The 111,103-nt window shown below is 34.3% G+C and overlaps 3 protein-coding genes and 1 pseudogene across 4 annotated transcripts; all 4 read right to left on the reverse strand.

The window, feature by feature from the left end:
• Positions 1 to 7,134: 7,134 nt before the first annotated feature.
• Positions 7,135 to 21,071, reverse strand: LOC145332435 (xanthine dehydrogenase/oxidase-like). The gene is made up of 5 exons (XM_080177430.1): positions 20,930 to 21,071; positions 14,185 to 14,261; positions 12,370 to 12,532; positions 11,666 to 11,743; positions 7,135 to 10,776 (listed from the first exon to the last, which is right to left on the reverse strand). The coding sequence occupies exons 1-5, from the start codon at positions 20,970 to 20,972 to the stop codon at positions 7,391 to 7,393; spliced, it is 3,747 nt and encodes a 1,248-aa protein (XP_080033556.1). The 5' UTR covers positions 20,973 to 21,071; the 3' UTR covers positions 7,135 to 7,390.
• Positions 21,072 to 28,120: 7,049 nt separating this feature from the next.
• Sardh (Sarcosine dehydrogenase) lies at positions 28,121 to 64,811 on the reverse strand. Its single transcript, XM_080177162.1, has 32 exons — positions 64,607 to 64,811; positions 63,431 to 63,583; positions 60,968 to 61,016; positions 59,400 to 59,482; positions 58,088 to 58,168; positions 57,123 to 57,209; positions 56,693 to 56,818; positions 54,417 to 54,479; positions 52,994 to 53,035; positions 52,504 to 52,573; positions 50,621 to 50,721; positions 48,176 to 48,229; positions 47,662 to 47,760; positions 47,329 to 47,405; positions 45,605 to 45,640; positions 44,112 to 44,195; positions 43,116 to 43,269; positions 42,477 to 42,544; positions 41,558 to 41,687; positions 39,730 to 39,851; positions 38,849 to 38,975; positions 38,335 to 38,409; positions 38,078 to 38,169; positions 36,646 to 36,741; positions 36,328 to 36,390; positions 35,519 to 35,587; positions 35,132 to 35,258; positions 34,745 to 34,797; positions 33,081 to 33,174; positions 31,982 to 32,060; positions 29,029 to 29,103; positions 28,121 to 28,529 (listed from the first exon to the last, which is right to left on the reverse strand). Exons 1-32 carry the CDS (start codon positions 64,664 to 64,666, stop codon positions 28,462 to 28,464), a joined length of 2,757 nt encoding a protein of 918 aa, XP_080033288.1. The 5' UTR covers positions 64,667 to 64,811; the 3' UTR covers positions 28,121 to 28,461.
• Positions 64,812 to 91,104: 26,293 nt separating this feature from the next.
• On the reverse strand, positions 91,105 to 91,362 carry LOC145332205 (ATP-dependent RNA helicase vasa pseudogene; annotated as a pseudogene). Its single transcript, XR_013884081.1, has one exon. The product of XR_013884081.1 is annotated as an ATP-dependent RNA helicase vasa pseudogene (transcript).
• Positions 91,363 to 91,488: 126 nt separating this feature from the next.
• LOC145332204 (putative ATP-dependent RNA helicase DDX4) lies at positions 91,489 to 92,782 on the reverse strand. Its single transcript, XM_080177163.1, is given in 1 exon segment — positions 91,489 to 92,782. A coding segment is annotated over 1 exon segment (1,185 nt). The 5' UTR covers positions 92,674 to 92,782.
• Positions 92,783 to 111,103: the final 18,321 nt, after the last annotated feature.

Genomic DNA, 111,103 nt, shown 5'->3' on the forward strand with positions numbered 1-111,103 from the left:
TTTACCACAGTGAATACTGGCTTCTTATTGGTTAATTGTTAATTTTTTCCGACGTCATAGTTCGACACTTTTACTGTTTTCCACTTAATTTTAAGTTTTTTTTAACTTAATCCCCATTGGCTTTTTGAAGGGGCTGTAGATGGGTAATTATAAGTGGGTTCACACCTACATCGCCATTGTGCACGCCTCTGCATAGAAACAAATGATAATATGACCTATATACAAACAAATATCATTATTATATATATTACACATGATGTAGTATAAAAACTGTAAAAAAAAGGAAACCTCAGAATGGCTTCGAAACTAATTAATATCCGGTGGATTATAACCGGTTCTCAGCCATACTGAAAATTACAGACAATTTTCCCCGAATATATAAAAAAAGAAGTTAATATCAGTTTTGTTTGCCATTGCGTTCGTATAATCTATTTCTATTTTTCTTTTTGTAACAGATGAGCATCTGCTCTTTGTCTCACCCTGTCCCTCCATTAAGCTATAAAAATTGGAAAGAAAAGATAGGAACCGGTTCTCATCCATACGAAAAAACTATGTCTAGCATCGTATTATATCCAGTTTTCTACGAATATACATCCTATATCCGCGGAAAGCCGTTTATAATATGATACGAGAAATAACTATTCTCGTATTCATTCAAATCCGGGGGATAGGAATCGGTTCTCATCCATACGAAAAAACTATGTCTATCATCGTATTATATCCAGCTTTCTACGAATATAAAAATGTACAATCATAATGTTAAAACCAGTTTTTTTAGCCTGTGTTTTTAAGTTAAATAATTTTGACATCTGTGATTGGTGGATTGAAAACTATCTGCGCCCTGATTGGAGAAGCTTAAGTGACGTACATCATTCAACAAATTAGAGCGCAGGTAGTTTCCAATCCACCTATCCTATTTGTCAAAATTTATTAACTTAAATTGGATTTGCGCTTTTAAATAATGAATTATATAAAAAACGAATTTTATAAAAAAATCCTTAAAATTTTATGCAGATTTCAAATCTATTATATTCATTAAGATTCTTTCCAATTTTTATAGCTTACCCTCCATGATTTGTTTTGTTCTACTTATGAATGTCTTCATCCTTTTTTTTCTAAACCTCTGTTTATAAACTATTTAAATGTATGTTTGTTTATTTTGAGTTTTCTTAGTCAGTTTTAGAGCAAATCAATAGCGTAGCAGCTTTAATATTAACCTTTATTCACTTTAAAAAATGATATCATAATGGTTATAGAATATACACACATGGGTATTATGACAGGGGAAAAATTTTCGTCACTTTAGATTGTTAACATGGAACTCATTTATTGGTCATTTCGTTTATCCTGTAGAAGAAGGGTATAGAAGGTGGATGGGGGATATCGTTATTTTAGCCTGCTGCGAGTTTCTTTTGACATAGAAAATATGGTGTAACATCCAAGTAATATTATATCCATTGCTGTCATCTTTCATCTTTTTTTTTACATTATTTGTTGTTTTTGACAGTTAAAAAGAAAATCTGTGTTAAAATTTTCCTCGAATTTTTCACTCATATAGGTTTTCTTAATAAAATAAGGGCAAGTTTGTTCAAAATATGCGCGACAAACAGGATCTATGTGTATTAATAGTTATTTCTGTCATCGTATTATAAACCGCTTTCCGCGGATATAGAATGTACAATTATAAGATTAAAACAAGTTTTTTTAGCCCCGAGGTGCCAAAGGCACGGGCTAAAAAATGGTTTTAATCTTATGATTGTACATTTCTATATTCGTAGAAAGCGGTTTATAATACGATGCTAGACATAGTTTTTTCGTATTGATGAGAACCGGTTCCTGTCCACCGGATTCGAATGAATATGAGAAAAAGTCATTACTATCTGTAATAGAAAATAGTTGGATGTCTGTCCGTCCGTCTGTCCGCTCGTCCCTTAAGATCTCGGTAATCACTGAACCGATTTGATTCTACTATTCAGGGAATTTACCTACTTGTCCTGTGGTGGTTTTAGGCTATTTTCTTGGGTGTGGGATACCCCCAAACCCCCCAAAAACAAAAAATCCTCCATCATTCTTTTTTTAGGCAGTTAATTTAAAAGTGGTGGACATTATTTAATAAACTAGTCCCCAAATTTTTATAATAACGTTTATCAATTTTTGGCTCAACAATTTTTAAGACTGTTCTAAGTTTTAACCACTAACTGCAATCAACAGAAGGGGAAATTTTGTACATCATCATTGAGGATGTACATCAATTTATCGGATACTGTGTTATCCCTTTAGATCCCTGAGTAATATGCGTTTAAACTTCAAATATAATAAACAAATGGAGATAAGATAGAATATATGATTTTTGACACACATTCTAATGAGTCACTTACAATTACATTTCCTGAATTACAGGCCCTAGTTTTAGATCAGCTTAACTATATTTAGATATTAATTTTGATTTGAATACGTCTCTTCTAACTTTTCATTGTTCATTTCAAATTTTTTCATATATATTACCATTTTTTTCTATTGTGTTTGTGACCTTATATCTTACATTTGACTTATTTTTTCACATAAATAGTTCACTTTATAAAAGAAATTAAATAAAAATGTAATTTATCACTTGTCATATAATTTTCTTTGTTTGATTAACAATAAAAGATTTACTACAATAACATGAAAAAATTATACTTTATCCTACAGCTGAGAAAGTGAGGTATAAAAATTACTGGAGTAATACTATACCAATCATGATTTTTTATTATTTTTGGTATTAGATGCATAATATGAAAATAATACTTCAGCCTACAGCTGTGAGAAAAGTATGTCAGTGTAGATGTAAAAAAAGACCAAACAAATAATAATTATTCACTTTTTTATCTTTAGTAATTTTTATTTTTGTATTATTTGAATTTAAGAAATACAAAATTGTAATGAATCGAATTAAAAATAATTTCTATAATTAATCTTTACTTTTCTGTCATAATTCTGTTGGGGGGGAGGAGGGGTGTAACAAAATTTTCATGATTGAAACAAAAAATCCTAATAGAATAATACCAAAGATTGAACTAGTAGTCAGCAAGTGTTTGGGAGTGTCTATTTACTTGAAATATTTTTTGGGGTCGGTAGGTGTTGTGGCCTCTTTGCCATGAAAATAGCTTCCCAGTGAAGCAAAGGATGAGCTTTTTGCCAGACCATCTTTGAATGTAATTGTAAAAAGGCGTTGCCCAAGATAAGGATGTGAAAATTTTGGATTTACTTTAAGAAACATGCAGTGTTTTTTAAATAAATATTTTAAATTCTGAAATAGAAAATATAGCTATCATTATATAAAAGTAACATTATATCTATGTGTCTGTCTATTAGTACCAAAGGTCCTTGCTAACTGCTGAACTGATATGGTTCTCCTTTACAATGTTGCTTTTCATAGCATCAAAATATATTTGTTTACAACTGGTTATTTGAAGTATGGGAAATTCTTTAAAAAAATTGTGAAGGGTAAATAAATCACAATTGAGAAATCTTTTTTAAACAAAAAAATTTCATAGGACCAGATTAGGGTTGGGCCGGATATCCGGTGTGGCCGGATATCCGGCCATTTTCAACATCCGGCCGGATACCGGATATTGAAACTATCCAGCCGGATATCCGACAATATAATCTTTTATATTTTACAACAAAAATCTCTGTTTTTTTTTAATCTTAAATGGCTGTAATTTTTTCTGAATATGTTTATCTTTATGTAAATTTTATATTAGAAATCTCAAAACATAAATTTTGGCGGTGGCAGCAGTACTTGGCAGCTGCCAGTCGCAAACCGACGGTTTGCAGGTAAACAGCAATGGATTTTATGAAATTGTAATATGTCATGAAGATATATAAAAAAAGCCTAAGTTTAAAATTTGAAATCTTCAAGTAAAAATTTGCGGTCACAGGAACCGTTTAAAGATTTCTGGAGACCTGGAGGTTCAGGACTTGCAGGATTATACCTGGAACCTGAAATCAACTTGAACACCTATATGATATTTTAGTATTAGATAACATGAAATGCTTTGTTTAAGTAAAAAAATATTTTTACTTTTTATCTGAATGACCTTACCAGATTTGCTGGCATCCTGTGCCCGCCAGGAAGGAGGTATTAAAAAAATTTCAACTCTCAGTTATGTGTAATACCCATATTTCGAAAGTCACTTAGTTATAGCCCTCTACCTTTTATACACAGAAAATGGGATAGAAAAAAAACAGAGGGGGGGGGGGCAGGCATTCAACGCCACATCCCCGCCCATCCTCCAACCGTTAGGGGTTGATATTACAGATTGAGGGAAGTAATAGTTCATTAGATTTATTTGCTAAGAAGAAAGATCATTTAATACTTACTCAATTTTTAAGTTTTAATCTTAATTTTATCCTATTATACGAAGTAGTAAGCTTTTTTTGTCTGTAGCGAAGGATCTGGCTAACCGCTGAACTGATATGGTTCTCCTTTAGAGTGAAGCTTCTTATAGGTCCCAGGGTGGTTTTAGGCTGTTTCATTTTTATAAAAAAGTCGTTGTAAGGTTTTAAATTATTTTTCTGCACTTTCACTTTGTGGCAATGACCCTTAAGGAGCGATTATTCGTATTTTCACAGTAGCTTTCCTCCTATTTCTAGCCCCTTGCGGGGGACTCTAACCTTGCGGGGCCAATTGCCTAACCCTGCGGGGCAATCACCTAACTAAATATAACCTAACCTAACCTAAAATAACCTATTAAAAGCAATTTTAAAAATACAACGAATCGCCTCTTAAGGTGCGTTGCTACAAAAGGGACTATATCCTTTTTTGATACTTTAATATGTAGTAATTTGGCCTGTTATCCGGCCGGATATCCGGTAATTTGGCCGGATAACCGGATATTTGCCGGATATCCGGCATTTGAAATCAGCCGGATATCCGGTATCCGGCCCAACCCTAGACCAGATAAGGTAATTTAATAGCTTAATTATTTGTCTATACTAAATGTAGAATAACATAATTTAAAAGTTTTATGTACTGAAATGCATTTAAGTATTTCTTCATTGAATTTATAAGCTCTATTGGTTATGTTTTACAAATGCTTGTACAGGTGGTTAAGTAGAAAATAACAGAATCATATATATACACAGTGCCTTTGAAGGTGCTTTGACTTTAGTGTCAGAACCTAAATTGGGACATAGTGCATGTCATTACCCTAGGTTAGGTAACCTTATTTCACTTTTCAATAAAATCTAAAATGCAGCAGTTTTTGAGAAAATTAAATTTGAAAGTGGGTGAAAATTGAACTTGAAATTTTTAAATCTAATTTTCTCAAAAACCGCTGCATTTTAGATTTTATTGAAAAGTGAAATGAAGTTACCTAACCTAGGGTAATTAAATACACTATGTCCCAATTTAGGTTCTGACACTAGAGTCAAAGCACCTTCGAAGGCACTGTGTATATCCTTGAATAAAACAGTTAAGCATTCAATAACATCAATACAGCTTCACCCTGTATTGATTTTTAGAATAATTAACTACTAAAAAGTGTACATATTTTTAAGTATAAGTTATATAAAAAGATGCTATGCATATTGCATAATCCAGCGATTCTTTTAAAATCACATTGCAATTACAACATTCTATAATTTATCAAAATAGTTATCCGTCCGGCCATACAGAGAGACTTATAGTCTCACTATAAGTAAAGAGAAGGTTTGCTCGTTAAAACTATCTTTCAAATAATTGATTAGGCGCTACTTAATTTTTTATTGAATGAAAACAATTCTTATGACTTATGCAGTTAAGTGCATTTCAACACAGGTACGCCCCTATTATCTAGGGGCTCTTTATTTAGAGGGGCAGAGAGGGGCCGGAACAATAGCTTAAAACCATCCCAAGACTTGAATCTGAAAATAAAATAGCTTAAAACCATCACAGTACGTAGGTGAAAATTACCTAAAATAAATGATCCAATCGATACAGTAGAGATCTTAAGCTTCAGACAAGTGACCCTTACTACTTTAAATAATAAGAGATATGTTGGCTTCATGCAGGCTTCGTCCCTACCTTAACTTTTAGTTTTAAAAAAACAGCAAAAAATAAGATTACAAATTAATGCCTTTTGGGGGGAAAATATAATTACTGTTTTTTAGGGACAGCGGAAAGTCATAAAAATACGTCTATCAATCTTTTTGGTGGATGCCTTTCATACTTCTCCTCGCATCTAATCCAGAGTTGGGAATCTTTTTTGTCTGCTAGCTAGTGTATTGCTTTTGTAACGATTTAACTGTGTTAATAATTCTCACGCTATTGACTGATATTCGCAGACCCAATTGAAAGTCGACAGGGGGTTCACGCGGTGAGGACATACAGTGATTTAAAATCTTCTCCCTCTATAGTGTTACTTTAATGTTCAAAGGTTGCGTGAATTATGCCAAACATGAATTCAAGAATCAACATCTCTATTAGACTATAAAAGTTTTAAAGATTTTTAATCAATATAATAGATTTGAAATCTGCATAAAATTTTAAGGATTTTTTATAAAATTAGTTTTTTATATAATTCTTTATTTAAAGGCGCAAATACAAATTAAGTTAAATAATTTTGAGATCTGTGATTGGTGGATTGAAAACTATCTGCGCTCTGATTGGAGAAGCTTAAGTGACGTACATCATTCAACCAATTAGAGCGTAGGTAGTTTCCAATCCAGCTATCCTATTGGTCAAAATTTATTAACTTAAATCGTATTTGCGCCTTTAAATAAAGAATTATATAAAAAACGAATTTTATAAAAAATCCTTAAAATTTTATGCAGATTTCAAATCTATTATATTGATTAAAAATCTTTAAAACTTTTATAGTCTAATCTCTATTAAAGGCATTCAAGTACATATATTACCCTAGATATTCATTCAGCTTTGAAATATGGATTACTAGGATGATTTGGTATAATATTAAAAAGGAAAATTCTCTATGATCAAGCCTTAAATGTAAATATGTCCATAGTAAGCATGTAAATATATGTAATTTTGGGATTTTGTACGGAAATTTTGTTCAAAATAGTTAATAATGTTGATATTAAATGCGTTGTTACTCTACATTTGTTTATTTTTGTATGTCTGTCCGTCTGGTTTTTTGGACAATAGGTTGATGAGGATTAGTAAATATATTTTCAACAATTTATACATATTACATGATATACATTTAACATATACATATGTAAATATAATAATGAGAATTTCTCAAGTTTTTATTCATAAACAATTAAACATCAAATATAAAAATAGCAAAAAATAACAATCGAAATTACTATCATATAATATAAGATTTTTTTATTTTGTTTTTTAGATTATCCAAAGTTTAGAAATACAATATGTGGAATACAATAAAATTTTAATTTCAACCAGTTAGCACTGTTCAAGAGCGGTCAGAACATTGATGGGAGTGGCTGGGGTCAAAAGATTCACAGTTCCACTCTTGCCCTTGGCTTTCTTAGCTGCCACCAGTGCGTCCTTGATAGCAAAGAATACAGTCTGGCCAGAGAAGAATGGAGGCTCTCCAATACCCTTGGAGGAGTACAGCACACCATCCACCTCCTTGTTGCCTCGCAGCAGGGTTACATCAAATTCTGGGGGACAGTCAGCAATGCTGGGGATGGCATACTCGTCCAGACCACGTGTTACAAGCTTGCCCTGACTGTCAAATACTGTGTCCTCCATGGTGAGATAACCATAGCCCTGGATAAATGCTGCCTCAATCTGGGCACAGTCAATAGCTTTGTTCAGAGACTCGCCAATGTCGTAGACAATATTTGCTTTGAGAAGGGAATGCTGACCAGTCAAAAGATCAACCTCTACCATAGCAAATGATGCACCGCAAGTGTAATACCACCATCTTCTGCCCTTTCCAGTACTGGGATCAAAAGTGTACCTGTCCGCAGGCAGCTGGAAGTATCCGGTTGTGGATAGATTTGTACCTGTGACAAACGCCATACCAATCAACATTTCCCAGGGAGCCTCAGGTTGAGCTTTCTTGTACGGTGCCAGTTTTTCCATCATTTGAACACAAGCATCATTGACAGCATTACCTGCCAGATCAGCACCTGTACTGCCACCTGTAGGAATTGGGTTGGGCAACACACGATTCTGGTTGCCATCAACCTTGATCCTTGACACATCAATGCCCAGGACATGGGCAGCAATTTGGGCACACTTTGTGTGCAGGCCTTGACCCATCTCAATACCGTTCACATGGAGAAGTACAGATCCATCCATGTAAATGTTAAGGAGAGCAGCACCTTTGCCAAACATAAAAGGGAATCCAATACCATACTTGTTGGGGATGAGAGCAATACCCCTCTTCTTGACAGTATTCTTGTTGTTGAAATCTTCAACCTCTTGCTTCACCTTGCAGTAATCAATTTGCTGGAGAACCTCTTCTAAGCAAAGGTCCATGGTAACATCACTCGGTTCCATGGTATGCTCATAATGGGAAACATAACCTTCCTTTTGGAGATTGTTCTTTCTGAACTCCATCTGATCATATCCTAGCTCAGCACAAGCATCAAAGATCATGTTTTCAGTGATAGTAACAGCAGGAGGAGCTCCATATGCCCTGAAAGCTGTATTACTTGGAGTGTTGGTCTTGTATGCCTCTCCAGATACTTTGAAATTGGGGAAGTCATATCCACTGTCCATGTGGGCAAGTGCTGTTGATGTAATATCAGCAGAAGCATCAGAATTCCAGCCAGCATTCTTCTGAACATCAACAACGGCAGCCTGGATCTTCCCATCAGTGATACCAAGCTTGTAGGTTGATCCAAACTCACCTCTCTGTCCCATAATACGGATGTCTTCGTCTCTTGTCATCTTGCTTCTGACAGGTTTGCCCAACTTTTTGGCAGCTACTGCAACAGCTGCAACATAGGGAATGAGTCTGCCAAGCTTGCCACCGTAGCTGCAACCAATTCTTCGAGTGTGGCACATAACCTTGTGGAAAGAAAGTCCAAGAACCTGAGCAACGGAATGTTGGGCCATAAATTGTCCTGGTGATGGAAGGTAAACTTCAATTTCATCATGTTCACCAGTTGGCACAACCAAAGCAGATGCACTTTCACAATAGAAATGCTCTTGGCGAGTTGTCTTGATAGTTCCAGTTATGACATGCTGACAAGTTCGAAGAGCAGCTTCAGCATCTCCTTTCTCAAAACATTTAACTTGTCCTTCACCTGTCATAATTATTTGTGCAGCAACACCTTCCTCCAAGGTGACAATGGGTTTCAATTCTTCACACTCAACCTTGACAAGGGCAGCTGCCATGCGAGCAACATGCTCATTAACTGCAACAACACCACCAATCAGTTGACCCTCATGTTCAATAAGCTTCTCAACAAAAACAATTTCATCCTCATGGTCCTTGATTTTAAATTGATTGCCTCCCTGTCTGACATCCTTGAATGAAACAAAATCAACAACACCATCAACTTTCAGGGCAGCCTCGGCATCAATGCTAATAAGGTTTCCATGAGCAATAGTGCTGGTGACAGGAGCAAAGAATAGCTCATTTGCATACGCAGGAAGATCTTCAGTAAAGATAGCTTGTCCTGTAGTACACTGATAGCCTTGAAGAGTAGGAATAGGTCTGCCAAGTGGTGTGGGTGTCTCAATCTTTTCTGAAACATGCTCCCTATATTGGGTAGATTCAGCAAACCTCCTGGTGCCAATTCTTGCTTTGATACAATCCAATTTAGCATCCTCATTAAGACCAGCCATGCCTGAAATGTTATGACAAAGTTTGGCAATAAGACCAGCTTGAAGTTTGTCAGTTGTTAGCTCCTTGAGTTTATCAGCCAGACCAGCATTGTCAAGCTCAGATCCTTTGACAAGTCCTGAGGCTGTATGAAGCACCTTAACTTTGCCTGAGTTCCCAGCACAGAGTTCCATAGAGTCAATAACCTTTCCATCACATTGCAACAAAACAGAAGCAAAGTTGAGGTTGGTACCATTAGCTTGACGGTCACCGACAGTCTCATGCAGGAAGACTTGACCATTCTTCACATTGGGAATGCTTACACACTTGATGGAGGAGTATCTAATATCACCTTCTCCAAGAACTTTCTTAAGAGGAACAGTGACATCAGATCCAAACACCTTTTTAAGCTTGCATTGTGCACTCTCTTGGATGCTGACAGTGGCATCTAGAGCAGCCATGATTGATTTGACCTCATTGCAGTCAGTAAGAGCATCACCAATAGCTCTTGCATTTCTGTACTGAAGAGTTTTGACTCCTCCAAGAGCCCTGCAAACCTCAGTCATAACCAGAGCATTTGTTTTATCAGTGTTCTGTTGAAGCTTCTTGATCAAAGCAGTAATGGTTGTATTAGCAGGGAAGTCAATGCTACCCTTCATCTGCTTCTTAGAGTTTTCAGCTCTTGAAAGATCAAACACATAGGTGCAGTCAATGAGTTCTGTAGTAGTAGGAATACCATACACCAGAATTCCATTTGGTTCCCTCATTTGCATTGGCTTCAACCATGAGAAGGATGGCAGGATGGACCACTTGCAGCTGGGGGACACAAAGGTAACAGGTTCAAGGACATCCTGTTTTAAATCAGGCAGACCAGCTTCAAATTTCTCCCTCTCATCGGAGGGCCTCTCAGTGTACTGCTTGAATGCCTGGAAGATGGCTCTGTAACCGTTGCACCTGCTCAGGTTGCCGATCAAGCTGACCTCGATATCTTTCATGGTGGGCTGAGGGTTGTTCAGCAGCAAGCCCAGCATGGAAACAACAAAACCTACAAAAGTACAAGTCAGTAAGGTTTTAAGGTAAACAAGGATGACAACATCCATAAAAGCGAAGCACTGAAACGGTAGGACAAACGGACATTAACACTTGTATAGTGTCTGAATTGAAAAATAAGAAGAGTCGAAGCAATATTGTAAGTATATTTGTTGAAAAACTGCTTGATACATGATAATGTTTATGGACATACTTACATCTTTAGGACTTGATTATAGAGTTGCTTCGCTTATAATATTGTTTTTTTGTTGTCCCAGGAATCAATATACCAAAAATCAAATCAAACGGATAATTATATCACTTAAAAATTCGTTGTTAAAAAAGTAGAAAAATCGACATGTTTAAAATGGACGTACGGACATTCTGGTAATGATTAAAGAGTTACTACGCTTTCTAAATCGTTCCCAACCACTACAGGAATCATCATGCAAAGTTTAAAATCGATAGGACAATTCTAACATGCCTAAATTAACGAATAAAAGCTATCTATCTCGGACGGACGGACGTACGGACGGACGGACCGACCCTAATTATAGAAAAGCTTCGCTTTTAAAAATGAAAGAGGATATTCAATGCATCAAATCAATGTACCCATAATTGTGATAAACAAAATTACCCAAGTATGCAGGAATTATATTATTGGTGGAAAAGTTGAAAACTAGCTCTGTATTACAAGAAGTAGGTAAGGACAACAAAAAAAATAGCTTAACACCATCCCGGGATGTATGTGAAGCTTCCCTGAGTGGAGGACTCAATAAGTTCTTTGGTTATTAAAATTTTAAGCTGCATATTGAAACCTTACTGCTTTATTTAAGATGATAAAATCCGCCTTTACTTTTACTTTCCCAAAAATAAAAAGCTTTGACGTCCTTGTCTCATCATACCTGGCGAATCATAACCGCATTGAACAGCATGAGTATCAACCATAAGCTTCTGAATAGGATGCATGTTATCAGTGTTGCCTAAAAATAACAACATTAGTTCTAATGAAAACTGTTGCCTGTCTGAAATAACCAATATGCACAAAATTTCATATAGATAGACAGACACACATATATCCGACTATACTTCGCCACTAGCCTTATAATTATAACAACAGAAAGATTGTCATTCTATTCTATAACTTATAATGCTTCGCATTTTTATTTAAATCATTATAGGGACCAAAAACAAGTGCATCCCATTACCTTTCACAGTCAGAACATTTAGACAAAGCTCGTGCAGTCAAAGGTTGGTTGTTAGTTGGGATTTTACCATAAGAAGTTGTACCTTCTTTATTATAAACCTAACCTAAGGGGAATTAATCAGATAAACTAATTAATGGCATATTTACCACAAGAAGAGAGGGGACAATGGACAGTTTATTACACTAGTCCCCAAAGCTTTATAATAACGTTCTCTTATTTGTTGGATTAACAACTTAGGGGACCTTTACTGAATTATGATTGGTTGGTTTATTAAGTTAAGTGTCCAAACGTTTCAACCACTAACTTTAATCTCTATAAGTGATAATTTTGTGAGTCATCATTGGTGATGTTCATCAATTTATCGGCCATTGTCTTATCCCTTTAGATCACTGCATATTTACCTATCCCCTCAACAGTGGTAACATTTCTGTAGTGACAGGATGCCAGGGGCGTGGTACAGGAGGACACAGTCCTGTGGGAGTACACCTGCCCCTCCCTGTCCCACTCAGTCAGGATCACTGTGCACGCACCAGAACAACCATACTCGCAGCTTCGTTTTGTTCCCTACAACATAAAAATTATTTTCAAGACTACTATTTAAGATTAGGGATCTGAAGTGATAAGATAATGTCTGAAAAATTTATTTTTATCCCCTATGTTAATACACAAAATTATACCTTATGTAGATTACAATTAGTGGTTGAAATGTTTGGACACCTAACTTAATAAACCTACCAATCCAAATTCACGAAAAGTCCCCAAAGTTGTTAAGCTAACAAATAAGAAAATTTATTATAAAACTTTAGAGACTAGTGAAATTAACAGCCCATTGGCCTCTCTCTCTCTCTCTGTCTCTGATTTAAGATAGATTGCTGTTCTTTATTATTTGCCGATGATCATCCAGTATACAACTTGCTTACTCCGTCAATCTGTCTTTCTGTTGTGCTACAAAGAATTTATATATTTGTATGCAAAGGTTTTGTGATTTTCTGTATTTATCATTATCTTTTTTTTTCATTTCCTACCCCTCTTTTATGACCACTAAACATATGCTCTATAACTCAATTTGTCGGTTCAGCCATGATTTTGTTTGTGCTTCGCTACTAATGGATGCTGTCATCATTTTACAAACTCTGGTCAAAGGGAAAGGCGAAGTTTTGGGAAAGCGATTTATACATTATACATTCAAAATTTAATTTTTTTCTCATTTTGATTTTTTTTGGAAGTTTGAAGCTTTTTTAGCTAGTAGTAAATATTAAGATAGAATGAGGGTTATAAGTACAAAATCGGAAACTAAGATTCAGCTGACCAATAAACAATACAACTGAAGTACCAACAAACCTAAGCACTTCACAGACTCAGCTTAAAGACAAACATAATAACTATATAACTCCAAATTTACACAATAATTTAATATCAACTGAATAGTCAACAACAACAAAAAAGTTATTTTATGTTTATATTTATACATGTATATGGGAGGGGGAAGATACCCTCCACAAGAATAGTTATTAACCATCCTGGGATCTCTAGGAAGACAAAAAAGACATCCTGTTTTTTTTAAATATAATGAAAATAAAAGATAAATCTGTCATTTTAAAGGCATTTTTTTTTTTTTTTTTTATTGTTTCAGTTTTTTTTTTAAAATTAATTTATCACATATCATCATGTTTTGCCCATTAGACGCTATAATTACTTCATATGTGAATGATTTACTTCACTGACAGCTAAATCAATGATTAGTACCAAAAGTACTTTGGGGTACCAGCAAAATTATAGTCCAAGGCCCCCTCCCTCCCTGATTATAAGTGCACTCAAAAAAAAACAAGGTTTCTACTAATTGGAACGTGAAAAATTTCATATTTAGTTCAATCATTGTAGAAAAGTAATAGATTGTCTGTCTGTTTATTTGCCTGTATGCGTGGTTGTACCGAAAGATATCATTAATCGCTGGACCGTTATGACTCCTTTAATAGTGAAGTTTTTTATCTTCATCAACAATTAATCAACACCTCTGAAGCTTTTTATAGTGCCTATAAGAAATGGCGTCATACAGGCCTATTTTTGGTCAATTAAAATTTATACTAGCCTGCCATTGGTAATTTACTCTGTATATTGGCTTATCATTGGTCATTTGTATTGCATGCCGTCAATTTTAAAGGCACTATAAAGATCTTTAACACTCTTAGACAAGCATGAAAATATTGAAAACATACCTTTAGTGCGGCCACATTTCTGATAAAATCCACCAAAGGATAGGTTGGCCCACATCCCTCTGTTCCAACCTTCTTCCCTATATACAAAGTAGGGTTGGGCCGGATATTGAAACTATCCGGCCGGATATCCGGACACACCGGATATCCGGATACTGGATATTGAAACTATCAGGCCGGATATCCGGCCACACCGGATATCCGGCCAAACCCTAATACAAAGATTAAAAGTTAATGGTTTTTCGAAGGTTACAAGGTTTCAAGATTTTTGAGTAAGTTTATTTTATTCTGCTACATTTCCCAAGGAAATTAATTACATTTGAAATTGCTGAAAATTTGGATATTTTAGTGGTATAATTTTGTAACTTAAGGGAAGTGGGTAATAAGGGGGGAAAAGTAGGAAGTGAGATTTTGGAAAATTTTCTTGTCTCTGAATTTTATAAAAATACTTTTTTCCAATTCCAATGCTAACCTTTTATGTATAGACGTCCAAGGGGGGGGGGGGGATAAAGTGGGGATTACCCCCCCCCCAAACGAATTTGGGGGTGCTAAAAAATTTTTCATTTTACCCCCCCTATTTAAAATTTACCCCCCCCCCAAAAAAAAAAAAAAGCTTGGACGCCTCTGCTTCAATGATGCAATTCTTAGTGACATAATTACCCTTTTTTATATTGGGTTGTTTAGAAAAAAAATCTAGGAAGAAATATCTAAAGAAAGAAAAAAAAACAGCCAATGCATGCAACAATAACAGCAAAACGTGTCAAATGGCGGCTTAGAAATATAACATTATAGCCAAAAAAACATAGCTATTTTGTTATTAATAAAGTATTTATTTCTAATTGAAAATAACATAATACTTTAACTTCCAAAGGTGTAACTTCTAGTTCTTTAAGACTTTGATAGGTATAATTAATTAATAAAAATCAGATTTATACTGAAATTTATTTAGAATTTTAAATGAGTTAAATATTAAACGCGTTGCTACACTTTATTTGTTAATATTTGTTTGTCTAACCGTCTGATATGTTGAGATTTGAGTTTCTGGATTTTGCCATCCATGTTAACTTATCGTGTAAACTGACACAATTCAATCTTTCCCGATTTTGTATTAATTTTGCGGAACATGATTCCAGTTACGTAATATTTTTCTTTTCCGAAAAAGGGAAGGGGGAAGAAAAAAAGAGATGGGAGAAAAGGGGGTTTTCCCCATCTCTTTTGAAGAGATTTTCTTCCCCCCTTTCCTTTTTCGGGAAAGAAACATATGACGTAACTTGAATCATGTTCCGCAAAATTAATACAAAATCGGGAAAGATTGTAATGTGTCGTGTAAACTCTCTTCTTGTGTAACAAAGACGACAACATCCATGACAGCGAAGCTCTGAAATGGTAGGACGAACGATCTTTAACACTTGTAGAGTGTCAGAACTGAATAAGCCGAATATAAATAACATAGAGGTCGAAACAAAAATCAATTGCTAAATTACAGGATACTGTTTAAGGACATACTTACATTTTTAGGACTTGATTAAAGATGTTTCGCTTACAACATTGTTATAAGAATCAGTTTTGAATTATAGAAAAGCCTCGCCTTCAAAAGCCTTAGTAACAAGGCAATGGGGTCAATAGATAGTAATTTAAGACATATGTAGACTTATAAGGGAGAAGGGATGGTTCATCTCAAAGATAAAGAAAACTGTTTTACCCCATTCAAATAAAAAGTTTTTTTTTTAAATATACATATTTTGGCTATTCAGCTTAAAGTGCCTTGTTATTTTACAGAAATACATCTCTCTCCCTATATGTTTAAGATATATTAAAAATAGGGGGGGGGGGGAGTTTTTCCTTTGTTTCTTTACTATTTTTGGTCAGATTAGGATAGGTTGTATTGAGTAAATGGTAGCCCATTGTAATGGTTAAGCATAGTGGAAAAAATTGTCCCCCTCTTCCCCAATTAATTTCAATTTATTTTAAAAATAATGGGGGTAATAAGAGTCGACAAGTAATTGAACAGAAAGCACCCATTATTTTCTTAGTTGAAAATAATTAAATCATGTATTTTTTGGGATGAACCATCCCTAGTCCATGAGAATGTTTTTAAGTTGCGGTGCAAAATGTCTAACTAAATAAATGTTTAAACAAATTGCTAAAATGGATATAAAAATATACTAGATATTATGACAGGGGAAAAAATGTCGTCAATTTAGGTTGGTCTTATGGAACTTTTTTATTGGTCAGTTCGTTCATCCAGTAGGAGGGAAGGAAATCGGGGTTATCGTTATTTTAGCCCACTGCAAACATTTATTAGCAAATATGAAAATCTGATGTAACATCCAAGTAATAATATATCCATTATAGCTCAGTAGGTCCAAAACTTATATCCCATCCTTCCTTACTTTTCTACTAAATTAAAAATGAGGGGAGGTAGTTTTCTCCTCTTTCCACCCCGCAAAGGGCCCTAATCCTACGGGGCTAAATATAACCAAATGTAACCTAACCTGACCCTCTATCCTCTCACCTCCCCAATTATATTCAATTTATTTTTTTTAAATGAGAGGGGTTACCAGGGTACTTTGAGTGAAAGTACTTATTGTACTCTGAAAAAACATTAATTATCAATAGTTTTTATCATTGTACTCTATGATAAAAATAAATCTATTTGTAACTTATTATTGTAAAGTATTGTTATGTAAGATTTAACTATAGTTTTGTTTTTATTTTAGCAGCAACGCCTTTTAGAAGCTTCTAATGGAACAAAAACAGTAGATCTTCCATTTAAAATTAGTTTTTCCTAAGAAATAATATATCTTGAGAGGATTACTTTTTTATTGGAGTGATTTCTCGTGTGGGTGTGTAGGTAATCTCCCCCAAAATTACTATAAAAAAAACTCTGGGATGTATAGGAAGCAGTTATCGAGATTTATTTAGACAGAAAGACCTAATAGGCAAGGATCAGGAAACTAAAGGGATAAGACAATGGCCGATAAATTAACGTACACAACCCCAATGATGATACACAAAATTACCCCTTATGTAGATTACAATAAGTGGTTGAAACGTTTGGACACTCATTTTAATGAACCAACCAATCAAAATTCAATGAAAGTCCCCAAAGTTGTAACTCAAAAGAATAAAAAACGTTATTATACAATATACATAAAACTTTAGGTACTAGTATTTTAAGCAGCTCAATGTCCCCTTTCTCCCAGGGCAAGGATAGAACAAACAGAGTGTTGACATCTTTGCTATCTATAGATGTATTGGCATAGATGGTCAATCAGACAAAATAATCCATCCAACTTAAAAGATTTTGGTTTATATTAAGTTTTATATGATTGCAGAAAAGTGGATGCGCCCCTAGCAGCATCTAGGGCAGAAAAATAGCCTAAAACCATCAAAATACTGAGATCTAAAATTAAAAAAAAACTAGCCTGCCCCATCCCGGGACCTACAAGAAGCTTTCATAAAATGGATAACTCAATCGGATTAGTCGAAATCTTAAGCTATAGACAAAACTTACTACTTTATATTGAAGGATATATAATTGAATCGCAAAATTTTCCCAATGCAAAGATTTATCCTAAGAAATTCAACTATTCAAAGACTAATTTTTATTTAAATTATTCAAAAAAACTGCTATTTTGTAACTAAATGTGTACACTTTCTAATCAATAATATGACCAAATTGTACCTACACTGTTTCCTTATTGGTACACAGAATTGATTCCAGTTACGTCATATTTTTCTTTCCCGAAAAAGGGAAGGGGGGAGAAAAAAAGAGATGGGAGAAAAGGGGGTTTTCCCCATCTCTTTTGAAGATATGTTCTTCCCCCCTTCCCTTTTTCGGGAAAGAAAAATATGACGTAACTGGAATCATGTTCCAACAAAATTAATACAAAAGTGGGAAAGATTGGGTTGCGTCATAGCTCGGCTTTCAAACTAAAAAAAACAAGGACGACAACATTCATAAAAGCAAAGCTTCGCAAATCAGACGGTCAAATAAACAAATTTAGGCTAACGATGTATTTAATGTTTAATAAAAATTAAGCAAAAATATATCCAAAATTTCAGGTATATAAAGGGATAAAACCGATAAATTGATGTACTTCCACAATGATAATACACTAATTACCCTGTATTTAGATTACACTCAGTGGTTGAAACGTTTGGACAATTGAACCAAACAATAAAAATGCAATAAAAGTCTTCAAGTTTGTGAAGCTAGCGAATAAGAAAACGTTATTGTAAGACTATGAGGACTAATGTAATAAACAGCCCAATGTCCCCTCCCTCCCTGTAAAAAATTAGAGGAAACCTAATATGGACATACTTACAATTTAAGACTTGATAACAGAGAGGTTTTGCTTAAACCAATGTGCCTAATCGTCCTAGAAATCAATGTTCTAAAAATCAAGTTTTTAATGAATCTTAAAATTATCTGGTAATGAGTATAAAGCTACAACACTTTTTAAATTGGATTGAAGAAATTAATAAAGCTAAGTTTGAAATCAACAGAACAATTCTAACAAGTCTATAGGAATTATGGGCGGACAGACTAACCCTTTGAAGAATACCTACAAACTGATAATCTAGAAATAAAAGAATGGGAGAAAACTAACAGATTCACACACACACAACCACACACTAGCACACACACATACACACACACAATTTATCTTCCTATTTTCTATTCTTGGATTTCCTTGCTTTGCTCAATAAGTTAAGCCAAAGAAGCGGTAAAATAGCATAATTATATCAGTGATCTAAAGGGATAAGACAATGGCGGGTAAATTGATATGCATCCCAAATGATAATACACAAATTTACCCCTTTTGTAGATTACACTTAGTGGTTAGAATATTTGGACACTCAACTAAATGAACCAACCAACCAAAATCCAATAAAAGTACCCAAAGTTGTTGAGCCAACGAATTAAATAGCGTTCTTGTAAAACTTTGGAAACTAGTGTAATAAACAGCCCAATGTCCCCTTTCTCCATCTATAATACAAAGTAGAACGATGTCTGTCTGTCTCTTTGTTTGTCTGTTTGTTTGTAGCGAAGGATCTCGCTAACCGCTGAATCAATCGGGTTATCCTTAACAGGGTAGCTTCTCATAGTTCCCAGGAAGGTTTATAAATATTTTCTTGGGGGGTGGGACACCCCCAACCCCCCCCAAAAAAGAAAAAAAAATACCATCCCCCCCAAAAAAAAGAAATTTAAAAAACCGAAAAATTGGTTTGATAAAACCTCTTGGGGAAAGCCCCTAGAGGCTAGGGGCGAAGCCGCTAGTACAACAAAAAGTATAAAATGAAATCACGCAATACAGTCACGAATTTATTTAAACTCAATATTTTCTATATTTGTCTAACCAGTACAAAAAGATTCTCTTAAAAAACAAAAATTTACAACCAAAAATATATAGTCAATAAATCAGCTTTGTTGTCATAGGAATCATTATTCCAAAAAATCAGATAGGATAGGTATATGATAAAAAGATCAGCATGTTTTAAATGGACTTTCTATTAACAAATTATATAGTGTTGCTAAGCTTCCTAAATTGTACCTAATTGTTTAAGGAATGCTAAGTTTTAAATCGATAGGACAATTTTACGATGTGTATATATATTAAAAGATCTATCTATTAAGGTCAGACGGACGGACGGACCAAGCCTAATTATAGTAAAGCATCGCTTTTTATAACTTGGTTCATGAGAAAGTTATTAAAAGAGGTGGTCAAATTGACAAATTACTTTTAAATGTCTTCCTGTCCTAGATAGATAGATTGAATATAAATTGAATGATAAATAGATAGATAGTTAGCTAGATAGATAGATAGGCCTTAACTCAGTATTTAATAAAACAATCACATAATTTATTATTATTAAAAAAATATAATAAATATAATCACTGTTTTAATTTTACAAATTTTTTTACAAATGCTTTTGCCATATTTCAAACTTAAATTTTTTACTAAACTAAATTAATTGTTCTTTTTAGGTTTTTTTTAAAATTATTCAACAAACTGAAGAATCTCAACTAAATCAAATTTTACACCTTTTGGCAAAATATATAACTAATCTTTCAAAATTCGTTTAACCCTTTTATGACAGGTATACCTATTTTTTTTATCAAATTGTGATTAATTAAATCCGTATAATAAAGTAATAGGATGTTAATTTGTCTATCTTTCCTTCTTTTTTTGTGTACTGAAGGCTCTTCTTAACAGGGTAGCTTCTCATAGGTCCCTGTAAGGTATATAACTATTTTGGGGGAGGGTACCAATGTCCAACACCCTCCCAAGAGATTTTTTACCTATAGAGCAACAAAGCAAGATATTGTAATGACTTGAAAGAAACATAAATAGGTATCGTATTATTTAGAAAAAAAAACATTTAAAGTGCCACTAGAGGCCTCTAGGGGCGTAGCCGCTAGTATAATTATATTGTACTTTTAGATCAAGACCATTAAACCTTTCTTTTCCCAAAACACTTTAATTTTAAAGCAATTATAACATCAGTAGTTTTTTTTTGAGAAAGTTCAATGAAATACATCAATCCCAGGATGAGCCCCTAGCATTAATGGTACTCTATTCGATGGGGGAAGGAGGGGGCAGAAAAATAGCCTAAAACCATCCCCGTAACTACATAAATCTTCCCTGAATTGGAGAACTCAATCGGTTCAGTTGTTTGCAAGGTCTTAACGGACAAACAAACTAAAAAAAATGACTTTTTATGATTTAAAAAATATTACCATTAATAAAGATGACAATCTGTGCGGGGTTAGTCAACGCCATTCTCCTCTAAATTCCACAACTCTCTATATCAATAAATAAGAAATATATTTGTAAGGTGTTAATACTAGCACGATACTTAACTAACTGCAGGGATCTCATCATAGTTGCCAGATTTTTTTTAGATCAATGTGTACAAAAAAAAAGTGTACATTGAGCCTTTGAAGTGTACATTTGTGGGGGAAAGGAAGGAAAAATGGAAGGGGGAAAGCTATAATATCGATTCTTACCAATAAATCTGCTGTGATTTCATAGAAGGATTTTAAAAAATATTTGGATCTATGTGTTAGTCTAACTGAGATACTAAGTATAGTAATATTTGTGTGTACTGTAGTGTGTACTGTAGTATTGTATAGTAGTGGCATGTTATTGTATACTCATATAGAGAAAACATTGCAAGGTGTCCATTCCAAACTGCGAATTTTTGGAAGGTAAACAAATTGACCTCTTAGGGGCTAGATGACGCTTCGAGTACAAGTTCTTTCCGCGCCACCTTGAACATACTCAGCGTGTGAATTGCAATGTAACGCACTTAATCGCCCAAGGTATTAAGTAAAGTAACACCCAATAGACAACTATCTCTTTAATTGCATGACCTTTGTCTGGAAGTCCTAACTGTGCATGGTAATAAGTTGCGCCTGTTTTAGGTCAAGGCATTCCCCGTATTTAAACTATTAATATCGCTATATTCTCGTTTTATATATTGGATGGTGGAATCAGCAAATGCTATGCACCGTTCATGTTTAAGTTTCGTTGCGGATTTTTCTATATTAGCTGTAATCCAATTTTCAAATCAGTTGTTTTTAAAAATGGCAGTTCAAGACAAAGACGGATAAAAGAACCAAATTTTGGTTCCTGTGATTTGCAGCTGTAAAAAACATGAAGTCCAGATTTCTTTACTCTGCCCCATATTGCTAGAGATCAAAACATTATTGTAGGAATTAAATATTGTGTGCATTCAGCCATGAAGAATGTATACGTGGTAACATAAAATACTTAAAGAGAGTGCGCAAAAAAATTCAATTATTGTATGTAAAGAGTGCTTAAAACAACATAAACTTAAAAATATCTGTTAAGATTTGATATTTAATAAATTAATTAATTTAGTCCCTTAGTAACCATAAGCACATGTCCCTGTCACCCTGCAGAAATTAATTAATGTGTGAATTCAATGATTTAAAGATGAGAAAAAATTTTGTGCACAGTCCCTTTAATAAAATGTATCCATAAGCACATATCCCTGTCCCCCTACAGAAATTAATTATTGTGTGCATTCAACCGTGAATAAAGTCTACATAAAATTAGGGAAAACTGAGAAAAAAGAACTGAAAAAGCAGAATTTAAATGTACAAGTCTGAACAAAATTTTCAGTAAATACAGTATATTGTTTAAGGACATACTTACATTCTTAGGACTTTATTATAGAGACGCTTGTACCTTATTGTAATAGGAATCAGTATTCAAAAATCAGATAATATTATAATCATATTACATAAAAAATTGTTGTTAAAAAGGTTACAAAGCAACATGTTTTATATTTTAAATGGACGTGCAGACATTCTGCTAACAATCTGGTTTACTTCTTGATTTGTTTTTAGAATACTTTCCTCGCTAATAGTTTATAAACCACATTATGTGCGTTTAACTTATCAAAAATTTCAGGGCTCGGCATCCGTGCGTCAGCCGCGTGTAAGCCTCAGTGGATTCGTCATATTATAATTTTAAAAATCAAGCTGGATGACTAGAACTGTTACTAAATAGACAATAAATATTTTAGAGAAAAAAATGTTGCTAAACTAACGGGTGTAGCTTTGAGGCTAATGCGCGGCTGAGGCGCGGCTGCCGAGATCTGAAAAATTTTACGTGATTTATCCAAAATTACAAATTGGTTTGTTCTTAAATAATATTTTCATAATGCAAACCACAACAATTAGATTTATTGTTGATATTTGTGTGCAGTGTTTATGTATTTTGATTGCATAACATCCATAAAAAGGAAGCTTTAAAACGGTAGGACAAACGAAAATCAACACTTGTAGAGTGTCAGAACTGAATAATCAGAATATAAATGTATAAAAGTCCACTAAATATTTAAAGTAAAATTGCTAAAAACTGCCTAAATACAGGATAATGTTTAAGGACATACTTAAACTTTTAGGATTTTATCATAATGATGCTTCTCTTATAACATTGTGCTTTGTTTTCCTAGGAATCAGTATTCCAAAAATCAGATCAATCGGATAACAATGACACATAAAAAACTTATTTAAAAAAATTTAATATCAACATGTTTAAAATGGGCGCACGAGATCTTAGTGAACAGACAGACATAAACAAATCTTCCTCTATAATTTAAAATCTTTCTATCATATTTGTTTAAAATGTGGAAGGTCCTTTTAATTTTGTGAGGATATTAGAGAGACTATAGGAGTGGCATTGTTTAGCTTTGGTGCTTTTACACAAACCTCTCTTGGACCATTACACCTCCCCCTTTATTTAAAAAAAAAACTCATTTGCAGCCCATGTTGGGGGCTCTAATATAACTGTAGGGCTAACCTTGTGGGCTTTTCTAGCAGTTACATAACCTAATCTAACTTAAAGTACGAATCATAAAAAAATCAAATTTTTTTTAAGGTCCATGCTCGATTTGAAGAAAACCACCATGCATTTTTATTCTGTAGTTTTCCAAAATATAAAGTACTAGAGTTGGCTCAATATAACTATATATATAACTTTTCCTCCCCCGCCATAACTATCTAAAAGAAAGAAGTAAATATTTATTAATTTAAATGATTTTAAAAAGATTTTTTCAATTATAATTGTTTTCACATTACCATCACCAAAGGGTTAATATGATTAAAATTTTTGTTTTAATATTTTAACACAAAGGAAGTGTCGCCACAATCGAATTCTTTTAAAATAGAGTTTTCTTAGATTTACTCTATAATGAACGTATATTTTTTATTTATGAAATAAGGATTAAATACTTCAATGTAATTCAAATATCTACATGAAGTGAAAAAATTAATTCATTCCATAAACAAATAGAATAAAGGTCTTATCGCTTTGGTCAATGAGAGTTTATTATGGATTATTGGAGCACTATGAGTTTTAAACACTTTACCATTGGAAGACTCGAGCTCGTTTATAGACGTTTATTTCCTATATAGATCTGTCATGGATCTTGATGAAATAAAGCAGGCCATTTTGTAAATGTTAAAAATTGGAAGATTTCATTAAATAAAAGTAATCGCAAATATACTTAGTAAATAATGTTTTTTGAGAATAACTCCTTTCTCCTATTTACCTATTAAATTATTGATTCAAAATGGATTGATTTTCATAATAATAATATTAGTTACCAATAATGCAAAATTCAGCGGAAACAGTTTTTACTTCAAATGCAATTTTCATCCATTTGTGTAACTAAATGCTGAATAAAGTTTAAGGCTCCCCACGTAGTGTTCAGTCATAAATATTAATTATTTTTACCCCTGATTTCATTAGATCTACCTTTTTATATGCGTGTTTACTTGACAATTGAAAGCAAAGCTTTTCTACAATAATTATTTTCAGTATTGTAATCGGTGTATTGCTACTTGGACGTTGCACCAGATTTTTATGTACACTGATAAAGAATTACTCGCAGATGGCTAAAATAACATTACCTACCCCCTATGCACCTTTATATCCCATCTTCTCTCTTCCTACTGGATAAACAAACCAATAAATGAGGTATATATGAGCAAGCTAAATTGACGACAAATTTTTCCCTGTCAATATATCCTATTTCCATTAGTATTCTGCACTATACCAAATAACAAAAGGAACTAAGCAAGTATTGTCTGCAAAAACTCCAGAATAACATAAAAGACTATTTTCGCTGTTCATGTTATTGTCTTTCTTGTTTGGGCGTTGAATTTTTACTATTTGCTTGAATGAATTTACTTTATCACACAATTTAAAAATACATTTTATGATATTTTTCCTCTTTTTATAAACAGTACAAGTATTTACATAAGTGCGAAGCTTTATTTTAAAACACTTGATTATCTTTTATTTTTAAACTGTGGCACTAATACTCGCACCTAAAGATGAACACAGTAATAGTGTCTGACTGATTATGACGTAACAAAAAAATTAGCCAATGAGAGGCCACTATAAATTTTACCATTGGTCAATAACGGCCTCTCATTGGCTATTTTTTTTGTTACGTCATAATCAGTCAGACACTATTACTGTGTTCCTAAAAATAGCTTAAAACCTGGGCTTTACCAAAAAAACAATCAGCCCTGAAAATTTAGATTAATCTGTCAAGCCGTTTATGAGATCTTAATGGAGAATGAAAATATTTTTTTCTATCTGTTCCGTTATTTTTGTGTGTGTTGTAAGTCACTTTACATAGGTGTATTTTCGTCATGAAAACTGTGAATTTGACAGCCTCATTGAAATTCATGGGTGTGAAAATGACAATAAAATTGTATTAATGTCAGCGGCAACGGTGTAGTTTTGACAGTGGATAAAAAAATTGCAAAAAATACAGCAAAAAAGCAAAAGTGACAAAATCACACCCACTTCTTGTCAAGAACACAGGCACTATATTTTTGCTAGTGGTAGATATGGCAGCACCCATATTTACCCTTTAGAATATTCCAGTTACCAATGTCAGAATTTTACACGTAAACTCTAGGGGTGATATTATCATTTACTATTATTGTCCTATCCCTGTACATCTAAAACAGTTAGGGAGTTGAATCCATTTTTATAGAAGCAGAAATATAATCTATGATTATGGTTTGGACCCTCTAAAACTGTAATCTACCCTTCCACTTTCCCCTCTCTTGGTGAAGATATCTTCAACGCCGATACGATTTTTGAAATGTAAGATTCTACTTTCCCTTCTCTTGGTGAAGATATCTTCAACGCCGATACGATTTTTGAAATGTAAGATTCCACTTTCTCCTCTCTTGGTGAAGATATCTTCACCAAGAGAGGCAAAAGTGGAATCTTAAATTTCAAAAATCGTATCGGCGTTGAAGATATCTTCACCAAGAGAGGAGAAAGTGGAAGGGTAGATTACAGTTTTAGAGGGTCCAAACCATAATCATAGATTATATTTCTGCTTCTAAAACAATGGATTCAACTCCCTAACTGTAAAATAATGTTTTTTTTCTATAGTAAATTAAACTAATTGTACATAAAAACGCTACAAAAATATCCAAAAAACATTTTATAAAAGATATAAAAATTATTTATTGTATAACAATTGTTTTTAAGCTCATTGAAAATATATATTCTATTTACAAATTACAGATTTTATACAAAAATAGATACTATTTAAAAACATTATTTTCAACAAAAAATTAATACAGGGTGTTTTTTTTTATTAAGACAAAAGTATTGCTTAATATAACCCACTTGCCATTGACAGAAATTAATAATCTATATCTTAATTTCTTCATTGAGTTGGGGAGTTTTGAATAAGAAAAAAATACTTGGCAATTTCCAACAAATTATGCCTTAAAAACCTGTTTTTCCAAAGTACCTATTTTTGGAAGATTTTTGGATTATGACCAATTTAAAGGGTGTGCTAAAATGCGTGCATTTTTAAAAATCAAATTGCGCGGCTTGTGTTAATAGTAGAAAAATGTTACACATATCGTTAGAATTGTCATAAACTCTAGTTTTTGGAAATATATGTGTTATATTTATGCTGTTTGTAGTATAGAAGCTACGTTGAAAAATGGGAGAAAAGTTGAAAAGTTTTTAGGTAAGTTGGGACATTTTACCACATAGCTCCAAAACTATATGTAGCACAGGAATATTTCTTAAACACCCAAAAACTAGAGTTTATGACGATTCTAACGACATGCATAACATTTTTCTACTATTAACACAAGCCGAGCAATTTGAATTTTAAAAAAATACGCATTTTAGCACACCCTTTAAATTGGTCATGATCCAAAAATCTTCCAAAAATAGGTACTTTTGAAAAACCGGTTTTTAAGGCATAATTTGTTGGAAATTGCCAAGTATTTTTTCTTATACAAAACTCCCCAACCCAATGAAGAAATTAAGATATAGATTATTAATTTCTGTCAATGGCAAGTGGGTTATATTAAGCAATACTTTTGTCTTAATAAAAAAAAACACCCTGTATATTCATGAAAATATTTTTTTGTGGAGAACTCGTAATCTTATTTTCAGGGCACTTCAGCGGTAGCCTTTATGTTAACCAATAATCCGTCTGGGTATTACCCTTAAAATAGGGCTTTTGCAGGGTTAGTACCACTTCCCCCCTCCCTTCCAATAGGATATAAACATACTTTTTTCCCTGGAAAATTCAAAATAAAATGGGTGGAGAGGGGAGGTTTAGTGTTCGATGTATAAGCACGAGTGAAAACAACCACAAAGTACATAAATCTGCAAATTATCAAAAGAGATGTATTGGAATTAAAACAACACATGTAGTCGATAAAGTTGTTATTCGTGTCCTCAAATACAAGATTACGAGACATTATAATCCCCCCCTCCGGTAAATTAATATGTGAAAGCAATTGTAAAAGTTTATCTACAAATTGCTTTAGAAATAAATAAATAAATTAAAGTCCAAAGCTCGAATGAAATGGTTAAAGAGCTTTAAAACCTTAAACCAATTTTTTTTACATGAATTAGTCAATGACATGTTTTCAATAAGTTTAAAGAGATCATGAAGCAAAGTTATTTTTTTTGTAAAACCAAGCTTTGTAAGTTTTATTTAAAAAATTGTAAATTGCCATATTACCTCTCAGACATTTTAAAATTTGACTTTTTGTTATGTTTTCCTTGTAAAAAATCAGGGTCGTCCAAGGGTAATACCCCTCCCCCCCAACAAAAAAAAATTGAAAATCTGTCATTGACTTGTAAGGTATATATCCAGAGTGAATGACCTGTGTCTGTGTTGAGTTTAATTAGAGAACTTAACACAAGAGAAGGGTAAGAAGGAAAAATAGCAAGGATGGACTTAGATCCAACCGAGCGTAGCAATAATGGTAATATTCAAAAAGTTTCATTAATAAGTTACTTTCATGTAATATACATTCTAATAATAAAATAGTATTATCATCATGTGATCTCATTTGTTTTAGGGCAATTTGTAAATATTTTTGTAATACTTAAATCGTTATTAACGATATAGAACAAACAAATAGACGGACCAGCAAATTATATAATAGCTGCTTATACACTCAAATATAGCGCTCAATAAAAGAGCACAAAAAATAGGATATTATAGTTTTTAAAAACAGATAAATGACAAGTATATGATTACAAAAAATATTTACTTTTAAAAAGCAAAAAAAAATACAAAAAAATAATTATACTCTTATTAAGAGTATCATCATAGGCAAATTAAATTCTTGTAATATTGAAATATACAAAGCTAAGAAATTTCTTTTTGATTTTTCAGCTGTTTAATGAGGATAGATGATTTTATTTTACTCATAAAAAACGTTCATATAGCAGCCAGCCTCGCCTTCTCTATATTCGTTATATACTCAGGTCTTGGCTCTTCGTAGTTGCCTAAATAAAAAATAGTTAACAACTTGTTTTATAGTAATTTGACTGCAAAAAGAGCATTAAAACCGATTATTATCCGCTGGATTATAATCGGTTCTGAGCCATACTGAAAAAGCATAGAATATAAAAATTAAAATAATAATAAAATTGGAATTAATTTTATGTTTTTTTTATTTTACTATCCGTGGAAAGCAGGGTTGGGCCGGATAATTTTTTGGCCCGATACCGGAAACCGGATAACCGGCTGATCTCCAATGCCGTATATCCGGTTTCGGCCGGATATCTGGCCAACGTTCGATATCCAGCAATTTACCGGTTATCCGGCGTCAAAAATCAGCCGGATATCATGTAACCGGATAGTTTTAATATCCGGTATCCGGCCGGTTATTGAAAATGACCAGATATCCGGCCGGATAACCGGCCAGACCGAATATCCGGCCCAACCCTAGTGGAAAGCTGGTAACACGATGCTAACGATGCTATAATACAATGCTGTAATTACCTTGAATTCTCTTGTTTTGAGCATCGAATGGAGACTTGAGATGAAGTGTGGCAGGGTAGAAATTTCCTTTACTCTCTGAAAAAAGAAAAAAATATTAGGGTTGGGCCGGATATCCGGTGTTGCCGGTTATCCGGCCGGATATCCGGCCATTTTCAATATTCGGCCGGATACCGGATATTAAAACTATCCGGTTACAGGATATCCGGCTGATTTTTAACGTCGAATATTTGGTTATCCGGCCGGATATCCGGTAATTTGCCAGATATCGAACGTTCATAACCGGATATCCGGCATTTTAAATCAGCCGGATATCCTGTATCCAGCCAAAAAAGTATCCGGCCCAACCCTAAAAAATATATTAGTTTTTTTATCGCATACTATTATAGACAGCTTTCCGTGGAAGTTAAAATTAGAAATTATAAAATTAAAGCCAGATTTGTTAGACCCGAGGGGCCCGAGGCCTGTGCTAACAAAACTTGTATTAATTTTATGACAGTATATTAGTGGAAAATTGTCTGTAATAGGTTGCTATACATGATGGCTGAGAACTGGTTCTAATCCAACGGATATTAATCAGTTTCGAAGTCATACTGAAATAATAATTTTCTTTCATGTACACTGTACAGATGATTATATAAAGGGCGAATATAGGTTTGATATGATATGAGCTTATTTCAAGCGTGCAATTATATAGATTATAAATAACTTAAAGACATTGACATATTTAACTGTATAAGTCCGTTTCTAGCCTAAAACCGAACTGATTCGTCGATATAATTACGCCATTTCGCGTAGCTAGTGTGGTTCCCTAAGAAATCCAAACATCCCTGCATCACACAAGGCTGCGTCGGAAGGTTGTATTATAAAGCTTTTGTTCAATCATAGTCATAATGAAGACGAAAGGAATGGGAAAAAAAGGATGCTGCAACTTTTACTTTTGATCAAATAAATTTTCATAACATAATTTTATAAAAGTACATTGAAAAAGGGAGGGCTGAAAACTAATTTTAAAAAAATATTTCAAAATTAAAATATTATTTTTGTTTGCTAAAAGTTGCATCATGTTTGTGGGCTCCATAGGGTAAATATATTTTACATATTATATATTTTTATATAAATATATTGTATTCATAATTAATCAATCTAAAATCTTAGTAGAGAAAATAAATTTAAAAACTTAATATTTATCTTTATGATGCACTATAAAGCAAAATTTTTGACGCTATTTAAAATTAGAATAAAATAGTATATAATTAAAGAAAATAAACATTTAAATTATCATTTAAAATGCATGCCAATGAAATAATCAATAAAACTTAAGAAAACTAGTCAAAAAAAGTCTTGTAGAGGGCTTAAATAAGCGATTTTGTAGGCCATCTGATTTTTATATGTTCAATTGAAACAGAAAATTTCAAAATCTACTTAAGGATTTTTTTGAATTTTTAAATTTGGCATAGATATTCTAAAAGTATTTAATGGCACCTTTGATATAAGCTCATATCATATCGAACCTATATTCGCCCTTTAAAGCTTAGGACAACTTTGTAGACCAAATTAGTTTAAAAACTTCTCTATAACTCACTTTGCTTGTCCGTCAGTCTGTCCGCTAGTGAAGTTTTGTTATAAATGATTGCTATATAATTTTTAGCTTCGCCCCTAGCCTGAAAGAGCCTTGTCCTTACTGGTGATTCTCCCCTCTTTTTATTTTTATTGGGAGGGGGGGGGGGCGTACGGCTTCGGTCTTGGGAGATCTTACAGACGAACAGACAGACATCATTCTTTTTGAAAAAAAATTATACTTGTTTTGATTAAATTTTAATAGAATATAATATTAAAGTATTATATTACCAAGATTTAGAAAAATTTTCCTTTACAAATCCATAATAAATTTTCTCGTATTCATTCGAATCAGGTGGATAGGAACCGGTTCTCATCCATACGAAAAAACTATGTCTAGCATCGTATTATATCCAGCTTTCTACGAATATAAAAATGTACAATCATAAGATTAAAACTAGTTTTAATCTCATAATTGTACATTCTATATCCGCGGAAAGCCGTTTATAATACGATGCGAGAAATAACTATTCTTATTAACTTAAAGTATTTTTCTTTAGAAATATTTATTAAACTTTTTAGGAATTATATTAGAATTAACGAGGATTAAAAGTTCCAAAATTGAGTGAGTCAATTTATGTATGCTTGTCGTTTTAGATTAGAATAAAAATAAAATAATTTTCACCCATTTTTCTGCAACTCAAAAGTGTTTTTTAATTGGGGTTTGTTGGCAAAGTCATTTAAAGGGCGTTTCGTCGTATTTTCACAGTAGATTTTGATAGTTTATGTTATGTTAGATTAGGTTATTGCACCCCCCCCCCCGCAGGGGCTAAAAATAGGAGAAAAGCTGCTGTGAAAATAAAACAAGGCGTTGCCACGAAAGCGACTATACCCAAAGGTAGTAACCCCAATGGATAATGCACCCCTAACCTCCCCCATTGGGGCTAAAAATATGTTTCCCAAATTCACAAACAAGGTAGGGGTTTGCTGGTTCAAACTAGGTTTAACTGAAGATACCAAATTTTGTAAACAGCTATTATTATTATTGAAAAATAATAAAAGAATAGATTAATATATTCTAAGAAGATTTTTTATTCTTTTTTTATGTTTTTTAAAAATTGTTTACGCGCAACGCACACGAATTCTTTAAAACTTAGTTTATATCACGGATTTATTATTACTTGGATTTTCCACTAGATTATCTAATAAAGCGAAACTTGTAACTGGCTACAATAACGATTACCTCATCCCCTCCCATCTTACTGGATGAACGAAATGACAAATAAAAGAGTTCCATGTGGCAACCTAAATTGACGACAATTTTTGCCCTGACATCAATTTTTACTTACCATAAGACTTTAAAGGTTCAAAAACTAGGAAAATGCGCGTGACTCACCTATCTGATACTCTCCACTCTTGAGCCAGTCTTGTGTCACCTTCTCCCCATTATTATGCACATAACCGTATGCTACCTCCTAAAGTAATTAAAGTAAAATAATAGAGGGGGGGGGATATGTTATTTGTATTTCTGTCCACAGGGTGAGGACCCTGTCCCGATTTTGTATTTTGAATAGTGTTGTATATACAGTGTGTTTTTTTTTATGAGAACTTTTTTGAAAGCAATTTTACCCCACTTATAGTTATCAGAATTTAATGATTAATGGCTTATTTTCTTTGTTTTTTTTTAAAACCATTTATAGAACATCAAAAAAATATTTTAGTTTTTATTAAAAAAGTGCAGAAAAATCAAAAATTTAAAACCTAGGTGTCAACATCTAAAAATGCTTTTAGCGTATTTTTCTCATGCTCGAATCTTCTACCCTTTGCAAGAATAGCTGCAAAACGCTTCAAAGTTGATATACAGAGTTAAAAATTAATACAGATACTTTTGGGGACATGTACTAGAACATATCACAGTTTGATGGCCATATCTCAACCAAGGAGGGAGTACTGGCCCCCCAAAGTTGACTAATGAAAATCCAATTTTTTTCTTGCAAAGGGTAGAAGATTTGAGCTTAAGAAAAATGCACTAAAACCATTTTTAGATGTTGACACCCAAGTTTAGATTTTTTATTTTACTGTACTTTTAAATAAAAACTGAAATATTTTTTTAATGTTCTATTAATGGTTATAAAAAACGAAGAAAATAAGCCTTTAATCATTAAATTCTGATAACTATAAGTGGGGTAAATTTGCTTTCAAAAAAGTTCTCGTAAAAAAAAACACACTGTTTAGCTAAAGCCGAGTCCTTACAAAAGAACAAATCTGATATTTGTAATAATGATTCCTAGGACAACAAGTTTAATTTAATAATCAAGGTACCTCTATAAGCAATTCTAAAAAATTAAAGTATCTTGTATTTACGCAATTTTGCAATTATGCTTAGACTTACACATTTATGATTTGATTAATTATTTCTGACACTTTACAAAATTTATTGTTCGTTTGTCTTTCCTTCTGAATTTATAGCTTTGCTTTGTTTATTAATTACTAACCTGTTCTAAATAATGTGCATGATCAGCCCTACGCACGTGTCCGACATATTCGCCATTTCTGATTATAGCCTCCAGTCCAAGTAGGCATACATTGCTGAAGAAAAAAAATTGTATATGATCTTTGTCAATAATTTTTTTATTGTATCCTTTCACAAGACTACTCCAATATAGGCCTCAGGGGGGGGGGGGGAAGGGAGGGGGTTGTCAGGAGTCGACCTTTGATTTGTTTAAAAAGTAATTTCTCAAACATAGAGGGATGCTTTTCTAGGGATTTTTTGTCTTGGGAGAGTAGAGACACCCTCTCCAAAATAGTGGAGTTAATAGTTGAGGTAACTTTTCTTAAAATAGTTAAGGACTTTTCTCGTATTCATTCGAATCCGGTGGATAGGAACCGGTTCTCATCCATACGAAAAAAATATGTCTAGCATCGTATTATATCCAGCTTTCTACGAATATAAAAATGTACAATCATAAGATTAAAACCAGTTTTTTTAGCCGGTCCCTTCGGCACCTCGGGGCTGAAAAACTGGTTTTAATCTTATGATTGTGCATTTTATATCCGCGGAAAGCCGTTTATAATACGATGCGAGAAATAACTATTATTGTATCATTTCACAAGACTACTCCAATATAGGCCTCAGGGGTGGGGGGGTTGTCAGAGGCGACCTTTGATTTGTTCAAAAAGAAATTTCTCAAAAATTTCAGGGATGTTTTTGTCTTGGGAGAGTAGAGACACCCTCTCCAAAATAGTGGAGTTAATAGTTGAGGTAACTTTCCTAAAAATATTTAAAGACTTTTACTGGACCTATTAAAAGTTTCCCTGCAATTTAAAAAAGAACCATTTAGGTTTAGCAGCTAGATCCTACATACACACAGACATCTTGTTACTTTTATATAAGGATTTAAATTTAGGCTTTGGTAGAATCAATTATTTATCCATTTGACCCCATACCATATAGCTTGCTTCAGGGATCGGAAGCCGCGCGTAAGCCGCGTGTAAGCCTCAGTGAAATCGTCATTTTATCACTATAAAATTTAGCTGGATGTATAAAACTGTATCTTTAGTAGACAATTCTTCTTTCAAAAATTTCTTTTTCTGCTCACAAGCAGATTTAAAACTGAGGCTTATGCGCGGCTGAGGCGCGGCTTCCGAACCCTGGCTTGCTTACTAAATCTAATCTCAAAGGAATCATTAAAAATGTAAATATTATGACTTCAAACAGGAAGGGGGGGGGGGGGAGAGGGCCTAGGGTACTCTATTGCGAATTAATGGGAAAGTTTTATTAAAGAACTTTTTTGGCATGATATCTGTCAATGTCATTTTTCTTTCAATGTCCTTTTAGATGCATAAAAAAAGTTTTTTTTCTTAATTCAATCTTAAGAAAATATTTATTTTTTTTGCCATCAGAAGTACAGTATATTCTACATGAATTTTGCCTAATTTGGTAATTTTTATTATCATAACTAAAAAAGTTCTTGATAATAACTATTTTTGAATGGTTGAAAAGTGTAGGCAAACAAAATTAAACAATTCTCTTTAAAAATATCAATAAACTGTTTTGCACAAATACAAAATTAGGAAGAAAATAATGAACTAATAGACGCAGAGACAATGTAATTTATAGAGTAGCTATGTTCTTTAAAATTTGTAAAACAAAACTTACTCATCAACTGTGAAGCAAACTTTCTTCTTTCTAGCTCCCAACTTTCTCTTCTCCTATATAGCAAAACATTATGAATGGTAGTGTAAATAAATCACAGAAAATGATATTTTTACAGACTATTTTTTTGTTTTATTAATACTCATTTCCTATTGATCCGTTTTTCTGTGAAATAAGATTTCGATAAAAAGTTAACTGAGTGAGTTCTCCTTTTTCTGGATGCTTTACACAGGTCCCGGGGTGGTTTAAAGTATCTTAAGTCTTTTTAATTTAAGTCTTGGGTTGGTCTTTAGCAAATTTCAGCCCACTATCTCCGAATACGATTACTACTAATTTTCAATAAACCCCTATCAGCCAGTCTATCTATCTAGTTGTTGACGCCAAACTGACCTCAAGAGCCGCCCTGCCAAGGAAGTCAGTATCAGTCTTGAGTTTGCAGGTGAATAGTAGGCCCGCCTCCAGCGGGTTATCGTCCATCCGCACCTCCTGATGCCAGTGAGGGTACCCCTTCTCGATACTGAAAACGATTCAGCATTTTAAAAAATTTACCAATTTACCAAGAAGGGAAATTGGACTGTTCCCAAAGTATAACGTTTTCTTATTCGTTGGCCTCACAACTTCGGGGACTTTAATTCAATTCTGATTGGTTGTTTCATTAAGTTCAGTGTTCAAAAGTGTCAACCATTAATTGTAATCTATAGAAGGGATAGTTGTTTGTATCATAATTGGGGATGTTCATCAGTATATAGCCCGCGTTTACAAGAAAATTATATTTACCTAAGTGAATCAATAGCTCTATAGCCCGCGTTTACAAGTCCAAATGGTCGTCCAGCTGCCATTAAAGCTCTAAAAAAATTTGAAAAGTAATTTAATCTTAATGACTTTAAGTAAAACAAAGGCGAAGCTCATAAAGGCCTCCATAGAAAGGGAGTAGGGGAGGGAGGTTAAACCACCCACTAATTTACATTTTAGTTCCCAAAGTTCTAGGGGCGATTTCTCTTGGGATGGTGGTGGTACCCTCCCCTAAGAAACCTTCCCTGGACAGTGGACATATGAGAAATTTCGGTACAGTTGCTTTCAGAATCCTTCGTTACGACACAAATATACACACAAGTACAAACAAACATCCTTGTACTTTTGTTTCAGGATTAAAGGGTTTATGTATATATAATTTTTTTAAATTAAAAATTATGAGTATAGTTCCTTTCGTGGCAAGGTTCCTGAAGGGGCGTTTCTTTTCACAATAGCTTTTCTCCTATTTCTAGCCCTTGCGGGGGGCTCTAACCCTGCGGGGCTAACTGCCTAACCCTGTGGGGCAATCACCCAACCAAATATAACCTAAAATAACCTATCAAAAGCCATTTTAAAAATACGACAAATCGCCCCTTAAGGGGCGTTGCCACGAAAGAGACTATTCCGGAACGGTAAATACGATAAATGAATATTATGTTTTGGATAAATCTTTTTGGGCCTACCAATTAAACTATTAAATTACCTACTAATTAAACCTTCTATTAAACCAAATATTAAAGAAGCAAAATCATTTTTTGAAACAGGTTTATGGCCATGAGTTATTTTTTTTTTACCTATAAACTGGGACACAGCTCTCAGAGGGAATGTGTAACTCCCAGCCCAATTCTCCAACAAAACTATAAAATAATAATTTTTTATTGCATCGTATTATAGACAGCTCTCCGCGGATAATAAATTGAAAAGTATAAGATTAAGACCAACTAACAACATTAGGACTTTTATGCAAGTTTAATGTCCAAACTTTACAACCGCTAAATGTAATCTAAAGAAGGGGTAGTTTTGTGTATCATTATTGAGGATGTCCATCAATATATCGGCCATTGTCTTATCCCTTTAGATCTCTGACAAATCCCCGACTCTAAGCAAATTACCTGACTCTAAGCGCTCTAACAGTGTGGCCAGCCACTTGGATTATTTTATTCGTGGAAAAGGGAAAACTTTCGTTGTCCAGGGAAGCGTCTGTAAGCCTAAAAGAAATTTATTGTTATTATTCTTTTTTAAAAGCGAAGCTTTTCTATAATTAGGGTCGGTCCGTGCGTCCGTCCGTCCGAGATAGATAGCTTTTATTCGTTAATTTAAGCATGTTAGAATTGTCCTATCGATTTCAAACTTTGCATGATGATTCCTGTAGTAGTAAGGTACGATTTAGAAAGCGTAGCAACTCTATAATCATTTCCAGAATGTCCGTATATGTCCATTTTAAACATGTTGATTTTCTACTTTTTTTAAAACAAATTTTTATGTGATCTAATTATCCGTTTGATTTGATTTTTGGTATATTGACTCCTGGGACAACAAAGAACAATATTATAAGCGAAACAACTCTATTATCAAGTCCTAAAAACGTAAGTATGTCCAAAAACATTATCCTGTATCAAGCAGTTTTTCAACAAATTTACTTACAAGTTTGCTTCGACTCTTAGACTTTTATATTCTGATTATTCAGTTTAGACATTATACAAGTGTTAATGTCCGTTTGTCCTACCGTTTCAGTGCTTCGCTTTTATGGATGTTGTCATCCTTGTTATTATTCTACCTACAAGAAACAAACACACAGAGTAGCTACGTATCTAAAAGTGAGAATGTTTTGTACAGTGGCATGCACAGTAATTTAAAATTTAAAGGGCGGGGGGTGGGGGGTGTTGAATTTGATACCAGGGAGAAAGAGGACAATGGACTGTTTATTACACTAGTACCCAAAGTTTTTTTTTTAATAACGTTTTCTTATTCGTTGGCTTAACAAGGAATTTTGATAGGTTAATTCACCAAGTTGAGTGTCCAACTGTTTCAACCAATAATTTGTTATCTACAATAGAGGGAATTTTGTGTACAATTATTGGGGGTGTACATTAATTTATAGACCAATGTCTTATCACTTTAGATCCCTGGTTGATACCCACCTACATCCCTCTACCGAACGCCACTGGTTTTGTATTTCTAATTTTTCTTAAAAATTCACTCAAGAAAATAACACCTACTTAATATCAAAATATCATCAAAAAAAAACATTACTTTTTTATTAATATTGTAGAAATAACAAAAATACTTAACACGTCGTTCTTATTTTATCATTTATATTAAAGCTACTCAATAAGTCATGATTACGTCATTATAGCCATTGGCGTCCACAGGGTTTCTAACTTTCATGGGGGTGTAGTGACATTTTTAACTTGACACCCCCTTGGCTATTTCAAGGGGTGCCGACACATCAAAAGGTGTAAAATTATAGAGAACTAGAACGAATGGACGTACGGACTTCACAAAGTTATAAAGTAACTTCGCAGCTATTATGAAGATCGTTACCTGGATAGAATTTCCTTGGATTTTGGTCCTTGGATGGATAACATACCCATATCTCTTGACATATCTTCCAGCTTCACATTGAATCCGGCATCCTAAAAAAATTGTTTTAATTAAATAAAAGTTACAGGATGTCTCTCTGTCTCTTTGTCTTTAACTTACGGTCTCACTAACTTCTGGACAAAAAGTGTAGATTAAAATAGATTAAGGTAAGGTTAATAACTATTTTTGTGGAGGCCAAGATGAAACTTTTGCAGTACCTGTACAGCTGTTTGTATATGTGCAAGATTATGGAAGGCAGCGCCACCAGCAGCAGCTATGTAGTAACCATCTCCCTGAATAAAAACGTTCTTGTATAAGAATATAAACAAAATAATTTTATTTTATATTTGAAAATAATGAAACCCTAAAATATGGGAGGGGATATAAAACTTCAAATCTTAAAGATGCTGTTAGTGGGCTAAAACCTGCAAACTAGTTAAGAACCTTTCATTTGATTAACTACAATGACTCATATAAAAAAAAATTGCACAGAAGAAGTGGACTTTGAACTGTACCAAAAGTTTTATGACCAGGTTATCTTATTAGTTAGCTTAAAAAAAACTTTGACTTTCATTGAACTGTGATTTATAGGTTCCAAATTAATAGTGTTCAAATTTTTCAACAAATAAGTTTGATTTACACAAGGGGTAATTTGTCTATAAACATTATAGATCTGTATCAATTTATCTTCCATAGTCTTATCCCGATCCCTGCACACAAAATATTACTTACCTCAAACATAGGATCTGCAGAAGTGCCCATACCAGATTCAATAACACTGACAGTCAGGTCAGCCTCGATACCAGCAGTTTTGTTTAGCATACAGGTATAGATAGTGGCTCCAGCTGGTTGGTCCATTCTAAATATAATATACAGGTATAGATATAGTGGCTCCAGCTAGTTGGTCCATTCTAAATATAATATACAGGTATAGATATAGTGGCTCCAGCTGGTTGGTCCATTCTAGATATAATTTACAGGTATAGATAGTGGCTCCAGATGGTTGGTCCATTCTAAATATAATATACAGGTATAGATAGTGGCTCCAGCTGGTTGGTCCATTCTAAATATAATACACAGGTATAGATAGTGGCTTCAGCTGGTTGGTCCATTCTAAATATAATATACAGGTATAGATAGTGGCTCCAGCTGGTTGGTCCATTCTAAATATAATATACAGGTATAGATAGTGGCTCCAGCTGGTTAATCCATTCTAAATATAATATACAGGTATAGATAGTGGCTCCAGCTGGTTGGTCTATTCTAAATATTATATACAGGTATAGATAGTGGCTCCAGCTGGTTGGTCCATTCTAAATATAATATAAAGGTATAGATAGTGGCTCCAGCTGGTTGGTCCATTTAAACGCTTATTACTCCCAAGGTATTCAAGTAATCTTGTTGCAAAAAATTAAAAATGCAGCATGTTTTAAATGGACGTACGGACTTTTTATATCAATTATAGAGTTGCTACGTGACATTCATAAAAAGTGGTCAGAACTGACATAATATACAAATAGAAATTTTAAAATAAAAACCATGGTGTAATAGAATTTCAATATATAGTTACAACTTTAAAACAAAGGTTGCGTTGTACTTGTCATTAAATGTACCTGTTGGTAAAGACCCAGTCAACAGCTTTGCGTGCATCCGGGCCGGTCAGGTAGAACTTGCCAAAATATGACATGTTAAAGAGAGCAGCGGCGGTTCTGGTGCTTAGGCATTCCACGCGAATCTGGAGAAAATGAATATAAATACGTGGATAATTTACAGAGGAAAATTTCTTGTCAATTAAGGTTGCTAATGTGGAACTTATTTTTTTCTTTGATTTTTTACATGATGTTGTCTTTTTATGATGATTTTGATCAATTTGAAATTGTTATCCCTTGAACATTAACAATTAGATACTTTATTTGAAGCGAAGCGTCTCTAAGATCAAGTCTTAAAACATTAGTAAGTCAAATATCAACAGATTACATCAAATTATTGCTACGATTTTTTCAGTTTTGATAATTTTACTACATACATAAGCGTTTAGTTTCGTAATAAATATTTTTTCTTTGTCAAAAGGTTGTCATTTTTGTTGTTATTATGATAAATTAGATGTTTTCGTCTTATTTGCTTATATAACCATTGTATTGTACTGTTTCTAAAAATAGCCTTTATTAGACACTGCTAGTTTGTTTAACCCAATCACGTTTCATTAGAAGAACAAAATAAAAAATGAGAGGCCGTGTTTATAAAATAATGAGGACCATATAGATTTACAGTCTATAGTCCCCTCCCTCTTTTCCTTCATGAAAAATCGTAATGCTTTAACTTGTCATTGCTGCGCTTTTCATGGATATGCTTGTCCTAGCCCTATTATTAAAATGGAATAGTTATTTCTCGCATCGTATTATAAACGGCTTTCCGCGGATATAGAATGTACAATTATGAGATTAAAACTAGTTTTTTTAGCCCCGTGGTGCCGAAGGCACCGGCTAAAAAAACTGGTTTTAATCTTATGATTGTACATTTTTATATTCGTAGAAAGCTGGATATAATACGATGCTAGACATAGTTTTTTCGTATGGATGAGAACCGGTTCCTATCCACCGGATTCGAATGAATACGAGAAAAATTATTACAAGATTTTCATGTACCTACTGTATTAAAGTGAAACACGCATGTGGCTAAAATGACTATTGTCCCCCCTTCCAACCCCTTTACCCCATTCATCCCCTCTGAATGGTTGAATAAACTGACCAATAAATAAAGGGGAAACAGCAACCTAAATTGACGACAATTTTTCTCCTGTCATAATATCCACGTATATTCTATATCCATTCATATTATTCATAATTTTCTGTCATTCTTTGTGAGTATTATATCATGTAGGTGTCGAGCTGGCTCATAACAAATTATAGTACGTGTACATTACATTTTGTTGTAAGCGAGGCTTCTCTTTAATATTACTCCATCCGCGCGTCTGTCATTTCATCAACAGAGGTTAACGTTTGTAGACTCGAAAACAAAGTTTTATAAATATGCTTTTTAACAAAGTGTCTGTTTGGCATTAAATCCTTTCATATAAAGTGTAACGCCTTTATTGATAAAATGAAGGATCTCGCTAACCGTTGAACCGATATGGTTCTCCTTTACAATGAAGTTCCATTCAATTTGAGAGATGGTTTTTAATTATTTCTGGTAACTCCACCTTCAAAATAAAAATGACCCCCCCCCCCCGAAAATAAAAAAATAAAAAAATATTTTCTTGACAAATTAATAAAGGGAGTGGAGTTGACTTTTCTTACTTTCATCTTAAGTGCCCCTAGAGGCTTCTAGTTAATTGATAAATTAAGAAAAAAAGATAGGGTTGAGTGTTTTTTTTCTTTGTACATACCTTAAAGGCACTTTAAAAAAATAGCTTCGCTTAATACAAATTTAAAAAAAACTTACATTTTCATGGATTTCAGGATGATCAAAAGTATAATCCAGGTTGAGACGCTCCTTGTATCCGTATTCCGAGTGGGTTAGGTTCCCGTAGGCTCCGTACCAGTCATAGGGCTTCACTTGCACTGGTCCGTAACTAAACATAGTAATACAGGTTAGGTTCCCGTAGGCTCCGTACCAGTCATAGGGCTTCACTTGCACTGGTCCGTAACTAAACATAGTAATACAGGTTAGGTACCCGTAGGCTCCGTACCAGTCACAGGGCTTCACTTGCACTGGTCCGTAACTAAACATAGTAATACAGGTTAGGTTCCCGTAGGCTCCATACCAGTCATAGGGCTTCACTTGTACTGGTCCGAAACTAAACATAGTAATACAGGTTAGGTTCCCGTAGGCTCCGTACCAGTCATAGGGCTTCACTTGTACTGGTCCGAAACTAAACATAGTAATACAGGTTAGGTTCCCGTAGGCTCCGTACCAGTCATAGGGCTTCACTTGCACTGGTCCGTAACTAAAAATTTAAACTTAAAAGGACAATTCTAACATACCTTAATGTGATATATATATAGTGGGCATGATATATTGCTTTTAAAATTAGAAATAGGAAACTATCGCGGATCGGGTATTGAACTACCATGTAAAAAAAGGTGGGTATTAAACTACTATTAGGAAATCGTGGATAATTAAGTATTATAGTGCTAAACATAGTAATCTTATGAAGGGCTAATTTTGTGTATCATCATTGTGGATTTACATTACTTTATTCATCATTATCTTATCCCATATAAGATCCCTTATTGAATATAGTTTTTATGTCAAGCAAGATATTAAAGTATTTTAACTTATTTTATCACACATGCTGATTCCATAATAAAAAAATCCTAATTCTTAAAACTAAACGAAAGTGCAATCCTTAAAAACTTACTTTGTAAACCATCCAGGTCTTTCCCAACCCAATCTTTCTTGATAGACACAGCCAGCATCTTCTAATTCCTGAAAATATAACAAGCATAAATATAATCAAAAGTAGAAATATTTTACTTGTTATTTAAATTATTTTTTTTAAAACTGAAATATGCCACTTAAACAGTTATATATCTATCTTAACCATAACATTAAAAAAATGAGTAACTACTGCTGCTTCAAAAATCTACCATTTTTTCTGACTGGAAATTTATATCGGTCTGTCTTTTTGCTTATTTGTATGCATGTATGTCTATCTGTTTGTCTGTTAATTTATGTCTATCTTTCCACCTTGTTTGTTAATCAGTTATCTTATCTGTCTGTTTGCTTGTCTATTTCTATAAAAAAAACGTTATACAATGACCTATGATAGGCCAATAAACAGACTAAATTGTCTATTGCAGGGCAGTATACATTTAATTGACCAATGGTAGGCCAGTATGACATCATTTTATACAGGCACTTTAAAAAGCTTCTTTTAATACATTCTGTAAGTCTAATAAATTGAACTATTTCAATTGATCTAATTATCTAACTGTTTATTTAGGGGGGGAGGGGACATTGGACTGTAAATAACACTTGTACCACTTGAATAACTGACCTTATGCAAGGGATCCTTCTTTTGATTTCTAGCTGCCAGTGGTTCATCATGAGGGAAGACTATGGAGTAGTTTTTAGCATAGGACTCGTGGGACCTCTCATTTACCCAACTTGTGTTGGCAGATACTTCAGGACAGAAACGTCTTATGTCATACCTACGAAAGATAGATAAAGTATAGGGATAGATAGTCAGACAAAAATATAAATAAACACGAAACCTTTATTATGAAGAGATAAGATGAGTTATAGAGCAGATATTCATTGTCACGAAACCTTTTTTGCTGAGAATATGTATTCAGGTCTTTTTTACAGGGATCGGAAGCCGCGCGTAAGCCGCGTGTAAGCCTCAGTGATTTCGTCATTTTATCACTATAAAATTTAGCTGGATGTATAAAACTGTCTCTTTAGTAGACAATCCTTGTTCCAAAAATTTCTTTTTTTGCTCACAAGCAGGTTTAAAACTGAGGCTTATGCGCGGCTGATGCGCGGCTTCCGAACCCTGCTTTTGTAGCATGACAGACATACGGACTGACCAAGTAAGTTATATACAGGATGCTTATCAATCAGCATAGAAATCTTCATAAAAATGTCAGCAATCTATCTTGAATAAGAGCCAAGAAAATTACATTTCCTCCTTACAATTTCTTATTGAAAGGAGGAAAATATTGTATCTTGTTTTTCTAAGCATCATTGTTCCAAAAATAGTTAAAGAAATCATAATCTTAAGTTTAAAATCAATAAGACAAATCTAACATGTCTAAATTAGCGGAGAGGACGTACGGAAGGACGGAATTACAGACACTTATTGAAGAAAAGCTTAACTTTAATCACAAACAGAGCTGGATCTTTAAATCATATTAGTGGTAAGCCAACTTTCCACCAATGAGAGCACAGCATTTTATGAAATGCCGCACTGTGATTGACTGAAATTCGGCTCACCCCGACCAGGCCCACCACTAAAATGATTTAAAGATCCAGCTCAGGAAACTTTACTCACCCATACATATCCAAGTCAGGACGGCCATTAACAATCCATTTTGCCAGCTGATCCCCACACCCACCTCCCAACATCATTCCAGAACTAAACAGAGGTCGATTCTTAAAAATCTTTTTGGCTCACTGGCTCACTAAACATTTTTGTGAAAAATCCTCCAAAATCTCAAAAATCTACAGAAATTAAACAAAATCTTATGTTAATATACCTTTTATGATTTTATTTATAATTTTTGTAGATTTTTTATGCGATTTTAGAGGATTTTTCACAACAATTTTTAGCGAGCCTCACTGATTTTAGTCATCCAGTGAGCCAAACAGTTCTTAAAGAATCCACCTCAGGTAAACATAAAGTTTAACACATCCAATATTTGTTTGAATAGGAAAAAACTATTTCGAAAAAGTAAATTTTCTATTTTATAAAAAAATGAATTTTATTTGTCATTTTTTTTGTTAAAAATACATGTATGAATACGTCTAATAATAGGTTTTAAAACAAACTTATGAATTTTAAAATTAATATTTAAATCTATTGTAATCAATGCATTTTAAAGATATCTAAGATTAGTTTAAAATATCAAAAAAAAAGGATAATAATATTCAATTAAGATATAGGGAAAGATTTATTGTATCATCCATTATACAATCTCTGTAATTTCCAATATGTTTTTTAAAACAGATTAATAACCGCTGGATTGAAACCGTTTCTCAGCTTTACTGAAAAATCATGTATAGCATCGTATTACAGACAATTTTGCACTCGTAATAATATATAATTCTAGATTCTATAGTTATACTAATAGGCATATAATTATAGAGTAGCTTTGCATCTAAAACTATTAGACAATAAATGCAGGCATGTAGGAAGGAAACCATGGCTTTGAGATTGAGATTAATCTTTATTAAAAATCCCCAAGGGTTTCCCATAGAGTAGTGGTAAGCGCACTACGCTGTGGTTGGGAGAAACCGAGTTCAAGTCCCCACATAGACGTTGCACTTGGTTGACAAATGCTGTCGCAATTTGTCAGATTATGATCACGCAACCTTCCCTAAGATGCCCTAGGGTTGTAAGGGGGGAGATTTGTAGGAAGTTAGGATTCTACAAATCAAGCAGCTCTAACCGCGCTTTCCCTCATCCATGATTCTCGTATGAGAGTGCCATTAATTAAGGTGGCTTAATATGGAACACCTGCCAACACTCTAGGCCAGGGTGATGTAATACTTGAGTAGCTTCCAGGAGAATTGAAGGGTCAGCTTGTAATGTAACATAGAATATAGTCAGCTGTGCGTGAAGCTTACCAATCTAAGATTGGCCAAAGGATTCTCACTTCCAGTCTCCGTGTGCATCTGAGTCCTAACTTCAGAGAATCATGGCTACAACACCATTAAAAATCCCCAAATACTTACCAGTTCACATTAGTAGAAAAATACTAATGTTAATTTATCGACCATTTACCCATCCATATCTCCCTGAGGCAAAATGTAAAAGTTTTTAACCTGTTAAATCCATTTCCATGGAAAAATCCTCGAACTCTGAAAAAAAATATTTATTATGATTTTAGCTTTTTTTAGAAATGTACAAAAAAAACAAGGACAATTATGTTCAAATTCAACAAAACTAAATTCATATTTCATCCAATAAGAGGGGGGGGGGTGAAGTTTTGACACATTTGCGTAAACAGTGAGTATAGGCTTTATCTTTGGACTGAGAGGATAGGTTAGTAGGGATAAAATCATTCTTATATGATGGATTTTCCCAAGTTTAAAGATTTTTTGGATAGGCCTCCAAGTTCAGGAGCTGCAGGCCTCCAGGTCCTCTCTGTACAGGTAAAAACTAAAAAAAATTTTTTTTGAAGAGTTAGAAGTCAACTTATGAAACAAAATATACATTTTTTCTTCAAATATGTGAATAACATTAAAAAATATGCATATTTTGTTTCAAAGGTTGACTTCTAACTCTTCAAAAAAAAAATTATTTTTATTTTTACCTGTACAGAGAGGACCTGGAGGCCTGCAGCTCCTGAACTTGGAGGCCTATCCAAAAAATCTTAAAACTTGGGAAAATCCATCATATAAGAATGATTTTATCCCTAATAACCTATCCTCTCAGTCTAAAGATAAAGCCTATACTCACTATTTACGCAAATGTGTCAAACCCCCCCCCCCCCTTATTTTGCAAGAAACCTTGTTAAACAATGAACAAAATACATTGCTCTCCGTTGACACTAGCGGCTACGCCCCTAGCATCTAGAGGCTCTGAATTAGAATGAGGTAGACAAGGGGGCAGGAAAAAAGAAATAGCCTATAAAGACCAACGACATAGGCGTCCAAGGGGGGGGGGGTAATGGGGCGATTACCCCCCCCCCCAAACCGAATTACCCCCCCCCCTTAAAAAAATTTTACCCCCCCCTCAAAATAAAAAGCTTGGACGCCCCTGACCAACGACCTCTATAAACTATTCGTATTATGAAGAACTCAATCGGTTCAGTGTTTAGCATGATACAAAATAGCAACAAAAAAACTTTAGCCCTCCGATGTTTAACTTTTTTATGTAATTAAATCGAGTAATAGTTTGAATTATTCATTGTTATCTATTTATCTGTCTGCCTGTATGTTCGTTCAGTATGACCTATTTTCTGGAAAGATTCTCCACGAAGCTAAGGGCGAAACAAACCGCTGTCCCCAAAGTTTTATAATAGGTAACGTTATCTCATACATTAGCTTTAAAACTTTGGGGACTATTATTACATTCTGTTTGGTTGGTTCATTAAGTAGAGTGTCCAAACGTTTCAACCACTAATTGTAATTTACAGAAGGTGTAATTTTGTGAATCATCATAGGGGATATACAACAATTCATCCGTAATTGTCTTATCCCTTTAGATAACTGGAAATAACAGAGAGTACAGATATAATGGAATTTGTTTTCCTTTTAAGTGTATTTATTCAATCTCAATATTTGTTTTGATAAATTATTGATAAATTTTTTCTATTGTAGATTTCCTTCTTTTCATTTTTCTTTAATATTCCTTCAAAAATAAAAAGGTTTTAATGCTTATTTTTTTCTCGCCTAATTGTTTGGTGGTTTCCCGTTGGTCTACCCTTCTAATTATTTACGTTTCGAAATAATATATTCCCAAAAGAAAAAAGCCTAAATATTGGACCAATTGTTCCAGACGGGTGGACAGACAGACATCTTTCTACTATCTACATTGTAAGTACCTTGGATCTTCGCCCATGATCGGTTTATGGTCTGGTGTAAAACTTTCAGGGCCGCACACTGTGCTCTTTATTCCAGTCTATAATAAAATTGAAAAATGTGAGAAATCTAGCGGCAAGTAAATAAACTATATTATAATAGAGCATGGTTCTTAGTAAGTCATTTAGTAATTACTTATTTTTCTATCTTATAATACTCCTCTAAAAGATCGAAAGAAGCCTTTCTAAAGATGTTTTAAGATGCGAAAAGATATAATAGTTTTAATCTAAATTTCTATATAATATTCAAAATAATTCGTATGGTCTAATTTACTAAAAGCCCTTAAAATTCTCTACCTGTTCTAAACAAGGAACTCTGTGTACACAATTTTCAAGATGGACGCCAAAGACATCATAATCCAGTTCATATAAACCAAAAGCAAAATCTTTTGCCAACTAAAAAAAGAAAATGAACATTATTCTTGTAACATTTAAAAACAAGGATAACAACACATCCATAATTAGCAAAGCACAAACAAATTCATGGAAGGACAAAAAGACAAAGGGAATTAATAGAAAACGTTCAGTTGATGAATATGCAATAATTATAAAAATCACGAAACCTTTAAGAAAAACAAAAAATTATATTTTCTAAAAATGTCTTTTGATGCATGACAGACACACTGGTGGTCAAAATAAATTATATACTAGATGCTCATTGTTACAGGGAATAATCACAACAAATTTCAGTCGTCTATCTTAAACAGCAGCTAAGAACATAAGACTTACCCCAAAAAGATTCGGATAGCCGTTTAGTCAAAGTGTGGTATAGAGTAGCATCGCTAAAATTTTCAAGATTTGACCTATATACCTTTTCAATGAAAATAGGATCCACTTCATAACCTCCAAGCTGTAGTGCATCACCCTAAAACAGATAAAGAATAATCTAAATTAATTAATAGTTATTTCTCGTATCGTATTATAAACGGCTTTCCGCGGATATAGAATGTACAATTATAAGAGTAAAACTAGTTTTTTTAGCCCCGTGGTGCCGAAGGCACCGGCTAAAAAAACTGGTTTTAATCTTATGATTGTACATTTCTATATTCGTAGAAAACTGGATATAATACGATGCTAGACATAGTTTTTTCGTATGGATGAGAACCGGTTCCTATCCACCGGATTCGAATGAATACGAGAAAATGTAATAAAGTTGAATCAAAAAGACTAATAATATCATGTTAAATCCAAAGGATCTCGCTAAACGCTGAACCGATGGTGCAACAAGTTTACAATGTAGCTTTTAATAGGTCTTAGAAAGGTTTTTAACTATTTTGGGAAGGGTACCACAACCCTCCCAAGAAAAAGCGCCCTAAGGCAAAATTGCCCCACCCCCCCCAAAAAAATAATATATATTATTTTACTTTTTTCAGATCAACTCACCCCCTCCCCCCCGCCCGCCTCTTTCATCAAGTTGCAAGTAGCAACTGATTTAAGACAAATATAAATTACTAAAATAAAAATCTTTTTTAGTTTCCAACAAACTTTTGACATTATTAAGAAAAATCAACAGAAGAGGAAACTTATTGAAAGGATTATCCTGTTTCTGAGAAAAGCAGGGAGGGAGAAGACATTGGGATATTTATTACACTAGTCCCCAAAGTTTTATAATATTTTTTTTGTGGGCTTATAAATATATATATATGGGGGGTTAACAACTTTGAGGACTTTTGTTGAATTTTAATTGGTTGGGCTATCAAGTTAAATGTCCAAGCGTTTCAACTACTAACTGTAATTTACAGAAGGGGTAATCAAGTGTATTATCATTGGGGGTGTATATAAATTATTCGGCCATTGTCTTATCCATTTAGATCCCTGGAGAAAAAAAAATCTTTTTTTTTACAAATCAATGACAATTTTTCCATAAAAGAAAAGTAAAATGGTATTTTCATTTAAAAATAAACGATCCTTTATATAAAAGTAACAGGTTTTCTGTCTATCTTTTTGTAGCGAAATATCTCGCTAACCGCTGAACCGTTATGATTCTCCTTTACAGTGTACCTTCAATAAGTCCTTTGAAGGTTTATAACTATTTTGGGGGAGGGTAATGTTTGAAGTAGATTAAAATTAATGAATGATTGTCTGTGTTCTTAGGGTTTTTATTAATTTATTTTTGTGACAGATTTCTCTTATTAGTTATTAAAACTGTACATTCGATTCCGCCAAATGTTTTACATTAAAAAAACAGCGAATAATCTATAGAGGGTGTTCAATAATCAGTGCAATTAAATTTAAATTTCCACTTAAACCTATTTTGAGCACAGAAATAATAAACTTTTATTGACTCTTCGGGGGGCTTTCCGTAATAAATATTATCCCTGCGGGACTACGGAGAACTTTTAACCCTTACTTAATCTAACCTAACTTAGTTCATAGACCCAGTTGTCAGTCTTTATTGTACGCTACGTCGGACCAAAGACGTTTTAGGATGGGGGTAAAGGGGTGTTTACCCCATCAACCTTTTAAACCTCTGACTTTAGCCCCCTCCAAATAAAAAGCTTGGAAATTTGTAACTCATCCACCTTAAAATGGTCATAGTGGAAGGGGGCTTTGAACTTTTTATAATAACGTTTTCTTATTCGTTGGCTTTTAGATTTTAGGAACTTTTATAAAAATTTTGATTGGTTCCTTTAGTTATGTGTCCAACTGTTTCAACCACCAATCATTATTTTGGAATGTACACCAATTTATTGGCCATTGTCTTATCCCTTTATATCCTTGTAAAACAAGGATGACAACATCCATAAAAGCGAAGCACTGAAACGGTAGGATAAACGGACATTAACGCTTGTATAGTGTCTGAACTGAATAATCAGAATATAAAAATATAAGAGTTAAAGCAAAATTGTAAGTAAATTTGTTGAAAAACTGCTTGATATAGGATAATGTTTAAGGACATACTTACATTTTTATGACTTGATTATAGAGTTGCTTCGCTTATAATATTGTTCTTTGTTGTCTCAGGAATTAACATACCAAAAATCAGATCAAACGGATAAATAGTTCACATAAAAATTTGTTGTTTAAAAAAAAGAAAAATCAACATGTTTAAAATGGACGTACGGACATTCTGGTAATGATTATAGAGTTGCTACGCTTTCTAAATCGTACCTAACTACTACAGGAATCATCATACAAAGTTTGAAATCGATAGGACAATTCTAACATGCCTAAATTAACGAATAAAAGCTATCTATCTCGGACGGACGGACGGACCGACCCTAATTATAGAAAAGCTTCGCTTTTAAAATATTACCTGTAATTTGAGGTAAACCGACAGATCATGGTCCCTAATGTTTGGCATGTTCTCTATTCCTGGAATCTTCTCTGTCACCACGTAGGCGTGCTTCATCGCAACTGAAATAAAACAATATCTACTAATAACTTATAGAAAAAGGTTTATAATTATTTTATGGGAGGGTACCAACCCCCAATCCTCCAAGGGAAATCGTCACTTGAAATAAAAATACAACCCCCCCCCCCAAAAAAAAAAACTACAATTGAAACTTGGGGTCGACTACCCCCCCCCCCCCTTAGGGGCATTTATAGGCGTAAGTTTAAATGTTTAAAATTAGAATGAAAGACAAACGAACAATAACTCTAGTAGAGTTTCATAACTTAATAAGCATAACATTGTACATATTTTTTTTCCAAATTGCACAAATACAGGATACCTACAGTTAAAGGAAATACATTTATTTTTAGGATTTTATTAAACAGATAGTTACGATTATAAAGTTTCTATGCCTCGCACCTAACTCTCATAGGAATCGTCATACAAAAATTAAGGACAATTCCAAATTCCAATATGTATAAATTTACAGAAAGCGTTAACCGTTTCGGACGGTTCCACACTATTAATAGAAAAGTTTTGCTTTTAAAAAAAAACTTCAATTTGAAAAACGGTAAGGTATATAAATACTCATAGTATGTTCAGTCAATGTTTTATTTTTGAAAACTAATTATGCAAGCTTTTATAATTAACATCTGCATTTAACATCTCAATGAATAAATTAAACCCAAACAATTGACAGAAAGGAAGGGGAGATTGGATTGTAAATCATATTTTGCCCAAAAACTTTGGACACTTTTATGAAATCTTGATGGGACTATAAAAACTAACAGTATTCAAACTTTTTCATTGATGATTTTAATGTACAAAATGGTTAATAATGTAAATCATCAATCATAGTCTTTTGTCTTATCAATTAGGTTGCCTATGTACAGAGAAATTGAAATGTTCCACCACTGCATTCCTGACAACAATTATTTTCCATTCAATTTAGTTTCAAAATTAACAAATATTCCAGGGGTCTAAAGGGATTAAGACAATGGCCGATAAATTGATGTACATTTCCAATGATGATATATAAAATTATACCTTCTGTAGATTATAATTACTGGTTGAAATCTTTGCACACTCAACTTAATGAACTAACCAATCAAAATTCAATCAAACTCCCCAAAGTTGTTAAGCCAACGAATAAGACAACGTTATTATAAACTTTTGAGGACTAGTGTATTAAACAGCCCCTTGTACCATCACTCCCAGCGAATATTTACATTTTACATATATATTTTTTTAGATTGTGTAAGGGATTCTATCCAGCGGAGTCCTTTCCCTGCCAGGTACCATCCTTGTGGGACTTTCCTAACCCTTACTTAACCCAACCTAACATAATATAGGTTGAAATATTTATAGAGTCTATCTAAAATTCATTAATTTTTATTTAAACGGCTTGGGAGGTCTAAATCTTCTATATAAAAGAGGGGTAGGGGGGGGGGGGGGAGGGGGGTGGATACAGCCCCAACTTGAAAATGAGGAAATAATTAAACATTATGATTAAAAGGTAGAATTAAATTGAGCATCATTCTCATTAAATTCAGTTGAAATTCATTCAAATATATTTGTATTGTACAATATTGGATGTTTTGATATAAAAGTAACAGGATGTCTCTAAGTTTGTATGTCTGTGTATCTTTTTGTACCGAAGGATCTTCCTAACCACTTATCCAATATGGTTCTCCTTTACAGTATTGCTTCTCAAAGGTCCTGTGAGGAGGTTTTCAACTTCTTTTATGAGGATTCAACCACCCTCCAAAGAGATTTCGGCGCAATGCTTTACAATTAAAAGTTACCTAATGGAGTATGAATTCCAACTAGATTTGAAATATAATTTGCCCAGCCTCCGGTACAGTTTACCACACACTAAATTAATTAATAATAATTATTTTTATTCATAAATAATTATCAGCAATACTCATTTTTTCTTGTTTTTTTTGCGACGCTACTCTATCTAGTTTTGTCTGTCTAAATCTACCTCTCTCTGTCTCTTTCTCTGTCTGTCTCTTTGTCTGTCTGTCTGTCTGTCTTTCTGTCTTTCTTCCTCACGTTATCTATCAATTAAATAATAGTTATTTCTTTCATCGTATTATAAACCGCTTTCCGCGGATATAGAATGTACAATTATAAGATTAAAACCAGTTTTTTTAGCCCCGAGGTGACGAAGTCACCGGCTTTATATTCGTAGAAAGCTGTTTATAATACGATGCTATACATAGTTTTTTTCGTATGGATGAGAACCGGTTCCTATCCACCGGATTTGAATGAATACGAGAAAAAAATAACCTGTGTTTTTATATATCCATCTGCCGTTTCTACGCCTTCCACCTAAAAATTACAATCTTAAATACTTATACACCAGAGAGAGAAATAGAGACAATAAATCTTTTATTACACTAGTCCCCAACGTTTTATAATAGCGTTTTCCTATTCGTTGGCTTAAAAACTTTATACTTTAGTATTTTGATTGGTTGATTAACTAACTTGAGTGTTCAAACGTTTCACAACTAATTCTAATCTACAGAATGGGTTATTTTATGTATTATCATTAGAGATTTACATCAATTTATCGGCCATTGTCTTATCCCTTTAGATCCCTGCATAAAAATGATTGAATGAGTCAATCAGTGAGGGAAGCGGATAATCAATTATTCCTTTTTATGAGGCTCAGCTAAAATTTGGCTTTATTGTCTTAATTTTACATAACTATCGGCTGCGCCTATTGCATGTAGGGGCACTGTATAGAATGTTATAAGAAGGGGGCCGAAAAGAAATTTTTAAATCTAACAAAAAAAAACATCCTAAAAGTTATCCTAAGCTTACTCAAAAAAGGAAAAGCTGGTCAGTTTAGTAGTTATAAAATCTTGAGCGTCAAACAAATAAAAACGTCTTTATGTAAAATGAAAGATAATTAATAAGTATAAAAATTGTATAAAAAAGAAACAGCAAAAATATTATTGAGAAACTAGAAAAACCGGCTGATAAAAAAATATTGTTGTTTTTCTCTCATAAAACAAGAACATGTAACTTCATAAGTTACCCAACTTTTGGGTTTGTTGAAAAAAAGGGATAAGAAAGGCTATTTAATGAATAAAAAACTACAGTAAATTTATTTATAAAGTAGTAAGTTTTTTTTTGCATAGTTTCAATATAGTATCTAGTATGGCTTCGAAACCAATTAATGTCTGGTAGATTAGAAACGTTTCTCCGCCATACTGAAAAATAGTTTATAGCATCGTACTACAGACAATTTTCCACGAATAATAAAATAAAAATCATAAAATTAATACCAGTTTTGTTAGCGTCCGGGCCTTCGACCCCTCAGGGATAACAAAAATTGGCTTTAATCATATGATTGTTAATATCCGCGGAAAGCTGTTTATATTACGATGCGCAAGATAACTAGCTATTACATATTGTAATTTTAAAACACAGACCAACAAGTAATAGTTGTAAAATAGTTGTGCAACTGTAAAGATAAATAATTTGAGAATGGATATTAAATATGTGGATATATTGACAGGAGAAAATTTGTAGCAATTTTGGTTGTTAATATAGTCTTCAGTTATTGGTCAGTTTGTTCAGCTAGTAGCAGGGGAGGAAATAAGTTAAAGAAGGCGTATTTTAGCCAGCTGCAAGTATCACTTTATTAGAGTATATAAAAATATGATGCCGCATCCAAGTAATACTATATCCATTAATTTTATACCTGTTTATTTCCATACTGAGTTTCTTTTGTAATAATGTTCGTTACGGCTGTATTTTCAACTATCTAAAATATACAAAAAAAATATATATTTTTACATTTTTATCATATTACATATTCAACAATGGAATGAAAAAAAAATAGTTTTAACAAAAAACATCACCGTTCCACCAAATAAAATCATACAAAATAAAAGAATTTAATAGTTATTTCTTTCATCGTATTATAAGCGGCTTTCCGCGGATATAGAATGTACAATTATAAGATTAAAACCAGTTTTTTAGCCCTGAGGTGCCGAAGGCACGGGCTAAAAAAACAGGTTTTAATCTTATGATTGTACATTTTTATATTCGTAGAAAGTTGGATATAATACGATGCTAGACATAGTTTTTTCGTATGGATGAGAACCGGTTCCTATCGACCGGATTCGAATGAATACGAGAAAAAAATTAAGATAAAAATTCTTGCAGGATTGAGCTAATATCACCAGAAATGAATGAAAACATAACCAGAATCTTATAAAATCTTCCATGAAAAGGAGATATGAATTATAGATACGTACAGATTGCTATATATTAACTTCAGTATTTTATACACTAGCGACTACACCACTAAGTCTTCTAGAATTTGAGAAAAGAGAGGAGGGGGGGAGCTGCTGAGTTGCCCCACTTTTAAATTTTTTTTAAAGAAAAAAAAAGTCGAGGATGTCATTGCCACTAGTAACAAGCTTCATTCTATAGTGGAACCTTATCGGTTCAGCGGTTAAAAAGATCATTTGCTATAGGTAGAGATTCGAGAATCATCCAGTGGATCTTGGACAAAGTAGCTTCGGATAAAGTAGCTTCAGACAAAGTAGCTTCGGACAAAGTAGCTTCAGGACAAAGTAGCTTCAGGACATTTACTTAAGAAAAGTAGCTTCCTAAGAAAAATAGTCTCCAATAGTAATAAAGGTCATGGCCGCAGCGCTCGGCCCCCTGGCCTGCCTAGCCACGGGCGCTCGGCCCCCTGGCCTATAACCTAACCTAATCTAACCTATGTTAGCCTCAGGACATTTATTTAAGTAAAATATCCTCAACTGATAATACATAGGTGGTTTGGAATTTTGTGGATTTTACAAATAGTGGTTGGCAGATTTTTACAATTTTTAATATTGTTTTTACAATTTTTAAAATGATGTTTTTACAATTTTCAGGTTAGGTTAGGTTAGGTTATAGGCTATAGGCTAGGGGGCTAGTGGAGGCTACTTTGTCCGAAGCTAATTTGTCCTGAAGCTACTTTGTCCTGAAGCTACTTTGTCTGAAGCTACTTTGTCCGAAGCTACTTTGTCCAAGATCCCATCCAGTTATATAAAGATTTTTGTACTATACAACTATTGAACTAACAGATTTGAAGTAAAATAATTACAAGGATTGTTAAAATAGAACTTTACTATACCAACTTCTTTGAATGTAGAACTTTTGTCTAATCTTTATAATAAAGTAACAGGATGTCTGTCTGTCTGTGTGTACCAAAAGATCTTGCTAGACGTTGAACCTATATGGTTCTCCAATACAGTGAAGATCTCAGAGGCCTAGATTTTAACTATTTATAACTATTTTGGAGGAGTGTAAAAGAAATCATCCCTTATAAAAAATGAACCCCCAACCAAAAAAAAAAAAAAAGTTATCCTTTTTAAACTAAAGTCTCTATGAATAGAAGTAATATGTTCCACTAGAGGCCTCTAGGGACGTATCTGGTAGCAAATATAAACAATTACAGCATATTGCTGTCAGCAATGCGAAAAATTTGTATTTCATTTTAGTATAAAACTTTTGTTACTATTTCAGGGAAAATGTCAGGGAATAAGAGGCCAATATGAGAAAAATATTGACCCCCCCCCCCCCCCCCCTCCATTACCTGAATATTAGCTACCAAAAGCAAAATATATGCATGAGAATTGAGGGTAAATCTTAATTTAATGTCCATTACCATATCCCGGTGGCCATGAAAACGTTTCCAAGATCAGCAAAAGAAACTTTGATTGGCTAATTAGTGAATACCAGGGAGGGAGGGAGGGAGGGAGGGGATATCTAGCGGTTAGATTTCTTTCCAGTATAGCTTTGAAACCGATTAATAACCGCTGGATTAGAACGGGTTCTAAAACCATACTGAAAAATCATGTATATCATCGATTTACAGATAGTTTTCCACAAATATTAAAACAAAATTATAATATTAATACCAGTTTTTCATGCGATAAAAAAAAACTATTAGTGTATGCCTTATTGGTGTGGAATTACCTTAGCTCCTTGTCTGGTGGCGTATCTTGCCAGGGCAGTGCACAAGCCATGGGGGTCAATAGTTCCATCTCCAGGGCTGTACAGACAACCATACACATCATCCACGTTCATCAGCGGATACAGTTTCTATAAATAGGATTTTTATCTTTTTTGAAAAAAAAAACAATTCTGTATGATAGAATTGGGTTAGATTTTTGTAATTTCTGGGACAACAAGGTAAAATATTATATAAGCATCTCTATAATCAAATCCTGAAGTGTAAGTATTATGTACAAGCAATTTTGCAAAAAGTTTATTTAAAATTTGCCAGAGCCTTCGGTCCCTTTGGGCTAACAAAACTTGATTGGATCTTAAATTGTTTCATTTTAATGTCTGCGGAAATGCGATGCAATAAATAACTATTCTAGTTTAAAACAAAATAGAATATAACCTTTGATTCTGAAGGACCAAGAACGTAAGATTCCACACCCATGGTCTTGCCAATAGTTTGTAGGCGCTTATATTCATCCAATCTTTCCTAAAATTACGTGAAAGGTTTCGTGATTTTTTTAAAATAGATATTTAATCATTAATCGTCCCTTTCCTTCATTATTTTTAATTAAAAAAAGTATAATAGTAATATTTAAATTTCATAACAAAGAGTGTTCGACAAAATTCTGTATTCCATAAAATATTCAATTATTTTAGGTTTCCGAGATATTTTTTTTACTTTTGTGGTTTTAAATATTTGTTTTATATTTTACGCATTTTTAGGGCTTTAATAAAAAAAAACATAGGACTTTATTTTATGAACGAGGACAATTAATTCAAATTGCAAAATAGCTTCCTTTAGAATTTATAAAGTGTTGAAAGAGAAAAAAGGAATTAAAAGATTATAATACGATTTTAAAAGGAAAAGGGAAAAAAGACAAAAAAAAACTATACAAAGACCTTTTAATTAAACTTTAAGCAGACATAAATAATAACAGGTGAAATTGAGAGTAGCTTCACTTTTAAAAATGTACAATAAGTTTTGTACTGTATAAATTTTTGGATCTACTGCAGTTCACGGTAAAATATTGCTGGTATATAGGTGTTAAGGTGAAAAAGCAACCCCCCCCCCCCCCACCCACTTAAATCAAAGAGTGAAGTGATAAAAAATGTGCGCTCTTCTCGCGTAAATTTACTATTTTTTTACTTTTCACCTTGGAGGGGGGGGGGGTGGATTCACCCTTCAAAATATAAAACACACCCCTCTTGTTGTCTGTGATACATCCTCCTCGATTTTTGTTTAATGAAGGTGTAAAAAAATTGGAGGGGGTGTCAAAATTCTCTGCACGCCACTGGCTTTATTACCTTTGGGATGATAGACAACCGCAATTCCTTGTTTTTTTTGTTAAAATTTAGATTTAGTACCTTGGTGTTGGCAATGAAAAGACCGCCATTATTTATCCATCCGGGGTCGATACCAGTCTCGGATTCCAGCCCTTGAATAACCTAAAAGACCATATGTTTAGATTTATGAATAAATAAAAAAAAATAATTGGATCAGGTGCAGTTCACGGTAGAATGTTGCTGGAATCGATTAGCAATAAAAAAAAAGAGCTTTAAAGCTATATATTATGTTAACACAAGCTTTTGCTGTGCATCATTGGATCGTGTCTACTCCAGACTTTTAAAGGCTCTTTTTTATGCAGCTCATAAAGATGTCCAGGCATGACAGGTACGTTCAGCCGTTTAGCCGTTAGCCTTTAAAGATCATTGAGTTTTAGAAAAAAAATCGTTCCCAGGAACATTTTACCGTAAACTACACATTTAGGACTTCCAATCAAAAGGGAAAATTTTTCGTCTATTTTTGTTGCTAATATGGACCACATTTATAGGTCAGTTCTTTCCTCCAGTAGGAGTTTAAAGGCTAGGAAAAAAATCTGGTGCTATATCCAAGTAATAATATGTCTATTTTCAGTTCATAACTAGATATATCCAAAAATAAAAAGTTGTTCAGCAACTTTTTCAAGCAAAGAATGAAAATCTTACAAAAGATTTTAATTGATTATGATCCTATTACATAAAATAGTAAGGTTTTTTTCTAAAGTTTAAGATTTCAATACTACTCATGCAATATCGTTGTCCTTTTTTAGGAAACTTGACATAAGACCCGAGTTGGTTTTAGGCTATATCATTTTTTAGTTTAAGTCTTGGGGTGGGTTTAGGCTTTGTTTTGTAATACAGAATACAGCTAGTAAAAAAAAACATTAACCAATGAGAGGCCGCTATAAATTTTTACATTGGTCAATTACAGTGTATACTGGCCTCTCATTGATTAATTTTTTTGACGTCATAATCTGTGTCGTCACTTTTACTAGCTTCTACAGAATCCAGAATCCAGGATGCTAGGGGAACAGCAACTAGTGTCATGTATTGTTTGAAATTTAACCACGACTACACTCAATAAAATACATTTATAAATTTTTTCTATTTTGGAAGATAATCCAATGATTAAAAGGGTTTATTAATTACTTATTAATGACTTTTTAATTACTTTTATTTTTACCATTAAAATAGTGTAAAAGATACTTTATCTTCGAAAAATAATTAAAAAAAACATATAAGCCTGCCTTTTTAAAGTGCAAAGCATAATTTTAGCCTGTTTTTGATGCGCTACTTGTGGACAAAGTTGTTCTAAAGTGATATTACCATTAGTGAGATATTAATATGCAATACTTACATCTCTGGTGTGGTTGAGCAGCTTAATTTCTGTGTCACTGGGGCGCAGCCGCCATACCAGTCCTGCTGTATGCCATGTTGTACCTTAATATAAAACACAAATTACGTGGCTTGTGTTAATGGTAGAAAAATACCATGCATACCTTCAGAACCAGTTTGAGCTCTAGTTTTTGGAAATAAGAACGTCATCTTTGTGCTGTTTGTATTTTATTAGCTTATGTGAAAATTGTGAAAAAGGGTAGAAAATGGAACTTGTGAGTAAATGATAAAATTGTCTAACAAATGGTTAAAAAGTTTCAAATTAAAAGTAACAGGATCTTGTCTGTATGTGTGTCTGTCTTTTTAGAAGGATCTCGCTAAACGCTGAACCGATATGGTTCTCCATTACAATGTAACTTCTTATATGTAATGGGAAGGTTTGTAACTATGTAGGGAAAGGATACAAGATATTCTATATCACCTCCCAATCCACCCCAACCACATGTGCCTCTAGAGGCCTCTTGATACACATATATGAATACTGTTATATATACAATATGATATATAAGTTGGAAGGAATTTTAATGTTAGTGGGAGATTTAAAAACTACATCAAATTTTAAGGATTTTTTTTTATAAAATTCGTTTTTTGTATAATTCTTTATCTAAAAGCGGAAATACAATTTAAGTTAATTCATTTTGACTAATAGGATAGGTGGATTGGAAACTACCTGCGCTCTAATTGGTTGAATGATGTACGACACTTAAGCTTCTCCAATCAGAGCGCAGATAGTTTTCAATCCACCAATCACAGATGTCAAAATTAATTAACTTAAATTGTATTTCCGCGTTTAGACAAAGAATTATACAAAAAAATGAATTTTATAAAAAAAATCCTTAAAATTTGATGCAGTTTTTAAATCTCCCCCTAACATTAAAATTCCTTCCAACTTATATATCCTAATATACAAACAAACAGGTTGACAAATAACAGACAAACTGAAAATTAAAAAATATTTTTCTTTATATATTTTTTTCTCTTCAGATATTTATATCAGTAATTTAAAATTTAATGAAGTTTAAAGTTTCCAAATTTGCAACATAAAAACTTTTTCTTTCTAATATTACAAAAATCACTCTTTTGTAAATATATACTAACGGGAAAGAACAAGAATGACAATTTCTGGAGCTAATAAATCCTTATACTAAAGTAAAAGGATGTTCATCTGTTTGTCCTTGTGTTTGTACCAAAGGATCTCATTAACCGCTGAACCGATCGGGTTCTTCTTAACAGGGTAGCTTCTCATAGGTCCCGGGAAAGTTCATAACTATTTTAGGGGAGGGTACCACCACCATCCCAAGATAAATCACAAAAAATATTTTTTTTAAGCAGAGAGATTTCAACACAACATTGATAGGTATCGTAGAGACTTAAAACAAAAAAAAACATTTTAAGTGCCACTAGAGGCCTCTAGGGGCTTAGCTGCTAGTATACAATAATGTACTAAACTAAACGCGTAATGAATCCATTAGATGAAAACATTATTTGATAATTAATTATTGAGTTGCAGCACTACTATTGTAAACTTACCGGCTGTGAGTTGGTCTTTTTCTAACAGAACAGTATTAGTCAATCCCATCTAAACAAAAACTTAGTAAATAAAATGTTTGCACACTTTTATCCATCCTAATATATAAATTAGTGAGTTAAGATCTCGCTAACCACCAAACCGATTGGGTTCTTCATGTTAGTGAATCTTCACATAGGTACCAGGGTGGTTTTTGGCTATTTTAGGTTTAGATTTTATTCTTGTATTGTTTTTAAACAAGTCATTTAACCCGTCTCTACCTCTTCCCACCTGTATTATATTATATGTAGTTACATACAAAAGTAAAAAAATTCAATTAAGTGAGCCGTTTGTACATGTTTATACTCATATATTTTAATTACTAGAGTAAAATTATAATTTCTTAGTTCATGTATATTGTGTATAAATTAAAATCATATAATATTTGAGTACATTAGAATGTTTTTTTTTTTTAAATCGACCTACTTTCATTAAACAGTTTCATTAATTACTCCATACAGGGACATCAAAGCTTTTCATTTTGAGGGGGGTAAAATATGGGATTTAAAAGTTTGAGGAGGGGTAAACAACCCTTTACCATCACCCTTATATAAACGTGTATGACTCCATGCCATGTTGTTCCCCAATGTTAATGAACACTTAATTGTTTGTTAAAAGGAGAGATTTATTTGTTGTCTAAAAACCTATCCATTATTCCCTGGTTTGTATGATGAATATGAATGGTATTTTTTAATTTGATGAAGTCATTATTTAAAATTGTATAAAATTACATTTCTGCATTAAGTACATTTATATAATTTTATTGGCGCAGCTAATCAAAACTATGGCGAATCTAACATGTATGACAACATCCAAAAGCGAATCCCTATAATCAGAAGAAAGGACAAACGAACAATAACTCTTGTAGTGTGAAAGAACTTTTAAAGCAAAAAATTTATTTGTCAGTCTAAACAAAATTGTACACAAATTTGTTGCAAAATTGTTTAATTACAGGATGTATAAGGTCAAACTTTCATTGTAAATACAAATGTCCTAGATGCTAAGGACCTAGCCGCTTATATCAATTTGTAGTTACATACAAAAGTAAAAAAAATAAAATGAGGCTTTTGTACATCTTTACACTCATATATTTTTATTACTAGAGTAAAATTATAGTTTCTTAGTTCATGTATATTGAATATAAATTAAAATCATATAATGTTTGAGAATTTTAGAATGTTTTTTTTTCTATCGACCTACTTTCATTAAACAGTTTCATTAATTACTCCATAAAGGGACATCAAAGCTTTTCATTTTGAGGGGGGTAAATGGGGGATTTGAAAGTTTGAGGAGGGGTAAACAACCCTTTACCATCAACCTTATATAAACGTGTATGACTCCATGTCATGTTGTTCCCCAATGTTAATGAACACTTAATTGTTTGTTGAAAGGAGAGATTTATTTATTGTCTAAGAACCTATCCATTATTCCCTGCTTTGTATGATAAATATGAATGGTATTTTTTAATTTGATGAATTCATTAGTTAAAATTGTATAAAATTACATTTCTGCATTAAGTACATTTATATAATTTTATTGGCGCAGCTAATCAAAACTATGGCGAATCTAACATGTATGACAACATCCAAAAGCGAATCCCTATAATCAGAAGGAAGGACAAACGAATAATAACTCTTGTAGTGTGAAAGAACTTTTTAAGCAGAAAATGTATTTGTTAGTCTAAACAAAATTGTACACAAATTTGTGGCAAAATTGTTTAATTACAGGATGTATAAGGTCAAACTTTCATTTCTCTTGAATAGGATGATTATATCATACAAAATTTAGTTGTCAAAATATTTAGAATGGACGTGCGGACTTTCTTGTACTATTATAGTGTTGCTACGCGTCCTAAATCCTACCTAACTGTATTTGGAATCATTGTGCAAAGTATGAAATAGATAGGATAATGCTAACATGTCGAAATTAACGAAAAAAGCTTATCGTAACAAACAAACCGTCCCAAATTTTAGGAAAGCTTTATTTTAAAAAATTATTACGAAACACCTCACAATCTACACGTTTTTATAATTGTAAATTTAATTGTGCTTATTAAAGAGCATATTAGATGAGATTAGAAAAGATTTACTTTCTAAACAAACTATTTATTAACAAATGACGAAATTGGTTAAACTTATCTTAACCTAATTATTAGCTAATAACGACTACACCCCTAGAAGCCTGCCTAGAAGCACTTTAGGAAGGGGGGGGGGGGTCTGTGTAAAACTTCCACTTTCAAATTTCAATTGTGGTTTAAAAAGAAAAAAATTTGACATCCTCCCCAAAACTAGTTTAAAAAATTTGGTGGACATTTGATAAGCGGTAAGAGATTTTCTTTAGTATTAGACAGACAAACATCCTATTAGTTTTATAAGAGGAAAATTCTAAATTGTAAGCTTTTAACTATTTTAGGTAATTATAATTACCTTAGTTAAATGGTAGAGGGTTTGGCAGCCCAAACTGCCACCGCCAATGATGACAACATCGGCAGATGTCGGCAGTTTGCGCTTACTGTCAGCCGATGTTTTGTTTGCCGCAGCCGAGCTGGCGCTAGCGTTGCGCCGCTGCCCGCTTGTAATCTAAAATATAAAAAGTTTAAATTTTATAATGGGATTGAAATAGCGAAGCTAACGTCCGTCTGTCTGAAATAAATATATATATTTTTTGTAATGGTCGTCTGATAAAGATGTTTTATCGAAGAAAACCTTATCTAATTTTTATTCTTTTGATAAGTAGAGGTGAAATTATTAAAATAACACGTAATAATTTATAATATCCGATATTATTTTACCTGACCAAACGAATAAAAAAAAACCGATCTTTTGAAAAATGTAATAAAACTTCTTTTTTTTTGTAGATATCATTTTTGAACATATTGTTTCTTATACTTCTTTGCTTTATAAAAATCCATTCTAGAAAAATATTGGATCTACTGCAGTTCACGGTAAAATAATGCTGGAAACGAATATTGCTAAAAATCTATTAATTTAAAAGGCTGCTAGCTGCCAAACGGATGAACGTACAGATCTTGCCCGCACACTGTTCTAAGCGGCATAAGAAGGCCTACAAATAATCTGGAAAAGTCATAAATCAATAATGGATAATTATCTCGCAGTGCAGGGAAATGCGCAAAAAAAGGCCTATTTTATTTGTTTTTTCTTCAGTAAAGCTTACATCATTGGATCTTGGCTATTCCAGATTATTTGAAGGCCTTCTTATACCACTTAAAATGGTGTGCGGGTATGATTTGTACGTTCAGCCGTATGGCTGCTAGCAGCCTTTAAAATTTATAGATTTTTAGCAATATTCGTTACCAGCAATATTTTACCGTGAACTGCAGTAGATCCAAAATATTTTCTAAAGGAAAATCATATCGGTTTAGAGAGATTTCAATACAAACAAAGAGACAGAATCAAAAGCAACCTTTTTCTTTAATATAAGGATATCAAATGTATATCTCATTACAAAAAAAAACTTTAACACCTAAATCCCTAGCAGTAGAAAATAATATTAAATTAGCATCACCACCCTATAGCTTAACCCAGGGCACGGTGCTTAAAGGCTTCTGAGGCGCAGCTACTGAGCTCTGGATTTCCCCTTACCTTTGTAGGCCGCAGGGCCTGTGTCAGCCTGGGACCCACAATCTTGCTTAAAACTGTCATTTATAACCAATTTATTTTCTCTTAATAATCAAACAAATTAATTTAATTAAATATAAATATTTTAAAACTGTTGTGTTAACTGTATAATGTTCAAAACTGATGGGATTCTGATAGGACTCCAAGAAAAGTTGACTGTCACGGACGGACAAACGGACGAACAAACGCACAAACGCAGCAAGTCCCGATATTATAGGCAGATAGAAGATATTGCGCTCTTTGGTGAGCTTATCATGGAGTAAATATGATAAGAGGATAAGTCCTCCTAGTACATGTTTATTTTCAAATTTTAAATTGTTTTACCCCTGCTTCATTTTTCAGACAATTTTGTTTCTCCAGGGGGTCTTTTTTATTTAAAGTCAACTTTTCTTTGAGGGTGGTAGCACCCTACCTCTAAATAGTTATAACCTTCCAAGGATGATCAAAAAGTAAAACCATATTGTTTCAAAATTAATCTATATCTCTCAGTACAGACAAAATATATTGATTAAAAAGATTATTTTGGGACTAAAAGGTACAATAAAAGAATACCAACAATTTCTACCCATGTTTGATTTTATCCTTAAGTTAACCTTACTTCAAAATCCTATTATATATAGTTAAAAGGTTATTTGTCTTAAGTTTAAGATTTCAATAGCCACTAACTGATTAAGTCTTCTTTTTAGGGAACTTCACATGGGGTCTGTTATAGTGTTAGCCTTTTAGGCTTTTTTAATTTTTAAATTTAATCCTTGGGATGGTTTTAGGCTATTTAACAAATTAGTCTACCCCTTTGAATATATAGCCATAGCTGCTAGTACTTAATAAAGTCTCATAAAATTGAACAAACTTCAGGGAAAGTTTTTTATACTTAAAGTTACTTGATAATTCATTAACACAATTGTTCAAAAATAAAACAATGTAGAAATCACAATTCATGTTCCAAGATTCTTATGTATTAAAAAACACTTAGCTAAGATAATAAAAACACAAAAGGTTAAAGATTAATAATTGGAAATTGAAGTGGTGAAGTTCATTAAAAATATACTTAACCATAATACATTCATACTTTTTATTTGGTTTTAGGTTAGATATAATTTGTTTGTTCTTGCCTTAAGTAATAATTTTGGCATTTCTTCACTAAATTGTATTTTGCTTTCTGTTATAGTTTTGTGTTAACAAAAAAAATATTGATTGTTTACGATTTTAAGTGTTATTCAATTGTGGTATTCGGCAACTGTGGGCCATGTCTATGGCACCCCTGATCTGGGGTTCGGTGGAGGGTCAATGGCCCTCCCCCGAGTCCTGGGGAAGGGGTCTAGTGACCCCCTCCCTACGCTTAGAATTAATGATTGAATCTGTCATGTTTATTATGGTTAACTGTATTCTTAATTCTCCCCCACCCTTTCCAGGGATGGGGGAATCATTATTGCCCAAACTGACCATTGTATATGTATTATTTATGCTTTTATGTTATGATTATTTATTCCTATCCAGGTAATTATTGTTTGTTGTATATAGCTTCAGTATCTCTTAACCCTTCAATAAAGTGACAACTGAAAATAGATGTTGATCATTATCTAGTGAAAGCTAGAGAAGCGTAGCTTCTCTATAGTAAGGTGTCCACGTCTGTCACACTGCCGTAATCTAATTGAACTCCGGTGTCTGCCATTTATCCTCGGCGGATACCACAACTTTGGTGACAGCTGTGTGAGATTACGGCGAACCACAAGTGTAGAGCAGACGCGCATCTGAGGCTAAGGTACTCCCAGCAGTGAATCTGGCAAAACTGACGCAAGCAACCTGAATTACCCACCCTGGACAGCAAAGTTTATCTCTGCATCCGGCAGTTGTGGAAGCGAGACAGCGAAATCTGACGAATAACCGCGAGCAGCGCTGATATCTAACGGAGAATTGAGCGCCAAAAGGGCTGAAACAGGCCTGCGGACCAGCTGAAACAAGCCAAATAAGTGTAAACGGCTGAAAATAGGCCAACTTTACTGCAAGAAATAGCAGGATCCGAACCAGTGGCGCTAGCAGGACGGGACATTCCCTGCCGCCATCAGCCGGATTTGGATCAGCGGCGCTAGCAGGACGGGACATTCCCTGCCGCCGATAGGCTGAAACATGCCACATAGCTGCAAGCTGCGAGCTAACATACGAGTGTAGTGCACCAGAACAGAGAAAAACTACGTCAACCCCGAGTATCCTGAGAAGCTACAACGCAGCCACCCATCTAGAAAACAGATATTATATCACATTTGCAGGGATTACCACCCTAGTGTGATGGCCAAACAATAGATTTATGAGCAAAGCTTGGCAAACAAATTGTTGTGTTGTGATAAATCTAAGAATAGAACAGGCTGGATTACTGTGTATTGTGATAACAGCTAAAAATAGAACAGAGTTGGTAAACAAATCTGTTATGCAATTGTGATAAGGACAAAAATAGAAGCTAGATGTAATATAATCAAAACAATCTCAAGCCCACAGCACAACAACAATACACCCCTTATTCCAAGGGAAGGGGAGGGGCCCCTCTCCATTGAAGGCAAATACAATCAGGGTGATATAATAGATAAGCCTAAGATTAAGAAGAAAAGGCCCTATTACACCAGCACACAGTTACCCCCCCTCCCTCACAGGGGGAACGGACGGAGTTACCCCCGTCCCCTCACGCGCTTCCCCCTTCCTACCCACACTAGACTAAGTCCGTCTGTAGTGTGGAGCTAGCGATCGGATACACAGAGCGCCATTCACGGGTAGCGCAACGGAGTGCGGAAAATATCATAAATCCAACGGACGAAGCGGACCAATGAGAGAGCGAGTTGAGGGGTGAGAGCGCGTTTTCCCCGTGTGCGCGGATTTGACGGCGCGAACGCGCGTTACAAGGACAGGAGATTCCACGCACACACACACCCACACACACTCACACCAGAGCGGAGCTACTCCATAGCATTTAACAGGGGTATTTTTAGCAAATAAAGAATTGCAAGTTTCTTTCCTTCTAGCTCTAGTGTGATAAGGGAAAACCCAATCAGTTCCTGACAGCAGTTCAGACCCTCAACATCTATCTACCTCTACCAGCCTACCCTACAACCTCAACACCTAACTAGTGATAAGTACAGCTAAGTTATATCTTTGTAACTAAACGCCCAACCTAGTGATACAAACAGTGTTGGCTGTTAGGCTAGGAAGCCTCAAGTGACAAACCATTCAATTTTAGTACTGTATAACTTTGTGCCCGCCGTTTCACCGTTGACCCAATGAACCAGCATCAAGCCCCAGGAGGTGACCAAGCCCCAGGATGGCTCCAGGATGACCCTCAGCCGGCCCCAGCCGAGTACCGCAAGCTGATGCTGAGCAATCTGCCGGAGTTTAGAGGGCCGCCCAAACAATCCTGGTCGGCACATATCCGCAGACTTGAGATGTCATGGGCGGCTTACCGCGTACCACCTCATGATTCCCTCAACCGCCGCAACGCCCTACTACTGTCACTGGTAGGGCAAGCGGCGGAAATGGCGTCCCATCTGTTTGGCGAGGCAGGCCAAGCCTTGACCTACGAACAGGTCAAGACCGAGTGTGAGTTGCTATTTCGCCCTGCTTTTGAATCCCAAACGCTTAAACAAGCGTTTAGGGATTACAAGCAACACTCGACAGAACCTATACAAGCGTACATATCAACTAAGTGCGCCTTGTATAGGGACGCCTACAACCATGAGGATCTTGAGTTGTTGGTGGACGAATTAAATCGTGGAATTCGTAACGCCAACGTAAAACGCCTCATGATGAACCATGAAATTACGAGTGTACCTGAGTACACTCGTAAGGCCATGTTCACCGTGACCATGGTTACTAAGCAGCTGAAGGAGGGTGTGTGCTTAGTGGACTCGACCGACGGGCTGACTGGATCTGCCTGCATCCAGTTGCCCCAATATGACGAGTCGGAGCCAATGGAGATTGGCTCCTTGGCTCCGGGTCTCCACCAGATGGGGAAGGTCGCTCCAGATGACAAGGTTCCAGGCCGCTGCTACCGCTGCCAGGGGAGAGGCCACCGAGCTCGAGACTGCCCAACGCCTGTGGAAGTTAGCCTAGAGGAGAGACGCACCCAGCCACGCCGTGACCGTTCTGCCAAGTGTGAGCGTTGCCACTATGACGGTCACACGGCGGCCGATTGTAGAGCCGACTGGGCCCAGGTAGCCAGCCGCAGGCGCACCGCCAACAAGGGTGCCCCTCCAGGGAAGCCCAGCAGAGTGGCCCATATGGAAGGGAGCGCGCCCCCAGCACCACCACAGCAAGCAGCCGCCCCCAGAGCTGCGGACCGAGCCGATGGGATGCCGCAGTTTGGGACTGTCCCAGCTAGGATCAACGTACTGGGCGGCGCGGCTGAACCCAACCGGGTTGGCCTAGGCTTCAGTCTTAACCATCTGGGGCCAGAGCTGATACAGCCCAACAACATAGCCGAGCCAGAGGTGCTGAGGCCCCAGCCTTTTAGCCTCAACATGATGGAACCTGCCCGACTGAGCCTACCCAGCAAGAGTGGAGGGGCGCTGCCCAGCGTCCCTGAGACGGTGTATGGGGAGGCCCTGGCAGCCGCTGAACGAGAGAGGCAGGAGGTGCTAGCCAGCACCTCTGCATCGATGTATGGGACGCCACCCGGCGTCGCCACCTGGGATGATGGGGGGGTGCTATCCAGCGCCTCCCACCTGGTGCCTGGGGCGACAACCGTCGCCGCCACCGAGATACCTGGATCCTGGAACGAGCCAGCCTCCAACCTGATGTCTGGGGCGACAACCGTCGCCGCCACCGAGAGACCTGAGTCCTGGAACGAGCCAGCGGTCCCAGAGGAAGGGGTGACACCCGTTACCCCCAGTCAGCCAGCGCCACCAGCCTGCAGGGAGAGCCCAGCTACATGCCAACCAGCGCCACCAGCCTGCAGGGAGAGTCCAGCTACATGCCATCCAGAGCCCCCTGCCAGCCAAGGGAACCCAGCTGCTCAACATCAGGATAAGTTGAATTTGTTAAATGTGTTGTATCCAAAATATTGTAAACACCCAGCCTTGCCTGTGCCCCCTGCACCTGAGGCTGGGGAGATTGAAATTTGGGAAAATAAGGACTTGCCTGTGCCACATGCACCTGAGTTCCTAGGGCAGGGGAGGGCAGTGAGTAAGGGCGAGCCTGTGCCACATGCACTTCAGCCCCATGCCACTGGGCATGCCTTGGACAAGGGAAGGGAGCACTTAGGGCTAGGGGAGCCGACACCCAGGCAAGTGCCAGTCGCTTGCCAGTCTGTCATTGGGGAGGGTATCGGGGTGCCTCGGCCGCATACAGATAACGCTCAATGGAAATTTGTATCTAGCCAGGAGCAGCCCAGCCGTGTCCAGCCCCAAGAAGTAGCCGTGACCAGAGCTGAAGATCCCCAGCCGCGTGTACGAGGAAGATGGTTACCTGGAAGCCTCTCCCATTGGTGGATGGTCCTGTGGGGCCTCCTGCTGGCAGCCGTGTGGCCTACAACCAGCTACGTCCTGGTGGGGTGGGACTGTGCCAACCCCACCCATGTCACGTCTTACAATAAAGAAAAGATGTGTGACACGGAGCCCCTACACCAGGAGGTGCCCCTGGGCCATGAAGTACACGTCCTGCAGCAAGTCAAGGTGAGGGAAACCACTGGGTTCAGCTGTCAGCTCACCGTGTCCCAGTGGACATTCAGGTGTGGGGTATGGGGTCACCTCAAGGTGACCTCGGTCCCCACCCTCATGAGGCCAACCAAGATAGACCCAGAAGCGTGCCGAGACCTGGCCAGGAACCGAGTCTACACGTTGCCAGGCAAGACCCAGCCACTGACGTTCCAGCTGAACCACCCCCTGTTCTTCACCATCGACATGGTGGGCGCCCTCGTCAACAGCCCCGAGGGGGTGGGTTGCGAGGGGGAGGACGTCCACTTTGAGGGCCAGCTATACCGCAACGAATTAGTGCTCCAGGAGCGGCGGCTGCTGGTCAAGGAGGAGACCTACGTGGTGGAGGATGGACGGGTGGAGTCCCAGTCTGACCACCTGACCCTAGAGTGTCCCCATTCTGAGCTGTCCTGCATCACTGGGGAAGCAACCTACGTGTGGGACCACCTGGGAAGAGATTGCCCTTTGAGGCTGATCCGCAGCCTCCAGCCCAGCCTGGTGATGGATGCATATCTGGTTGACCATCAGGCCCAGTTTTTCATCAACATGACCAACCCCACCTCGATTGTGAACTGCGACTTCGAGGCCCATGCCACCAACCATCCAGCGTTGTTCGTGGCAGCTGACCCAGCCGCGGCTGCGCTGCCCAGAGTGTCGGCCAGGGATGTTGACGTTCCCCTTCAAGCACAGATCCATGCAGGTTATATTGGGTTTACCCTGGAAACGCGCATGAAAAGCACTGCAGCAGAAGAAGTAGCGGCCAACTGCTGGAAGCTCCAGCAACTAGATCCGGCCCACCCGGTGCGTGTCCAGGGGAGCACGTTCTCGGTACTGAGGGGAGACATCCTGCTGCAGCTGACCTGCCAAAGGCACAAGTATGTTGTCCGCGAACACAAGGAGTGTTGGGACAAAGTGCCAGTAGAGCCCACAGGTTTTGTAGACGCTGTGACACGGGTATACAGTGAGCACGCCACCAAGATTCCCTGCTCCTCCACCTACCCCCTGACTGTGCACGCGGAGGAAGGCTGGATAGAGTTAACCCCTGCTCCCAAGAAGAGGCCACCCCCGCTGGATACGCCTAAGCAGTTGTTGACAGAACCCTTAGATGACTTCAGTTCAGGTGGTTTGTATTCGCAGGCTGAGTTGAACGACTGGCAACAACTGCTGGCGTTCCCAGCATACAAGAGTGCCATGCTGACCGGCCTATCCTCTGGCTCCTGCGTTCAGCAAGGCAGCTGTTCGGCCACAGGAGACCATGGGATAGTGTCCTACAACATTGACCGACTGGCGGAGGAAGGAGAGGCAGCCCTGGATGTCTGGGCAGGATTTAGACAAGCCATCCACGAGTGGGGAGATGGCGCAGCCATACTGTGCTTGCTGTTGTTGATCCTCAAACTGCTGGGGGACCTAACCATCATTTCTCTGGCAGCAGCACAGGGAGGAGTCCGGGCAGCCCTGAATGCGATATCACAAGTGTTCCTGTACCATCCAGCTTTATATAGGAAAGCGCTGGCTAGAGCCAGGCTCAACCATGCCAAGTCCCGGGACTTTTCAGTGGACTGGGATGCCATTCCCATCGGCAGGGAAGCAGCCGAGGAAATGGTGTCTATGAAATCAACTGACAGCGGGCATGACCGCCCAGGTAGGCCAGGACCGCCCTCTGGCAGACCCCGCGGCCCCTCAGGAGGACAGGCCGCTGCGCAGACAATCAACCTGGCAGCCAGTGCCCCAGCCGCTGCCAACAACAACCAGCAGGCCCCACTGCTGACCGTTCCAGCAACAACTGTGCCACCAGCAAACCTGATACCTGCCGGCGCTGACCAACGGATCCAACCCAAGTCAGCCTCTGCCTTCTATCACACATTGGGAGCCCATCAACCCTAAGAAGATACTCACCACTAGGATTCCATTGAATCATTATCGTTTGTATATATTTTAGCCCTAAGGAGCGGGCCGAAGGCCTCAACCACTGTCGGAAGTCTGGTAGGGAAACCACCTCCCAGCCTTCCGAGGGGAGAGTTGTGGTATTCGGCAACCGTGGGCCATGTCTATGGCACCCCTGATCTGGGGTTCGGTGGAGGGTCAATGGCCCTCCCCCGAGTCCTGGGGAAGGGGTCTAGTGACCCCCTCCCTACGCTTAGAATTAATGATTGAATCTGTCATGTTTATTATGGTTAACTGTATTCTTAATTCTCCCCCACCCTTTCCAGGGATGGGGGAATCATTATTGCCCAAACTGACCATTGTATATGTATTATTTATGCTTTTATGTTATGATTATTTATTCCTATCCAGGTAATTATTGTTTGTTGTATATAGCTTCAGTATCTCTTAACCCTTCAATAAAGTGACAACTGAAAATAGATGTTGATCATTATCTAGTGAAAGCTAGAGAAGCGTAGCTTCTCTATAGTAAGGTGTCCACGTCTGTCACACTGCCGTAATCTAATTGAACTCCGGTGTCTGCCATTTATCCTCGGCGGATACCACACAATCACTATTCTTATTTACACCAATAATTTTACTTGCACTTCTTCATTGTTCTTCATCATGCTTTTAAAAAGTTCTCTGCTTTACTAAAAGTCTTTGCGTTTGCATAAAACTCTTGTTGACCCCTTTCAACTATTTGTTCTCTTAATAATTATATTTTTTTCCAAAGTTCAAAAAGGCTTTGGGTATTACGTTTCTTCTCTAGTGTGCCTCTTTATGTATATTCTCAATGAACCTGAGGGTGCTCAAAAATGTTTTGCCTTTCCTCCTCTTTACATCACTACTCCAAGATTAAAAACTAAGTGTTGACAGGTAGTGCACCTCTTTGCATTTATTCTCAATGAACCTGAGTGTGCTCAAAAATATTTTGACTTTCCTCCTCTTTACATAACTACTCAATTATTATAAAACTTTGCCTTCTTATTCTTGTTCCTTATCCGTTCCAAACAAACATTTTATTATCAACATTTCGCATCTGAAAATTTTACGCGTAATTTATAGAAATGCGTCGAAATGTAGTACAAAATTTATATAAGTTTTTATCCTGATTTAAATAATTGTGTAAATAATTTCATTATTCGTTTGTACTTATGGTTTTGACATGTTTTTTGAACCAAGAGAAGAAAAAACAGTAATCTGTATTCCAAAAAAAAATTGTCTATGGTATAAATGCCGTTTCTGTCCCTACACTTATTTCCTACGTTGAGAAGTAGACTGTTGTCTCTTGCAGCGGGCTAAAATAACAATACCCCTTTACCTCATACCATCCCCGCCTACTGCATTAACTGATCAATAAATGAGTTCCATGTCAGCAACCTAAATTAAGGTCAAATCCCCTGTCATAATATCCACGTATATTCTATATTCATTTTTGTCCCATGGTCTTAATTTGGCTTGGTTATTAAATTGGCCTGTTTATTGGCCAAGCAGTTTCATACTCCTACAATTCGGTTAACTTATCTGAGCTCCTGAGTCAAAGAAAATGGAATCAAAAACTCAAAAGATATGTGAAAAACAGTTGTAAATAAAAAAAGAAGCGAAACGGCTGTTTAAAAGTAGTCAAACCGCCATGGATATTTCATACTTTAAATAGCTCTACAATGATTAGACGATTGATAAGATAAAAATAAGTAAAGAAAGAAAAACAAAACTTGTGCCATAATCAATAATTATAATGGATATATAATATACATGGATATTATGACAGGGGAAAATTTTTCGTCAGTTTAGGTTGCTAACATGGATATCACTCATTGGTAAGTTCGTTCATCCACTAGGAGGGGAGGAGATGGGGTATAGGAGGTATCTGTTAATCTAAAAGACATTATTGTCATTGTTTTAGAATAATTGTCTTAAATTGTGATAAAAACATGTTTTTAGATATCAAAAATACATACAAAATCAGTTCAAAGTATAGATGCATGTATATTGTATATTACAAAAGGGGCAAAAAGTAAAATTAAAGCTTTTTACCACTCTTATCTAGCTTGGACATAAGGTCACCAAATCACAATTAATAAGGTTTATGAGGGGGTGTTAGTTTTGTTAGGTATACCCAAAACAATAACCTAAAATCTGACTTTTTATCAATTAGAAAAAAGTAAACGAGATCTTACAGAACAACACATATTTTTAGCTACTTTGGTATAGAGGAAAAATAAGGTATCCAAAGATATGAGACAATGGCCAATAAATTGATATACATCCCCAATGATTTTACACAAATTAACCCCCTCTATAGATTACAATTTGTATTGAAACGGTTGGAAGCTCAACTTAATCAATCAAATTCAATGAAATCTTTAAAGTTGTTTCTTAACTTTGGGGAATAGTGTAATAAACAGCATAATGTCCCCTCTCTTCCTGAAAAATGAAGTATGAACTAAAACTGTATAAATATGGAAACAGGATGACAGCTACCCAGTATTTTCAAAGTGTTTCACAAATTTCAACTAAAAAAATACTATTTCAAAAATTCAATTAATATTAAAAAGAATAGTTGCATGAAGTGTATTTCTGAATACTGATTTCAAGCATAAGTTACAAGTACACCACCAAACATATATGTATAGTTTTATATTACAATAAATAGCAAATAATCAAATTAAGACATTTTTATTGATTGTAAGAAAATTAGTTGCCCCTGGCTTAATCCGGATTGGGCAAGCATGTCAATAGGCCCTGTCCCTGTTTAGTTTTCTCCTCTCCTAGTCAGTTTAATCTTGTATGATCTGGTATATACTAGATCCAGCTAGTTGCGACACTGTGTCTCTCCATCGTTATTGGTGTTCATTCAAAACTGCGACAATTGCTGGTCTATAAAATTTGCCAAGTTGAAAAAAAACCGGTTCTTTTCTTAGTCATACTGAAAAAGCATCATATTACAGAAAATTTTCTACTAATATTAAAACTAATACCAGTTTTGTTATCCCTGACTTTTTGCCCCTAAGAGCTAACAAAATTTAAATTTATCCTTAAAAAAAAAATTTGACGCAAATGAAAGAAGATTGAGTATGATTTCTATATCTAGATATCTCGAAGAGAGAGAGGGTATAAGAGGGAACTAAAGGGATAGAATAATTGCCGATAAATTGATGTACATCCCAAATTATGATATACAAAATTGCTCCTTTTGTAGATTACAATTAGTGGTTGAAACATTTGGACACTACACTTAATGAACCAACCAATCATATTCAATAGAATAGAAAAAAGAAAAGGTTTTATAAAACTTTGGAGACTAGTGCAATAAATAGCCCAATGTTCCCTCTTTACCTGGGGTATAAAAAGTTACAGCTGTGTACAACTAATTTAAGATTTATGAAAAAGAATAAATTCTCATTGCAATGAATGCACATCATATATTGTTTCCTTCGCCTGACGGGGCAGTGGGGCATACATACAAACAAACACATTCTTAAATATATTGGGGGTCTGGCCCATTCAGGTTTATATCAAGTTGATTTCTAGGGTCATTTCTAATAAAAATCACAGAAAGATAGAAACTTATATTGTCCAATATTGCTTTGTCATAATGAAACTTAGGAAACTAATTGTTATCTCCAACTAATATCATTTTAAAAGGATTGTCTAATTTAATTTTTTTAAAGTACAAAAGATAGTAGTAAATAATTAGTTTGAATGATTTATAAGTTTTTGTCATATTATTCATATATCTCAATTTGGATCATGTTACTTGTCGATGCAGCGCTGCACTTACAAGTAACATGTTTAACTTTGCTGCACTTACAAGTAACATGTTAAAGAGAGATAAAAAAAAAGGACATAGGCAGACAATGTTAGTTATATTTTTTATTGAAAATAAGCTTTAACCAACACACAGGCCATTGAGTCCTACTGGAATACCAAGAAGACTCATATCAAAGCAATGAGAGGTTGTTACAGAACCTTCTTACAACGTTATTTGGATGAATACATGTGGAGAGATCGCTATAATGATAATGTATTTTACAATTTGTGCAACCAGATTGCTATTCAATATCATGTGTAATTATTTAATAATATTTTTGCATATATTCAAAACCATTACTAATAAATGTTTAGCTAACGAATTAATTATAATTGTTTCTATTTATAATTATATTAGTATCTCTATATGGAATGGAGGGGGGATATTGCTGCATCTACAAGTAACATGTATGAGTTTGCTGCATCTACAAGTAACATGTGATAAGCGCTGCATCGACAAGTAACATGATCCCTCAATTTACCTAGTTACTTATCTGCAAAGAGGTAAAACAAAAACAAGTATTGCTTGTTTCTGAGTATAGCTAGCATAAATGTATTTATTCTTACTTGGATCTACACCTCTAATTTTTATTTACTCTATTAAAGTTAAACTTGTAGCTGGCTACTTTACCTCATCCCTATCTACTGGATTAACGAACTGATAAACAATTGATGCCCATGTTAGTAACCTAAATGGACAACAGTTTTTTCCTGTCATAAAATTCACATATATTTATAATATCCCGGCACTATTTACAGGTTCTTATGCAAAAGTTTTTCTGTTGTGCAAAACAATGCAAAATATACATTTTGTCTAATTAATTATCATTTTTTAGATGGGACATGAAATATTTTTTCTATTCGTGTTTTTATTGGATTTGTTTTGATTATACAAATGAAAAGATACAAGTTTTTATTAAAAAATTGATTAATTCTAAAAGCACTTGAATTTGCACACTCTGAACGTACCTTTCAGCAAAATTAATCAATTTAGTGATTAAAAGAGTTTATGATGTAGGAATTTAAGTCAAAAAGTTCATAATATGTATTTTAATATACAGGAAGATGATGCATTAAATCATGCAATACCTATATTTGCCCTTAATATATGTAAAATAAAACCATTCACTAATTTTTGATTCACTTTAAACTGTGTTCTAAATATTGATGCTTAATTTTGTACCTACTGGTGTTTTGTCAGATGCACAAGATTAATAGTACACGTTTTTGTGATTTGCCCATGAACATGCACTATTCAGTTCCATGCACAGATATGACAAGGTACATGTTACTAATGGGTTGTTTATCCTTTCTAAGTAGAATTTTAATGATTTTTTGGCCAATTACAAAGGTTATGCTCTTTTTTGTTGTAAATTTTACTCAAAGTTAGATTAATTAAATTAAAGCAAATCTGCAGCTTTAGCTTAATTGGTAAAGTTTCAGCTTGCTGCTGTGCTGGTTGATGCCCAGTTTAAGTCTTGTTTACTTCACTGCTTCATACTAGAAACATTATGTTACCTACTGCTGCTATGTTTTGTGCATGATAATAATAGCACAATAAGTAGGGGAAATGCATTGGCCCGCAAAATAAACACAACTCATTACCATGGACTTCCAGACGAAGTTCCTGTAATAAAAGGGTTAGTTGTCTGTGGGATGTTACCTAACAGGTGTTAAGACAAAAAAAGACAATGCTTATGTAAATCTTTTACAAACAATTAGATAAATTCACTAATGAAATTCACAACAAACTAATATTCAAAATGTTATTTTCTGGTGAAAGCAATATGATCTGATGAAACAAACACTTGAATTTTCACATTACAATATATAATGTACAAGAAAGGTGTATTTGAAAAAACAACTGACACTATTTTTCCCTAACTAGTAAATATCGGCAACAGGCATTTGTATTAAATTACTTGCTTTCATTTCTGTCTATTTACTGTAGAAAGTTAATGTATATAAGGTGATCCTTGTATATATGAACAAAATACTTTCCTTTCCTAAGCTAAAATTTTACAAAAGGAAAACAAAATAAATGGGAAAATAAATATTTATAAAAGAGACAGTATTTATCAAGTCTTATGTGATGTATTCTTTTGGTTTCCAAGAAAAGTACGATATAAAGTTGGGAAATTATTATGTTATTTTTTTATTCTTTGTTTCTTTTATGGATATAATAGAAGAAAAAGCATTGTGTTAATTGAAGTAAGCAAATAGATGAAGCAATAGCTAAAAATAGCTTTCCCTACAAGGCAAAGACCCTGCCCTGCTTTTCTATTGGTTCTTTGGAAGTCACTTGATGGCAGGTAAAAATAAATTCAATTTTATGAAATCATAACATTGTCATGTGAATACAAGCATACAACAGACAAAATGCAAACTAAAATATTTTCAAAATTACTTATTGATCTCATATAAAGGGACTAAAGGATCTCGCTAACCGCTTAACCGATACGGTTCTTTTACAGGGTAGCTTCTCATAAGTCCTTCAAAGGTTTATAAGTATTTTTGGGGATGGTACCACCCTCAAAAGCCCGTGCCCACTAGTAAGCTTATAAGCCAATGTGCATTTTTTCTTTCTTTAATCCACCCTATTTTCACAATTTTAATTCTCATGAGAACAACCCTTTTAAAACTTGATATTTTTAACACGAGACCTTTTTCCTAAGAATTCCTGATTTATCTAGATACGCATATTTAAAGATAATAATAAGCATGTATGCAACCCAATTGTTTTATGTAGACAATCATATAGGTATTAAATATACAGTAGGGTAGGTGTTATGAGTATTAAACCTAAGGAGGACAATAGGCAGATTAGTCCCCATATAAAAGTAACAGGATGTTCTGTCAATCTATTATCGATCACTAACTGCTAAACCAATACGGGTTACCTTTTCAATGTAGCTTTCATATGTCTAGGGAATGTTTATACCCTGTTAATTGATTGATTCCACTGATGTTGTTTTTCACTTTTATTATTCGCGAAAATTTTTCTATAATAATACACAATACATGATTTTTCAACAGTCCTAATACAGCGGATAATAATTGGTTTCGAAGCCATACTGTAAAAAATATAATAATGATATATACTTGAATGTTCATATACTCAGAAGAAGTGATGCTCGCAGCTGGCTAAAATAACCATAACCTCCAATTCCCTCATCTTCTTTTGGATAAACTAACAATAAATGAGGTCCATATTAGCAACCTAAATTGACGAAAATTTTTCCCCTTTCTACATATACCCACGTATATCCTATATCTATTATTGTACTATACAAATTCAAATATTAATATATCGGCTTTGTTTTTATCTGCCTCACCATGATACTTCGAATTAATTAAGATAAGAGAATTATGACACAATTTTGTTTGGGTTTATTGATAAGATGTACTTGAAATTTACCCTCCACCTAATGGATATAAGATAAGTTGATATTAAGACAGGAAAAATTGTCGTCAAATAATTAGGTTGTTAACATGGACATTATTTATTGGTTAGTTCGTTCATCCACAAGGAGGAGAGGAGATGGGATAAAAGGGGTGTATGAGTGGTATCGTTGTTTAACCAGCTACAAGTTTCACTTTATCAGAGTACATGCTAATCTGGAGTAAGATTCAAGTAATAATAAATCCATTGATAGAAAATAATTTTGTTTGGGATTATTGATAAGGTGTACTTGAAATTACCCCCCTCGCCCTCCCCCTCTAAAATGGATATAATTTACGTGGATATTATGACAGAAGACATTATTTATAATGAGTTCGTTCATTCAGAAGGGGGGGAGGAGGAGATGGGGAAAAGGGGGTATATGAGGGTTATCGTTATTTTAGCTAGCTACAAGTTTCACTTTATAAGAGTACATGCTAATCTGGAGTAAGATTCAAAAAATAATAAATCCATTGTTAGAAAATAATTTTGTTTGGGATTATTGATAAGGTGTACTAGAAATTTACCGCCCCCTGATAAATTTTAATTCTTATTGCGCGGCTTCTATTCAAGAATGATTTAATCGTATATACAGGTGTAAACGTTCATAATATCTTTCTGCAAGTTCGAAAATCCCCTATGTTTTCAAACTTTGTCTTTTAAATCTGTTTTAACTAAATAAAACGACTTTAATTTTCGTAAGAAAACGGCGAAGAGTTTTTATTTCAAATTTTAGGGGGAGGGGTATGTCAATTACAATACCCTAAGCAAATTATTGGTTTCATAGTCTAAAATTCGGACATATGAACCGTTCAACTTTAAAAGAGACTTAGAGAATCTGCAAATACAGGATCATACCTGAGCAGATTTGGACACCTACCTTTTACATGATTTTGTACTATTTCTTATTTTGGCCATTTTGTGAGACTTGCTTAATAAATAAATACGGAATTCTTATTTCTGCCTGGATGATCCTGCCAGGTTTGTTGATATCTTGAGGGCATGAACGAGGGGAAGGGTATATTTGTATTTGTTCTATAGAAAAAATCTAAATATTTTGAATAGATTTTATTTTGTTTCTCCAAAAAAGAAGATTAATAATAGATTAAATCAACAAATATTTCATTTCTTTTGTATTTTTTTGTTAAACTGAACTTTAAAGTGAGGTTTTAAATAAAGGGGGAGGGGATTTATTCTATTGGTGATTTTTATTGGGAGGGTGGAAGTTCCCTTTCCCAAGGCAATAATAAATCCCCCCTGTACCTGTAGAGAACAATATCACTTCTGGTTAGCGAGATCCTTTGCTACAAACAAATAGACAGATAGACACCCTTGTACTATAATTTGAGGATATTTAATATTTTGTGTTTTTTAGAGCATTAAATTTTTTTTTATAATTAATTATTTTTTTAAAAGAAAAACTGGCGGTTCACTCTTAAATCGTTCACATAGTTTTCTACCCCCACCACCCCCCCACCCCACAATATTTTGAAATTGAAATTAGGGGCTGATAATAATTTAATTAAGGTTAGGTTAGGTAAGGAAGAAGAGAGGGGGTTAAATGCGCGAGAGACACTTTGATGGAAAACACTAAAAACTTGTTTCTTAACATTGTGTATTGAGTAATTTTCCTTTAAATGCAACATTAAAATTCTTTTAGATAGAAAAAAAGACATTTATCTAAAACATTTTTCAGCATTTTTTTTGTTAGATGAACAATAACATATACATATACACAAATTCTGTTATAATTCTTTTTTTTGTTAAGTGGCTTTTAGTCTTAGAGACGAATTTGATAATAACTAATATATTAAAAAATTATAAAATTGTAAAAGAATTTTATTTCCTCGTAAGAAAAAAATCCCCTTAGTGATAAAAATGAAAACAAAACAAGGACATGAATGACCATTATAAAAACATTTTTAGATTACAAAATTCATCACATCGTATCAAAGAAAGCTTTCTGTGGTTATTTAAATGAAAAATTTTATGATTGAAACCAGTTTTCTGTTATTATTCGTGCAAAATTGTCTTTTTCAGTATGGATGATTCTGGGGAGTAATCACTAGAAAAATCACATTTAGAACTTCGTCAACCCTTCTCATATATTTTTAACTGCTACCTAAATTCAAGGGGTTCTTAGATCGTTTAATACATAAACTCACAGTAGAGTTTCTATACATGAAATGACATTTTCTATGGAAAAATATTTGTTAAAACCAGTCATCTTAGGACAAATTTTTCTGTCTGCTTTATTCAAAACTAACTCAGCTAGTTAACGGGGCATTGATGCGCTAGTACCTAAAGTCAGTCAGAAACTACTGAATTCTTGAACATTCCCTTTAAGCCAGTACCCAAAGTCTGAGACTCTTAAAAATTGAATATTCGATCCATTGTCCTTTTCCTTACTCCCTGGGATGATAAAGTACTGAATCAGCAAAAACTCACATAGATGGGATGGGGGGGGGGGGAGAATATCCTTTCCTATGCCTAACCAACCCCCTGCAGGGAACTTAAACTAACAAAATAATATCCTGGGGGGGGGGGGGTATCAGTGTCCAATAGGGTTCTTTTATTAATAGCGCAGGTTTATTCTCTCAAGTTTCTAAGACAGACAGACAAACCCTAATTATCAAGAAGCTAAACTACTAAAAATAAATACAAATAAATGTTAAGTAGTTTATTATAAGGGTTTAATTCCTCTTCAAGTTATCTTTTTAAAAGCGAAGCTTTTCTATAATTAGGGTCGGTCCGTCCGTCTGTCCGTCCGTCCGTACGTCCGTCTGTCCGAGATAGATAGCTTTTATTCGTTAATTTAGGCATGTTAGAATTGTCCTATCGATTTCAAACTTTGCATGATGATTCCTGTTGTAGTTAGGTACGATTTAGAAAGCGTAGCAACTCTATAATCATAACCAGAATGTCCGTACGTCCATATTAAACATGTTGATTTTTATACTTTTTTAACAACACATTTTTATGTGATCTAATTATCCGTTTGATCTGATTTTTGGTTTATTGATTCCTGGGACAACAAAGATCAATATTAAATATAAGCGAAGGAACTCTATAATCAAACCCTTAAAACGTAAGTATGTCCATAAACATTATCCTGTATCAAGCAGTTTTTCAACAAATTTACTTACAATTTTGCTTCGACTCTTATACTTTTATATTCTGATGATTCAGTTTAGACACTATACAAGTGTTAATGTCCGTTTGTCCTTCCGTTTCAGTGCTTCGCTTTTATGGATGTTCCCATCCTTGTTTCGATTTCTTCCATTGATACTCATATTATTATACACATCTAGTAGCACAGCTGTGTGTATTTATGTCAGAAACATTTAGGGTGATATTAGCTGCTATTTAAGGTAGATGTCTGATTTTTTTTTTGTTATAGTCTTTTTTGTTAGTATACTTTGCAAAGTTCTCTTGATGGGAAGGTTTTAAACTATTTTTTTAGAGGGTGTCTTCACCCTACCCCCCCCCCCAAAAAAAAATATTTTTTACTCCTTTTAAACTAAAATTTAAAATGGGATCAGGTTGACTTTTCCCCCTCCTACCTTAATTGCCCCTAAAGGCTTCTGGGGCGTAGCGGCTAGTATGAATATAAACGAATTATTTAAGGATTCCACAATTACAATGATTATAAAGTATCTCCGCTAGATAGAAATAAGCATTTTTTTGTAATCTTATTAAAAAAAAAATTAAATATGGGATTACAGATATTTAAACAACGCACTTTTGAAACCTTATTAAAACAAAAAAAATATTTAGTTGGTTGAAATCTTTCATGAAAAACATATCCTCATTTTTTTATGCTAAAATGGGGTTTAATTTTGGTTTTTAATTTTCATTTATTTCCCGGCTATGATCATTTTTATCCCTGATATCAAGTTTCTTTTAATAATTAATAAAAATTCAAAAATCTTCCAAAAAAATTTTAAAACATTCTAAAAATGACTACCTCGGGGAAATAAATGGTTACCTCCGGGAAATAAATGAATATTTACATCCACTATTTATGGGGTTGTTTATATGGGAATGGCAATTTCATTTGGGAAGGTGGTGGTAATCTGGTTTGAGAAGATACATTGTAATGGAGTGGAGAACCATATCGGTTCAGCAGTTACGGATATCCTCGGTTGCACACATACAGACACATATCCTGTTACTTTATTATGAAGACTATTCTGTTATAAAATTAACTCAAATGTTAGTCAAAGACTGCGTCTTACTAAAGACTTAAAAAACAAGGATGACAACATCCATAAAAGTGAAACACTGAAACGGTAGGACAAACGGACATTAACACTTGTATAATATTATCAAAAAAATTGAAATCGGACAACAAACAACAAAAATAAATAAGGAAATCAGTAAAAACCAAGAATGGCAACATCTTTAAGTGGCAAAACACAAAAAAAACATGGATGGACGAACTAAGTGATTTCAAGAGCATATGTTTAGTGGTCATAAATAAAAGAGCATGATATAAAAGGATGATAAAAGCGAAGCTCTGAAACAGTATGACAACCTAACATTAACTCTAGTAAAGTGTTAGACCTGAAGATTTTATCACATAAAAAGTTGTTGTTAAAAAAGTAGAAAAATCAACGTGTTTAAAATGGACGAACGGACATTCTGGTAATGATTATAGAGTTGCTACGCTTTCTAAATCGTACCTAACTACTACAGGAATCATCATGCAAAGTTTGAAATCGATGGGACAATTCTAACATGCCTAAATTAACGAATAAAAGCTATCTATCTCGGACGGACGGACGGAAGGACGGACGGACTGACCCTAATTATAGAAAAGCTTCACTTTTAATAATTATAGAAAAGCTTCGCTTTTAAAAACATGTACTTAAATGGCTATTTTTTATATTTTCAGGCTTCTCGAATTTAGTTTTTATTATACAGAAAATATGGACATGGCAAAAATTTAAAGTGATTAAAAATGAATTTTGAAAAAATTTTTCTGACGTACCTGTTTGTGCTAGCTATAGGACATTTTCCTTTTCAAATATATCAAAGCAACATTTCTGGATATATCATAACTTGGACGTCACAGCTTTTCATATTCTCTAATAAAGTGAAACTTGTAGCTGTCTAAAATAACGACCCCCCCCCCTTCCTACCCTTTTACCCCATTCCCATTCTTCCTACTGGTTGAACGAACGGACTGACCAATAAAAATTGTTAATTTTATAAATCTAAATTAGCAAAAAAAATTTCCCTGCCAAAATATCCACCTAGTTTTAAATCCATTCTACAACGCATATTTAAAACGGTCTCTCTGAACGGCGGCAAAAAAAATAAACCGGATTGATTGCAGCGGATTCTACGTATTGAAGAAATTCCAGATAGTTTTTTCTCGTATTCATTCGAATTCGGTGGATAGGAACCGGTTCTCATCCATACGAAAAAACTATGTCTCGCATCGTATTATATCCAGCTTTCTACGAATATAAAAATGTACAATTATAAGATTAAAACTAGTTTTTTTAGCCCCGAGGTGCCGAAGGCACCGGCTAAAAAAACTGGTTTTAATCCTATAATTGTACATTCTATATCCGCGGAAAGCCGCTTATAATACGATGCAAGAAATAACTATTACCATATTTTCTTTGTAAATTAATCTCCAGTATGCCTTCGAAACTGATTAATATCCGCCATACTGAGCCATACTAAAAATTCATGCATCGTATTATGAAATTTTTTTTTAAGAATGGTAAAAAAATCATAAAATTGATGATAATTTTTCACTAACTGCGAACAACTGTCTATAATACGAGCCGATAATATAAATTTCAATTTTTTAATTATGTAATTGCAGTTAATATATTTTGAATGGGGGGGGGGGGGAGGGGCATACACGTCCAAGGATGGAGGTAAATTGGTGTTTACCACCCTCAAACTTTGAAACCTCTCAGAATTGTAAAAGCCCCTCATTTTCTCACCTCAATAAAAAAAGCTTGGACATCCTATGGTTGGGGGGGAGGGAGGGGGGGGGGTGTTAATGCCCCACCCCATAATAAAGGAAAATGTTGGACTCAGTGACGGTGCTACTTATTGACCACCCTGCTGTTTATTGTACACTAATTGGTTCAGTGTTTCTGACAGGTATACAAATACAGGGAGGGAGGGAACTGTTTATTACACTAGTCCCTAAAGTTTCATAATTGCGTTTCTTATTCGCTGGCTTGACAACTTTGGGGACTTTTATTAAATTGTGATTGGTTTGTTCTTGAGTGTTCAAATGTTTCAACCACTAATTGTAATCTACAGAAGGGGTATTTTTATGTAATTAAATCATTATGGGAATGTACATCAATTTAACAGCCATTATCTTATCCCTTTAGTTCCCTGTACACAAATGTATAGCACCTTGTTAGTGTATCTGCAGCTAGCTACGATATAATTTATTTTTCTCGTATTCATTCGAATCCGGTGGATAGGAACCGGTTCTCATCCATACGAAAAAATTATGTCTAGCATCGTATTATATCCAGCTTTCTACGAATATAGAAATGTACAATCATAAGATTAAAACTAGTTTTTTTAGCCGGTGACTTCGTCACCTCAGGGCTAAAAAAACTAAATTTAATCTCATAATTGTACATTCAATATCCGCGGAAAGCCGTTTATAATACGATGCGAGAAATAACTATTCCAAAATGGTTACCTGAACGATAAATATCCCCTTGATTAGAAACTGTTCTTAGAGATATAGAAAAATCATGTATAGCATCATATTACAGACATTTTCCTAAGATTATTAAAATGAAATGAAGATATAAAATTAATACTAGTTTTGAATGCACAGGCCTTTGGCCATCGGGACTAACAAAACTGGTTTTATTCTTATAATTTTTTATTTTAATATCCGGGGAAAGCTGTATAAAGCAATAAATAACTATTACATCATAGGTTTGATATGAAATCTGAATTGATATTGCTGATTCTGAACCGTCCTGAAAACACATGTATTGTTTAATTTATTGTAGTTATAGTTATTTTGATGTTATTGTGGGAATGTCGCCGCTGTAGCCTCAGGAATAAATAAAAAGGTGGCGATAGAGCTGGTAGCGAAGCTACACTATAGACGAGTAAAGTAAAGGGGCGTTCAACATTATCATTCTTGTATTATTCAAATTGTGATTATTACATATTACTACTAGGAATTTCATTTACTAATTAATTAGCTGCTCATTAACATAACTATATTGCGTCAATCATTAGTTATGTCTTTCTCGTATTCATTAGAATCCGGTGGATAGGAACCGGTTTTTATCCATACGAAAAAACTATGTCTAGCATCGTATTATATCCAGCTTTCTACGAATATAGAAATGTACAACCATACAATAGCACAGGCTAAAAAAAACTAGTTTTAATCTCATAATTGTACTTTCTATATCCGCGGAAAGCTGTTTATAATACGATGCGAGAAATAACTATTACTAATTAATTAGCTGCTCATTAACATAACTATATTGCGTCAATCATTAGTTATGTCTTTCTAGTATTCATTAGAATCCGGTGGATAGGAACCAGTTCTCATCCATACGAAAAAACTATGTCTAGCATCGTATTATATCCAGCTTTCTACGAATATAGAAATGTACAATCATAAGATTAAAACTAGTTTTTTTTAGCCGGTGCCTTCGGCACCTCCGGGCTAAAAAAAAAAATCTTATAATTGTACATTCTATATCCGCGAAAAGCTGTTTATAATACGATGTGAGAAATAACTATTATGCCTTTTCTAAAAAGAAGGCATTTAGTTTCCATATCTTCAACCATTTGAAGATTTTCATAGTTAATTCTTGCATCATATTATAAACAGCTTTCCGCGGATATAGAATGTACAATTATAAGATTAAAATCAGATTTTTTAGCCCCGAGGTGCCGAGGCACGGGCTAAAAAAATGGTTTTAATATTATGATTGTACATTTTATATTCGTAGAAAGCTGGATATAATATGATGCTAGACATAGTTTTTTCGTATGGATAAGAACCGGTTCCTATCCACCGGATTCGAATGAATACAAGAAAAATGCTTTCTCTTCATTTGTATGACACTTGTTACCTCTAAAACATAGTCTCCAAAAAGTTTGTCTGCGAGGAGCTACGAAGGGCCGAAAATTTGTATTAAACTTATTGCTTTTATTTTAATATTGTTAATTTATTACTTTAGGTTCTGTTGGCCATTACCTGTTTAGGGATTTTATAAAAACCCGACCATCAATACAGAATATGATCATCAATAGTTCACTACTTCATTCCTCTTATTACATGCAGGTTACCTTTTTTAGTTAATCTTAACATGTTGGAATTGTCCTACCGATTTCAAACTTTGCATGATGATTCATATAACAGTTAGGTACGATTAAGAAAGCGTAGCAACTCCATACGCGTTACCAGAAAGTATGTATGTTCATTTAAAACATGCTTATTTTTAACCTTTTATAATTCATAAGGAGTTATAATTATCCTTACTCATCTGATTATTTTAATAATAATTCCTTTTACATCAAGGTATGATTCTATTAGCAATGCATCTCTATTATCAAATCCTAAAAATTAAAGCATGTCCTTAAACAATATCCTGTATTTAAGCAGTTTTGCAAAAAAAATAGTTCAAATTATGTTTAGACTCATATAATATATTCTGCTTATTTAGTTCTGATACTTTACAAGTGTTAATGTTCTTTTGTCCTACCGTTTAAGAGTTTCGTTTTTATGGGTGTTACTATTCTTGTTTAAAATAGATTCTGCGAATGGAACATAAATGTAGAAATTGCGTAGAGGCAGGGGAATTTTCAAAATCCTAAAAAAGTGGGGTTATTTGATTTGAGCACTTACTAAAACAAAATTTCAAGACAATTCAGCAAGTTCTGAATATAAACTAAGTGGATTAAAATTGTTTTAAGTACTTTGTCAACAATCATCATTATTAGTATCATTATCCAGTATGGCTTTGAAATCAAAGACTATCATCTTGATTAAAACCGGTTCTGAGCCATAATGAAAAGTCATGTATTGCATTGTATTATAGACAGCCTCCTAAGAGTAATAAAACAAAAATTAAAAAACTAATAAGTTTTGTCGGCATTGAAGTTTTAATTAATCATTTTTTTTCTTTCACTAAACATGGAAAGCTGTCTATAATACAATGATTTAAATAAAAAATATAATCTTAATAAAAATAAGCTCAACTCAAATATTATACAGTATGACCCTCGAAAAAGTATTTTTTTGCATCTGCAGCCCTTATTTCTCAATGAATTTTTAAAAAATGTATATGTCCTTGTTCTCTATAGATTTCCACATAAGTAGATATAAAAATTTTAATTTTACCTCCATTAACTTCGGAGATTTTTAGAGCTAAAGTTTTGAAAAAGTGACTGAGAAAAAGAATTTTTTTTGTTTCTTATAATTTTTGGATGGTTTTATTATGTTTTTCTGGCAACTGAATAATAATACACAAAGAAAAAAAAGTTAACTAATTAATTTATTTTTATTCCACCAAAAAATATCAATTCTATATGGCAAAAAATGCTACTGAATGAATTGATTATTTGCAAATTTTAGGTTATTTATTTACCTTTATTTATGAAAAGGATTGATTATGACATTTGCTCCGCCCCTTTTTCTGACATCTCAATCATTTAATAGGGGGTTAATTAAGTTTTTTAGACTAAAAAGTCATTATGTTCTAATTTTATTTTCTTTATAACTTTTTTGTTATTAAAGTTAGGATTATGAAACAAAAACAATTTTCCTGCTATATTCATAAAGATTTATTTGTTTTTTTAATCTAAAACAAATTTGCCTAATAAGTAAGTTTTTCAAAATATCATTAAACTAAAAAGACTCAAAAAATATGTGTAAAAAATGCTTTTCACTCAAAGCCTAAATTTTCTGCTAGTAACAAATATAAAAGGACGTCTACCTTAATTTTGCTAAAAAAGTTGTTTCATGTTAAAAGTTACTTTTTCCTCAGTCACTTTTTCAAAACTTTGGCTCTAAAAATCTACGGTGTTAATAGAGGTAAAAAAAATATTTTATATCTAATTATGTGGAAATCTATAGAGAACAAGGAAATATACATTTTTTAATAATTCATTGAGAAATAAGGGCTGCAGATGCTAAAAAATACTTTTTCGAGGGTCATACTGTATATTTAAAACTAGGGGCTTCGCCCCTAGCCTCTAGGGACTTTTTCCCTAAAGGTTCAGGGGAGAATTAAAAATCTTTTTTTACATTTTTTTTAGATATTTTCTGTATTTTATAACTTTTTATAACATTTTATAACTCTTTATAACTTTTTTATAACTCTTTATAACATTTTATAACTCTTTATAACTTGTTGTAACTGTTTATATTTATTTATATTTATTTATATTAATTTATATTAATTTATATTTTCTAAACCCTTCGAATTTTTTTCTCTTTTTTCATGTTTTTAAAAATTTCTTTACCATTAGCCTTTTTGGGGCTTCGCCCCTACAGGAGAAGGAAGGTTTCACAATCTTTATGAATTTGAAAAAACAAAGTTCAAAAGAAGAAAAGAATTTTAAAAAGAAGGAAAAAAATTGAAAATATAAAAAAGTATAAAAAAGTATAAAAAAATATAAAAAGATATAAAAAATTTAAAACATATATAAAATTATATAAAAACTTAAAAAACATTAAAATTAGAAAAAAATATGAAATTTTTTTTTTTAGGGGGAAATTTTAATTTTTGGGGGGGTTTGGAGTGTCCCACCCCCCAAGAAAATAGCTTAAAACCACCACAGGACCGATAGGTATATACCCTGAAGAGTAGAATCCAATCGGTTCAGTGGTTACCGAGATCAGCTTCAGACGGACAGACAGATGGACAGATGGACAGACATCAAGCTATTTTGTATTATAGGTAGATTACAAAATTTTTTTTTTTTTTTTTTAGGTTTACATATCAAAATTTAATAAATACGCTCTCTCTACTACAATACGTGATACATTACAAATAAAACATGTTAAAATATAACAAAAAATATTTACAATTTACATACTTTATATAAAAATGTAATCACAGCCATAATAGAGAACCCAACAATACTAGCGCAACTATAGAGGTCGTTTTTAAGGGGGTAAGGTTGTCCCCCTTCTAGCGCTAATACTTCTTTCATCTAAAGAAGAAGGGGGGAGGTTGTCCCCCAAATATTCTTTTGACCATAAAAATTTTGTTTTAGTTGCACATTGCAGGCTAGTCCATTGTTGGGAAGAATCAAACAAAAGATGAAATCATTGATCTCGAGCATAATTCTTTGAGCCAAAAAATGAATCAAGACATAGACAAAAATAAAATAAGAGCAATTTTAAACTGGTTTGGGTTATCAACCAAATAGTAGTAAAGACCATACAATAAAAATTTGGCCTAAATTGTAGGGAAGGGAGAAATCTTTGTAATGTAATATAATCCATATTTACTCTCCCTTCCCATTTGTTTATATAAATGCAATACAAAATGTTGAAATAAAAATGTTGTAGAACAGGCGATAGATAACCATTGTGACTGGACCTGTTAACAAGTCTTAACAAGTCTGATTTACCATTCCTCCTCGTCGTTGCCAGTGCCAGCCTTTCCAACAGGTGCACCACCGCCAACAGCTCCAAAGCCGTCCATTCCACCACCGCCAGTCAGGAAGGCGGGCACTTCAACACCGGAATCCTGCAACAGCTTGACCAGTGGACCCTGAACCTTGGCGTAATTAGACTCATCAAAGAAGCTTGTGGCGCGACCCTCATTGCTGACACGTCCAGTGCGACCAATCCTGTGAACATATTCATCAACATCCTTCGGCATATCGAAGTTGACAACGTGTTGTACTTGAGGAATATCCAAACCTCTGGCGGCTACAGCTGTACACACAATAATTGGACGGCAGCCAGATTTGAAGTTACGGAGTACCTCTTCGCGCTCTCGCTGCTATCAGTCACCGTGAATAGAAGTTGAAGGCTTCTTAAGACCACTCAACATACTTGCCAAAAAGTCAGCTTGTCTCTTTGTGTTGACGAAGACCTTGATTTTTTCCTCAGGGTTTCTTTCATCAGCATTCAATAATTGGAGCAGCGCCTCTTTCTTTCCATTCCTGTCGACGGGCAAAAACTCCTGCTTGACATCCGAGCAGGCTGCATCAACTACACCAATTGTGATGAAGATCTGATCCGGTTTCAGATATTCCCTTGCGCTGCGTCTGATATCCTCAGGGAATGTGGCAGAGAACAGCAGAGTTGTCCTAACATCTTTACCAGGCATCGTGGGATTGTTGACACACTCTGCAATCTCAGGACCAAATCTCATGTCCAGCATACGGTCAGCCTCATCCAGAACAAAGTATTCCACATTTTCTAAGCTTAACCTTCCTTGTTCCACAAAGCCATGGAGGCGACCTGGAGTGCCCACCAGGATGTTGCAGCCGTTCTGCAGTTTGCCCAACTGGAATCCAGGACTTGTACCTCCATAAGCTAAACAGCTCTTAATCATAGATCCCATGGCAAACTTGCTGCTCTATTCATAAATCTGCATGGCCAACTTTCTAGTTGGGGTGATGATGACAGCCTTTGGTTTCCAACACCGGTCCCCGCAACCACTCTCAGCTCCAGCCTCCAGCAGGTTGGAAATAATGGGCAACAGGAAGGCTGCTGTCTTGCCAGATCCTGTTTGGGCACAGGCCAATAGATCATGCTTAGCCAGCACTGCAGGGATAGCGTGCTTCTGAATAGGCGTTGGAACCTCGTAACCAGATTTAGCCACATTGTCCTTGCACAGCTGTCTCAGACCAGACTCGGCAAACATATTGATCCCCTTGGGAGCATTCTCACCATCAACATTCATGGGAATGTTGGCGTATTTTGAGAAGTTGATTCCCGAGGAGATAGTAGCCTCTCTGCTGAATAATTCTTTATCTCTAACTTCAGTTGGCACGTAGATTTCACGTTCTGTTCCATCCTCACGGACAATGGTTCTGGTCTTCTCTTCCTCTGTGCATTCAGCAACCTTGTGGTCTTCACTTCCACAACGTCTGCAAATGTCCGGTTTCTCACAATCTCTTGCCATGTGACCGTCTTCTCCACATTTCCTGCACTTATCAGGAATTGTACAATCTTTGGCCATATGACCTTCCTGCTTGCACTTTCTGCAACCTTCATCACCTCCACCTCCAGAGGACTTAGTGGGACAATCCCTGGCAAAATGTCCATCTTCTCCACAGTTTCTGCACCCACTACCAATTCTTCCACCAGAAGACTTGGTCGGACATTCCCTGGTAAAATGTCCGTCCTCTCAAAAAAATTTAATGTGCTAATTTTTAGTGTTTGTTGTTTGTTAGAATATTAAAATTAAGTACAATTCCTTTGAATAAAATTTTAGATTACAATACAGTTTTAGAATTTTGAGATATTTATATTTTTTTCAGTGTGTTGTATAATTGTATCAAAACAAGGATAGTCATGTTCTTAAGTATCATAATAAGCATCAAAATCCATTTATTTCTACATTTTTTAATACCAGAAATTGCATTATTATAAACAGGCACTTATATTGGCGGTTTCTCTCAAGGTGACAAATCAAGCACAGAATGCCCCCCCCCCCCCCACCCCGGATAACCATCTATGAAACCAAAGTACGAATCTATCCCATTCATATTTTTTTTATCTATTTAAAGTAAAGAATATATAATTGTAACCAGAAAATCCGTATGTCCATTTAAAACATGCTTATTTATATTTGGTAAAAATTGTGTATGATATAATTATTCTATTCATCGGATTTTTGGAATGATTATTGCAAGGACAACAAGGTTCATTACTATTAGCGGGGCATCTCTATAATCCAACCCTAAAATTTAAAAGTATATCCCTTTACTGTATCCTGTAATTGCGCAATTTTGCAGCAAATTGTACAATTTTGTTTAGACTTACAAACTAATATTTTAAATAAGTTCAGACACTCTACAAGAGTTAGTTATTGTTTGTTTGTCCCTTGTTCTGATTCTAAAGCTTTGCTTTTATGGATGTCATGTGTCATTCTTGTTCATTTATATTTTTGTTCAGGGTTTATCCTTCTTGTCAATGCTAGTTTTCACAGTTGTAATGTTACTAAATTTTGAGGCTGCTAATCTTATTGTAAAATATCCATATCAGGTAATTCATAGACGCCCTAGATACCGAGGAGGAGGGTAGGGGGGAAAGAGGTGTTTACCCCCCATCCCCCCACTAAAACTTTAAAACCCCTTATTGTACCCCCCCTTTGGACGTCCTTGAGGTAGTTTCTCCTGATACTTTACTGATTACTTTACAAATCATATCAAACCCAAGCATTTGCTTTTATTATCACACTTTGGAAATTAAATTTAGAAACTCAAGAAAAAGCCTTGATTCTAGAAGCCGTCTGGTAGTCCAAACTGTGCATGAAAATGAGTTGCTTTCCACCTACTATAACTATTAAAGTTGTGCTTCTGACATAGCAGCAGTAGGAACCATTTTAACGCATGTAGTTTTGACATAGTATTGGACCGGAACTCAATCCTGTCACCTCCCCGATGACGAGCGAATGTTCTACGTCCTACGTGGAATAATACATTTTTTATTTAACGTTTTTTATTTAACTTAAAAGATGCCCACCTCACAAGACGGCTATCTCAAAAAACGCCTATCAATAAAAAGCCGACTTTTCAAAAACCACATATACTGAATATTATACTTTTTAGTCCTGCTTTCTGTTAACATTGTTTGATCACTTATTCACAATTCCTCTGTCAATGACTGTCTCTCTTATACTGGTTTTCAAAGCTATCAAAGAGGTAAGATGTATAGATTAACCATAGGTATACAATTAAGGGGTGTACTCTCTAACCCACCCAAACTTTAAACCCATAAATTTACCCCCCTCAATTTTTCAATAAAACATTAGAATAATTTCCCCTCTAAACTTTGAAACCTCCCTTTTACTCTTTTCCATAAAATCTTGGACATCCTTGACCTCTGATAATTATATTTCAGTTGATTCCAGCTTATTACAACTCATTTGACCACGATGTACTCAGTCAAATCTGTATGTACACTATTCCAGGAAAAGCAAATTGTTATATAAAAGTAAAAGGCTGTCATTCATTAACAATTATGTTGCAAATCTTTTTTTCTAAAAACCTAGCTTTTCTAGATCGGTATTCAAACTTTTCATGAGTATTTCTGTATTAGTTATACAAAGTGACGGTAATATCATATCCAGAATGTCTGTATCTTTATTTTCAACATATTGATATTATGACATTCTGTGAAAAATTTCTCATCTGATTATTAAATCTTAACATTTTTTAAGCACATTTCACTACACTGATCAGCCAAAAACGTCCTATTAACAAAAAATCCAGGAATAATGCCTTGATTTTATGGTATTTTGGGAGGGAAAAAGGAAAAAACAGGGAAAATCTGAACGTTTTTGTTTCTTATAATGTTTGTAGGGATATTTAACTTGTCATATATAGTTGAAACAATCTACTTACTGTTAAGGATTTATTTTATGATATAAAATTGCCAACTAGTTTTTTTTTTATAACGTAGTAATTAGGTAATAAAGACCTATTTTAAATTCGTATTATTGACAAAAAAATACCTCACTGTCTACAAAGGGTTGAATCTCATAGGTTATTTAAAATAATAATATCCTTTTTTATTGTGTTGGACAAAAAATAACCCACTTTGGAGAATTAGTTTACACTTTTATCAGACTGTTTATAAAGAAACATTGCGTCTTTATTATTTACAAATTTGTAATTAAAGGTGGGCAAGAGATGGGCCATCTAAAGTTAATTGGATACTAATAAAAAAAACCTGTTTCTAGCTTTGTTATTGTATTTGGTTTTCTATAAAAAATATTGCTTATTTCATCAATTTCTAAGTAACTATACAATGGTTTAAAGCAAGGATTATGTTAAAAGTCAGCTTAACCGTTAGGAAAAATCAAGAACTATGTGAAAAAGTTTAATTTTAGCTATAATAGGAGAAAAAGCAATTTAATGCACATTTATATAATACGGAAAATTTCTTCCCTTCCCTTTACCTTATAAAAATCTTTGGAAAAAGCCGTTTTTTAAGCAAACAAAAGCGCGTTTCTGTGAGATATTATGAATGAGATAATGTTAAGATTTAGTATTAAGATGAGAAAAATTTACGTTCACAGTCCCTTTAATAGGACAATTAGACATGGCTAATTAAATGAATTATTTTTTAAGCTAGATTTTCAATAATTTTACCAGAATGTCCATACGTCCATTTTAAACATGTTGTTTTTTCTACTTTTTTAACAACAAATTTTCAAGTGTTTTAACTATCCATTTGATCTGATTTTTAGTATATTGATTCCTGGGACAACAAAGAACAATATTATTAGCGAAGCAACTCTATAATCAAGTCCAAAAATGTAAGTATGTCCATAAACATTATCCTGTTTTTAAGCAGTTTTTCAACAAATTTACCTACAATTTTGATTTGACATTTATACATTTATGTTCCAATTTTTCAGTTCAGATACTATACAAGTGTTAATGTCCGTTTGTCCTACCGTTTCAGTGCTTCGCTTTTATGGATGTTGTCATCCTTGTTTAATTTAGAATCGCTATGTTGTATAAACAATCAAATATATAAATATTAAATAAACTTGTCAAATGTTGAGAGGCTGAAATAAAAAAAGGCTAAATATGAGTGTAGCCATGTTGATAACGATTGCTTGACTACTAGGTATCAGTGCTATGCAGTTTATTGGTCAATGGATTGTTTGTGGGTAAACATCTTAATTGTTAGGAGTGAGGCTACTCAATCTAAAAGGATGTTTGTGTGTTTGTCTGTAATAAAGGCTCTCGCTAACCGCTGAACCCATAAGGTTCTCTCCTTTACAATGTAGCTACTCATAGGTCCAGAGAAAGATTATAACTATTTTCGGATAGGTACCACCACCATTCTAAGAGAAATCACCCGTGGAACAAACTATATTCCCCCCCCCCCATTTTTTTTTCATTTTCTTTTTCTTTTTGAAACTAAAATTGAAAATATGGGGAGGGTAATGGGAAAGTTGACTCCCCATTATTGCAGTGACTCTTATGAGTATGTCCTATGTGTATTTACTCTATAACGCATTTTGTCCGTCAGTGCATCAAAAGAATCTATATCAATTCACTGTGCGTTTAGGCTTTCTATGTATTTAGGCATTCTAATAAATGGTTTATTAAAAAAGAAATAGATATTTGTAAAAGGAGGTCGAAGCAATTAATACCTGTAAAATATATCACACTAATGGATATAATATACATGGATAATATGACAGGGGAAATTTAAGTTTCTACCATTGTCATAATTTATTGGTCAATACGTTTATCCAGCAGTAAAGGAGGGGATGGGGTAAAAGGACGAGATGGGGGATATCGCTATATTCGCCATCCGGAATTACCAATTTTAAGAGCAGTCAAAAATCTGGTGCAATGTCCATATAATTATATATCGATTGTCACACTAAATGATGTTTTCTGTTTTTTTTTTATTTGTCCTATTTTCTATGTTTTCGGCAGGTTGTTATTTTTATTTTGACCGACACTATGAATAGGATAATTGAGACAAAGCAGGGATGAGGCGCCTAAACTTGAAACTTTTTCTTTAGTCAGAAATAAAAGTTTCTTTTTAGTAATCTCAACCAGCCTCTAGTGGCTCTTTAGGAAGCGGGGAGAGGTCTAAAAAGAAATATTTTTTTAATTGTTGGGGTCTTTTTTTACATGGGTTATTTCGTGTGTAAGTTTCCCAAAATACTTTTAAACCTTCCCAGGACCTATGAGAAGTTCCATTGTAAGGGAGGAACATATAATTTCAGCGATTAGCAAATACCTTTGGTACAAACAGACAAAATCTCAGAATTCTATGTTACTTTTATAAAAAGAATTAGTACCTTAGCATAGCATTTTTTTGGGAGGGAGGGGGGGGGGGTTATTTTGTAGAATGGACCTCGAAATAGTTTTCTACTATGGCTTAATATGTTCCATTTATCTACTTTTCTACTCTGTCTATTTATCTATTTTATCTATTAAACCATCTTTATCTTAAAAACCAGTGAAATTTGAAAAGAAATTATCTAACTGTTTATCTATCTACCTATAATATACTTGTGTCTTGATTTATTTATCTATCTATCTATATACCTCCTTATCTACTTATTCGTCTATCTATTTTAGGTGTAGTGAAATTGGTCATGATATAGTAAAAATCAACTATATAAACTTTCTAACCTATCGTTTGAAATATTTGGATAATCAAACTGCCAGTCCAATTCTAGAGGAACATTTTAGGTAAATTAATTTCTCGTATTTATTCGAATCCGGTGGATAGGAACCGGTTCTCATCCATACGAAAAAAACATGTCTAGCATCGTATTATAAACCGCTTTCTACGGATATAAAATGTACAATCATAAGATTAAAACCAGTTTTTTTAGCCCGTGCCTTCGTCACTTCGGGGCTAAAAAAATGGTTCTAAACTTATAATTGTACATTCTATATCCGCGGAAAGCGGTTTATGATACGATCAAAAAAAAATAACTATTAAAACACGGATACTCTATGATCAAATAAGGATGACAACATAATTTAAGTTTTGAATTCTACCCGCGATCGTGGCTCAACACGTAGCGCATCCGCTCGTCGCCGGGGAGGTGAGAGGTTCGAATCTCGGGCCGACACCGCGTCATAACTAATGACGTTTAAAATGATTCCTTGTGCTGCTATGTCAGGTGCGCGACTTAAATAGTCAGAGTAGGGGAAACCTTGACCCATAAACAGGCGCACCTCACTACCATGCACATTTAGGACTTCTCAGACAAAGGATGCACAATCAAAGGGTTGATTGTCTGATGGATGTTACTTAACCTAATATCCTTGGGTGTTAGAGTATCGCATCCATTACATGTGGATGATGATCTGGATTCTCTAGATGATCACTTAAATCGAAGGAGATCCTGCCCTTACGAGGTAGTGGTAATGGAAAAAGTTTATAAGTCTAAACAATATTGTATTTAATTTTTTTGATTATAGATATGCTTCGTCTATAATAATGTACTCAAACATAAGATGAATAGGACAATTATATCATGTAAAAAAATCATCATGTTTTACAAGAACGTATGTACTTTCTAGGAAAGATTCTAGAGATACCACGCTTTCTAAATCGTACCTGTAAACTGTTACAGGAATCATCATGCAAAGTTTGAAATCGATAAAATTTAAAATTAACGATGATTTAAACGTTATAGACGAACGGAATTAAAGTATTTCTATAGTAGAAAACTATATTTTTCATTGTTATGCGATTACAATCATAACTTAAATTTTATTAATGGAATTTAAAGAAAATAAATTTTAAAAATTCCATCATTGAATTTTAATTAAAAGTGTTTGAAGTAAGAAATGAGGAAAATGTAAACATAATCAATTTAAACTTTTAAAATAAGTATTTAAAAGTAAGGAGAAACTTTTCTTGATAAAATGAAATTAGAGATGTGCTGAAAATGGATTGCCTATTTCTTCCCTAATTTCCAAAGTTGTACAGCAAATAACCCAATTATTGCAAACGCTATTTTCAGCTACTCCGGTCAAAGGGAAAAGCGATATCCTATTATATAAAGTAGTAAACGTTTTTTGTCTGTCCCGAAGGATCTCGCTAATCGCTGAACCGATATTGTTCTCCTTTACAGTGAAGCTTCTTATAGGTCCTGGGAAGGTTTTTGAAGAGGGTGTCTTTACCCCCCTACCCCCCAAACAAATTTTATTTTACCCTTTTAAAACTCAAATTTAAAATAGGATGTGGTCGACTTTTCCCCCTCCTACCTTAAGTGCCCCTAGTGACTTCTAGGGGGCGTAGCCGCTAGTAATGTATAAACGATTTATACATTATACATTCAAAATTTTAATTTTTCAAATTTAGATTTTTTTGGAAGTTTGAAGCTTTTTTAGCAAGTAGTAAATGTTGAGATAGGACACGGAAGCTAGGTACACTCTCGGAAACTAAAATTCAGTACATCAAATTAGAAGCTACAATGAAAAGAGAAATAATATACTAGATAAGCCATCTGACCCATTTTTTGTAAATCCTTAAAAGGGATATTTTGCAAATATAAACCATTGCTTAATTTGTTCTATTCGAGATCTATTCAAGATATAGTGCAATTCATATTTTTATGATTTAATTTTAAGAAAGCTTACTTTATTCTTAGAAATTCAACTATTCATAACTAACTTATTATGTGGTTTGTCATGTCCTTCACATTATACGATAAAAGAATTTTACACCATATAATTTATCCGAGAAAAACTTTATCATAAGAAATGCAACAATTTATAGCTGACTTATAATGTGTATGAAAAGAAAATAGTTATTTCTTGCATCGTATTATAAACGGCTTTCCGGGGATATAGAATGTACAATTATGATATTAAAACAAGCTTTTTTAGCCCCGAGGTACCGAAGGCACCGGCTAAAAAAACTGGTTTTAATCTTATGATTGTAGATTTTTATATTCGTAGAAAGCTGGATATAATTCGATGCTAGACATAGTTTTTTCGTATGGATGAGAACCGGTTCCTGTCAACCGGATTCGAATGAATACGAGAAAAATTATGCCCTTACGTACTCAAACCTGTAAAATGTTTGAACCAATGACAGGTCTGGAATGTACCGTCACTATTCTCCTATTGGCAGATTTAGATAATATGTCTCTAGATTATCTTCATTAATATAGGTTAATCCGCTAGAGGCCTCTAGGGACACGTAAAATTGTTTCTTTCCAATCTATTTACCAAAAATATTTTTTTCGCTGATAGATGGTGATAATTATGTTTTTAGCTAATTGCAAACATGCTTTTTATTTAATTTAATTTTGTCGACTTCTCCCCCAAAATAGTTATAAACCTTCCTGGGACTTATGAGAAGCTACCCTGTTAAGGAGAACCCGACCAGTTCAGCGGTTAGCGAGATCCTACGTTACAAGCAAACAGACAGACACACATCGTTCTACTTTGTATTGTAGATAGCAACATGCTTTAAATATTTTTTTAAAAATTACGTTAACTACAAGGATTTAACAAAAACAAATCCTATAAATGTCCATAAACATCATCCTGTATCAAGAAGTTTTTTCAACAAAGTTACTCACAATTTTGCTTTGACTCTTATTCATTTATATTCTGATTATTCAGTTCTGACACTATACAAGTGTTAATGTCCGTCCTATCGTTTTGGTGATTTTTTTGTTACAAGAGCTTCACTTTTATGGATGTTTTCATCCTCGTTATAACATATTTTTTTTTCTAATAGGTTGGTCGAAGAAAATATGGATGTAACCATTTCTCCTATCGTTTCAGAGCTTCGCTTTTATGGATGTCGTCACCTTCGTTATAGCATAATTTTTTTTCTAATAGGTTATTCGAAGAAAATATGGATATAACCATATTTGAATCAAATTTTACAAATCAGCAAGAAGCCACTAAATTCATTATAGACCATGTTCAAAATAACACCCTGGCCAATATTAATGTATCAAAGGTATTTTTTTGTAAGAAAGGTACTCTATATAACTTACAAGTATGTATCTTAAGATAAATAAATGGATTTTATTGTCTCAAAATTTAAATCACTGAAGTTTTTTTTTATAACCCAATTGATTTCATAAAAGGATCCAAACTTTTTACTAACATTTAACAGATCATCCTTATAAAAACGTTGGGAACCAGTATATTTTATAATTTAATATTTTTATCCTGCCTGATAACTGACCAATCAGCAATAATAATCAGTTTGACCCAACCAAAGCAGTTGACAACTACATATATTAATGGGTTGTTCAACTACTTTAAGTTTCCATAAAGTGTTTACATCATAAACAACTCTTGAGAAAAAAATGATACATAGTTCCTTATAGTTTCTTTGTTATTAAGCACTATATAATTATGAAAGTCTTATTTTTTTATCCTAAAAATACAAAAAGTTAAAAAAAACACAATTGTGTTTAGAACTGTGGATTTCAGTGGACAATCATGACAGTGTGCTTCTTGCTTATCAAGGTAATCAAGGAGACCAAAACAGCCTTGACCTTATTTTGGGGGGCGTCTAAACAATTACTATTATGGGGGGAAGGGTGCATAAAACACTACACCCCCTTTCTCGGAAACTATAAGAGATACAAGACAGACTCAAAAGCAAAGTTGTTCAAAGAATTTGTAACACTTATTTCACACAATTAAAATGAGAGACAAAAAAATTAGGGGGATGAGGCATAAACGCCCAGTCCCCCCCCCCCCCTCTGCATAGGGTTAACATATAAAGATGCAATAACATTATGTGAATTAAACAAAGCATTATAGAAAACACTTTGCATGTTATAAAAATAATAATAGTCCTTTGGATGATTAGACACAATAATATTAGCAAGGCAACTGTGTTATAGACAATTAAGCTAATTGAATTCAAGCAATTCAGTGACAAATTCACATTAAATTTTTTAAACCCTTTCGTCCGATAGATTGATTAATTGTTGTTCTTGTTATTTAGGTTGTGTTGCTTATCTTTATTTTTATATTTTGTAAGATAAAAAGTATGTTTGACAGGTAAACTTCATCATTTGAAATTTAAAACCAACCTTTCTGGTATTTAGCCAGGTCGCTATATCGTAGCTGCAGGTTCCCTACTTTTACCATTTCTTTTACAATTTTTAGCAAATGCCGCGCTCGGTTTTATAAATATTTCTGTCTCTGCTATTAGAATATTTTTTTTGCTTTTTGCAGATGCTGTGAGTATTGGTGCAAAAAATGGGGACAAATTTTAAATTGATTTGACGGGGCTGATTATTTACGTCACAAGTGAGGGGAAAGAAAAGGGAAGGAGGAAAGAAACCCCCTAGAAAAGAGATGGGGGTATGACGTCACACGCCAAAACAATTTAAAAATTTGTCCCCATTTTTTGCACCAATACTCACAGCATCCTTTTTGGATCGAATGTAATAAATTTAGTTTCCCTGTAAAAGTTGGTGTAGATAATTCTCTTTGATTTAGGAAATCGCAGATAAAATCCACAAATAAGATACAAGTTTTGCCTCTTCCTTATCCAGTTTATTATCATCCAGTTAAAAACTTGTTATTCTGGTCGGGAACAAGGACAAAATTTCTAGCTCTTATAGAAACTGATATCAAAGAAGAGGTTGGGGCGCACTACGTTTGACCTAAAAAAGCCTAAAATGTCACGTGTGGCGTCATAAGAATACGTCCAAAAGGGAAGGATGAGAGGAGAAGTGGGAAAGGAATCCCCTAATTCAATTCAATCATATTTAGGTAATTTTAATCAGGACTAGGTAGCCGCGCATAATCATCAAATTTAAAAACGCTTGCGAAATATATAGATTTTCTGTTTTGAAACAGATTTACATCCAGCTAAATTTAATTCATGAAATTAAAATTTTTATAATTTATTTGTAGAGGAACAGAAGAACTACCTATACAAGAAACATCAAGACAGCACAATCAAGGTATTGACAACTGAACAGCTACATTATATCTCACTATGTCCGTTTGTCCATTTAATGATTTTATTGTGCTTCGCTACTTTTTTATTAATCAATATTTTTTGCTAGTTTAAAATTAGTATTTATTATGTAAAATAATTAAATAGCATGCACAAAATCTTAAAATATACATAGTACTTAACCTCATATCATGCACTTTTAGTTAAAGAAACTAACTAAAAGGTAGAAATATCTAGATTAAAAAATATTTAAAAACATTTCTATGAAATTTGATTAAAATTTCTTGGTTTTGCTAAAGATTACAGGATTATTTTCTTTTCATTTGAATACCATTAGAATGTGTTTCATAATAATCAGAAAACTTTTGAGATAAGACGATACATTTGTACATTCCTAATGATGATACACAAATTATCCCTTCTGCAGATTACCTTTAGTGGTTGAAACGTTTGGACACTCAACTAAATGAACTAACAAATAACAAATCTATAACAGCCTCCCCCCCCAAAAAAAATTTAAAACTTTGGGGACTATTGTAATAAATAGTCCCCAAAGTCAGGGATAAAATCATTCTTTGAGAGGGTAATATTGAAGCTTATTGGGCTGTACATTACAATTAACAGTGTCTACTTAAGGGGTAATTTGTTATCATAATTGGGGTATAAATGTAATTATTTTCAACTGTTTCATCTCTTATTTTCTGTGACTTTTATCCTTGAAATAGGTATTTATCAGGGGTAACTATCAATTCTACAAAAAATCACGAAACCTTTTAAAGTAAGGTGAAAGTATATTTTGTTTTTTTTCGTGGAATTGTAGAAAGGTGGGTAAGAAGGGGAGTAAAGGGTTGTGAGGAAATTTTACTTTAGAATTGTTTGTCAGAATCACATTCCCTTTTCCCTGGGTATTTATGATAATAAAAACCATTGTCAATTTAATATAGTACTTTATCTCCGACCCCATAATGAAATATTTTAATGAAATTTCATGTCTAATTATGTTTCTCTTTCTCCGATCCACAATTTAAAATTTCCATGGAATGAAATTTGAGTTATAAAAGTATTTAGTGATCTGTCATATGCAAAATATAAGTTAAAATACCCTTTTAAGTTATTGAACCACTAAAAGCCCTTAAGGACATTTCATTTGGAGGGAGAAAAAAGACCAAGAAGTTCTTAAATTACCAAAAAATATTGTTTATTAAAGGTCAAGGTCAGGAATAAAAGATAACCAACAAGCGAAATAAATCTACAATAATATTTGGGGTGCAGATGTAGTATAATGTACGATAATATATATACAGTGTGTTTTTTTTATGAGCACTTTTTTGAAAGCAATTTTACCCCACTTATAGTTATCAGAATTTAATGATTAATGGCTTATTTTCTTCATTTTTAAGGGAAATTATGAAACAACAAAAAAAAATTACAGTTTTTGTTGAAGAAGTACAGTAAAGTTGAAAATTAAAAACTTAGGTGTCAACATATAAAAAAGGATTTTCTGTAGTCGACTTTGGGGGGCCAGTACTCCCTCCCTGGTTGAGATATGACCTTCAAACTTTGATATGTTCTAGTACATGTCCCTAATAGTATCTGTATACATTTTTAGCTCTATATCTCAACTTTGAAGTGTTTAGCACCATTCTTGCAAAAGGTGGATTATTTGAGCATAAGAAAAATGCGCTAAAACCATTTTTAGATGTTGACACCTAAGTTTTTAATTTTCAACTTTACTGTACTTCTTCAACAAAAACTGTAATTATTTGTAATTTATTCATGAATTTATCTTAAAGAACAACAAAATAATGTATCAAAAATAGTTTTTCAAATTGTCCTATCTATATAGTGATACTGATCACATGGCAAAATTAACAATTTTCTACATTCTTTGTTTACAAAGAGGAGAGACAAATTTAAATTTTGCCATGTGATCATACTTTGTCAGAATATTTGGAATCAGGAACAAGCGAAATAAATCTAAAATAATATTTGGGGGCAGATAAAAAGTTTGTCAATGCTAAGGGTTTGCCCCCAACGACAGCTGAAAATCACATATAGGCTACATGATTTTTTAAAATTAATTTCGTTTATGATAAAAGCTGATTTGGAATACTGATTCTAGCATGATCAATATTGGCAAAACACCATAAATAACTATTAATGAATTGTTATGTTTTAAATATGTATTTTAACTACAACAAGTATTTTTTTCTGTGGGCTAATGCGCCACTATATCAATTAAGAGAATATAGCTCAAAATAGTATATAGTTATGAAATGTTAAATACATGATAATTTTATTTGCAATCTTCGTTTAAATTCTGATTTAAATATTGATATTTAATTTTAGTTCCATAGTATTAAACGTACAGTTCATGTACTAGATATATGTACTGTAAATGCCTTTTTTCATGTATACTGTAACAAGGATGATAACATCCGTAAAAGCGAAGCTAAAAAATCAGAAGGTAAGACAAATAATCTACAACTCTTGTAAATTGTCAAAACTGAAATAGCAATTGTACAAAATTTTTAAATAGAGGTTACAGTAAAAGGATGTACTTTCATGTTTAAGATTTATTCCTAGAAATGCCTCGTTTAGATTATTGTACCCAAAAATCATTATTGCAAAAATCAGATGAATAGGTAAATTGTATCATACAATAAGTTAAAATCAGCACGGTTTTAATGGATGTACATACTTTCTAATGGTTATAGAGTTGCTACGCTTTCTAAATTGTACAAAACTATTAGAGAAATAAGCATGCAAAGTTTAAAATATATATGACAATTCTTACATGTTAATGAGTAGAGCTATCCGTTTTTATTGTAAACTTTCTGTTCTTTGTTTATTAATAGGCCAAAGAAAGCTTCTCTAATCCTGTATTATAAAGAAGTAAGATGTTTTTTCTTATTATGTTCTCCATTTTAGGAAAGCTTTACACACTTCCCGGGATGGTTTTAGGCCATTTGACTGCCCCCTCCTCCCTACCACTTTCTAACAACTTGTTTCCAGAAAGAAAAAGTATTTCAAATAAGAATCTGCCAAGAGTGTTGATCACATCCTCCAATTGCCAAGAGTTTCCACAAGAAAATTTTCCCTCAGTTATGATCAATAATCTTGATCTTGATAATGAAGTTACAATATCACACCAAAACAGGTATAAAAGTATTAAAAATCTTTAGCATAGAAAATATTTTGATTAATATTTATTACTTTATGACAAGAACAATTAGGTCAAAATTTGAAAGTTGTTAGGATTGGAAGTTAAACAATAAGAAGTTGTTAAAACCTAACAATATGTAGGAGAATCATATAAGCTGAAGTACTTTTGCATTGTTGTATACATATGCTTAGACAGAGGTTTTATAGGTTAAAAACTTTATTCGTCTGTCTAATCTTTAGTTAGAAACATACATTTACATCTTTGAGGACTTTTATTGAATTATGATTGGTTGGTTCATTAAGTGTCCAAATTTTTTAACCACTAATTGTAATCTACAGAAGGGGTAATTTTATGTATTATCATTGGGGATGTTATTCTATTTATGGGCCATAATTATATTTAAGAACTTAAAATCCTTCTGAACCTTTTGTTTTTTCTTCATTCATTGGTTATAAATCATTTTCATTCTTCTTTTGATAATTTGAAAGGCCATTCATTATTATTAATTATAAAATATTATTATTTATTTGTTATTTTATTTATTAAGTACTTCTATGTCACAATCACATCATATTCAAGTGAAGAAGATGATTAAAGTCCCTGTACAGATTATGACGTCATACAATAAAATAACCATTGAGAGGCAAGCATAAATTTTACCATTGGTCAATTACAGTGTATACTGGCCTCTCATTGGCTATTTTATTGTATGACTTCACAATCTGTGGAGGGACTTTAATCATCTTTTCAAGTGAATTGTCATTAAGCAAATTTGGATCATTCTTTCTGTTGAGAGGCGTGCAGAAGAAGGATGTATCCACCCGCCGATCATAAAAGTACACTTTAACATTGAACAGTCGGGCCCCTTGCAGCACCTTAATCGGTCAGAGGGGGGGGGGGGGAGGCGCCCCCATATTATCTCAGTTCCTATTAGAACTAGAGGGCTAAAAAAAAATTGTGCAAGTCCCCTGTTTGATAATTAATTTCCGACCTTAAGTAAGTCAAAGTCAATTTTCGCCTTCTTAATCTTCCCCCTTTTATTTAACAACCTTTATTTTTAGGTCCTTTATTACTTAAAAATTTCAAACGACTGTAATTTTCTCATTTTTGAAGTCAAAAATTGCGGCCACAGTAGCCTTTCAAAGATTTCTGGAGACCTTGAGGATCAGGACCTGCTCTTTACCTGGATGACCCTGCCAGGTTTGCTGGCATCCTGTGCCCGGCAGGATGGAGATATTCAAAAAAATCCAAGTCTCAGTTATGTGGCATACCGATACTTAAAAAGTCACGCAGTTTGGGCTCTTTATCTTTCACACACAGAAAATTAGATAGAAAAAGCCTGAGAGGTGGCGTTCAACCCCCCCCCCCCCCTCGACAGTAAAGGGTTAATACATTACGTTACAGCTCACACCCCATTAAAACCCCCTCGATTTTGATTTAAGGGGAGGGGAAGGTGTAAACCTTTTCAGTTGTGCATAGGGCATCCCCCATGAACAAAAATCCTGTGTACGCCAAAGCTTCTGTTAATCAGTTTTCATGTTAATCAGTCATAAAATCCATAACGAATAGCAATAATTGTGAATTTAGGCATGTTTGAATCGTCATGGATGATTCTTGAAAGTTCATGATATGTTGAGCAGCAGCTTTATATTGAATTATTATCAGACTTCTTGTTAATTTTTTGTTACAGTTGCTTTCACTCTATGTTTCATCCTTGTTAAAAGCGAAGCTTTTCTATAATTAGGGTCGGTCCGTCCGTCCGTCCGTCCGTAACGGATAGCTTTTTTCGTTAATTTAGGCATGTTAGAATTGTCCTATCGATTTCAAATTTTGCATGGTGATTCCTTTAGCAACTCTATAATCATTACCAAAATGTCCATACGTCCATTTTAAACATGATGATTTTTTTTACTTTTTTAACATCAAATTTTTATGTGATCTAATTATCCGATTGATCTGATTTTTGGTATATTGATTCCTGGGACAACAAAGTATAATGTAATAAACGAAGCAACTCTATAATCAAGTCCTAAAAATGTAAGTATGTCCATAAACATTATCCTGTATCAAGCAGTTTTTTAACAAATTTACTCACAATTTTGCTGTGACTCTTATACATTTATATTAGGATTATTCAGTTCTGAAACTATACAAGTTTTAACGTCCGTTTGTCCTACCGTTTCAGTGCTTCGCTTTTATGGATGTTGTCATCCTTGTTTGTTTTAAGATTTAGGTGGATCTACAGAAGAGTGGTATCACTGGTAAATGAAATCAGTGCTATAGCAGTTATGTTTATTACAATCTTTATTTTGCTTGGTGGTGACTTTAATTACAAAATTTTTGAGGTAAGTAGTTTTCCTTTTTTTAATTATCAAACTCATAGAAATCTCAAATCGCAATCAAAAGTAGAGATTTAAAAAAGATTATCAACCCAAAATGTTAGGCACCCCCAAGTTAGGGGAAATTTTTTTTTATGGGGGTTGGAAAATCTAATGTGTTTCTAAAATTTTTTGGGAGTGGGGGGGGGATTAAACAAGTATTATCCTTCCAATATATGTCCTCTAACATCTTCTCCATAACACATTTGGTTTGTTTATCAATCCATGAGTTATGTTATGCATGGCAAAGCTTTACCAAAGTGTCCGAAGAAATGAGCCCTGTGACGTCATACAAATTAGGGATGAGAGGAGACGTGGGAAATGAAACCCCTCGATAATAGATTAATCTATTGACGTCATTTTTCCGGACACCCTGTAGAGCTTCATTCATGGCTACTTATAGATGTTGTCATCCTTATTTTTAGATAATTTCTACCTTGATGTACACTATGATGAATTATGCTCCCTGGGCGTTCATCTACAGTTTTGATCATATTAAGGCAGGATGATAATAAATTGACAGTGAGGGAGGAGACATTGGGCTTTTAATTAAACCAGTACCCAAAGTTTTATAACCACGTGTTCTTATTCTTTTACAATAAAACTTTGAAGGTGATTTAATTTAATTTTGATTGGTTGGTTTCGAATTTGCGGTGTTCTTTTCCATCAATGATTTTAATCTACAGAGGAGGTATTTTTTTTTTTTTGGGGGGGGGGGGGTTGAAGAGTGTCGAAATTAATATTAGTGGTCAATTTTTTTCATTATATAAAGGAGAGAATAAACAGAATATGGTTGACCCATCCTTGGTCATAGTTGATCTTGTCCTTGTTAAAAGCTTGGCAACTCCTCAACTCGCTACAACGTCATATCTGCTGTGGGGCTTGACAGTCGAGCCTTTGCCGCACATAAGCATAGAACATAATTCCGTTTTTGTGCATAAACAAATTCCGAAAAGTTGCATTGTCTATTTGGGAACAAACTTGGGAACTGTATCCCCGCTTACAACAATTTGATAAGTTCATGGGTAACCGCTTCGATAAAGCATCTTAATGTATAATCATTATTTGGTTAATATGTACATTTAAGTAGAAATACATTATTGAAAAGTTTTGTAAAATTTGTAAAATGTTCTTGAATTCCATGTCATATTCAATTTAAGCTAAATAAAATTACCAACAACATTCCATGTACTTAGACAAACATTTGTACTTATATAAATGGGATCAGTCGCTTACACAATGTTTTGCAAAGCGCACCCTCGATGATTTTTACAACTCCCTAACGATTTTTGACACTTTCTTTAAGTCAAAATCGACAGGGATGTATTACAGACAAGAGAAGCAGGGATTTAAAGTGACAAGACAAAGCGCAACAAATTGATGTACATCTTTAATGATGATACAAAAATCATCCCTTCTGTATAACAAATTTAGTGGTTGAAACGTTTGAACACTCAATTTCATCAATCAAGCAATCAAAATCACTTAAGTCCAAACTGTTGTAAAGCCAATGAGTAAGAAAACGTTATTATAAAACTTTGGGGACTATTATTCTAGTTAGGTTGGGTGGATACATCTCCTTAGGTGTCCACTATGTGGTAACCGCCTCGGTTGAATGGCCGTTACCCAAGTTCAAATGACTACGGCAGTGCGAACAGACGTGGACACGTATAATTATAGAGAAGCTGGGCTTCTCTAGCTATCACCAAATAACAAACAGAATCTATTCAGATGTTACTTTATTCAGAGTCTAAAGGTTACTGCTTTATAATACAACAAATAATAAATACACAGATTGGAATAATTAATACTAAATCAAAATCAATATAACTATACATACATTAATCAAAATAGACAACAATTATCCCCCATCCCTGGAAAGGGGTGGGGGAACCAAACAATGCAGATTAGCCATAATGCGGCTGTCAAATCTATAATTAGTTTTAAAGCATGGTGAGGGGTCAGGTGGACCCCTTCCCCCGGTACTCGGGGGAGGGCCCTCGGCCCTCCTCCGAACCAAGGTCAGGGTTGCCATATAACATGGCTCAGGGTCGCCGAATACCACAACTCTCCCCTCGGAAGGCTGGGGGGGGTTTTATTCTGCCCCACCAGACTTCCGACAGTGGTTGAGGCCTTCGGCCCGTTCCTCATGGGACGGTTCCCCCACCCTACGGTAAGGGGGGGGGGGGGGGTTTCCAGGGACAACTGGCCCTATCGGCCTCAGGGGTGCAGGGACTGTTATTTACAGGGTTTAACAATTCAATGGAATCCTAGTGGTGCTCGGCGGGCTCTTAGAGTTGATGGGCCCCCAACGTGGGGTAGAAGGTAGAGGCTGGCTTTTGTTGGGCACGTAGCTTGGTGCCAGCGGTTGTCAGGCCACCATGGGGCGTGGCCACTGTGGGGCCGGTCAGCAACGGGGCGTTCTGGTTGGCTGTGGCAGCGGCTGGAGCACT

This window comes from Acartia tonsa, chromosome 11 (assembly GCF_053477335.1).
Source record: "Acartia tonsa isolate MP-2025a chromosome 11, ASM5347733v1, whole genome shotgun sequence".
Taxonomy (NCBI): Eukaryota; Metazoa; Arthropoda; class Copepoda; order Calanoida; family Acartiidae; genus Acartia; species Acartia tonsa.

What these genes read in the sequence shown, in the direction of transcription:
- LOC145332435 (XM_080177430.1), bottom strand. Translation starts at nt 20,972, where the DNA reads ATGGCGTTGACTAACCCCGCACAGATTGTCATCTTTATTAATG. An exon ending in TACCACTGTTGAGGGGATAG is followed by an intron (nt 11,744 to 12,369) that starts GTAAATATGCAG and finishes TGTTATTTTTAG; the next exon opens with GCAACACTGATAACATGCAT. An exon ending in ATGCGGTTATGATTCGCCAG is followed by an intron (nt 10,777 to 11,665) that starts GTATGATGAGAC and finishes GTACTTTTGTAG; the next exon opens with GTTTTGTTGTTTCCATGCTG.
- Sardh (XM_080177162.1), bottom strand. Translation starts at nt 64,666, where the DNA reads ATGACAGTTTTAAGCAAGATTGTGGGTCCCAGGCTGACACAGGCCCTG. An exon ending in TGCTCAACCACACCAGAGAT is followed by an intron (nt 58,169 to 59,399) that starts GTAAGTATTGCA and finishes ATGGTCTTTTAG; the next exon opens with GTTATTCAAGGGCTGGAATC. An exon ending in AGACCTGGATGGTTTACAAA is followed by an intron (nt 41,688 to 42,476) that starts GTAAGTTTTTAA and finishes TACTATGTTTAG; the next exon opens with TTACGGACCAGTGCAAGTGA.